The sequence below is a fragment of the Balearica regulorum genome, chromosome Z (assembly GCF_011004875.1).
Source record: "Balearica regulorum gibbericeps isolate bBalReg1 chromosome Z, bBalReg1.pri, whole genome shotgun sequence".
Classification (NCBI taxonomy): Eukaryota; Metazoa; Chordata; class Aves; order Gruiformes; family Gruidae; genus Balearica; species Balearica regulorum.
In genome coordinates, this window is record NC_046220.1 from 86972776 (window position 1) to 87089737 (window position 116962).

Here is a 116962-nt window from a genome sequence, read left to right on the forward strand (position 1 = left end):
GTACGTGTGGGAGTTGGCTGCGAGGAGCCGGCGCAGCGCAGGATGCAGAGCCAGCCCCGAGCGGAGCCCGCAGCCCTGCACTCACCAGCACTACGGCTTAAGTGCTCCTTCAAGACTTCCTTGAAAATGCAACGCACTCGCTTGAGAAGCGTAATTAGGCCTCGATTGTGGGTGATGTTCACACGTTATGGATCATCCTTAAAAATGACAGAGGAAGAATGACCGAGGGCTCTGGATTCCGCGTTGCCGCTCCCTCCCCATCATCGCGGGAGAAGCCCGGCAGCGCGCCCACCCTGTCCCCGCGGGCGGCCCGAGCTGCAGCGCCGGCAGCAAGGGAAGGGGCACTTCCAGGGGGCGAACCGCGCGCGCACGCTCTCTGACTCGCCGCGCACACGCGCAGCCGGGCGAAGCTTAAGTTTGTCCCCAGACCCCTTCACAGATACACAGGCGTTCCAGGTGAAGTGCCAGCAGCCGTTAGGTACTTCTTGCACCCGCTAGCACCTCCCGAGCAAACCGCGCCCGGGGTCGGACCCTGCGAGTCACCCCGCGGCAGCCGGCTGTTTTCTCGGTGCAGAGTTCAAGGAGAAGCTCCTTTTTCCAGGTCCTTCCTACTGTTTCTCTCTCGGTGGCCCTGGGGCATTTGGGCTCTGTGCCGGGGCCTCAGGCAGGAGCTGCAGCTCCCCCTCGGCTCTGCCGGGTGCCCTTTGAAGGAGCACGGCGTTTTTGCACGCCCCTGGCCGAGCCGTTTTGGGCTACGGCGTCGCCGACGAGCAGCGCATTACTCCAAGACTCCGTTCCGCCAACGGAAGGACCGACAGTCCCCTCCGCGAGACCAGACGGTGGTAACGACTTCCAATCGCAAATCCTGCGGCGCCGAGGCGGCTGCCCGGTTGGATTTGGGGGGGTTTGCAATGGCTGCTGTCACCGTTCTGGTGCCCACCGCTCCTGGGGAAGCTCCCAAAGGCCCCAGGGACGCCTCTCGTTCCACTCTGCATACGGCAGTCTTTTCTCAGCCCCAAACCTGCTTTGTCTTCTCACCTGCACAGCAGCGCACGGTACGGCCTGGAGCTGCGCGGAGCTGACCGCGGCATTGCTCGCACGTCAGTTGGCATCACGGATTTCTGTTAAGCATTGACGATCCTTCCCGAGGTTACAATTCACATCGCTCGCTGTCTGCTCCTGGTTCCCACCGCTGCCTCCCCGTTTGGTGTCTGGGCAGGGGCAGCGCTCGCACCACGCCGTCGGCAAAGCGTCTCCCGGGCGAGCGGCAGTGGATTAGTGCTGACTCCATCCATCAGGGACGATCTCCGTACCGCTAAGCGGGCTCACGTCGAGATGCCCCTCCATTCCCAATAATCCCCTGGCAGACCTCGATGCTCTGCGGGCAAGCTTTTCAGCTTCCGCCAGTTACCAGGCAGGGAGACAGCAGCACTGGGAGAACTGGGAAGGAACCGGCCTGGAGCGGGGCATTTCAACTGCGCCTCCATGCCAAACGTGGGGCATTTTCCTGAAGGAATGTGCAATGAAAACACGTTCCATGCACAGCCGCCTCGGGCATCTTGTGAAGGGACCGGGACCTAAGATGGATCATGATGAAGTCAGCAGAGTTTGCCAGAGCAGACAGACAAACAGCCCGGGGATGTGCTGCCAGGCAGCAGCACCCTCCCTTTTTTCCTTTTTTTTTTTAAAAAGTAACATTTTTCTTCCATGTAAGCACTCGTGTTGGAGGGAGGGTATACAAATACGTGACTCTAAACAAAGACTGCTTGAAACTCCAGAGCTTCCAGTTTATTTCCTGCAGCCCCGACCCCACCCGGCCCGTAAAGCCGAGGGAAGGAAAGAGCTCAACACCTGCGATGCCCCTCTGCCATCGAAAGAGCTCAACACCCGCGATGCCCCTCTGCCATCGAAAGAGCTCAACACCCGCGATGCCCCTCTGCCATCGAAAGAGCTCAACACCTGCGATGCCCCTCTGCCATCGAAAGAGCTCAACACCTGCGATGCCCCTCTGCCATCGAAAGAGCTCAACACCTGCGATGCCCCTCTGCCATCGAAAGAGCTCAACACCTGCGATGCCCCTCTGCCATCGAAAGAGCTCAACACCTGCGATGCCCCTCTGCCATCGCCTCAAACCGGCTCCTCCCCACCTCGGGGCCTGGCCGCAGCCCGCTGGCGCAGGAGGACCCCGTCGATTCAGCAGGCGTCAACCCGGGTCTTAATTAAATTCCTGGTAGCTGCAATTAGCAAACACATTTTCAGGGGACGTCAGGACGTGATTTACTGCACATTGAAGTCCCATCTGTCCCCACCGCGCAGTCTGAGCCCCCTCAACACGGTGTCAGAGCGTTTTACAGAAACACGCTTTTTGCTGTATTTTACCGAGTTTGAGCGCTTTGTGCCCATGGCGGCAGTTCGGACGGACGCTACGAGGCAGTGCCGCGCTGCTGGGAAACTGCATTGTTTGGCAGGGTAACGTGAGATACCGTTAGTCTAACTCACAGGCGTAGGCTCAATAATCCCAGAACATCACTCACTACCTTCCGTTTAGCTCTGTTACGGAAGCAGAGCGTTGCAGTTTAATTTAACAGGCTGCCTTCTGATCGAAGTTACGCTGGCACAATTATTCAAGTAAGTATATTGACTTCAAGTTATTTACCCCAGCCAAAATTAATAGCAGCAAACTATCTCAAACGCCAACGTAAATTCAGAACACCTCGAGCAGAGCCCCGTGCTCACACGAAGCGCTGCCATTACGCCGCCTCGGGCAGCCAGACCCGCGTTCGCACGCTTGTGGCGCAAACCCGACGCCGCCCGCGGTCCCCAGCCGGCTGCAGCGGCCCCGGCTGCCCGGCCCCAGCCGTTGCTGCTCGGAGGACGATGCTTCATCCACGCCTCTCCCTCCCAGCTGCATCCACCCGCTCTGCGGTTCGAGATCTTTCAAAGCCTTTCTGGCACTGCCTCGGGTGCCCCAGCGGCTCAGCCCGGGAGCGCTGTTTGGGGAGAGGTTGCGATTTGTAATGGCTTTTTCCAGGCGCTGTGGCGTACGTGCGGCGGTTATGCTTTCAGCTCCGCCGGAGTATTTCTGCTCTCTGCCGCTGTGTCAGGTTTTCCTCGCCACTAGGGAGTGTAAATGTGTCTTCACATGCATTTCTGAGAGACCCTGGAAACCTTGCCATAAATCAGCAGGAGGTAATGTTGCTCTTTAGTGCTTTGTGGATAATGTATTTTGACATCTAGGTAATGAGACGGAGGTTTGACTTCGAACTCCGCATCCTTCGTGATGGGGCTGGTCCTGGGAGGGATGAGCCCTCGCAGCCGTCCTCGGGGCCGGTGGGAAACTCCCGTCACCGCAGGCAGCGGTTCTGCCGTGCGTTACCAAATGCGTCCCCGTCCCCCTGACGTTTGGCCCTTTTTCCTGCCCCACGAGGGATGCGATCACAGGCACCGTCCCCTCCTCCGAGAACAACGGCAGCGACACCTCCAACGCTTTCTCCCCACATTATGGCCTCGTGATCTCTTGGCCTTTGGGGTTCAGATGTCAGTGGGCAGCTGCTCCCGACGCAACCCCCGAGCCCGGGGGGATAAAAGGCTGCGTGTCTCGGAGACGATCCATCTCTGTGCAGTCACGTAAAGGATGCCGCTCAGCCAGGCCAACGGATGCAAATTAAATAACCTTTTCCCAGCGCTTACTGGTGAGCACAAATTTAGCAGGAAAACAAAAGGCAGATTTTAGACCTGGTCCAAATTTACGAATCCCTGTGCTTCACGTGCAAAAGCAGAACTTGCTCGTGAGGGCTTGAAAGTTATGCATTATAAATAAATCACTTGCCCAGCGCACGGGTGGTATCGCTAAAAGATGAGAGCTTTTCCCAGAGGATGAAAGACCCAGCGCAGCCCGTACGTGCTCGGGTGGCCCCGAGGGCAGTCTGACCCAGCCAGGAGGTACAAATCAGTTTAAGCTTTCGACCAGCCTGTGCTGAGGTGTGAGGACCCGGCTGTCGGCCACAGTTTCAGGGTCAGCTCACCCGCCACGAGGAAAGTGGCAAAACAGGAAAGCAGACGGACACGTTACCTGTGCAGCGCCGGGTAAATATAGGGGCCGTTTCCTTGGACGCTGAAAATGCCCTCGCAGCGGTATGCTGGTTTTTTCCAAGGGGTTGCTGAAGGGTAGCAGGGAGTTCAGCTTCCCTGCTGCTAACAGGACGTGAATATTCATCCTCCTGCAACCTAAACCCCCTCCTATCCAATACAGAGCGACCTTCTTGCCAAGACAATCCCATAACTTCCCAGGATTAGCGTAGGGAAAACACGCGTCGTGCAGCCCCATGCAGCCGCTGTGAGCCCCAGCTGCCTGCGCCCGCAGCACCACCCGTCGCTCAGTGGCATCCCACGGGCGCCACTGGTCCCAGTGGGGCACCGAGCAGCCTGGAGCTCACCCGCAGCCGCAGAGGGACGAGCAGCCTCCCCGGAGGTGACGATTCCCGGTACAAATCTCAGCAGGAACCAGCAACAAGCTGATTTACCGTGGAGCGAGAACTTGCCAGAATCAGGGTCTCTGGCACGAGAGCAGCGGAGGGACCGTCACTCCCGCTGAACACGCAGGAGCTTCTCTCTTCACTACTGCATTTAGGAAACAAGGAGGTAAAAGCCGGCAAGTAAGCCGGCAAGTCTCAGACTCACTGATGCTTGGAAATTTTATACCCTACTCTTGTAACTTTCCAAAGGGAGAGCGAGCCAGCGCTTCCACAATGTTAGAGAGATTCTTCTGGATTCAAATAAATGCGATGTTGCTTAAGTTCTGCCATGCTTACTCAGCCAAACCTCCGTTCCAATGCAAAATGGCAAAGCTACCGCCTGAAACGCCAGAGGAAAGGCGGGCGGTAAAATCACCACTCTCCTTCCCTCTTCCATCTCCGAGCCATTCAGCTCTCCCCCATCGCAATCTGGTAATGAGAGCTCACTAATGGACCACCTTAAGTATACAACAACTCTCATCACTGTTCTAGAAAATAACCAATCAAGCACTTAATTTTTAACACAAGAAATAAGCTGCATAGAGACTGTTAATAGATAACTGAATAAATTAACAATCACAGGTGGGATTCAAAACTAGCGCAGATCTGTTAGCACCTTCGTGAGCCCGGTTTTACAGACAGCACGCAAACCCTGCTTTCACAGGAAGCAGACTGCCACTCAACCCCACACCTCCTCCCGGCACCTGGCTGGACCTCGGCACAAGGAAACCGCCCCACGCACATCCGTGTGTTTTATCCCTTCCACCTCCTGCAGCATCCCGTGGCGCTGTCCCGGGCGCTCAGCGAGACCCTGGAAACGGAGCGGAAGAGGCAGGGTAGGAGTAACTCACCCCGGCCTGAACACGCTGATCCACACGGGAGCAGACTGTGCCTTCTTTCTGCAGAAAGCTACGGACGCAGGCACGCTCTCTGCACCAGAGGCGGAGGGTTCCTGTGCCAAAGCCCGGCTGCGCGGTTGTCAGCCCCACCAAGGGTCAGCGTAACCGATGCTGGAGTTTGTTCCCCGGGTGGGAAGTCACGCAGACGAGGCAGCGTGAAATTACCAGGTCCAACCTTGTACTAACTGCCAAAAAGGTACGTGCGAGGCACCTCTGTGCATGCAGAACAAGCAGCTTTGCTGGGGACAGCCATTTGCAAAACCACGCATAAATACCCAGATAAAGGCTGCTGCTCGCAAACTTCAGTAGTGAACTGCCCTCACGCACACCCGGCTTGACCCTGAAGGACTGTGAGCCCAGCGGGCTGAAGTGCCGTTATTTCCCCTGAAACTGAAGGGACTGACCCATCGCGGCTTGGCTACTCCAGCAAGTAACTTGGCACGTCAGGACCAGACCAGCACACCTCAGGGGGCGCGGAGGCCCTACTCCAGAGAGCATTCGAACATTGAATAGGATCTGGCCGAGAGCCCGCGCAGTGGGAGCGTTTGGCGCACATCTGGAGGGCTTCCTTCCAGAGGCAGCCGGAGCCTGAACCTCTCGTGCGCACGGGGACTCACCTTCCCGTCAGGGGCAATCACTGCTGCACCGCTCACTGCCGACCCGACCCGCTGCCCGGGACGTGCCCAACTGCTGCTGCTTTCTGGTGCAGAGACCAGGAAAGGACCAGCGAGCACAGCCAGTACCACAGAGGGCTCTTACTAAAGACACACAGCTCAGTTATTTCTTCCAAAAAATTTAATTGAAATTCCATCTTTATGGCAAACAATACACAGTAAGATTATACAATTTTTTTGTGTTAAATGGAAGTCCTTGTTCAATTGGAAATAACATGTGTTGGACTAAAAGCAAATATTTGTATACATCTGGCATTAAAAAATAAAAGCAACTTTTCTCTCTCTTGCATCTTACCCTCACATTGATTTCCAACCCTCTGGGTGTGGTAGAAAGGGAAAACAAAGTGAGCTTGTAGATATTCCTAGGAAAATCCCGGCCCCGCTGAACTCGACTGTAACATCCTCCTCTCTGGGGAGAGCAGGACGTTGGCTCACAGACACTACCCACACACCTTTTCATATTACAGCACCACTTTTGGAAGTTATCACATTTTCTAAAATGCAGCCAGTAATAAGGGAGATTTTATAAACTCCAAGAGAGAAAAACTTCAACTAAACAAAGAAAAAAGAAACATTGCAGAGAGTTAGATCAGGAGAACAGCCTAATAACGAGCAAATTCTTCAAAAAATTCCGTTTGCGAACACCCTTACTTCCCACTCCTTTCCTCAGGGCACCGAGGGCTCTGTTTCCCAACTCCCCTATTTTTCAATCGATATCCTCAGGCCAGAGCTCGGAGCGCTGTGAAGATTTCGCTCCCAAGCTCTCATTCCCGCTCTCGGGGGCAGCCTCAGCTGCGCAGCCGTTTGCCAGCTGCACTGCAAGGGGCACCGCCAGCGCCAGCACCGCCAGCGCCAGCACCGCCGCTCAAGGCCAGCCTGAGGACTCGGCTCTTACCTACAAAAGCCCGGGATGCAACGCTGCCTCAACGCATCTCTTAAGCTCACTTCCAACTGGTTGTTTTTCGTCAGGGCATGTGGAAATGATAAACGCTTGCCAATGAAATAAAGTACTGCAAAAGGAGCGTAATTGATAATGAAAAAATCAAACTAGAGTATTGTGGGAGGACAAGAGTCTCCCAGATGCTGACACTTCCACACGCTCAAATCAATCCAACCGGAGCAGAAAGCGCTCAGGGTCTGACGAGGCCGGGTCCTGAGCGAGCAGCACCAAACGTTTAAAATCTGCCAGGGGGGCAAACTGAGCGCGTAACTGTAGGACTAAGACTACAATCTCCCAAATGCAGCAGCTACATATCACTGGCAGAGTGCTGAAGAAGGCGGCACATAAATGGATGGGATTCATCTCTCCTCACATTAAGACACGTGCAACGTGGCTAACTACCTCCGAGCTAGTGCACCATGCTCCCTCCGTGGTCAGAGGCAGCAACAGAGTGAAACTCACCCAACCTGTTGCGGACATCTGCTTTGAGAGATGAGTAACTTCTCGGAAACATGTATTAAAACAACCTTCTGACCATAAATACTACCTAGCAGACCAGCTCAGATGTGGACATGTAGATCAGAAGCATCTGAAGTAAGGTCAAATGAATTCCACCGTTAGTGAGCACAGTCAGAAATGCTCCCAAACAGAAAACCCAGAATTAGAATATTTCAATGGCAGCAGAACTCCCACTGCTACTAGTCTCACTGTTATCTAGATTTCTATTAAAAATATTAAGCAGAGCTGCTAGCTAACTTGCTCAGGTAGTTTTTCAACAGGCTTTTGATGCTGCACTAAGACGAAATAATGTGTGTTACATAGCAGGACAGTGACATTACATGATCTGTTCAGCAAAATGAAGAACCCCACCAATTCTATGAGACAAGATCCATCTGCTAAAAGCTAGAAAATTAAGTGATTTCTACATTATGGTCTAATAGCAGCAATAGGCTTAGTAATTATCTCACTTGTGGTTAGCATACTAAAAAGTGAATTTTAAATATCTTTTATTACTGGGCACAAACATAATGTCTCATAATTAGTGCTGGCTAATATTTTCAGTATGCTCTCCAGTATGGAAATAACAAGCCAATCTGTATTTATAGTATCGCAATGTTCATACACAGGTAACCTTCACTTTCCAGCTTCGGCCACATTTCTAAATGTGCTGGTCACAACCTGGATTTGAAGGTCGGTATACCCTTCAGCTGGCAGGAAAGAGGTCTAAGTAGGAAGATTTTACAAAACAGATTGTTTTCCACTGACCCTTAAGAGTCAAGCAGAGAAACGGGAACGGAGAAAGTTCTTTGTCCAACGAGAGACATAAGGCCAGTGTTCCCTTCCCAGATACACTGCAGACATTTTTGTTCTTTTGACATTGACACAGAGCTTTTCAGTGAAAACTTCACCCTTCCATACACGTGATAACCCTACCTACTCCGCCTGAGCAAGGGCAGGAATCAGCTTCGCGCTCCTCCTTCCTGCCGAGGCAGCGAGCAGAGACCAAGAACAGAGCGAGAAAGGGAGAACAGAAGCCCCGGCTTCTGGCTCCCTGCCACTGGAACAGGCACAAGGATGATGAAGGGTCAAGGAAGACTTTTTTCTGCTACAGCAACGAGGGACAGCAGTAACGTAGGCGGTTCTGGCACTGAAGGAATTTGAGTCTGTCTCGCCATAGTCACACTCGGAAGCTGCAGTATGGCAGTGGAGACACGTCAACCGACTCTCGAGAGGTACGAGGCCACGGGCCCTAGCGAGGCTGTACAGTAGGATTTACATCGCTCCATGGCAGTACTTGGCCCACTGGCTGATCGACACGGCATCCATTCATTTCTTTAGTATCCCATATTTAATTTGTTCAACATGAAGCAGAACAAGACAAACCCCTGTTACACCAAGGGAGGCCTATTTTCTTTTTAAACAACCCTATCCTTGAAAGACCAGAGGTTCAAACTGTTCATGCCTCAATTACGTAAGCAAATTAAACTGTCTGAGCAGCATGGCATCTGCTTCTCAATCACGATCACTGTACCAACAATTTACAGAAAAAAACCTGCATTGCCGAAGTACTGGCGTTTCAGTGCTAATTACATAAAGTAAACATATACACCCACAAAGCCAACAGCTAGACTAATACACGTATGGCTCAGTGCCACAGAACACTGTCACAGCTTTGCTCCTCCCCTGTCCCACCCAGGAGGAGAGGTCCCCGTGCGAGAGGACCACTGACTGAGGTGCTGCGGTACTTCTGTCCTGACCTGCTCCAGGTGCCAAGCTCAGGCATGCTGTGCGGTGACCAGCCTTTCAGAAAAGCTCCCTCCTATCCCCAGACTAACCTGGACACCGGTCCCGGTGCTGACAGGGAGGGAACACTGCCCTGAAAAGGTTTGTCACTCCACAAACCCACCACTACTTAGGAGTGGATTCAGCAGTCCTGACGCACCCAGACGCCTGCCAAAACAAGCAAGAAGTTTAGCTGGGTTACGAGTGCATACTCCCGGCCCACGATCAGTGCCAAAAATCTAACACATGAAATCTGGTTTTTGACAAAGGTATGCATAAGCACACAGCTGTCAGCCCACGGGGCTGCCTGCTCTCAAGCATCTGCAAGGTAAATTACTCCTGACTTATCATCTCAGTTTTAAATAACAACATCAATTAAGCTAGATCAATGGTACCTGTGGAACTCTGTAGGTATCCCACAGAAACCACAGCGCTGTGGCACAGTAGAAAGCACAGAGCAGATCTATAAACCTTCTGGAGAACAAGCCTGACTTCCTAAATTTACCTAACCAAACAGAGAAAGCCCTTATAATAATAATTTAAACAACCAATTTGGCTTAAAAGATAAACCAATGTGTTTCCATACACGCTGCTGATTTGAAACCTACAGTTTGTTTCAGTTGAGCACGTACTTCAGCATGACCCAAGCAGGTTTGTTCCTTTCACTTTATGCTCTTCGAATGCAGAGGCTTTCCTGCAGATAACGAGAGTGTTTTTTCTAAAAAATGTAAACAAATCTTGTGCGTTCTACTATCCCAGCTAAGCTTTCATCAGAAGCTTCTAGCAGGAGAAAAAAACCAAACCAAACCAAAGCCTTATCTTTATGTTCTAAAAAAAATATACATATTACCTAAAAAGCATTAGAAGTCACTTGATCTTCAAGCTCATCTGAAAAATCACTCTCAGAAGAGACATTCAGTGACTATGCTGGTTATGCTGTACCTTAAGCATAAACAAAACAAATAATCGTATGCTTGACCTGGAAAGCTGAAATTAATGCACTCATGACAAAACTGCATACAAATAAATCCCTGCATAGGAAATAGAAGCTAATTTGCAGAAAAGTTTTTTAAGTTTTTCAGTGCGTACTTATGGGCTCATGCGAAGTCCAATCAGAATCAGACGAAATGAGATCTTTTCACATCTCACAGGATAAACGCCCTTATTTCCCTACTTTCTACAAACTCTTCTCAAACAAAGAAAACATAAGAAAAAATAAAACAAAAACCTCTCCTCACTGTTACATGAGATTAACATCACAGACTACCAGCCTGTAAGTATGTAACAGTGGAGAGTTTGGTCAAGCGGTTTCTCTCCTTTGCACCGCTTCACTGGGGCAATTTTCCTGTATAACCCAGCGGTGCTCTCCTCGACCACCCATCACAGCTGTTGATCTGTGAAGAAGGCTTTTGTCTCCCTGCAGACAGGATTTACACAGAGCGGACAGCAGAGGGTTAACTGCCTAGAGCAGATTTCATTCGACTGGATATGCGAACAGACCAAGTCTGCCAGAGCCTGAAAAACAGTTAATTAAAAATCAGAAGTGAGCAAACCTATTTGCATAAAATAAAAAAGTGCTTTAACATTTTTGCTCTTAAACTCAAAATACTTTAAAACAACAAGACGACATCCATAATCTAGTATGAGACACACAACTGCAAACTTTTACAACTATTACGACAAAGAAGATACCTTGGAGAACAGTGGATTGCCATTAAGAGACTCTGCTCTTCTGATATTTTCAACTCCGCACTGAATCAAAAATAAGGAGAAAAAAAAAAAGTTCAGACTGCTAGATCCTTCACTAATTAGCCTTCCAAATCTTCCTGTCTACTTCACTCTGAAGTTGCCCCAAAATGACAGAATTAAATGCAGTACCATGTTTTTCAATACAGCAACAATTACTATGATGCAAAATGTCACTGTCAAAAATCGATGGTTCTTTTTTAGTAAGGATAGTAGTGGCTTAAAGAGTTAAATCTAGAAAGACAAATTCCCATCTGGTTTGTGTTGCTAAAAACTAGAGTTAAGCCAGTTCAGATTAATTTTCAATTTACAGAACAATAAAATTTGCCCCAAACCATATTGCAAGAAGCAACTACAAAGCAAATTTCAAAATAGGAAAAGTAATTTCAGAGCCCCACTATCCAAACAGTTATAAAAGCTATAAAACACTCACCTCATTCGCTAAAACTTGGGCATACTCAATATCCAGTTCATAAAGTGTTTCAATGTGGTCACTTGTAAATGCTATTGGGACCAACAACATGTTCTTCTTTCCTCTTTGGCAGAGCCCTTTAATGGTCTCATCTGTCTGTGGACCGAGCCATGGCATTGGTCCAACCTGTAAGAAAAGGGGGAGGGAAGTAAGGGAAAAAAAATAAACCAACCTCATTAAATCATTCTTACAAAGAACACCCACGTTTTCTTAAGCCAGACAACACGTACCAGATGATGTTTAAGGCAGAGCCAGTTATGTGTACTTCCCTGCTTTTGATAGTACCTCTCACTTCCTCCATTAAATTTCTTATGAAGACATACTGTCCCATCACTTAAATCCGAAAGAAACAGAACCTGGGCTGGCCTAAACAAGACTCTCATTAAATTAAATGAAAATTTATATATAGGTGCACTGTTTTCCATTCAATAAAACTCTAACCACTACTGCACAGGGTTTACCTGCCTTTTAAAGAAGTTACCATTCTGTGGTAATAAAGTGTCCTTACCCCTTTACTATCCATGAAGTATTTGGTGCTGATGTACCATAATAGACAACTTTAAGAAAACGACAACAATGGCATGATAGGTGTAATGCCCTTGAAACATAAGGTTACTTGTGCTACATAATTCTGGTAAAACTTATGTCCCTGGCAATTTGCAGTAGTAATAATAAGTACAAAGTAATGCAAGCAGTCTTCATCAAGAATAATGAAGCCTGTTTGTATTCTGCTCGTGTTACTACTAAGAATGCCTTTATCACAGTGATGACTTTGGCTCAGAGATCCTCAAAAAGTAACGCCTTAAAAACCCAGTGAGTGCTCCATTCTTCCTACTGATGAAGGACAAACGCCAAACTAGATGTTATGAGATCATAGGTTTTCTAACAGACACATCAAAAATCTACTTTAAAATGATGTAATGTACAAAAGAGGCAAGAAACTGCAGATAGAGTATCTGGAAAGACTGAGTTGGAGTAAAAGATGAGGATTCTGTTCTAGCAGAAATACTTGCTGAAAATGGGAAAAAGGCAATGAGGTTATGATCAAAGATCATAAACTCCATCACCTGAAGGTGATGTAGCGGGTGGCTTTACAGCTTCCCTGAGCACATACCTTGGACTGCCACACAAGCCTGTAAGGGTTGCAGTAGTTCAGCTTCTCCATGACTCTCTGGACAGTAGCTCCCACTTCTTGAGGATATGGATCACCACGGTTCACTACCTTCAACACAAAAACACCAGACCTTTTTCTTCCAGTGAATACGTTTGGACGAAGAGCACCTGAAGACCGGGAAAGGCGAGCACGCTGCATGTGATGTGGCTGCACCCGGGATGGGCCAGATCAAGTGCCTGGCCCATCTGAAACAGGGAAGAAAAACTGCATTCTTGCCCAGCAAAACCTGCGATGAAGCTGCTTTACCAGAACATCTACTCCTCCGCCTTTGCACGATAAAAGATAAATTCTTCTATCATCATATAGAGATACGGTTACATCTTGGTAACAGCACCGCATTTTTGAAAAATGATCCGAGCACCATTTCACTGTAGTTGCTGGTTGCTGACAGAGGATCAAGTCATTTATTGCAACCTTGCAAAGATTTTACTTTCATTCCTTCAGGGAAAGTATTATTACTGCTTACTAGAGATGAGAAAATAATCAAATTTTCCCCTTCATTACAATCCGGGTTTGAGCTGGCAAGTTCGTGAGGCCATGAAAGCAGCCACACCAAGTCTGACCTGACCCAGTGCTCCATCCTCAATGGTGGCCATCAGCGCAGATCTGAGGGGCGTGCAGGAGAGCGATCACAGCTCACATGCCTCGCCTTCAGCTTGCGTCAGGCTTCCAGCCGCAGCTCACTAACTCACCTCCACATTTCTCTTTTGTATTTGCCTGGCACTTCCCCAACTGTGACCCTGCCCCATGGCTCGCACACCCTTCCATTCAGCCCAGCCAGCGTGACTCTGGTCTAACAGCAACAGAACCGGCCTGCCATAACTCACAGACATGGGCAGCGAGTGAGCTGAGAAAAGGATGACGACATCTTTCCTTTTGTCGGGTGGAAACAGGTTCAGCTCTTTCTGTATGTGATCAGAGAAGCACTGTTCAGAAAAAAGAAAGCAAAGACCCGAATCAGAAACACTGCGAGGTATTATGTGATCTCAAATGATTCCAGACAGGCAGGTTCAATGTTCCAGGTTGCCTTAAGACCTCTAGAGCTCTCTTCCAGCCACCACTGCAATGCCAATATGACTATGCTTTTAAAACAAGATGTGCACGGTGGCCACTTCCAAACATTACCACACCAAAACATCTGGCATGAAATAACCATCCTTCTCCTGTAATTTCATACACAGTAGACAAGACACATTTCATTACCTTAACTAAAATGTACCCTCAAATTGAAGCATTCCTCTTATTCTTCTCAAGTATGTTTTTTAAAAAAGAAGATCTATAAACACAGCCTAAATCAGCAAATAGGTTCGTCGTCTTTTAGCACATTCTATAGCTAAAAATCTTGTAAGCTTTGTTAGAAGCTAAGACCTGATCTAAGTGAAGTTTTTCCTCAGAATGTTTCTGTTACTTAAGGTTTATATTGTGTTTTTACTGGTAGCGAATATTTCTAAACAGGAAACTCAATAAACATCTGTATTCATTTTAGTTCTTTGTCATTTTCAAGTCGGCTGGCAATGCAAAGATACCAAGTTTCTCCTACATCAGCCAACATGCATGAAAACCCCAGGGAACGCCAATTTGATAACGTATCAGACCTGCTCCGTTCACACCTCTCATTCTGACTGCTAATTTCAAAGGCTCTCATACAAATCCATACCTGAATAAGAAGGGGATGTGTGGGCCATCGGTCAATTATACTCCACTTCATCTTCGGCTTCTCCCCTTTTTTATTATAGTAGCGATAAATGGCATTTAAACTGCTTCCTGAAATGCAGAAAAATTAAGAACCTAAGTTCAGCCAAGGCATTAGTAACTTGTCAGATAAAAACAGTTTTGTAGGAAGGTATTACAATATTTTTAAATGCTACATATTTAAAATGCAACCGTAAATCAGAACTGAGAACCTCAAATGGGAACAATGATATCAAAGCTCATACAAGTACCAGCCAAGAACAATTTGCTAAATCATTCTTCAACAGAAGAACAATTATTGCTCTAGTTTCCATGACGAAAGCTTAATCAGTAGTGTTCCTGAGCCTTCAGTCTACGTTATCTCACAATAACACTGGTAACATAGAGCTATCCCGAGTTAAGAAGTTTCTACCTAAAGTTCAGAATTACAGTAAATACGGAGAACCTCAAGTTGGCCATGAAGCTGACAGGAAGGGGCACTCTGAGGAAGACAGGGCAGCTAGCACGGACACCCCGCACGCTCCCTCAAGGCTCACAGACACTATGTTCGTCCCTGTCCATGCTCTGCTCCTGCCCGGACGCTCACCTGTGGTAGAACAACTGTACTGCGGGTATTGCGTAAAAGCGATAGCCCTTTCAATGCCATCTTTCTCCATCTCTTCAATTGCTTCTTCTGTCAGAGGATGGACGTACCGGAAGCCAATGTAGTATTTGTGAGGTGCTGTCGGCCAAAGCACAGGGAAAGAAATTGCAGAAAAAAACCAAGAACTCTCAATAACACATCATTAATAAGTACAATGTACAGAACCAGACAGACTGGAACTGTTGAAATAAACTTGTCGATAATTTTCTGGCTACTTTTCTAAACCATTGTCACATAAACACATACTTTGGCCAACTATTTTTCTGGTAACTCACTTTGCTGTTATTAGAATTTAAAAGTGATTTATACTATCACTTGCTTCTGCAGGAAGCATCACTCTTGTGCTTTTACTTAGTTTAGCAGAGTCGTGGTTTCCAGACCGTGCGGAGCTCTGACTTTTTACTGGGCAAGTTCTGACTTAAAGGATGTGTTGGTAAAAAAGTGTCACTACAAGATGCTAAATGAACACTCCTATGTCTTGACAGACCACAGTTACAGATGTGCTGTGGGCTTCCTAACAGCCCAGCTCAACTCACTCACGGAAATCAGAAGTCAGATGTTTTAAATACACCAATGTAATTTAAATGCCAAAACCTTAGGAAAGACAAGGCTTTCTTCATTCTGCCGTACATTTTGCACTGCTTAAGCGGTTTGCACATTCCAGGAAATTTTATTTACCTCAACTTTCAAATATAATTGGGCTGCAATTTTGTGTGCCACTACAGAGATATTCTGCTCTACGCAGATCAGCTTCAAACAGGAAAAGACATTAGCTGCCTATAAGGCATTGCAAGAAAATCAGATAGTTTTATCCCTTTCATGCTCCAGGTGCCAACAGTCATCAAAAGAGGATGCCTTCAGTGCACCAAGGATCCCCATGCCTTCACCGGATCAGGCCCTCAGTCCCAGCACAGCAGGGGCATTCAGGCAGAATTCCCAGGTACTGGTCTGCTCCACATGCCCTCCCTTCCTTGCCCTCTAACTTCTATTTCACCTTCAGCAAAGACCCGGCTCCCTTGCATTTCCCTCACCTACTCCATCTTTTCCTTCATCATTTTCTGTAGCTGTAATCCTATTTCACTTCGTTCCACTTCCTTGCCTCCAGTTAACCACATTAAAAAACAAAGCTAAAAACAAGACAAGGTGGAACCATCGTTTGATGCAACTGCTCTGGTCAGCATCCTCGTGGAGAAGCAGCCTCCCCTAGCCTGGGGAGCCTGCTCCATTTGCACATAAACCCCAAGGACCAGGACTCTTGTTTGGGGCAGGAGATTGGTGGTACTGAATAAGGGACATGTGTGCTCTCATTCTGACTGCTGGGTGTTTTTCATAGAACTCTTCAGGCCTTGAAACACTTGATTTTGGAGGGAGTATTATTCTCTCCAAGGACAACATTTTAGGTTTTTCCATTTTTCATCTCTAATCTTTTGGCCTAAAGGTTAATGGAGTATGGTTTGGTTAGGGAAAGGGAGGGGATGTTTCTTGTTTTGAGTTTTGGTTTGGGTTTTGGTTTTTTTGGTGTTTTGGTTTTTTTTGGTTTTTTTTTTTTTTTTTACAGTAGAGGACAGAGGTTCTTAGGACAACAAAGGTTCTTAGGACAGCAAAAGCAAAGTTTCTTTTTCAGGGTTTCCGGGTCACTAGCTCTGAAATAACATTTAACAGATTTCTGAAGGAAGCAGATGTCTCCACTCCATACATTTATACAGGATCCAGAAAACAGGTTTAGTCAGCCCCAGTTCTCTGCAGGAGGCACGAGACCTCCCAGCTGGGAGCAGTAGCAAATAATGACCCAACTTCAGGAGCCCCAGGAGCCAGTAACCTCATTAACATTTTTAAATAGCACTAAAAACAAAAGTCTGCGTAACCAGAACAAAGACAGTAGGAGTTTAACCTGGGAAAGGACATGCTGCGAAAAAACATGGCCAGCTTGGAAACTTCTTGCAATACTCTCGCAGTATTATGCTTTGTCCTGGATCGCAGGCAGCAAAGGAGAGATTTTCATGTCTCTATACATATTCATTTTGTTGTTACAGTTAGAGTCAGAACTACTGGAAAGAGAGCGACACCTCCTTCCACAAAGGGCTGCCAATCTAAAGAAACAACATGGCCCCCTCATCATTCTGCTGACAAGGGAATCTCAGCTAAAATACAGTTTTTAAGAAATACTAAGAAATGTTATAATTAAAAACAATAAAAAAGCTAGATGTGCCACCTTAAAATGTAATGACCATTGCAAGACATTACCCTATTTGATGCCAGCACTAGAAACCCCAAAACCTCAATGATAGAAATGGATTTTCCCATCACCATGTTCGTGTGATTTATTCTTACAGACTACTGAGCTACCCCACCCCACTCATTCAGAAGGAGGAACTCTTGTTCATTTTTAGATAACTGCCTGTAACCATAAAGCTTTGTTTTAAAATTTTACTGTTCCCAGATGACATGGGTGAGGCTCTTTATTCACTACTTTATATTAGTCCCATTGCTGAAGTGTAACTGTCAAATGTATACAAGTCAGATAATCAGTAAATTGATTAATTGCCATAGGAGGGAATTTCACAGGTGGTTATTGATACTGTCTCACATGAGCTCTTCACCAACTGCAAATACACAGCAACTATAAACTCTACGCTCCAAAAGTCCAGATCAGGGTAAAACGAGTATGCAAAGTATCTCTCCTTTGCCATGTGTCACCACAACCTGCGAGTTACTCATTAACAGGGCTCAGCGCTCCCAAAGCGCAACCTGTGAGCACATGATATTCCGAAATGCGTAGCTCAGTCTGGAAGCACATCCAACCATTTCAAGCTATTCTGAAGCTACTCTGTATTGCTGCAAGGTTACTCCAAATGCTTAAGGAATTGGTTAGCACTCAATTCAATTGTTAGCAATGCTTATAGCACGTTCAATGTTTAAAATTGCAGCTACTGTTAGGTAAAAAAAGGAGGTCTCTAAACGACTTATCAGGTGTAGAAACTGCACAGAGGCAGGTGTGACTCCACAAAAAGCAGTCACCAAACAAAAGCAAGTGGGAGTGGTACGCTGGGAAAAGCAGATAAACTTTCTCAGCTTTATCTTCAGAACCTGTTGCAAGCCTGACCTTTCAGGGACTCCTGCTCCTAAAAACACTACTGCCTTGGATGCTGTGGCCTGGTGCAGTTTTGGGTTCAGGCTTCGATTGTACTTGCAGGGACCACAGCTGGAATTAAGCTAGAGAGTAGCATCTGTGGAAACAAGGATCAAATATCACATGAATAAAGGTACCGGTGACACGTTACATGCTGAATGCATGAAATAAATTTGGTTCTAGCCTTCCAAGAGCATTACTTTTCACCTTCCAAGAGCCTTTTACCTATCTTCTGCCTGTAGCCCTTTTTCTACCCAAACCTGAAGCAGGTGCCTCAAAGAATTACAAAATAGCTAGGAATCAAATAACATGTACTGCCAAACATGGAGGAGGATTCCCTGACACACCAGCGCCACATCAGCAAATGTCACGGACACTGAAGAGAGAAGGCAGCTTGCAGCACCACGCATCGTAAAGCTGCTGAGATGAGGAGAATGGAGAGCTCTCCTCTTACTCCACCAGTTTTTCTGTTAAAAATGTTTAGTGTTCCTATTGGAGTGGCAGGATGAGAAGTATTACCTGTAGCTAACACATCAGTGAGGAACTCAGCAGGCAGCTTAGTGATCTTGTTAATTCCTTCTACTCACTATGGTAGACTGCTGCCTCAAGAACAAAAAGTGTAATGCAAAGAAATATCTTATCAGAACAAAGGTGACCCCCAGATAGGTCATTTCAGACAGACCAACCATCACCTTACTGTTTCTCTTGGCTTTTGTCAAAGCAGCGGTGACTCACTGTCTTTTCCTGTCTGTCCATGAGAGGCAGACGCAGAAGATGGCCATCGTCCTTGAGCTGCTATGTGAATGTGGAAGTTTAATTTCCAGTGCTGCCACTCATGTTTATTAACGCTGTGGTTTTAATGTCACATAGCAAGAAACTGTAGCATAAAAGGTACTGTAAGCAAGTGACCCATCACCTTCAGCAAGCGGCAGAGGAGAAACAGACTTCTAGTTCACCATTGCTGCTAACTGAGCAACAATACAAGCTGAAGTCAAATTCAACTAACAACCAATTTGAAAGCAGTTTAGCTAAACTGGTGCAAACGCCACCACAAATGCACTTAACCTGGGTGAAAAATGACTCACAGATCAATTTGGTTGGAGATTTTAAGAGAGAGATTGAACATGGCTGAATCACAGCAAATTAACATTATGCAGAAGATCACAGTTGTCTGTGTGTGCACACCTAGCCCACTGCAATTGCACAGTAAAACGTGTTGGCTGAAGCCCTTGGTAAAAGGACATCCACAGAAGCATCTGCACCTGTTTCCCATCATACTAGTGCTACCAGGTAGCTTGGCACAGGGTAATCCATACAAGTCACAGCTCCTTGCTACGAGGGAGCAGGGTTCAGAGAGATTCTGTGATCTGGAGAGAAGGGAGGGAGGTGGTGTTCACCTTTCAAGTTTTCCTATCATCAAGGAGGAACTGGCAAAAACAGCATCTACTTCCACCCAAGCCAAACCGTTAGGCCTTATCTCCTGCTCACGCCCTCGGGTGGGTCTCACCGCTATCACTCAACCAAACCCTGCAACATTCAGCTGCGAAACCTTCTCTTTTCTTCCAACGGACCTTCTCTTCAGTCCTGAAATCAGGCCTATTTGGTGTGTGGTCTTTTAGTCATTATCAATAGTTACAGATTCAGACAAAGTTTCAAAAGCTCTGGACACATCCAAGCAATAATTGCAGAGAGACATTTCAGAGGAAGGAAAGACCACCTGCGGCTTTGGAGAAGTCAGACTCCCGACACCCTCCCATGCAGTTACCTATTATTTAGGCTCAGGCTGGCATAACAACAGCAAGTACAAAAAGCTTTACAGCGTTAAGTTCTGGGCTCAGAGCTGTTCTACACCAGACAGTCCCTGCACAGCATCCTGGCTGAGCTGGCCCTGAACAGGGAAGGGCACTTGCAGAAGCAGCAGGAGCAGGGAACACCGCACTGTCCTCCGAGTCCTGACGGTGGGCTGCTGCGAGCGTGCGGCAGCCATGAGAAAGTGGCCGTGCATTGTACAGCAAGAGACCTCACCTCCTGTGAAACTCAATAGCACCAGCGTGCAGAATACGAACGACCAGGAAACCCCAGATCCACAGGCGCGTTTTATTCTGTGTGCACATGCGCAGCCTAAGAGGATCGTTGCTCTCCCACTCTACCTCTTTATAAAGAAGATAAGGGAATTACATGAAATTATACTGCCGATGGTCACAAACCTCCACCTCATTCACGCCACTGAGAATGCCACTCTGAATACCCTCCTCCCATGCCTGCCTTATTTGTTCACATGCAATACGTTCCCCTTCCTTATCATACCACTTGTCTTCAGCCTAGACTTCTTTAAGCTCAAGCTGGGCTTACAGGTCACGGTATGACACCTTGCAGTCACACACACCAACAGAGACTCCTGTCACCTAGCTTTAGCCATCTGAAGATAAGACACTTTATCTATCATAATAACCTACATTTCATCCCATAATCAAAGTGTATCTTTAGAGGGTGAGCCCACCCTTTGATAATGACCTTAGGATGAACTGAATCGCTTTCTCTCCAAGCCCTACTCTCTCTGGATGAAAAAGGGAGCAGAGGCCGCTAGTTTAGGGCGGACACCCAATTTCCTGATGGCCAAAGTCACGCGGGATGAAACATGCGAAAAGCATCTAAGGGTGGGCTTACCCAGGGCAGCTCTTTAGCTAGGTACCTTGAGCGCAGGCAGAGGTGGCAGCTGGACCACAGCACATACTGGATCCAGTCTGAGAAGGTGGGTAAACGGTGGGTTGTTGGCTTTTGGTGCTACACCGTGTTACTGCAGGTTGAATGAGTACTGACAGTACTCTCCAAAGTCAAAGCCATTCTCCAATGCAGACCACAGCACAAAAATGTATTTGTATGTATGGCAACCCCGTGCTTTTGCATATGCTGAGTTTTTACCAAGTAAGAACTTCTGCAGTATCTTTGTCATGATTTCCTAGCAGGATCGAGAGCACTGTTCACACTCACAGTAACAATCAAGGAAAAAAAAACAAACCTGCTTTACAAGCATATACTTTCAATACATGAAGCCAAAGAAACTTTTAACAAGCACAGTAGAGTAAAGAAGTACCAGTGTGAGGAGACATCCTGTCCAGCAGTTTCACCATGCCTTCTCCCTGCACTGCCGTCCACTTCTTGATTGGTGACCCACCTCCAATCCTGCTGTACTGCTCCTGGATTTTCGGTGTGCGGCGTTTGGCAATGAATGGTGCTAATTTACTGAAGCATTCAAAGGGTACATGTGTTAGTATCATAACCCAAATCACCACCCCTTTCCCCCAAATCTCTCCACTGCAGTGGGTTTTCCATGGCAATCTCCCCAAATTATAGCAAACCAGCATAGCATGGCTTGTTTAATGTTATATTCCATCACCCTTCCCAAACTTACCAGGCGACAGGAAAGCGCAATTTGCAATTGGAAGAGAATGATTTTGGCATGCCTATTTCCAGAGAATTGCAATGACTGGTCCCAAGATGGGACTGGTCTTAAGAAATGCTGATATAAACAGAAATTAAATGTTTGAGCCTACAGCTAAGACAGCCACACCCAACACTGACTGTAACACAAGAGTTCACAGTGTTTCTCACTTTTGAGCTGGAAGTGTCATTAGATCTCTGTCCAGGAAGAGACGAAGTAAGAAATCATGCACATCATCCAGCCGTTCTGGACCTCCCATGTTTAACATCAAGATTCCTGTTTTAGGTTTCCTATGGAAGCAAAAGATATTTCAAATCCTAGTGACCTACTGCTTTTTTTTAATTATTATTACAAAACAATCAGCTTATCCTTCTGCATTTGTCTTTTGCAAAAGCAGCATCCTATTTAGAAGCTCATCCTGCTTATGTAAAAATATGAACTACAAGCATGAGTAGCCAGAGAACAAGTATTTACATGATCTTTCCTTTTTTAAAAAGTAATCACGGCGCAACACAGAGTTTAACTGGAAATACACTGAGAAAACTATCCTGCAGCTGAAGGCTGTAAGGGAGGTTACAAAACAGGGTCTAAGGAACTATCTCAGCTGAACGCCAGCTGTAGATTCCAACCAAACCAAGCAGCAGCTTCCACAGAAAACAGATGAGCTACACACACAGGACTTTGTCTTCATTACTTCAGAGACACATCTCATCTCCTGAAGCAGTGAAAGCAGCAAAGAGCCATTCTACACATAAAATAAGCACAGGATCAGTTTTGTTTGGGTGGTTGTGTTATGTTTTTTTCTCCACAATGGGTTTTCTATCCAGGTGCAGGTCCGGGACACTGCGCCAAGGTTAACATCCCTCCGAGCACAGCAGAGCGGAGCAGATGGTGGTATCAGCTTTTACAGAAAGGCCTGCTGACCACAGCTCCCACCCTAGAGGTGGATTTCCCCACCCTCTTTTCCCCGGCCCAAGGGAGCCCAGTGACCAGGATCTCTTGCCTCCTGAGCAGACAGAGCTGAGGTTGCACAGGGAGCTTTGCCCTCCTCTTGTTAAAGCCAAGTCTTACAAAGGGGCACTGAGAGGAGCCTAGGCCTGCCCCGATGGGTCAGGACCTGTTTCCATTCTCTTCCTCCTGGAGTGCCTATCAGGATGCTGCTGAATAAACCCCAAGAAGCAGGAACCAGACCCTCAAATAATAATAATAATAATAAAGAATAATAAAGAATAATAATAATATCATCCTAATGTTCGTTCTTCTATTGCTTCTGCACTGCCTCAGGCCTTACTGTGGGCCGCTGCATTCTTCAGAGAACAAGGCAGGCAATTCTTGCCCCACAGAACTGTGAGAACAAGAAGCTCGGTGCATACTGCCAGCCAGATAAAAGCAATCACACACACACACAAAAAACCTAGATCAAACCCCGTGACTGCCATGTTTTACTACATAACGAGCTTTACAATGCAAGTAAAGCAGCACACCGTATCAGAGAAAGACAGAGGGCAACGGCAGCAGGTCACACCCACCCAGACCTCATTGCAAACTTACCGCGCTTCTGGCTGAATTTGAGGTTTTGTGCTTTCTGTCACAGCGGCTGCAGTTGCCTGACCTCTCCATCGTACCGGGACCCTCAGCTGACTGCTGCCTTTTACAACTGGAAGAAAGATAACAGCACATTGATAACCTTGCACCGGGCTGAGGGGGCTCTCCACCAGATAGGCACTAATCCCTCAACAGCTACATTAACACATTTGGCAGCATTGCGCTGCTTGGCATTTTCTCCGTTAAGCTCCAGGTCCTGGAATCAAAGTCATGAAATTGCAAGCTCCTGCCTTTCTTTAAACACTCTGTATACAAACAGCTTTTCAGGCAGTAACCTAAAACCAAAGATTACTTTAAGTTCCAATCATAAGCCCAAAATAACTGGTAACAACATAAGAGAAACAATGCAGGGCTGACACGCTAAGGAAGGAAGTACATCAAGCTACGTAACTGCTCACGGTTCAGGCATACCTGGGCTAATTCTTTCTACACCACCTCTACAATGTAGGTTGGACATTTGTTAGTTACTGTAGGTCCCCAGTAAACTTCAGCAACATAGGTCAGCACCTGCGAGCCATGAGCACACAGCTCCTCAGTTTGACACTGCGTCAGGTGCACTGAGCAGCAATTTCAGAATCCATTTACCCAGGGATGCAGGCAGCTTACTTTCTTACTACCCAGCTAGGTGACTTCTATTATTCCAGGATTTCAACATCAGCCAAAACCCAGGATGCTTTAGAAGTGAATCCTTCCCACATGCTGGTTACAGCCTGCTTTTTCAAAGGCACACTTTGTTTTCCTCAGGAGTTCATAGTCATTACCCGATATTTTTTAGTGCAACAATAGTGTGAATTGCCCAAGATGAAAAAAATTGTTAAATTCCGCATCCCTGGCTCTCCAGCAATCGTTTGGTGCAACACTTCCCTCGTCAGATTGCAGGAGTTCCAGCAGCAATTGAGCCCCAATAGCACAGACCTCCTCAGCGTCCCATCCACCCGCTGAGAAGAGTGTCTTACGGTTCACAGGTCCCTAATAGCATCCTGAACAGATGCTGAAAGCCCTCAAAACCTGCTGAAATCAATGACAGTGAAAAGCATCTTGCAAATCCAGCTCCTTACTCGGGATTAGAGTGTGTAGCCTGTATCTGCAGTGATAGAAAAGGCTGCAAACTAAAGAACTTCAATCCAAGCATCACTGATGTCTGAAAGACTCTTTTCAAATATTTATACTCTTCTTCCAGTTCTTCGGTTATTACTTTCTGAAGCACTGACACTGTATGTTAATTACATAGAACAATAACAAGAGAAGTTTCAACAACTGTATTGATCCTTCTGTACTGTAAATAAATGCCAAAAAGCATTTGCTTTACTTAAGGTGAGGTCTGGGCACACTTCTATCTGCACCATCAAGCGCATGACACAGAACGCACAGGATGTGCAATGATGATCATGCCAGCTTGATAGAACCTCGATAAAAGCGGGAGTTTTATAAGTTTTAGAGACGACATTACCGTCTAAGGCTCTGGTGCCTCTCGGTAGGCACGGGGAGTCACACCACCTCACAGCAGCACCCGGGCAATGCATTTCGTTTACAAAGAGTAGGAAAAGAGCTGCTGGAGGAGCACGCAAAGCTGACTGCCTACTGCAAAAACTGCAATACAGTGGTATATGTAGATAGTATGTATAACACACCTCTGTAGCATTACCATAGCTGTAAGGCTGGCTTGCAACTGTATTTATTGCTCAGATCTCCTCATCGCGCCTAGCCTAATTTTGAAAATGTGTCCTGTGACTTTTTAAACGAGGATGATTTTTACACAAGCACTTCCTAAAAAAGAAAGTGCCTCATTTAAAATTAAACTCCTGAGAGGGAAAGGAAAGAAGGAAAAAAAAAAAAAAAGCTGAACCAAACCGAACAATGAAAAACCGAGCCCGATAGCAGCAAACGACAAATTTCTCTCAGCTGAAGAAATCCCAGGCTGCGAGGCTCAGTTCATTTAGAGGAAAAATCATCATTACCCTGCCCGGCGCTACCCACGCGCTCCCATAATTAACCCAGGACTTTCATTAAGGTCCCTCAGCGCGTTTACCACAGCGCAGGGACGCGACCCCCTTCCGGGGCAGCGGCGGCCCCACCGCGCCCAGCGCCCCCCGGCCCCGCAGTCCGGGGATCGGAGGCCCCGGTTCTGCCGGCAGCGTTACGCAAAGGCACCTCCCGAGCGTTGTGTAACGCGGTCCCGGTTGGGACCGCTGCCCTCCCGCCTCACAGACCCCCGCAGTGAAACCGGCAGCCTCCAGCCCTCAGCTCCCCCCATCCCCGTTCCCGCCGGTTGCGGACGGCGCCCGCAGACTCACGATGACGGGCCGCCCGTCCGGCGGCGGCAGCAGCAGCACCACCAGCGGCGGCCATCTTGGCGGCGGCCGCCTGCATTCCCTCAGAGGGCCCCGCCGCCGTCCCTCAGCTTCCCCCGCCCCCTTGACTGTGCCGCCGTCCCGTCCGTCCGTCCGTCCCCCCCCGGCACCGCCCCCGCTGCCGTACGGCAGCGGGGGCGGTGCCGGGGGGGGGGGGGGGGCGGGACGGCGGCGGAGGCTCCGGGTCCGACCCCGAAGTTTGCTCAGGCTGCTTTTCCCTGGGTGTCCTCCACAGTCCCTGTGTGGCCGTTACCACAGGGCTGAGAAATAAGAGATCGAGCATCCCATGATTAAAACAAGAGAAGGTCATCCACCACCTCACATCGTGATCAGCCTTTGCGGTTAAGACCAGGATCCTCACCTAACAACAATCCTCGTCCTTCCTTCTCTGTGTCACCAAGAGTCCGGCGTCATCCCAGCCCATCTCTTCCAGGGGACATTCACCAATGGCCTCTTCCACCATCCGACCCCCTCATTTCACCTGCAGTAATTCTCTGCTCCTCCAAGAACCATCTGCATGCTGTCACCCGGGTTAGTCCCATCTCTGTGGACAGAAGTTACCCCATCTGGAAAGGGGAAGGACATGGCCCTTCTCCACAGCACAGGACGTGGACATATAGTTTGAACACAGTGATCCCACTCTACACCTGCATTAACACCCAGACACTCTGCGCAGGGTACCACAACCGCCCAGTTTGTCTGTCTGTGCGGCTGGGGGGTGTTTTCACCTGAGGTTTTACTGGAAGACACGTGCAAGGACAGGGACACACACTGTGTTTACAGTGTGCATCATTTATGAGGAGGTTTCCTTTGCGTGCTGGGAGGAAGTGTTTCTCAGCTGGAGGCAGGTATCTGCAGACCTGGATTTACACACCTCTGTGTACCGTTATGGCGTAAGTTGTGCTTCTCTGTCCCAGTGCGGTTTGCGGATGCTAGGAATCAAAGGCGGCTGTTTGGTGGGCAGGGAGGCAGCGCCCTGCTCTGCACGCCTGGGGCTCTCACTGCTGGCCCTAACGCCATGGTCCTCGTCTCTCTTTTCCTCTCCCCCTGTCCTAAATGTAGATGGCAGCACTGCAGGACCTGTGCCAGAGGAGCAGGACAGAAGGAATTGCTCCAGCTCAGGTGGAACAAGGACTAATGGCAGTGCACAGACCTGACTGCGTGGAGATACCCTGAGGGAAAATGAAAGTGAGGATGAAGAGAAATCCAAGTTCTGATTGCACATTTTCTCCTCTTTTGCGGCTTTGTTTACCCTTCCTAATAAAAATAAAACCAAGTATTCTTGTATTCCAAGCAGCTGCAGTGCCTTTCTGAGAGCTATTGTTAATGATCACAATTTGCGAGGAAACACCCAGGATCATCATCAGTTTTACATCCCTGGAGACATCATCAAACTCAGTGAACTTTCACAGAATCAGAGCGCGGTGGGAGTTGAAGGGACCTCTAGAGATCATCTAGTCCAACCCCCTGCTAAAGCAGGATCACCTACAGCAGGTTCTTCGTAAGAATACAATCAAAAAAAGAAATAAGACACCTTACAAAACCACAACTGATGGGACATAGAAACAAAACCAAGATAAATTTGTCATTTTTCAATCTCTGATTTTTTTTTCTTAGTGATAAAAACCCTGAATTGAGCCTCGATGATAAATCAGGAACTACACCAATCCTATTTAACAGAGCAAAGGTTTGGTTTGAAGCAGCATTTCAACATGACCTCATTCCTGTCTTTGCCTTTCAGTGGCTGCCTAAGGAATTCCTCCTTCCTATGCCACCAGTTGCACTGGCTTTTCTCAATTCGGGGATGTTTCCCCGTGCAGGTGGTTTGCCCAGCACCACCTCTCTCCTGACAGATTATGGAACTGCACAGCAGTTCAACTCAACAGCATCTTTCATCCCAGTCACCTTTTAAGCTCCTTATCTGATCTGCCTCTTCCATAAGCACCTCTTAAGTCCTCAGACCTTCCTTGAGTAGCTCCCCTGATATGGAGGCTTTTAACCTTTACAAAGCAGCTCAGCCCTGCCAGTTTTAAGGACAGAAAACCGATTGCAAACAAGCGATGTTTTTCTAGTAGCATCTTTTCCCAACCCTTCTCCTCCCTTCCCATCACTTCAGGCACTTGAAGGACTTTTTTTTTTTATAGTAAGTCTTTACAGGCTCATAAATTCCTCTGTATTTGAATTACAGAAACCCCTTGAGCTCCATCCCCCCCCAAAAAAACGTAAAACACACACCACCACCACCCCAAAACACTGACAACAAAAAAATCCCACAAAAACAAACCCCCGAGGGGTGCAATTACTATTTGGTAGCACATTCAACTTTTGGACTAGGGTGACTTTTCATACAGCTCGCTGTTACTACATTGCCAAGTATGTAAGTTTTGAATAAGAAAATGCTAGCAGTTTCTTGCAGCCACATTTGTTAATTTTTCTCCTGTTCCTCTCGTTTATGTAATTCAGACATATGCAACAATCCCCCAAACCACAGGAAACTTACGGTTGACTGTACTTTTGCAGGTATTTAGAAGAATCTTTTAAGTCCTACACTCGGACAAAGAACAGGACAAGTGTGAGAGAGCTGAGGCATGTTGCTGTACAAGATTTTCTTCTCTTGTGGCTACAAAAAGACTGGGAAAAATAGGTGAAAAGGGTGAATTCAAGAGACGCCGATCGCAAAGAAAACCATCCCAGCAGTGCTCCTTTCCTAGAGCATCTTTCCTTCATCTTCAGGCAGCCTCTACTTCAAAGAGGCACCCCTTAGGTCACACAGCAATGCCACAGTGCTCCCCAACAAACCCCAAGGCATTGAATCCCGATGTTCAAGACCTCTGGAAATGCCCTCGCTTCTTCCAGCGACATCCACTCTGCTAACCAACCCGGCCTCACCTGGGGCAGGCACAGCTCCCAGCAGCCGGCTCCCCCTGGAGCTGCGGCCCTGGCAGCTAGTTATTCAGCACCGCACTGGTTTATTCTGGGATGTTTCAGCGGGGTAGCTGAGGTGCTCTATCCAAACAATAAAAATTCATGCTGTTAAGTTAATGAATGGGGATTTAGTTTAAAAAGAAAAAGCTAGTTCCATTTTTTGGAATATGTGTTTACTGCATTTGAAAATTCACTTTTCCTCTGCTTTTGCCCATGCCAGGACAGACTCTACGAAGCAAGTAAGCTATAACGGCTAAGTGAAAGGAACAGATGTTACAGGTCAAGAACTACTGTCTTGCACACCAGTTTACGTTGCCATAATTTATTGGTTACTGATTTAGACCAGTTTATATACTTAACATGCAAGATGAAGAAAACCAGTCATTTATGCCAAAAATAGGGGTATCACACAGGTCAACAATTCTATCAATGGCAAATCAAGATCAAGTCTCCGTGTAGGACCAAATGATGCACCTACCAATTTTTTTTTTTCCTCTCTAGTAAAAAAAAATTAGGACTAGAAGCATGACTCAGCACATTAAATATTTAATTAATCCTATTTGATAACTTGATTACAAGCTCAGATGCAGTAGCACAAGAGAACACGGAGCCAGCTATGAAACATGGAACTGCTCTACCATGAAAACATACTTTGGCATGATGTTGGGAAGCACTGCTTGAACTACACTTCACCTAGAGAGGACAGCAATGCAGTCAGCAAACGATGCTGAAATTCAATTGTTTTTTCGAAGTTACCAGTTTCTTTGGGTCTTCAGACAGTCAATTCTGGTTTGCAACAGACGGCAGAATCTTAATTTGGAAGGCATCACAAGCATTCCAGCGTCCATGAGCTACCAGTGTTACTGGAATTCAGCACAGCTGGGTGTGCATGGACCCACTACAGCGCTTCATCCACAGCAAAGCCTACCTCACCACCAGCGCCATCATTTCTAACCAATAAATAATCTGGGGGAAAAAACCCAAAACAACCCATGGCTCTTGCAGTGAATTCTGTGCTTGATACTACATACACCTTGCTACTGAATAAACTCTAACAGAACTCCCACTAAAACCAGCAGGGACTAAAAAAGTGCAGCGCTTAATAGAATTATTCCCATTTTTATACTTTGTCGAGCTCTTTAGATGATATCTCTTTGTACCATTCTCAGAGGTTCAGTATTTGGGAGTTTAAAGAGCTTGAACTCCTGATTTCTCCAGCAAGACATCACAAGAGAAAACAGATTAAAATTAAAGCAAATTAAAAAAATCAAACACCCAGCATATTTTAAGTCACAGAAATTAAAAGCAGAAGTGTATCTTGGTTTTTAAATGACAGGATCTTTGTTTTATATTGATTTGATAGCATAAATGCACCTAACAATTTTTTCTAAGACTTCTTCCAGTTAATTAGTGGCATTTTCCTTTAAAAAGAAGGGTTTTGTTTATTTTCCTTTCCACCCCCTGAATTAGTATTTGTACTAGCAACAGGTTGCAGTAAGTCCTGCTCTCAGACAGGCTGTCGTACAGCAGAGTGTATCGTTCTTTCCCAAGCATCAGATGCCCCATTTTCTGGGAGGTACCACAAGGCCCGCTAAGGTTTGCAGCGCTGGACAAAGCGTGGGTAGAGACAGACATCTCGGATATGGTGCCTATTCAGAATCCAGGTTAGGAAGCGTTCCAATCCCAAACCATATCCACCGTGCGGGCATGTACCATATTTTCTCTGTGAAATTAAGATCAAGAGAGTAGCTATTAAACATTTTCTTGTTGTTTATACTATAATTGCAGTAATACCACTGGGAAAAAAAAAAACCACAAACCCTTCCAAGATTACTTTCTGAATGATGAGGAAAACAGACTATACTCTTTTCGGGCAAGATACTTGTACTTAGTTGTCCCCAGTTTCTTGGGGCACTGTACGGACTACAAGAGGAGAAAGGAAGGTGAAAAAGAAAGTCTTATCGATTCTTTTTCAACCACCTCCTCTTCTCCTCCCCTTATGCTAGCGAGAGCTGAGCCACCCAAACCTGTGAAGATCAACCTCTATCTAAGAGCAAACATCGCAGAAGACAGACGTTACAAGAGGAATACACCCGCACAGACCAGTCGAATGGAGGTGATCTGCTCGGGGCAGCACATAACTGCAGCAAACAGCAGCCAGTTCACCAGAATGGAGACCATTACCCGCTGCATTTTGCCAATGGGTAAATGATTACCTACTTTGGGCCACCACACGTTTCCTCATCTCAAGAGCAGTTAAAAAAACCACCAAACATCCCATCTGACAAGCAGCACATCGAATCTGTTTTACAAACCTGATCAGTATACCAGTAGTACGGCGTGGGATCGATGCCCTCTCTCTTGTAGCCTTCAAGTAGCTCCTTGCTGTCCCAGGTACGCATAGAGCCTCCAACGATTTCACCAACATTAGGCATCAACACATCAACCTACAACACGCAACGTAAGATCAAACTATTACAATTAAGCTGCTGCCTGCAGGAGGGGGAGGAAAAAAAAGCCCAAATTTAAGCCTGTATTTCCATAACACATTTTACCATGTAATTTTAATTCTCTGACAGGAAAGAAGGCAATTCCTTTCAGACCCAATCTGTAGATGGAATAAACTGACTAGGTACTCTAATCACTAATACTCTCGCCCACACTGAACTGCAAAAAAAACCCCATCCAAACAAACAAACCACCCACACAAAACCACAAAAAAAAAAGAAAAATCTCCCCACCACAAACCCAGCTGCCAGACAGCTAGTGCTTAGACAACACAGTCTCCAAGAAGTGACAGAGGTATTGTCATTAGGCTAGCACTTACTCCAGGTCAGCAAAGAGCAGCTCACTACGACCTACCGACATTTTACTGGCCCTTCAGAGTTGCTTCATTATTTCTATAGGATTAACAAGCCGTGCCAAGAGACACCCACACCAACGCCTGGTAAGAATTCTCCAAGATTTTCCTGTAGTACTTACTCACTTTATGCTCATTCACACTGTCATTCCCCCTCTATTTAGAAGCCTGCAACACTACGTAAAATGCCAACTTACAGATTCAGTCAGCCGGGAATCGTCATGACAGCGCTGCATATAGAAAGACTTTATCTCCGCAGGAAATCGGCACAGCAAGATTGGCTCATTAATGGTGTCTGTCATCAACCTCTCAGGAGCTTCAGGAATATCCTAAGGGTAAAGAAGGCTTTATAAATATTTGAAACCAAAACTACTCCAACACCTTGAGTTCCACAGGTATCAGGCATGAAACAAACAGTTTCGGACCACATGTATCCATGCATTCACCCTTGCGTACCTCAATTTTTAAAACAAACTTACTTTAGAATAAACTATATTTACATATAAAACATATGTCAGCAGAAAAAAAAAATCCGTTGAATTACAATGCAAGTCTTCCCAATGTTTCAGAGAACTGAGGAAAACCTAACCTGAAACCTAGACTTTCCAACAACCAGTAAACACTGAAGAGCCTGATCTCCTTCCTCCCCAATAACGTTTTCCACAAACCTTAAGATTGCATTTAAGTGTTTCTTTGTTATGTATATGGGTTATTTTTTAAAAACATCAACTGATCAGTTACACAGAGGAGCTTATTTGGTTTTTATTGACATTTTCTGACTGAAATTTGGTAAACTGTGAAACACCTAGCCCAAGTTTCATTTTGATCAATTCAGCAGCTTTACTGTTTCAAAACTGGGGAGAAGTGAGGGATGACACCACAGTTACACTGCCACGGAACATCAGTGATGATGTGACCACGGCTTGTTACACCGACACATCTTGTTTAGTCAAAAAACTGTCTATCCCTAAAAGGTTTAATCTGAACTTTTGTTCAGCCAATGGTATCACACTTTTCTTCGACTCTGAGTTAAAGTCAAAAGATTAGACTTTTCTTTCACAGGAAAAACCAGCCACACCTGTAACCTGTTTTAATCCCACTGAACACTGTGTTATGGACCTGGCTGCTGCAGGAGTGGGGACAAGAAGCCAGCTGCAGCATGTGCAGCCTTGTGCAAGGCCTTGTGCAAGGGCAGCTCACAAGGCAAAGCACCAGCCTGCAACGGGGCAGAGGAGGTAAGAATCCTTATTTCCCCCGGAACCTTACGCTCAGTGCTGCATGAAGGCCGTTCTCTCCCTTCATCTCTACCATCTTTAATAGAGATGGGAAAAAAAGTAACAGCAAAAATCCCAACGCATCTGATTTTGTGCTGCCAAGATTCCCTCAGAATACGCTGTGTAGACTTTGACGCTAAACAATTGCATGATCTCCTAAAAATCATCTTCTTTTAAATCCTTTGATGACTACGGCTATGCTGTCAAGTCCTCTTGAGCTCCTTCCAATAGTTTTGTCTGAGGTGTCGGTGAAGAGCGAGACAGGGAAGAGACAGACAGACAACACAGGTTTGGGTTCCCACGCTCAAAGACATTATGTGAAAACCCAGCCCACAGCCACACTCCCCAGTACAACAGTACTGCACCTCACAGCGCAGTCCAGCCAAAAATCCAGGCCTCACTGAAGTTCACAGCAGAGCTCCCACTAACTGAAATGGGACTAGAATTTCACCCCTTATCGATATCATTCCAGCCAAACCACAACAGATTCACACAGCACCGGTAAGCCCAACAGCATCATGGCCCAAACACGCTGTTCTTCAAGGGACTGACACACCCTGAACGCTGGGCAGTGGGATTTTGTTTGGGTTTAATTCCTAAAGCGCCTTGGAAAGACTTACTTCCCCAAACTCGTAAAAAGTGCCGTCTTCCTTCTTCACATCGTGTTCCTTTAACCACTCAATGGCTTCAGAATAGTTCATTCGTCTGAAAGGACGCTTAGGGGGCTTGAAGCCCTGTAAATAAGAGTAGACAGTTGGAAGAATACTACATTTAAAGAAGAACACTTTTCTAGTTGATCAGCGAGCCCCCTTCCTGACTTGAAGCATAGACACTATTCTTTCCAGCTCATCCATCAACCAATTATTATTAAACAAACCAAGCTCAGTACTGGGAAGCTAGAACCAAGCCCAGTAAAGCTCACAGAACAGATGCTGAAAAAGATGGCAGGAGAGAGGAGAGAGAAGCATTTTCAAAGCCGTTTACTTTTCTGTACGAAGTCGTTGCCCACGTAGGTGTCTCAAACAGAGCCATTAGCAGAGGTTCCACGGGCAAGGCCACAAAAGAACACTTTTGCTTCCTTGCACACAGAATGGCTTCAGGACCCACCTTTGTGAGGTGGGCTGTGCTTCTGCTATTTCCTGCCTCCTGACCCGTCTCAGCCCAAACTTTAACACCGAACCTCCCACCATTCATCAGGAAAACAGGTCAAAATAACAGGGATGACTGAGCTGGTACGGGCTCCAAGAGAAAAGCTAGTGATGAAGTTTGCAGTCACCTAAAGCCATCTTCTTTGCAAAGGCAAGAGAAGACAAAGGGTCTCTAACAAATGAGAATAGCTTTAGAGCTCCACATTCCAGGGTAGCAAGTAAAACACCAGCTGTTTCATTGCTCCCTTGTGCTCAGTCTGCCAGTACCAGCCGATCAATATTACAAGCTCCGGGACAGAGGGGTTTATTCCACTGGTACGGTACCCATTGCGATAAATCCCAGCACACTGCTGGCTCCTGGAACTTGCTAGCACAGAACCTCATCCACACAGTCCCCTGCTGCTGGAAGAGTCATTACCAGCCTTGCAGCATTTTCATTCTTTTGATGTTATTTAATATTTTTCTTATTATTAATAACAGTAAGCAAGCAGAGCTCCCTGCCCTGCCTTCCCCAGATGAACATGCTGATCAGGAAAGGGGAAAGATCATCTTTTCTTGGCTATTCATGATTGTTCCATACTGTTGCCTACCGGGTTTAGGTCATATAGTAAGCTTGCTGCAGGTGATTTCAAGACTCTGTCTACTACATCACAAACCAAGCTCTCCAGACGGTCCAACAAATCCTCAAAAGTTATAAAAGGGCATTCAGCTTCAACGTGAGTGTACCTGAAACAAAGAGTCACACCATTACAAAACCACACACCAGCAACAAATCTTTACCCATGAAAAAAGCCCCACAACCAAAAACCACACACTTTTGTCCCCCTTTTCATTTCTCCCACTTCTACACTTAAAGAAAATAAAACCATAAAAAACCCAAACAAGACAGACAACAATATGAACTGTATTTTCTAAAAAGACAAAGCTTCCTAAAAACCAATCAGCTGTTTCGCCCAGATCTTCCTTCACTAAATGACAATGTATTATCAGCCGGACGTTCAGTGAGACAAGGTATTACCCCTCAAATACACTTTTGCTCAGTCCTTCTGCAGTAGCATCATGCTTTCTGTTCACTGTACACGATGTCATCCAACCACCTGCTACTCCCCTGCTTCATGAATTCACTTGTACATCAACAGCAAAGAAGTATACTGTCTCATACTCTGCCAGGTGTCTGCGGGTCCTGGACTGCTCAGCTCTGTATGACTGAGCAACACAAAAAACGTCACCCAGTGCGGGAATGCAGGTCTCCAGGTAGAGCTGGGATGATTGTGTCAAGTATGCCTCTTCACCAAAATAATCCAGTTTGAACAGGGTGGAGCCTCCTTCCACCTGCGTCTGGACTAAAGTTGGTGGTGTGACCTGTTACAGAACGGGACTGTCATTACTTGAGTGAAGGACAAGGATGACAACACACGAGAGCAGTGATGCAAGGCACGCTCTTCCAGAACACCACCTACAAAGCTTCTGTATGCACACATACAAGCACTGCAGTCCGATACTCTTCGGTGCATTAAAAAGAGGTACGCGGGCTGTTTGGGAATCATGCTGTAATGCTTACACGCCTCAGAAGTGTCTACACATCTGTGAGATCTATGTCTATGAAAGCAATCAAATAATAGTTTCCTAAGAAACAGCTTTTCTCTGCCCCTTGAGGACAATTAGAAAGTCTACAGAGTTTTTCTACGACAAAGATAGCCTTGAAGTCAGGACATCAAAGTAGTCACTTGCTGACAAGGGAAAACACACTTACTTCGTAATATCCGTTGGCAAAGAAATGATCCCTGAAGGCTTGTACTACCATGGAGCGCACCTTGAAGATTTTAGACATATTCTCGCCTCGAATCATCATATGCCTGTTGTTAAGTTGCACATCAACCTCCGAATCCTCGTTGAGTAGATTATCAGCCCCTCCTGCTGGGGCCAGACCAATAAGCTCCCAGTAGTCACAGTTCAGCTCGTGGCCTCCTGGAGCCTGCCAATTTGGAGAGAAACAAAAGTTGCACAAGTCCACTTTTTGCCCCTTGGATGTCACCAGATGTGGCAGAGACATTAATCCAGTTTAAACAAAAGATGCTAGAATCCTAACCGCAGTATTTGCAAAGCGACTGCCTTGGAACTCATACCACACTTGGAAGCACCATTTGTAATCCACCACAAGTCTCTCAGACTTCATGTGAATGGGATTGAGTACTACAGCCAGGTAATGAGGAGCTTCCAGACGCAGTCAGTGGAAGTATAATTTATCACTGACAGCTGGGTTTATTCAGCTGGAAGAACAGAAAGCTAAGCAGGGCTAAACTCCTTGCTACCTTCAACTGTTTAGTGGATAGTTACAGAGAAGATGGAGGCAGGCTCTCTTTAGATGTGTCCAGCAAAAGGACAGATGTCTCAACCTGCTGCAAGGGAGATTTCAACTGGCTATAAAGAAAAATTTCTTCACAGGGTGGTGAAATGCTAGAGCATGGACCAAGCCAGCCTGCAGTCTCCATCTTTGGAGACATTCAGGAACACATCTGAACAAGACCCTTGGCTGCCCGACCTCACATTTCATCTTCAGGAAGAGCGTGGACCACGTGACCTTCAGAGGTTCCTCCCAACTAAACTATTCTGTGATAACTTACTCTGTGTGCTAATTTTGGCTGAGATATAGTTTTCTTCATGGTCTGTACAGTGCTACGAGACAGCACACTGGCACAAAGAACCTTCCCATACACCTTAAGAACACTACACACACACAGAGTGGAGTCCTCCCATCTGTTAGAAGAAAAGGCAGACCCAAGACTGCAGTTCAACATACAAGGTATTTTGTTCTTTGTACTACTTGAGCCACGTTCTCCTACTGGATGGCAAACTTCAGAAAAGTTGAAAAAAGTCACTTAGATCACAACGGAGGAAGAACCAGCTCACTACGGGTACTTGTGAGTTTGTCTGTCGGAGACACCTGAGTGATGTCTCAGCACTAGGGAGCATCTGCCCACAATGTGCAACCCTCCCCTGCCCCATTCGCAGCGGCCCCACCAGGGCTCAGCGCTGCCCGGCTGCAGACCAGACCTCTTCACTTCTGGTCTCACCAGCTCCCCCGTGTGGGTCCAGTAGCTTCTGTCCCCTAAAACGGTATTTTTTTCATTCACAGTATTTTCAGGGTATAAATGCAGATTTTCAAAGTCTAATCAACAGATTTTTTACAAACCTGGTGGTTTTGTTCATTAAAAGCACGGTATCGTTGTGATAAGACATGAAAATACTTCATGTTTTGAGCAGTACATGAGTTACTTATGATTACTAAACTGCATAAAAGTAATTTTAAAAAAAGTGATCCCTGTTTGGCTGCATTTGTTTTCAGAAGTGCCATAAGGTATGAAGGAAAGGAAACCTTGCTAACTTCTGATCGGCAAGCACCACAGGGAGCAGGCTCACATTTAACTGAGCGTGGCTCTAACCACAGGTCGAGCTCTTGGGAATGGGACCTGAGCGAAAGGGACAACTAGAACAATTAAGTCCATCCAAATTTCATTCGCAAAGCATGCCAGTAACGGCCAACACTACAAGGCTTACAAGAAAACTGAAATATCTACAAAGCACCAGAAATAATTGCCAATGAATATCCTGACATAGGCCTGCATGTCCTGATGAGCGCACCAAACTGCTGTCACCGATAACGGTTCCTAAAAGCTTCTCTCCTGCCTTCAGTTTGACTCCTCTTCCCGAGGCCACCCTTCATGCACAGCTGCTTAGCATGGCTTTAGCCCTAACTCCAGGTTCAGTTTTCCAAACAGCAACTGTGCAGATCTAGACTGGAATGAGAGAGGCACAACGCATAAGCAGCATCATATTTTGAAACCTACGATCACACTTGCCCAGCCATTAACCTGAGACCACCACTACAAACAAAGTTTTATAACAGGAGTTATAATAAACTGCCTAGTTCATATGCTGCCACGTGCTGGGGAACAAGTACAACACGGTGAGGAGCCTACTAACTCACCTCAGTAACAGAAGAGAGCTAATGCCAAATTCTTCACCTCACAAAATAAAGACTGAATAAACCCCTTGTTAGGGAAAATAAGCTATGTCATTTATTTCACATAATTTTCCACTGTTATATTCTAGGAAATATCTATGGGACGTAATGGAAAATTGTTTCAGGCAAAAGCAGAACAGTCACATAGTTCACCTGTCACACACTGACCCGTGGGTGACAGCAGCAGCTTTGCGAGGTTCTTTTCTCCAAGCCAAATTCCCACCAAAATTATTTAATAGTTATTTCCACCCCCACTTCTCCTTCCGTCAGGAAAACAATAAACGGCTGAAGAGGAAAAGAACCCAAATGCACCAACTCCCGTACCTGCTTGCCTTCAGGAACAAGGTTCAGCGTGCCATACACTGCAACACTGCTCTCCGTAGAGAGAATTAGCCCATTGTAACACTGACACTGCAGAGAGAAAAAGAGACAAAGGCACAGTTAAGGTAAATATTTTACTTTTAGTTTTCCTGTATCTACTGGAGTCACAGACAAAATTAACAGTCACTTCTAATAGTTCTCACATTGACAAAAATACTCTAGTGGTAGGAGACACAATTTAACAATAATACAATTTAACCAGTAGGTTATGGGGAACTTCCAATCATCTAGATAAAAGAAAAATGGATGAGGTCTGAGCACCTCACTTAATTAATGACAGAAGAGAATGAAATCATCACAACTTACCAGTTCATCTGAAAGGACACATTGAAGAAAACCTGTGCCATCTCTCAAAACAATGAACATCAAATTTTTTCCTAGTTAAAAAGAGAAGACAAAACACCTGATTATTCACCGATCCATTCGAACAGACCCACTCCCGACAGACATTAATCACTGATGTGCAGATTATTACAGAAGGACTATGATCACATTCTTCCATCTTAAAACCCAAAGATGCTCCAGGGAAGCACTGAAGCATTACCACAGGCACAGAAGCCTTTCAGAGCTGTATTCTGTATAACAAGTTAAAGTAAGTTTCAACAGACATCAAGAGGGTTGGGAGTGCGTGGCCGTGCCGTGACCTGAGGTGTCCCTCTGGTCCCAAGGGGTCCCAGGTCTTTGCAGCACTGCCGACTGCGCAGGCCCCAGGTACACTCGACATGGGTAAGGTGACGTCACCCTGGTCACCCACCTCTCCACAAAAGCATCCAATTACAAAAACAATTCGCTAGAAACTGCTCACAACACCCAGATCCACAACCGCTTAGTCAAGTCCTTCAGTGGTAATTTGAAAAAATACCTGCAGAGGCAGAACCATCTCTGCCCTGAGCTTCCACGCCCCCACCTCGCTAACTAAAACACCAATCACTGTGATAGCAAGTATTACTGCCTCAACTTATTTTAAAAGAAGTCATGCTACTTTATATAACTTTGGAATTCCAATTTGCTGATCTCCCAATGAGCAGATGCTTTGCAGGATTAGTTTAACACACAAAACAAGTCTTTTGAAGAACTTCTGCAAGACTGACCTCCAAACTGAAAATCCCACAAGATTTCAAGTAAGAAATGTCAATTTGCTCACACATCATGCAGAATTTGTGGTGTTGTAGTGACCACTGTGATAAACCAAAGAGGACATCTAGCTGACAGTTTTAAAATTTAAGAATAGCTGCTGTCTGATTCATTGTAAGTGTCCAAATTTTGAAGGCTACTGAGTTTGCTCCATCTCTCTGCACAGGTTCAGTAACTTCTAAATGCTTTTGGTTTACCTTGTCTCCGTAATCTGTGAATCCAGCCAAAAATCTTCACTCTCTGGCCTCTGTACGCTTCCAGAGCATCAATCTTTACCTGTAAGCCAGGGAATAAAAACAATCAGAGAAACGATTCACCATTTAAATGGCGTTTTCCACATCATTACTTAGACTACAAGTGTATACGACATCCCCCTCCCCAAAACAGCTCCTCTCAGCAGCACCTGAAGCCAAGTTTCATCCAGGGTACGAGCACAGCTGTGAATTCTGAACAGCTGTGTAGTAAGGAAAGAGCACTGTCACCATTTGTATCACAGGCAGTACACTGGGACACCATTTCCAGACTTCACATTGAGTCCTTTCTGTTTAGCAGGCTTACTTTGTCGTGTAGGAACTCAGGACTGTGAGAGATTTTAAAGCAGCTCACTTTGCATTTGACCAGAAGAAGTGAAAACACCTAACAGCTCACACCTTAAGACTAGGGTACTCAGGTACTACAGGAAATCCAAGGTGAATTCTATCACCACCAGACTGGGAAGGATAGTTTCTGGCACTCCAAGTGCACGCTGGATTCATTTCTGATGACATCCAATAGATGAGTTCAGTTAGCAGAGGACCTGGATCCAACAGGGGTACATCTGGACACGGAGCTGAGGTAGTGACGCAGCTACAGTCCGAACAATGAACCCAGCAGGCACCTGCAGATTGGATCCTGCCTCAGGACTGCTCCAGCACCACTGTGATTTCAGCACAGCTGGGCCCAGCCGCCCCTTCCCAAAGAGCAGCCACCAGAGCACAGGGCTCCACTCAAAAACAGCTTCCATCCACGTACACAGAACCTTTCTGCACAGGGTCTGTCCAAAAACGCATCGCACAGCAGCATATGTAGTATCTGCTTGCTAAGCCAAGGACTGCACCACATCACCAAATCCAGCACGACTCCACAAACAGCCAAATAAGAACATGTCTCCATAAATTGCATCCTCTAACCAGCACTGTTTCTTCACTCTCCACCACTACGATAAACTACCAAAGCAAAACTAACGAGCTTTCTCAAACAGAAATATGGTCTCTACCAGTAGACAAACACAGAGAAGTCTGACGTATGAGCTAAGAAGGTTCAGATACCCACCAAGTGCACATGAATGACCAAAGTCTACACACTAGAGGACACAGATAACCAGATAACAAGGTTACATCTATGGACAGCAAAACGACAGTGGCCTCCAACAGCTGCCAGAGCCACCAAGCCAAGTCAGACTGGATCTTTGGGCAGACAAGACGCAGTAACACAGGCTGCGTATCAACCGCACCAGATCTTACACATTTGGGCTCTGGGAGACTAGGATCACTCTTGATCACAACTTTCTTAGCTTCCTCCAGGTTCTTCTCTCTTCTCAAGAGATCTTCTGCCTGGTGTAAAAAAAAAAAAAAAAAAAAAGTATTCAATAGCTGTAACCAGGCTTTACAAGATTCCCCCTCTTTACAACTCCTGGAGATTCTAACATACACTTACAGACACAGATGTCATAAAGAGCCCTGACGCGACCCTGCTGTGGCCTACACCTGCCCTAATTCAGGACCAGGATGAGAAACGATGCAAGACGCATTTCTCACTTTTTCCAGAAAGTCCAAAGGCAACAGACTGCCATTGCTCAAACCTCACCCAGTTTCTGCCACTGGTTTGTCCTAATCTAAACAAAGGAAGCTGTAAGGAACGTACGTGTAAAACAATGACACAGATAAAGAACAGACTGAAGCTTTTTTGGAGGGCTGGGAATGACAACAATGCTGTTGAAGAGAAAGATGGTATGCTTCCCCCAACTTGGCATCACCTGCGACCTACCTCCTTCTTCTCCTTAGCTTCATTCTTCATTTGTTCCCTGTGCCACAGTTTTTTGACATTTTTCATCTGTGACTTTGAAATAATGGCCCATCTCTAAATCAATCCAAGGAGAGAGCAGAAGAGAAAAGATTACTTCTGCGTCCCTTCACACAAAGGAGCATTAACATAATTTCAACTAGGAAGCTCTAACGCGACAGCACCTCGCTCTCTTTTTGCGAATCCACGTAAATAGTAGGAAACGGTTCCTTTCCTGCCGTCATCAGAGCCTGAAAATAGAAGGAGAAAATAACAGAATCAATGACACTGCAAGTGAACTAAAGTCATCCCTAAGGAGACCGAGCAGTTATCTTTCTTCTGGTTGGAGCTGCAAAACCAGGTGTACAATCTACACGGAGAAATACAAGGCCAGTCACTCAGCTGCAAGCGCAGCTCACGCTCTTCCAAAAAAACCCCAAAAACCAAACAGCAGGTGTTTTCCACGGTTACCTTTAAAACAGTCTTGAACGGTTTCTTTTGGGTCCCATCACCAGTGGAATCATTGCCCTCTCGTTCAGACACGTACAGCTCTTCTGTAATACATGACAAATACAGGCAATGACTCAAAAAAAGAAAATTATCGGCTACGACAACGTTCAGGAAGAAACCAGATGCACACAAGGATCTTTATGGTTTTAAGCAACAATAAACCTTCAAAACCGACCAGTGGGTCAGACGGGGTAAGAATCATTTAACGTTTCCCAGTCTGGAGATCAACCCACGCAGCGAGCGTGCCATGCTCAACTCCTACGGACGCCCACGGTGCGAACTCGGGAAGCCACCGCAGAGGAGCCGCCTTCTGCGGGAGCTCCCGGGAAGGCGGGCAGGCAGGCAGACGGTAGGGCGCGGTAAGTGGGAGCCAGCCCCGGTGCCGGCCCGCTCAGGCCACGCCGTGCCGGAGGCCCGGGAACGCTTCCTCCTCCTGCCGGCGCCCGCACAGCAGGCAGGGCCCGCGCACGCGCTGCCCGTGCCCCGGGGCGCTCCGAGCGGCCCCGCCGTTGCCGGCCCGGTGCCCCCAGCCCCTCGCCGACCGCCGAACCGCGAACCTTTTCGCGGACGCGGCCCGCTTGGGCTTCCCGGGCCCGGAGCAGGTCGAGCCCGCCCGGCCCCCCGCCCACCCGCGCTGCCCCCCGCCTTTCCCGCGCCGCGGACCCTCAGGCCGAGCACGTCCCCGACCCTCCCCCGGCTCCCCGAGCTTCCTCCCTTCGCACGGCGAGGCCGGAGCCTCCCCTCCCCGGCACCAGCACCGCCCGCCGCCATCTTCCGCCTGCGGCGAGGGCCGCGGGCCGGGCCCGGCCCAACCTCCCCCGCACTGCGCAGCCCCCGCCGGAGCACGGTGCCGCAGAGGCCGCCCGCCCCGCCGGGCCTCACCCAGGACGAGCGCCGCCGTCCTGCCCAGCACCTCCGCCGCCATGGCCGCACTGCCGCAGGCACCCGCCGGAAGTGCCGTCACCGCGCCGCCGCCTTGCATCAGCCGGCCCGGCCCCGCCTTCCGCCCGCGGCCGCCGCCGGGGCCCCGCCGCCCTCCCGCCCGCTGCCGGCCTCCGTGGGGCGGGCGGCCATGAGCAGCCCCCCGGGGCGGGGGCGAGGCCAGGGCGGCGGGCGTGCCGGCCCCTGCCGGCGGCAGCCCTGCTGTGATCTGAGCCGCCCCTCGAAGCCAAACATCTCCGGGGCGCGTTTGGCTTCAGTAAGGCTCATTAGAAACAAAAGGGATATACCCGCCTCCGTTTCAATAGTTGCTGGTTTAGTATTGCACCTGGTTTTAGAGCAACACGTGCTGGGGATGGGGTTTTCTTTTTTTTAAAGACCAATGCCATCCGTCTCAGTGACAGATACGTTATCCCCATTTCCTACTCCAACTCCTCCCACGCTTTGTTCTTACCCACGTACTTAGTAGAAGAGAAACTGTAAACTTTAGGACTTTATTTGCACTGAATTTTTGAAATGTACATTCCATTAAACGAGAGCTGTATATCACGATTTTCACTATAAAACCATTTCAGAAATCAACCTTAGTCCGGGAGTCGGAAGTAGATAAAAGCGAAACATTCATATATCTCAACTTGAGGAGTAAAAGTATGTGCAAATGTAAAGAGACTCTCATAAAAACACTTTTTACATGGTAAAATTGACTCGCTAGCAAGTGAAGTGCGTTCCATCTAGCGGCGACTGTTTCCTGGTTGTCCATTGCTGCCTGCTGTACCTAAAACTGACATGAACAAACTTCTGCCAGCTCGAAGGGCAGCTCTCCAGAGATCAGATGTACCTGTTCGTAAATACACCGTCAAAAGAGTTGGAGAGGCAGAGAAACAGAGAGCAAGTGCGAAAAAACCTCTGTAAACTATTGAGTCGGATCTCTATTTCAGGGGAAATCAAGGAATGGGCTACGAAAGGAATAATGGCGCATCACTCGTACTAACAATACGCAAAGAACGATCTCTCTCGATGTAGTGCAGCAAGCTGTAGTCAACTGTTGAAGAAAGGAACAGAAACCACACCACCTCTAAGTGTCAGAATCCCTAATAAAATCTGATGCTGACTGAAGTTTATCACCAGATAAAATCGTAATCTCAGCCATACAAGCTCAGATGAGAAGATCCTGGGCCCTCTCAAAGGCCCGATCAGCTCGTTTGCCATTAATTTAATTGTGCAATTGAATGAAATGGCGCACGCAAGGTAGCTGCCACTTAGCAGTTCGCTTTCAAAGACAAAATATGAAATGTAGCTGCAGTTTTATACCAACATTATTAAAATGTGAAAAAAGTTTGCAATTCCAGGCATCACTAAAAAAAAATAAAATTACAATGCTGGGTTTCATACCCTCGCACACATATCCTTCACTTTCACATTAAACAGAAATCAGTCCCACAAGGATTAGTAGAGCTCCGTAGAGAACTCTTGGCCTTTCTATGCTTCCAGTAGTCCAAAACCAGGAAGTTCTGCGATAAAGCATAAAAATCTTCCCATCCTTATGCCATTTGGTTAAAAAAATATCCTGAGTTTGTTTTAAAAAATGTGTTGTGCAATTATTGGGATAAAAAGCTTCTCCCCCAAAGCAGTAAATCAGCTTGTTTCAGGAGCATCTCGGACTTCTGTCATGCTGTTGCCTAGGACTGCATCTAACGGAGCCCGTTTTTTCCGTATGCTGCGTCCGGAAGCAATGAGATCAGCGTATCCCCTCTGGTGGGAGAAAGCGTACGCAGAACGACGGCCAGACACCCCTCGGCGAAAAGCGCTCTGCCTTCGCCTCCACTGCTGTTCTTCTGCCATGTATTTCTTGCGGTTCTTCTGAATCTTCACGCATGCAAACACAGATTAGTTTATGGATTACAGGGGAAAACAGTTCGTGTGCATTCACTGTCTGGGGAAATAACCTGATACTATTTTACATCCCTAAACTGCTTAACAGGAGGGTTCTCTTCTTTAAATTTGGTTTTGTTAGAAACAAGACTATATGCAGTAATGCATCATGGTTTCAGGAAGCCTTACTGTATTACTTCGAACTTCATTATTTCCATTTATCTTTAAATGTCTTTCATGGAAGCGGATGTAACTGAAAGCTGTTCCTGTATTCTCATGCTGACGCTTCTTTAATACCTTTTTAAGCAACACTTCCACAATTTTAACTATTTTCATACCCACACGCTATCTGCCAGCTCGAGGCAAACCAGAAGCAAACAAAACCCATCCACTGTACTGACACATACCAACGGAACTCCGACACAGCCCAAATAAACCCCAGAGTCAGGCCATCAGTGGCTCCCGAGTAGGTTTCTGCAGTTTTACAAAGTCAAGCTGAGACAAAGGAACGAGCCCACACCGATCTGCGTGCTGGGCTGGTACCCGGACCTCTGCCTCCCACCAAAGCACGCAAGCAAGACACTGGGAAATAAGAACACATCGCAGTGACGCCCTGCTTTGGCTGGCAGAACGTCACAGCACCAGTCGTCACCCCAGCAGTGGGCAGGCTCAGCCTGGCCTCGGGGAGCCCTGCTGCCGCCCACCCTGGCCACGGGGCTCCAGTCTCCTGTAGCTCTCCCTGGGGCACACTCACTTATTGACCTCTAATATTAGCGCCAATGCTGACTTCTCTAAGTAAACATATGCTAAATTAAACAAATTAACATAAGACTTTACTCACTCTATCAATTTCCGAAGGCCAAATTGTCATTGATAAGAAACGTTGTGCCACGACAGGAAGCAAGCAAACAGCAATTGATAAAATCATGGTCAGCCAGAGGTACGGTTGTCTCAGGGCATTTGGAGCAGTTCCTAGAAATAAAAAGAGCAAAAATTAGTTTATGACATGATTAAGTAAACTAGATACAAAACACAAATAAGATACTAAAAGCCACAACTACTCTCCTGAGGACCTAACATTCAGGTATTCTGTTGGGTATCACAACATCAAGCTTTTATTCAGAGACTCTACTAGGAAGAGAGCATAATAGGAAAGAATTTCATAAAGCACCTCTATTACAACGTGTCCATATTCCTGTCAAAGCCCTTCTAAGAGTTATGGGAGGCTGTAAGACAAATGCTTGGCTGGGATGCAGGGCTTTCATCCCACTTTAAAACATGCAAAGCAGGAAAAAGCCCTCCTGGTATCATTGGCATGTATGTGGTCCGGAAAACAGGCAGTATTTAGTAGCCAAACACCCAATCTCATGGAACTTTCTATCAAACCAAGTAGCAGTCATATCTTTATAAACTTCTGAGATGCATAAAGTATTCCGGTAGAAGGAAGTTAAAAAAAAAAGTCTGAAACATTACTAAAGGTCAAAGAAAAACATTGTATTAGAGGCAATTACCTTTTTTTCAATTGCGTTCAGCTTAAAAATGAAAACAGAAAATTGAGGGGGCTTGTTATTTTTTTGGGGGGGTATTTAGATCCAAGGCAACATACGAAAGATTTGTCACTAGGACAACTCGGAAGCCCAGTTTTCCTCAGAAAAAAAAAAAATTCCAATTGGTTGTTACTGACATTTCCCTAGACTTCCAGCGAAATCCCCACGAGCTGCCAACAGCATTTGGCTCTACCTTACTCTGGGGTTTTACCGTCCACTGATCAGTTAGAGCCATTTGGCCACGGCAAAACCTGCCAGATCATCGCACTCCCTTCACTTTGAGCTGCCTCACCAATTTTAACTTCGTTTTCATTTGCAGACTCCTACTGCTGGGCAACGCCGAGTTCCAGCTCATTTTCATTGAAAGAAGAGAAATACTCCAATAAAGCAACCCAGCCCCAAACATAAGCAAAACCCTTCACTGAAAGTGAATTAGTATTTAACATCATTTCCTTTCACAGGCATCAGGTTCATGCCATGACATTTTGGCTATAGTTCTGCTCAAGTTACAAAGCTGCGTGAGACAGGAACAACAAACATAAAACATAAGGACTGACCTGTGAACTGAAAGCCAGAAGGAAAGAGAACATGGATTCCAGCGCTGTGGAAGTCAAACGTGATACCAAAGTAAAGTGCAATACTCCCAAACACTGAAAAGGCATTAATGAAAGTCCAGTAAGATGTATCCAAGCCAATCTGAAAGCAAGCAAAAGCTTCAAATGAGTTTATTAATTCAAAATAATGTCAACTATTCTGTAGACTGACAGCATTTTGGTTGAGTCATCTCTCACCCAGTTAGATGTCAGTCAGAGAGAGCATCAACTGAGGAAAGAAGGCAAAAAAAAGCAGCTTTTTGCACATTGTTACGTTTTTAGTAGACAAATTTACAAACACGACCAGAAAGTGTTTTCAGAGCAACAGAGATCAGGAGGCTAAGCTTACTTGCCTGAAAATTGACGACAAATATAAGAGAAGATGCTGCCGTGACAGCAAATGACTGATAATCCGAAGGTGCCTCTCCATCTTGTCCCATAGTTTTAAGGTAAGCTCCATACGGTATGAAGAAGATTATCAGTGAAGTTATAGCTCCATGAAGCAAACTTAAAAAGAATTTCTTGTAGTTAAAAAGTAAATCTTTCTGTCCCAAAACATACAGTCCAGGGAACCGAAGACTCAATTTGTCGCTCACATCCTTAATGAAGGGGGGAAAGAGAAAAGAAAAAAGTTGCTGCAATTTCTTGTTCTGTGTGAGCTTTGAAGAGTAAGAAGCTCAACTCTACAATGTCCCAAAGGAAACAGCAGATTTTTTTTTTTTCCTTTTCAAATAGCAGTGTGGGCAGCAGCACAACTAGGAAGAACCATGTCTGGAGGACATCTCTTGCAAAGCTGTCACACATATCCCGTTCCCAGGCTTCTCAGTTCTTAGCCCATGACTTGCCAAGACAAGAATGTCCAGCTGCACAGCTCTTTACAGCTGTGATTATGTCGGAGTCCTTTCCCTACACGGTGAATAAACAGAAGATGGGAGCTAGCATTGCATGTCCTGACTTTAAGTCTCTAACAAATACTCAACTGCCAGCTTCATTTTGTACTGAATTTATTTCTTAGCTTTCGCACAAAACAAAGCAGAAACATTGATTTGCCTAATCAGCAGGTAAGCCTGGTATGGAAAACCAAGTGGAGAAGGCCAAACGCACTTGTCCCACTGAATTAAAACAAATGCTACACACCAAGGCTTCCTGTCACATATGGTCATGTGCAAGTGTGCAGTCCCTACATCTTCAGCTCAGAAGGGTAAGCAAGGAACATCTCTTCCATTAACAAAGCCACCTGTTGCTGTGCTGTGCGAATGATGTCATGGAATAGCAGGCACTTCGAAATATTTTTAACGAATGTTATTAGCACTGAAGACCTCCGACCCGATTAACTTTGGCTATTTCAGTAACCCTCTGCTTACTGTCTCTTGTTACCTCACACACTGGGAAGAGGAATACATTTTTTAAAATCAAAAAACAAAACAAAACCCCCAAAACACCTTGTGCATAAAAACAAAGCAACTAGTTTCCATGTAATTAAAGACTTGACGTTAGATGCCTTTAGAGTCATCTGTTGTTAACTACATGAGAATACCTGGTCAAGCAAGCCAACCAGCAGAACCGGGAGACTAGAATACAATACATTGTACAGCGTGATGAACCAGTCTTCATATGCTGTCTGCAAGAAGAGGAGAAATTTCAGGAGTTAACGATTTCTTTTTGATTATACCTTTCCTTTCCAATTCCTGAGAAAATTCACATGTGCTCTACTACAGCATTAAATTACCTGTCTCTACGCTGACCCAAAAGGCAAGCAGCACCTTAGCTCAAAGCTCTGTTTTAGCAACTATTTTAGCCTGTATTAAGCTGCCCCACACCTTACAAACCATCAGTGTTACCTGACCTGAAATATGACCAAAACCAAACACCTCAGACCAAGTGTTGGTCTGGTTTGTAGCTACGAGTACTTGGCCTCTCAGGAACAAGTCTGGGAACCTGGGTTTCTTTGGATGTTTGGTTTTTGCTCTGTCCTAGGCATCCGCTTTCCATCACAGGGAAGAGCATTAACCTCCAGCAGGGCTGCTCGTCTGTGGTTACGGCCCTGACCCTCCATGCAATGACACCCGCCTGTCTTCTGGCTATGCCCAGGGAGACGCACCTCAACTCTTAAAGTCCTTTAACACAACCTTCCAGCACTATATGAACTTCAGACACTGCCAGTTACAACAAGCACATTTCAAGCCATTCTAGCCAGCAGTTCAAGATAAAAAAAATTGGGTTTGGTTTCCTACTGATATACACATGTAGTGTCTTGCTTGACCTAGAAATATCTTCAGTAGCATGGTTGGGAAAGGTTTCCCAAACCACTGTATAAGAATCTCTTCCTCCCTGTACAATCACGCTACTGACTTTGGCATTCTGAAATCATAACCACTTTCTTAGCTGGTAACTAACTAGCTTAGTAGTTATCACCTATTCCCCTGCAGAAATTATTGATGATAACTTCAGGTTCCCACATTAAGCCTTTGCTATTCTGCACGGACAAAAAAGGAGGATCTGCCTGTTAATATTACACATGAGCGTGCCTTCTTACCTGGGCAGAAAAGCCATTAAAGAATGAATACCAGATGTGGACTAGTGTAAAAGCAAAGTTTTTGTAGAAAAAATATCTTAAAAACTTGCACATCCTAATGTAAGACCATCGTCCGTGGACCAGCAGCAGTCTCTGGAGGTAGCGGAATTGCCCAAAAGAGTAGTCACTTGACATGACGGCTTGCATCCCTTCTTGGCCACTGATTCCAACTCCAATGTGGGCAGCTAAGTTAACGAAACAAACACCACGCACTGTGTTGAACAAAGGCAACAACATGACCGAGTGCAAATCTTCTATGGGTTCCTATTCTCTGCTTCAGGTGGTTCTGCCCCATTTTACTTCTGTATACAGCACAGAGGCCGCATTAAAGACTAACACAACAGCGCGTGAGCCCTTTCCTGCCCTGTTATTTACTGCTCACGCCTCCACCGTCCCTTGAATTCTCTCTCAGTGCATGTTCCATCAGACTGGACACTGGGAAATTTGACCAAGGGAGAACAAAGTGATGAGACTGAGCAAGCAAACCCTGAACAAACTGGCCAGGCAGTTTACAAATGCACTCCTGACATAAACCATATCCCAGAAGTTTCTTTCTCAGTGGGACTTCTCAGGAAGCGGTTCAAAGAATACTGGTTGCAATACAGGATGGCTAATGCCTCCAAGCAAGGGGCAGCTAAGCTATCGCTTTGTCCTTTATATTACACTTTTGTAACTCACAACAGGCTAACAGATGTAATCAAGTCCATTCTCAGGGAATGTCTACAGAAAAAGCTAAAATGTATCAGCAAAAACCACTAACCATTTCATAAAGGGCTCCTCAAAAAGGGAAAGCACGGGCATAGAAGCTAACAAAACCCAAGTGATGTTAGCGTGGGTAATGAACTAGGTGGTAGAGTCTTCTGAACAAAGAGTATTAGTGAAGAGACTGCAGAAGAACGCCCAGAAGAGAAGTTTTACAGCTGCCTTACTTTTAATCATGTTTACATCATTGGCACCGTCCCCAATAGCCAGAGTAATAGCTTTCTTATATTTCTTCACAAGCTCGACCACCATGGCTTTCTGCTTCGGAGTCACTCGACAGCAGATCACAGCCCTGCATTCGCAGGCCAGATCAACAAAGTTCTTCTGCTGCTGTTCTTTGTAAGCTTCAGCCCTTCTTCTCTTCTCGGTTTGCTTTTTTTTCTCTTCTGCTGTTCTAGGGAATTTCAGTTTAAGTTTCTTTTTCTTCTTTTTCTTCTCTAGCAGGATTTCATTCTGCATAACAAAAATATGTTATATTTCCTTCTACGCTATTTCAAATCACACTCCAAGGACGGCCTATAGAACACTTAACCTCATTATGCTCCCATCACCCATTTATAGCATTTTAATAAAATGCTCATGCAGAGGAGTGAACAAAGAGCTACAGAGACAATGAAAAGAAGGTACTTGGTGGGACTAACAAAAGCAAAATGCTTGTATTTAGTGTCACAGCACTTCTTGCAGATTTCAAAGGAATGTTTCTTCTGATGGGAAAAAATTCCCTTTTGAAAACATCCTGGTATTTAAACTTCCCTCTCTCTTATTTCCCTACCTCCTAAAGGAAGCATGACCATGCCCAACACACATAGAAGTGTCCTATAAATACCTGGGCTAGCTCTGGGGTAGTTCAGCTGGAGCAGGGGGTAATAGAGACCTGCAATTTTATCTGATGCTCCTGCTAGATTACCTCAGGCATCCCAGCCTGCTTCCCGTGCCTTATACACAGATGTACATTTCTTTATACGAAACAAAGGTTTAGGGCAGGAAGGCTGAAACGTGGCAGACGGCCCTTAGCTGGTCACTGGACTTTCTCTTTTACAGGTGTCTGTAAGAGCTGCCAACAGGGTGGGTAATAGTCACCAAATTGCTGCTAGTCACCTCTCTGCTAAAAGCTCTTTTCTGCTTTCTGAGCTCCCGTGAGAGCACTATATTGCAGGACACATCTTTTGTTTCTACCCTTTCACTCCCATCTCTCATTTCAAGCCATGCATCCTGTCATGCTGGCAGGCATCTCTCTCTCTTTTTTTTATTTTTTCCCATTAGACCAGAATCCCCATGAAATACTCTGAAAATCAGGCTGTGCTTTTGCAGGGGCTTGGCTTTACTTTGATGGCAGCTACCAGGGCTATCTGAAAGGCCCAAAACATTCCTTATTTTATTGAGTGCTATTTTCAACCTTCAAACCCCAAAATATTTCTGAATATAAATATCAAACAGATGTGTTCAACTGGCGGCACAACGGCCAAAGAATTTTCAGTGATTCATTGAGCAAAGCAGACAAATGAACAGAGTCCTCAGTGCAGGACCCCCAAATACACAGGAGAACGTGTACATTTTACATACCAGCCAGGAGCCAGTGATTATTAAAGCACGATCTCTACTACCCTGGAAGAAGGGCTCGTTCATTCTTAGAGAGGAATGTGTACTTGATCCAGCTTTGTTCCTCTGGTTTTCCAGCCTAGTTTGAAGAAGAGCACTGGAAAGAGAGGTGGATATTATTAGAGAAAAATCAAGGATAAACTTTAAGCTAGATCAGTCCCAGACTGAAAATCTGCAAGAAAGAAATGCAACATATGCTGCAAGGACTTTTTTTGCCACGTATTAGGCAACGTTCTAAGCAGTGCTAGAACACTGAAAAGAGGATTGCACTGGTTTGCAAATAAGGGGAAAACTGGAAAAATGAGTCACAAATAGTTGTGACACTGTTACAAGGCCCTAGTTTTTCTCCCAGTCTCACATTGTTATCCCTTGGGTCTAACCGTTTTGACCAATTCTTTATGACTAAGCACTGAATACCTTGCGATCCATTGTGGCTGTATAGCATAGGTCTGTACTGTGTACCGGAGCATGGGAGAGGGTGAAAGACCAGCTGGGGTAATGCTGGAGTTCAGGGACAGGTAGCGAGAGCAAAACCGGGCAACTACGCAAGTTCTGGACTAGGGAGAGACCCGCTTAACCCACACCAGGTGGGCTCCAGACTTGTCCGAGCTACAGCACAAATCTAATGTCAACAGTTGCTGACCTAGAAGGTATAACCTCCTGTACTCACAATTAAGAGGTTGCCTTGTAAAATTAAAATTTTGTAAAAGCAAAGAAACAAGCTACAGCTGAACAACTGCTAAGAAATACTGTTCAGTCATTGAAGAGTCACTGTGGGATAAACCAATGTTACTGCTGGGTTAAGTTTAAAAATGGAACATTTTTAATTTCAACAAAATAAATCCTTTGTGCTTTTCACTTGCCTAATATCTTCTCCATAGCAGATTGTTGTTTCATCTGTTAAGAGTTCACAAGAAAATCCAATATTTTCAGCAGTTTCTATGATAAAAAAAAAAAAAAAAAAAGAGAGGAAAGTATTTACTTAAAGTTCTGTCATGAGTAACTGTTGGGAGCAGCCAGAAGTACCTGAAGTCCTCTTAAGTAATTTTTGAAGTTACGTTTTGGTATGAGAAGTTCCTGTTCATTACCACAGTGTGGATGAACAGGGGTAAAAAAAAAAAAAATCATACATAGCAGAAAGAAGCTGGGGGAATGCTTATTAATTATTTACCATACAACAACAACTGTGGGGCAATGAAGGTGCAGTGGGCAATGGATTTAAAGCCAACAACAGGGAATTATATTTCCTATGAAATGTACATTAGTGTGGTGGAATGCATTGTCACAAGATGTTTTGAATGCAAAAACTGTCAGTGACCTGGAAAAGCCTATCAGCAACTTGTGGAAGAAAGATCTACCAGGACCTATTTAACTTGTCGGTGGAGATGCTGTCTCCTCATCAGAGCGCCAGTGCACCAAAGGCATTGCAGGAACCAACCACAGGGCTTGCCACACTCTCCTGCCTTGCCTTTACTCTAGATTCCTTGAACCGAGTCTGTTGCCAGTGCCAGCAAGATGCACCTCCATCCAGGCTGTAGGACAGCCATTCTTTCTTACAAATTTAATGCTGTTTCTTGAACTGACTTAACAAAATATGTGGCTGGACTGCAGACTAGCAGCTGCCAAAAGAAAAGCAAATCAGTCTCCGTCAGCAGCGCTTATGATTATTTGAAACGTAAATTTTCACTGTAAAAAAGACAAGTTTTGGTACCTGCCCTCAGAGCCAAGCAAGCCTGGTTAAAATCAAGTTGTCCTGCATTTGCTTTGCATTGGGAAAAGCAGTAGCTGGGTATTTCCCTATAGCAGACAGTCACAAATCAGCCCTCCAGGCTCATGTGTGGAGGAACAGAAGTTACACAGAAGCCCATCCAGTAATTCTGGACTGGCAACAGCTGGGATGAAATTCTGCACGTTACAGAAATTCCTTCAGTTTTGATTTAAATGGACTGTCACACTAAGCTTTTCTAGAAACATATGCTTTATTTCTAGTCTGCATTTGTCCCGGTTTATCTTCTAGCTCTTATCCTGTCTTATTAGCTCCTTGGCTGTAAGTAAACCCACCTTTTTTGTCACCAGTAAGCACCCAGATTTTAATGTCTGCTTTTGAAAGCCTGGAAATAGTTTCTGGAACTCCATCCTGTAGTTTGTCTTCAATAGCTGTTGCACCGAGCAGCTGGAAGGTATTTGAAATACAAGTATTCAGTAGGGTAAACAAGTATAGAAAAGTGAATCATTTTCAGTAGAGAGTGAAACTATTCTGGATATATCTTCAAGCCAAGGGACAGCTCAGTAAAGACAAACTCTTGCATATAGAAGTCACCACACTGAAATACATGTACTAAAAAAACATTTCTTTTCATTCTATTAAACTCTAAAATATGGCGTGGCTCTAAAGCCAATAAAATACTGAAAAGATCTAAATCAAAATGCCCTAATAAACAAGGATAATTTATTTTCAAAAAGATCCATTTCTTCTTATATAAGAATAAAAGTACACTAAAAATTTAAAGCTTGACTTACAATCAAGTTTTTTTCTATTTCCTCATATACTCTGTCCAGAGCTTCATCACGATTAGTGGTAGCTACACTGGCCTCCACACACTTTTTATTCCACACTTCAAATTCATCACGACTAATGTCTCTATAGCACAGGCAGAGTGTCCTAAGAGTTTCACTTGCAAAAACCTGAAAAATAATAAACATATCCACAAAACAAAACTCTTCATTTGCAATCCAAACATAAGAGTCAAGATCATAAACGCTTGGTAATTCTGATAAATCAGATCTGACTGTGCAATTAGTCCTGGATATTTCAGAAATGCCCAAAATTATGGCTGACAAGGCAGTCTGAACTGAGAGACTGAAGAGGTGACAAATAGAACAGAGCGTAGTGATCTCAAATACTGATAACTATGACAAAAAAGCACGCAGACAAAATTTAAGTTCACTTCTCATGAAAAAACAATGAATGCATTTTTAAGAAAATGCATAAAAAATTGTATTGCTTTGATTATTTCTCAGGTTTGGGATGACTTGTAGAGCCAATTATAGGTTTGCATTTGTTTCAATAGCTTAGGCAAAGAAAATTAATAAACTTATAGTCAGAAATAAACAATTTTTTTATTTAAAAACAGCATATAAAATACAAACGTACATCTAGTGCTTCTTCTGTGGCTTCTCTCTTTAGATTCCTTGGGTGCAACCGTTCATAAATTACTGTATCAGCCCCTTTGCAATATAGCCTGATATTTCCACCTGATTCTCTTACTGTGGAGTAAAATGTGAGAGGTGGGACAAAATGTTAGAGTACATTTAAATAAAGGAGTAGTTTCAGATTAGATTTTTCAGTCTACTGCTGTTAAGTACCAAGACTACAAAATCATGCTGCTGCTTCATCATCTGCAATATTGTTCCATTAAGTAACCTGGTTGACAAGTGCACTTCCTCTTCTCTTTCATGACAGGAGAGGATACTTGGCAGGGGAGTGGTCCTTTCTAGCCCAAACCCATGCTGTGAGTCTATGATTTAAACTCCCAAGGATTACGTTTTTGATAATGGTTCATAGAGTATTAACATCTTGCCCACTGGGCAGAGACATACGTTAGAGATATGACGCACCATAATTAGAGCCTTAAAACCCACAGATCTCTAACCAATTCAAGACTGACTTCTTTAAAGATAGTTAAAAACAAAACAAAAGAGCTATTTGTACCTCAGCCTGCACACCTAGTGTTCCAATAGCTAGAGGAACAGACAACTTGTTTATTCTCTGGGGAAAAAGGGGAGTAAGTCATCTCTGCAGCATTTCTTCAAGCTTCTACTAAAGGGACCCAAGATTGTCTTCAGCAGAGGTCATGACTGAACACCAGGGCTGTTGAGAGGACACATCTGCACCGAACTACAAAGCCTCTCTTTTGCTATCCACAGCAATGTGGATTAAAATCTACCCTAGGACTCTGTGTTACTCATTCTTGACTTCAACTTCCCTTGCATGTGCTTTTTCACCTCTGAAATACAAGTGACCTTTCTATAAAGGTTGGTTGTAATCAGCTTACCGATAACAGACATCCGTTTTCTATCACTGTTGAAATCCAAGATAGCAAGGACATCGTAAGTTCTTTCAATCCCCATTTCACTTATAGTGATAGTGTTTTGTGTTCGGGAAAGAAAAACATAGCCAAAGTTTCTGGCTGCCATGACCAGGGCCCCTTCGTCTGGGGAAGCCGCTTGGTAATTGAGCTGACCTGCATCATCGGACAAGGAAAAGAAGAGAAAGCCAGCGTACAGCTGAGCATTACAGGGGTACTCGGACACCACAGCTAAAAAATTCACACCCATTCTTTAGACATGCAAAGTGCCTTCCCCTTCTGAAGTGGGGTCTAATACATTGCTGCAGCACTGGATGGCAGTGCACACAGAGCAGAGGGACGTTTTAGTACATGTACTTTCCAAACGGGGTAAGTCACTGAACCCTCTTCCCTCCAGGCTGTCCTGGTTTTGGCAGAGATAGAGTTAATCTTCTTCCTAGCAGCAGGTATAGTGCTGTGTTTTGGATTTAGGATTCACTTCTAAATTTAGTTTCTGTCACATTTTTGTTATTCATTTTGGTTATTTGCTGTGATACTCTAGGACAGACATACATGATTCGTATACATCTATGGGGCTGTGCTTCCAGGAGCAAGAGCGCGAAATCCTCATCCTGAAAACACTTGTTTTTCTGCACCAAAAACAAGTTTCCAAATGTGTTTGTACTTTCACACACATATGTGGAACCAGAGATTATGCTAGTGTCATTGTGATTTTATCTGAGGTTTAAGCTTTTGAGATTTTAAAGATATATTTGAATGGAGAGAAGACTTATAACATGAAAACGCAAGATCTCTGTACAAACTGTTCCCCTACCTTTCTAAACTTGCTGTTATTTAAGATGTGCATTTGCTGCAACTGTCACTGTCATAAAGACAGTCCTCCTTCCATAAAGAGAGAGAAATTCAGCACAGGGAATAGCACTGGCTCTTGCTTTTGTTTAATTTAAACGAGTAGCCTAACACTCCTTCTCACTTATGGGATCAGCATTAGTTTTGGATCTCTCCCTTGTGCAACTGGATTGGAATTATTGTTTCCCCTTACACAAGAAAAAAACCCCAAACAACCAAATATACTCACCACCAGAAGTGTCAACCATGACTGTGTGACAAACAGCAAGCAGAAAAAAGAACTTTTGAATTTCTGGATCTTTTCCAGATTTTATTTGCTCTATCAGATAGTGATCATAGAACGAGAACTTCCCATCTGCATATGTGTTCCAGCTGAAATCCACTTGCTGCTTAGAAAAGAGAAGAAGAGGGTTTGAGTTATCTCACCTGCAATTGCTTTGTGCTTACCTCCATCTCTTCGTACTCTGGCAAGGCATCGTTCCCTGTTCTACAGACTGTAGGGACTTCAGCACCAGATCGGACCGACCTACCTCTGGGTGGCTCTGAAGCTGTCCTGCTCCATCCCGGCAGTCTCCTGCAATGCAAGCGCCACCCATTAGAAGGCACAGGATGGAATAATAAAGATTTTACAACTCATTCACAAAGTAAAAAATATATAGAACATCTACTGCACTAGAATAGCTCAGATTTTAAAAAGAGCAAATTCATTCATAGCCGCAGTACCTTTGTATACTAGTGACACCAAAGCAAACAAAAGAAAACAGGCATGCGGTGGAATTGTCATAAAACCTCTGTGTTGGCTTAACACAGCTTTCACTGTCAGAAATTCCTCTTCTCTCTTCAGACGTAGGATGTTTAAAAAGCACATGGCGTCAGCACACTGCATTTTTGTTATTTGAACTGGCCAAACAATAGTTTTGGAGCACATACGCTGCATATTCGACATACTGAAATCCAGACAAGACTGGAAATGGAAGTAACTAACACTAAAATGAAAAACTGTTGCTCTTATTAAATTTTCTTTCTTGTTTCTAGATTCATTTTTGCCCCCAAAGCATACCTAAGCATGCCTTCCAAAAGGGAATCATTCTGTAAATGACTCATTTCTGACTTTTCGACTGGGAAGTTTCCACTCAAGTCTACCAGTTTCCCCCTTTTAAATGGGAAAATGGTGCGAAAATCCCAACAATTCAATTTTACTGGAGCTTTACTCAATGCCAGGGCTAAATTGTGGAAGTTCAGCTGAAACTAAAAAGACTAGTATGCCCAATTTCAAACAAGCATTACAATTCCTCCTCATTTCTTTAGAGTTGGCGGAGGCTGCCAGCTGTGCTCTACGGGGACTTGCAGGATCCTGTGCTCCTGTCACAAATCAGCACTCCTCTGCTAGCCAGTTTTCACTACAGGACGCAGCAATGTGGTGCAAACTTACCGTATCTTTGGCCGTTTATGCAACATTTTTTAAACGTCATGATGTTCTGTGTAAGTGTTCCTGTCTTATCAGAGAAGATGTAGTGGATCTGCCCCAGCTGCTCATTCAGCGTGGTGGTTCTGGCTTTTGCGGCCGTGTCCTTCTCAGGGTAATACATTTGTAGGTCCCAGTTTATGAAATAGCTTTGGCCCAAACGAATCACTTCGACGCTGAATGAAATAAAATGAATGTTCTCACTCCCAGCTGCATCTCGTATTTCAAAATAATGACATATTACCAGATCCGTAAGTGAAGTAATTCAACCCTATCACCAATTCAGCCATTTAAAGGCCAAGGTATTTACCTACCTCACATAGAGGGAAATGGGAACCATGGTGTTCAGAACAATGATATATCCCCAAAAGTTAAGGAAGCCACGATATGGAGGACTGAAGTCTTGCGCATCGTAGAGGTACCAAGACGAGTTGCCGATCTGCTGCTCCCAGTACGTGTGTCCAATGGCAAGGCCAGCCGACAGCAGGATGAGGACAACAAAAATCTACAGTGTACACAGAGAGGCCCGTGACACTTCGGGAACATTTGCTTAACCTAAATCCCAAATTGTCGTGTTCAAAATAGAATATTACATGTATTTGTAAATAAGAAGAAGGGGAGCAAACCTTTTCTGCAAAATGATCTCTTCAATTAATCTGAGTTCTAATTTTAGTTTATTCCCCCAGCATCGTTTTCACGTTTTTACATTTATTTAAGCAGGCAGCAAACAGGGTACATGAACATGCCTGGAGCAGGGGCAGAACCACAGTCATGCTGAGATGAGTGCTTCTGCCTGCCAACAGGCCAGCTCCTCTCTCCTCCTTCCCTGTCCCAGGGAATCACACTCGGTAGAGCGTGGGTTGTAGGACAGCAGGTATTCCTCATACACACACCCCACAGATGCTGAGCCCACCTCTGGACAGGGTCCTCAGGTCTCTGCCCACCGGTTCAGTGCAGGCAAGCAGAAGCACCTGCCACACTGGCTTTGAAGCACTTGTCTTCACCATGTAGGCTGTCCTACACTTGCGGTTTAAGGTCACAGATTCCACCAACAGCGAGGAACTGTTTTAGATTCCCTCCTACTTCATCCCAGCTCATCAGGTCAAAACAAAGTGGCAACATACTTACTGCACCAAAAAAGACGTTTCCTAAATTTGCATTCACTCTATTTACATAAAAATGAACTCAAACACCTGAATTTTAAACAAAAAGGCTTACAGTATAAACCATGTAATTCATAAGGGAGTCAATTTTTGTCCTTTTAAATCTCGTCTTTCCGCTGTTTTTCATTATTTTTGTATCAGCGCCTAAAAGTAAAGAGGAAAAAAAAAAGCTAGAATACACAAACAAGTGCTACTAAGTATTACTGTTTTACAAAACTGGGACATAAAATACAGTCAATGTTTGTAAGATAAAGATGTCATTTCACTCTATAGGGCATGCTTTTAGTTGGTAAATATTACACACGTTCAATTCATAAATACCTGCAAATATGACAACTCCATGGCAGAAGTCTGTATTCCTGATTTTACACCCGCGTAATAAAATCTTATCAGCATCCAGTGAATAACTCATGTTTCTCCAGAATAATGTTCCTGCAAACTTATCCAGTCGGTTATTAGGTTCTTCACATTCAATCAGACCTAAAAAATATGGAGGAGAATACGTTTCTACACAACAGTTAAATAAATGCATTGATTTGTACCCCCCATACAAGTCATTTCACTTCATCAGGTTGGTTCTTTGAGAAAATGAGTGTTCTGAATAAACAATTTCTTTGAGATTTAGGGTGTCACTGATACTCAGTGCTGTATTGCTGACATTTTAATTATGGTATCTCAGGGTGGTATTTTGCCTTCCAGACTGAAAACACAGAAAGAATTCATTTTTGCACCAAGACCAGTACCCACAGCATTTACTGCCAAACAGGGCACTTTCTGTTCACCTCTTCTTTTAATATTTCTCAAGTTTTAACAATTGCCTGCATACAAGAGCGTACGTCTCTCTGGATCTTACACTTTAGCATGTCACTCTGTAAGTCTTTTTTTTTTTTTCTTTTTTTTCTTTTAAGCATTTGCAATTTTAGGTTTGCTAAAAAATTCAGCTTGAGATAAAACTCTGTGTCAGATCTCAGTAAGAGAGGGGATTCCTGCCCTTCAAGTTTCCACAACACACACAGAAAGCAGCTAGATCATAATGATGAATAAGAAAAGGACAATAGAAGATACATTCCAGATCCAATCTCAACAGCAAACATACTTTTTTCCCCCAAAGAAAACTGGCAGGCAAACACTACTAAAGGGCTCCATCATCTCCACTTAGTGTGCCATAAGAGGCAAAGGTTTCCTCTTCAAATAGATGATATTTTGCTCAGCAGCACAGTCTCCTTTGTGCAACTTGGTTACGCTGCCTCGTGACAAAAGCCAGGAAGGTACTAACTCCAGAATCACAAGCACCACCAGCAGCACTTCCGTCCCCACCCATGTTTTATTTACTTGTACTGTAAACTGCTTGAGCAACATTCAAATGTTGTAAGGATATAACTGTACAAACCATTAAAGTCTGCCATTGCACTTTCTTCTTGAAGATATCTGTGTGTAACCTCAAGTGCCATTTTGAATTTTAAGTTTGTCTCACTAAGAAGAGAGGATAAAAAGGACATTTTATTAGAAGCATGGATACAGGAAAGAAGTTTGAACAAAATTAAATGAAGCAAATGACTAAGCCCTACGTCCCTGCCTCCTGCTTGGCATGGATATGAAGCATTCACAAACCACGTGACTAGTTCCTACACTGTCTGCTTTTCCTCACACGTGAAATCTTACCCTGTTACCTCTGTTCAGTGTAGAAAGTGAAGCTTCTCACAGTCATTGCTTTACTAATGTAGTAGTTAAATTTGACGTACTGGTTATTTGAAAGCAATATTTAATAACTGATACTGTTAAAAGCTCCAATAGAGAACAAATAATTTGCAACACAAACAAATCCTTGTTTTGCATGATGTTATAAATCACTGTTTTCAAGATTACTGAAGGTTGAGTGAGAAATCCACTACTCATTCAGAAAAACTAACATTTCACCTCATTAGGTGAGGTCCATGTCAGTACAGACTTCTAAGAATTCCACACTAGCTTTTATGACAACATAAACTAAACCAACATTTACAAAGCGATATGACCAAGACAGTAAGATTTCTACTATCTAAGCAGCTTCTATGAAAAACTTCCACAGAAAAATATGTATTTTGGTTTTCCCACTGACAAGGAATAAGAAAACTTTAAAATCATAGAAAAGTCCAGGTTGGAAGAGACCTCTGGTAATGAGCAGTCCACCCTCCTGTTGGAAGCAGGACCTTAGCTGAGGTTATTGAGGGCCCAGTCAAGCCAAGCCTCAACTGCTTCCAGTCAGAGCAATTCCACCACTTCTCTGGGCAACCTATTTCAATGGTAAAAATTATCTACCATGAGAACAATTATTCTTGAATTCAGACAGAATTTCCTCTGAAGCAACTTGTATCCATTGCTTCTGTCCTGTCAATGTGCATCCTTGTGAAGAGAGTATCTTCTCCGTAACCATCTTTGAGATACTGGAAGACTGATTAAATCACCCTTCTCCTCTCCAAGTCCTTCACCTTTCATGTCATGTTCTCCAACACTTCAGACATCTTTGTGGCACTGCAGTGGACCCTCACCAATTCTTAATGATCCTTGAATTGTGGGAATCAAAAACTGGATGGACAGTTTTCCAGGTGTGGCTTAACAAGTGGCAAGTAGAGTCTGAAATACACACCACTTGCTCTTTTACCAGTAAGCCAAAATTAAACCCAAGAAATCCTTAAACAGAGCCTTACCCATCTAGTTCAGCTGTCTCTACATAGCAGAGACTGTTTGGTTCTGAGCTGGATAGCAGCAAAATATCAGCCTAGAAAAACAAATAAATAAGCATCAGATAAATCCAAGTCAAGATTTGTGCAGAACTCTGTAGAAACATAAACCAAATATATCTAAAGCACTTACAGGAACGAAAGTATTTTTCTTCAGACGAATGATATCACCAACTTTAATATCTTTCCATTTTGTGTTTTTGAACCTAATATCAAGATAGTTTAACAATTATTACTATTTAATCTAGAATACTATGCACTCTGTAAATCTTGAAATATTTAACTTTCCTTACCACAAAAACATTACATCCTGCTAAAGTGTGTTTTTTCTTTTTGGAAACTGCAATTCAGTTGGGGGTCTGTAACTTAACAGTCAACCTACCTCTTTCTCTTCCCTCTTTACCTATATATGAATTTTTGTTGTTCTCTCCAAAGAAGTTGCTCTTAGCACGAATTTAGTGCCACAGAATTAAGTTTAAATTGCTTCTTTGGGCAACTCTCTTCCATTTTCAATTAGGTTTTCACATAGATGGTAGAGAACAAAAAGCTGAACTTCCCTTAGTATCTATGGTTTAAGGTGATGATGAAACTTGGTAACAAGGCAACAAACATCACTTACAGAGTTAAGAAGGGAACAGTACAAACCTTCCATCCCTGATGACTTCACATGCCCTGTTATTAACCTCGTTGTCCATCCTGTGACGAGCCTGAAAACCAGGAGTAAAGAATGTACTCCCTACTGTGTATCACAATTAAAGAAATTAACTACGCTGTTTTCTTTTGCTTTTCGTATTAACAAAGTATGTTTCTTACAATGTCATCCACTAGGTCCTTGACTGCAGTTATTCCCAGCACCAAGAGTAAGGGCACCAGTGTTGTATACCATGACAGGGTAGTTATTTGGGGAATAGACTACAAAAGACAAATAAAATCAGTTCAATACAGGATTGTCAATCAAGCTCAATTCAGAGACATTTAATAATGATCTGACTATAACGTAAGAAAGAAAACCAACGCAGAGAGAGAATTTTAAGTCAGGTTGTGAAGATGAACAAAACTTGGGGGAAGAGTTTGACTGTGCTGCCCTGCCTCAGCATTGGCTTCTCTAACAATTGTAGATGCTCAGATTTTCTCTTGGAGTTTCTGATTCGTGAATGGAACTTAAGGCTATCATGTTTTACAGAGCAAAAGAAACATCTTTTCCCCAGAAAATTCATGAACTCTGCAACTAGCACATCCTAGCTAATACAAAGCTAGTGTAAGTCTTTCCAGATTTCTGTTAATTTGGGCTTAGTTTCTACAGTAGTTCAGATACAGTCCCTCACAAAGCACCCTGCAATTTCCTGACAGGATAGTACTGAATTGTGTCATAAGTATTATTCAGCTCAGTAGATCAGCACCTCAGATTCACTTCACAGTCAGTATTCTCTCTGTATGTCTTACCTGCAAAATGAGAAGAACGAGGAAGTAGAAGTTGGCTGCTCTCTTAAACTGTTCAAACAGATTCAGTGGTAAAAAAGTGATAGGGTTGTACTTGTATGTCTTAATTGCATTTCCCTGTTGAAGAAACCCAAATGTCATTCACAACAGCAGATTCTTCTTACGTTACAAATGTACACTGCATATTTGTAGTAAGTCAAGTGTTTTACTAGTGAAATCTTTCCCACGAACTCTGTTAGAGCTGTACCTTTCCTCAACAGTTTACCATGGGTCACAGTCTTAATGACATAAGGCAAAAAAGGTCTGTTTCACTGACGTTAACACATCCCAAAGAAGCATCTCAGACTGAAGCTTTAGCTACACCGAGGACTACAGGGCATTGCACAGCCATGATGTGGCAAGGTTACAGCCTCTCCTCAGGTAAATAGCACAGTGCCACGGCACTGCCAGATGAGCACGGAAAAGGGAGGAAACTTCAGTGCTCCCCTCCTCCTAGGCAATCTTCTCTGTAATGCCTTTCGACATTATTTGCTATTAGGGAGATAATTGGTCTCAGGCATCACACTACAAAGAATGAACCCAGATACAAAGGACCGTTAACTAGACTTAATCAGGAGGGACAATGACAGATCCATCAAAGGCTCACTCTCATGACTTTTACTATTATATGTTGATACTCATGCATGAGATAATCCAAATGGCCTCAAGACTGTGAGGCAGGTATCTCAGCAGGTAAAAGGGAGCCACACAAGCCAATGCATCACAGACGAAGCCCAACAGTCCACATATAATCCTGCAGTCCAAGCGTCTGTCACTCACAACCAGCACCACATACAAGCACCATAGCTTTAATACTGTGAAAGTTGAAAATTACGAACAGGGAGGGAAGAAAAAAATTTTAAAATCAACCTTTTGTCTTGATAAATGAGACAAAAACATCTCCTTTATCATAATTATTCAGAATGACACTGACTAGACATTCCCAAATGTCTATTTTTAAGACTGTCCCAGTCTAGCTTAATCAGGATATTGCTTAATACTACACTGAGACTTATTCTATGAAAGATGACACCTATGCGGATGTTTGCAACAGCTCTGGCTGAGCAGATAAAACTGGAATTTGGACTGAGGACACCTGGCTTCCAATTCTCTATCTCATCTCAGACAAGTCTCTTGATACCTTGATTTTCCATTCACAAACCCGAAACCAGTTATACTTAACCTCCTTTGATGGAAATCCTAAAGAAGTGTTAATTGTGGCTTTTACACTAATCAGCAGTGGTTGGAAAGATCTTACTGAGATTAAGAGAGTATTCACCCCACAAGTACTATTAACACATAATTGAGATAAAGAAAACTTACTGCATATTTGCTTTTTTTGAAGCACAGAAATACTGTTCTCTTAAACTGAGGCTGCTCGTAGAAGTGTTCATCGTTTGCTTTAACTTGCCAGCTGCAGTCTGGAAGAGACGAGGCAAAACGGTCAACATCTGATTGTTATGAGGGAACAAATGTGTAATTTTCAGGTTTTCTCTCAAATGCCATATTTTAAAGGTACTTTCAACTGAAACAAGACAAATACCTGCTTTTTAGTACATAGTCAAAAAAAAAAGGTTTTCAAGAAGTTTCCAGTCTATTTGTCTTTATTAACAATTAAAATATAATCTGAGGTAGGAAGAAGTGGTGATTAACAATTTGGAAGTTCTATGAGAAACTGAAAACCTATCTGAGTAACATTTATTCATGCTAAATTCCCTTCTTTCCCCTCTTTTGGTTTGCTTTTGTTACACCTGTGAAGCACTAAGTACCCAAAACAGGGTTTCTCAGTCTTTCCAGAAACGAAAAGGTCCGCTCAACTTTTGAAAACAAGTATTTCCTATAACCATACTGTGCAATGGTTGTCATTTACAACCATAAAAAAGTAAAAATCTGAAGTGCTCCTTTTATTTCTTCAGCCATCAATTTTGTCTGATTTCTTGAAAATTCGGGAAAATTAATTGCATTTTGCAGTAAAATTTAACAAAGCTAAACAAGCAACATCTGCAACAGCCTTCTGAAGTTTTGGACCATAAGCTGATAAATTTGCTTACAAAGCACTGAGCAATCTTGCCTCCTTCTGTCACATTTAGCCTTTAAACCCTGGCTTGACATCCAGCCTCCCTAAGGAAAAGGTTTCTAGAGGACTTGCTAACAAACCATCCATCTCCACCTTAAGGTCTCTATAGTTAATCTAAGTCCTATCAATTCTACCTTTAGATGGGGTTCATCTAGGATGTGCACAGCTTTTGGCCGACCACTACTTACCGCCAGAATGCCTTCTGCTGCTGCCCCTCAAGCGTGCATCAGGGATAGGATAACCCTATTAATCCTGCTGCCCACATCAAAGAAACTCCCCACTCAACTCATTCAGCAAGTTTTTGAGCCACTCATAGGAGTGCTTTGCCTGCCTGGGAAGGATGAGGCAGCCAGCACTCAAAGCCAGCTTTCCTGACTCATCAGCCAAGTATCTCCCCCTTTTCTCCAGCCCACATTAATTGTCCTTAATGGGTGCTCTCTTTGGTTTCATGGGATTCTCCTGACCTAAGCCATCCAGCAGGCAGAGCGCAGATGGGGTGAAACTCCCAGAGGCAGAGGCTGGGCTGGGGACTGGCACCGGGCTGCCAGGGACCCACGGGGAGCACATGTGAAGACGAAGGTGCTCCTGGGCCACTGTAAGGCACTCATGTCTGATACGGCTGGCTAACTCAAATCCAGGCACAAAGCCTTTCTTTTTTCCATCCAACACATAAAGCAAGTTCTCCTTTGACGTATCTGGGATCTCTACTGTCACTATACAACTTTCATTTCCAGAATGTTGCTTGCAAGCTGAGAAGATAATAGAGAAATACTTATCTTGCTGTAGCACTTGCATGTAAGATTGCCTAAATGAAAACATAGAGCAGATGGTGAAGATACATAGTGCATCCTGGTCAAGGTTTACATAGAAGTGCCAAGAGTCACAGGCTTTTACCTCCTTATATAAAGCTTACAAAAAATTACTGGAGGACCACGTTTTGGTTTATCATTACTGAAGTGCATGAATTGAGAAAGTTATTAAATTTTGTCAAAAATTACAGGACTGAAGAAAATTGTAAACATGTCTACAAGAACATTTCTTCACCACGTTCGCAAAACCATTGCAGTGTTGATAAAACCTCAGCACTCCAGATGGAAAACTGGCAAATTAGGCCTTAAATAAAACCTGCAGGAAGGAAGCTCCCCAAAACTAATTCAAACTGCTTAAAAGTGATATTAATACCTAATATCTGGGAAGCTGCAGCAGTAATTCATCATCTTTAAAGGAACACAAAGGGAAAAACGTCTTTGTTGAGGGGGAAAAAAAAAAGAAGCAAAAAGGATGTAAGTTTTGTAGCACTACCTGAATATAATTAGCTACTGAACCAGTCAGAAGATTCTACAAATTCCGCAACTTAGGCCAGAAAATTATCTATTAACCAGAAAAAGCAGGCAAAGAGGATTTAAACAAACAAACAAAAACCCCAAAGGGTCTAAAGAGAAAAAAAAAAAAAAAAAAATCTGACAAAGTTTGTCAACTTCTTACAAGCTCTACGATTAGAGTACTGGCCTACCAAGGCTGCCTGGTAACATCTCTTACCTCCTTAAAGCTTTTGCCCTAGCTCAGAGTTCAAAGGAACTGCCAATTCCATAGCTCTAGTCCATATTTTGGGTAGTAACTTGGGTAACATTAACTGCATAGACAGCACAGCCTTGTGGTTACACTGAACTAGCGGGAGCTACAAACCCTTTGGAGGGCAGAATCAAAACTCATCTCCCTGATTTGATTCTCTCCAATTCACCAGGATAAAGGAAAAGGCATGGTACACTTCAGAAAAGAACCTGAAGGTGTAGGAGGTCCTGGTTTAGTTTTGTTTCTCTCTTTTCTTCTTCTGTTTATACTAGAGCATAAAGCAAACTTGTGGTTGCTGGTGTACTGTGTCTACGAAATAAAATACCTGGAGAAAAAAAAAAAAAGAGAGAGGAGCTGGAGGAGAGCACAACAGTCGTGATGAGAACTCAATAAAATATGATGGATGATGAGAGGCTAAGAAAACCATGTTTATTCTATAGCCTATGTTACCTCAGTCATGGTAAAAAAACCCCAAAACTAAATGTGTAATAGGTGGTTATAAAATGAAAACACGTAATACGTGGTTATAAAATGAGAGGTGATCAACTGTTCCCTGTTGCCACACAAACAGGAAGAAATCTATATATATTAAACAGGCGGTGGTTAAACAAAAAGTACTCACATTACAACACCGAAAAAAAAAGGTATTTAGGGGAGTTACAGACTTTCCTTGGACAGAGGTTAAGAACAGGTATGTCCAAAACATGTCAGAGAGGTTCCTCCCATTTATGTTCCTAGGCTGGCGGCAGCACACGGACTGCACTTGAGGGGTTTCTTTGAACTCCTCCTACTCACCTTACCTCTCTGTGATTCTGAAACTACTGGAAATGAAGAAAATCATGAGGCTACAAAATTAGCACTGAAACTGAAACCTCAGCTGCGCAAGACTTAGAAAGCAGAAACACATGCAAATCAACTGACTAAATGCAGCAAATTGGCTTATGCTGGTTCACGTTTCCAGATGCTGGGGAAGACAAGTGTCTGAAGTTCTGTTCGAGCTGTTCTTGATGTACAGGCTATGAACATCTAGGGCCTGCCTTAATTAAGATGAGGTCACTGTGCAGATCATTAGCTTTACGCAAGAAGTGGTGACACAGAACTCTGGTTGCAGATTGGAATGAAGCTGATTTTCGTTCTGATAATTGTTAAACTGAATTGCCATCAATTACTCCTCCACAGATTCAGATAAGCCCTTCTAAATCCTACCTAACAAGCACAAAAAATCAAATTGATCCACACATGGCCTAGTCTCTGTATTCAGGACCATTTACTACCCAAATCAAGTTTCTGTCAGAACGTTACCTTTTTTCAATGGCTCTTGGCTCTCCTCAGTGTCTCTGTCGATTCGCTTTTGTCCTGGTTCAGCTGCAGGCTGTCGACTGTCCAACTCGTCCTCTGTTTCATCGTCACTGTATGGCATCACCTCATCGTTGGGCTGGGAATCCTCATCGAAGGTGGTCTCTGAATCCCTTTCCGAGATCATGCTGCTAGCGCCCTGCAAGCATTTTATACAAGTTAGGGAAAGGAGTTAACACAGCAAGTGCTGGAAGCCACGTCTCCCTAATTTTCCTCTGTTGACGCTAGTCACCAAAACCTACATCTGAAACCAGTTTCCCTGGAACAGTGCAGAGCACAAGCTGGGTTTTCAAGCACAGACTAAAGTCATGAGGCAGTTATTTTCACAGCAAGTCCTTCATTACTGTTCTGCTATATGTAATTACACGTGCTCACAGGACAAAGAACGCCCTGCACTCGTGAGGCAGCAGACCTGGCACAGGATGTAGGAATCAGGGAGCCCTCAGTCACCTCACTCCAGCGCCTTCCGACAAGTGCGTCCTCTTCATTTCTAACTATGCAATACCCAAATTTGTTGTACTGAAGCTTAAATTACTTGCGCTTGTTTCTGCAGATCAACACTTCCAAACGGGTTCTGTCCTGTCTGTGCTAGGCACTGTAACAACTGTAAGAAAATTAAAACTCGTGAGGAGAGGAGGGGGCTCCATCACCTGTTTCTGCCAGGGCCCTGAGGGCACCAATAAGCCTCTCTGGCCCCCACCAGCCTTGCCTGGGCCCCCTGCACCCATGGGACCAGGAGCCACATGTTGGCTCAGCCTGCGGCCCTGTCTGAGCTGCATCAGAGGAGGGCCAGTCTCCAGCTGAGCTGTGGCCACGTCTGTGCCTCCTTTAGCTCTGCTTTGACACTGCGGACCTCTCCGGCCATCGCTGGGCCTGACCTAACCCTGAACCACACATCAACTTCCCGGCTTGACCCCGGACCTGCCGCATCACCGTGGCATTGCCTTATGGCCTGGACTCTGGCTGGACCTGGCCCCTGTCTCGGGGTCTGTCCTGCTTGCCTCCTGAGCCCTGCGACCCCCGTCCTCTTGGTTTCCCATGGAGAGCAGCCCTGCTCTTGCTCTCCCTGGCAACTTCAAAATAAAATCAAGTAAGGATAGCTGAAGCCAGGTAACATGATGTCCACAGCAGCTAGCTACCAAGTATCCACCCGTTCATCCATCTCGCAAAGAGAGCCCGGTTTTGTGAAGGAAGGCCAGTGCCACCCTACAGCCCGTATGCTGTTGCCAACGAACCAGCAATCCTTGGGGCTGACACCAAACCCTGTCGACATCCGCATTAGTTTCCATTCTTGCAAAGCTGAATTGTCTCCCGTCTTTAATATCTGAGAGACCTATCAATACTACATGAGCACTTAATATGCTACTCAAATGACACGACTGTTGGCTGGAGCCCAAAGCATGAACACTCATGAGCCACAGCACTGCCGTGCTTGCCCAGCACACAGGCTAATGTTGCAAGACTGCCAGTTTACAAAATAAACCAAAACCACCAGGTATTATACAAACACACAGTTTGATTTAATAGGAATTAATACAACTTCTCCCAAGAGCCACTCAAGCTGTTAAGAGGCTGCTCACTGACGCAATTAGCCAGAAATATGACAGCTAACACATAACTAACGTAGTTGTGGAACCTGAAGCTTCTGTGAAAAGATCATTTGTTTTCCTAAATAGCCTTGGAGTTAGGGAATTTGCCTCAAGATGCAGGAGATTCAACCTCAAACTCAGACAGCTGAATACCTCACTGTGATATTTTGGGTTTTTTCCTCATCTTTTTACCCCTTTTGTTCTTTCTCAACTACTATCCCATCCCCATAAAATCTCGTATTTCACCCAATATAGAAAGGAAGAAAAGTATTAATCAGGAACCTGAACCAAAAATTTATCTCTAGAGCAACCTGCTCATCCACAACTTAATGCGCGGGGCCAGGACAAAGCGCCCAGACATCATTACTGGCACCGGTCCGTGATGCAATCCTCGCCGTTTCTCGTGCGGTGGTGAATGAGCAGCTGGCGACCCAGCCCTTGCTGAGCGCGGTGCCTCATGCTGCAGGCGGGCAGTTGCCCAACCCACGTCAGGGCTCAGGAGGCCCCAGGTTACATCGTGGTTTCGCTCCCTCAGCAAGCCAGGCAGATGCTGCTGAATCGGGTATTAAGTCTTGCCCCTTAGCAATGCTGCAAACTCTGACTTGCTGAGCAATGCTTACAGCCAACACAAACACTGACTTTTTCCAATTTTTTTTTCTATCTGAACAGGGATATGGACAATCCTGCCCTCAGCCATCAAACCCTTTGCTTTGCAAGCAAGCCACAGTCAGACTCTTCACCCGCGTGTCTACTTTGGTGTTTACAGACACTTAGATTTTCTTTGCAATGAATGTCTGTTCAGGCAGAAGAAACTCCTTATGTTTTCAATCCTAAATTGTTTGACTGTTACACAAAGTCCTTTTAGAGCAGGATGTAATGTTCAATTCCTCTTTGAAATAGATATAAAATATACATAACTGCAAGAAACCCTGCAGTAGTCAAGGATTCTGCGCTGCTAATACCTTACATGGGGACCGCTGGAGAGGAAAAGTTGAAGATCCTTACATGCACAATCCTTAAAACAAAAAATACTACCAGGCCTTTGAATTGCTCTCACTTTAAGACAAATAAAATAAGGTCATACCCCAGCACATAGAAATTCAGTCTTTAGCCTATTAATCTTTACTCATTAACTGTTTAATGATTAATGAATTAATTAATCAGGCAAAGGGTTAGATGAGATGTCAAAAACCCACTGCATTTGTTTTCTATTATAGATGCATAGCTAAATGGAAATACCTAAAATACAAACAAAGGCAGCCTGTGATGCTAGCTGGGAATGCCAGGACAATGGTTTGCTGGGGGGAAGTTCAAATTAATTATATTCACTTTACCTCCTCAAAAAGCTAAACTGCCAACTGGAAAACCCCGCTAATAGAGGAGATCTCATTAACTGTTACCCCGCAGGCAGCACTACTCTGTCCGCTGAGCTGCTCTGTGCTGCAGGCAGCGCCACTGCCATTTCCGCAGAAGGCGTCCGTGATTTCAGGCAGTATTTACTAACCCTGATACCACGAAACACAGAGGGCACTGTGTCTGCACCCAGAAACCTCATCACAAACATCTCGGTGGGTGGCAGAGTCTCCTGGGAAGCGTGGCTGCCTGCCTGCTCTGTACATACCGTACCCCACCCTCGGGGACCAACAGCAGCCGAGGGGACGGTGGTCCGACTGACTAACGGGGAGCACAGGCGCGGCTGCCAGTGAGCATGTGGCACGGAGGAGCCCGGGGCTGGCTAGGAGACCGCAGAAAGGCACCTGCAGTCGAAAGAGAGCAGAGAGGTGTTGTGGGGCCAAAGGCAAAGGAGTCTTCCAGTGACAGGGTGACAAATTGGTTTAGAGTTAAGTTTCTTGACACCTAGTCTGCATGAAAAGGACTAGCTGAGATGTCAAAGCGATGTCAGAAGTTCAGAGGAAGGTGGAGAGCGATCCCGAAGTGAAAGAGGAGACGGGAGGAACCGGCAGCACGGAGCTGCAGAGATGCCAACTAATACTGAGCCAGCAGGGGACGGAAAGAGAGGAGAGCGCACGTCTACCAGCACCTGGATGTGGGATGGACACAACAGAAACCAAAGCTGAATTACACATGGCAGGAGGAGAGGCGGCTGCTACTGATTTTTTGCAACGGTCACCGTTCTGAGGAGAAAAAAGGACCTGCCTAAGTTTATTTACTAAAATGGCAGAAAACTCAGGTGCAAATTCCAGTGCTTTGGTCACTCAGGTTTTGCGTCTGCTCATGCCTCAGGGCAAGTACCAGCCAATTGGGAATAACTTAAACCTTGTAAAAAAAAAATTTACTGCATTTGTTTGAAGGCAGTAAACAACAACAAAAAATCATCTTACGCTAAATTCTGCTCTGCACATGACACTGTTGCAAGAACTTGGGGTCACAGGGAGTATAACTTTAATGCTGCAAATCAGACAGTCACTCAAAGTGGCCCTAAAACAGAGTTACAGATCCATTTAGAACGAGTCATATGTACGGCAAAAGAATTTAAATGCTACTGAATTTGTTATTTTTATTTATTGTGGATATAAAAACCTACAATGTGAAGCAGAACACAATTTCATTTCCCTTGGCAACACGTGCACAGTCTACAACCTGCCATCGTATCCTTAGCATGTTGTTCTGCACAACAATCTCACACATTCATGCAATGCCTAGTACAGCAATTTCTCAAACCTTGCCACAGATTGTTGTTTTAGAACATAACATCAATATTTTAAGCAAGAGTCATAAAACAAACTCAAATAATACAAAATACAAATTCAGAGAGACGTTTCTGAACTACTTTAGGACTCTGGATTTAAAATAGGGGGAAAAAAGCTACATCAAGATGTATTAAAAAAGTAAATAAATGAAAAACCCGATCCTCAGATATTTTGGGTTTGTCCCATATTTCTTCACTCTGAAAAGATTACAAGAGCCATCACTACATATTAAAAGAAAAAACAACACTAAACCAAAGCGAAACACAGGTAAATGCAAACAAGCTTCCTGCCTCAGTATGATCCTGAACAAAGTCTTTGTTGGGCACCTGTCGAGAGGATCCCAAGAAGAAATCTAAACTGCAGCTGACTAATCACTGCCTCGGCAGGCAGAAGGCAAATATGGAAACTTCCATAGCTGCACTAATTCCACATTTATTGAATCATGATCATCTGCCATCCTTAACATCGTAATCCAAATATAAAGCTGTCAGGCTTCATATTGTTGTGAAACAAGGAAATGCATTTTGCCAAACCAGTAGGGAAATAGTCTTCTCCAATAAAACAGCAAAAACATAGTTATAGAACACAGTAACATCGATGTCCGGTTCAATAAAATGAGAACATATTTTAATCTCACTTGAGAAACTCCATCAAACATTTTAAAGGCAGTACTCTATTCAGAGCTCCACCAATGAACTAGTTAAATGATACTTGTTTTCCTTGTCCACAGGAAAAGTGTTGCAATAGAGTAACAGCAGAAAAAAAAAATAAAAATTTTGCAATTTCTCCACTCAGGTAGAATTTCCATGTTCACTAATTCATGTGTTTTTAAAAGCTTTCCTACACTTATTAGATTTATTTCTTTACTATGTGTTACTGGAGAAAGAAACATTGAAAAACAAACCAGTACTCACAGGAGGACAGAATATGCACTTCCAAAACTGCAGCTAGAATACCACGTCTAACATTGATCTCTGGGGTGAGGGTTTCCCCCAAGGACTTTCTAGCAGATGCATGATTACTCCAATTACATTTTCCCCTAAGAGATAGAAGTAATTATTCTGCCATTTCAGCTGTAACACACCGCTCACCTTGCCAATAACTGAGATTTTAGGCTAAAAAGGGAGCATGAAACAAAGACAACCTGTTAGATAAAGACAGCAACTGAACTGACGCTTGCAGGACTGCATCCAACCAACCAAAAAAGAAATCGGAGCCCCCGGAGTACTGTGATGGCTCTATCAGAGCAGGCACCTGTATTTACGAGACTCAAGTCCATACCCCAGCTTATACCTCGATAGGTTTAAGAATGATTTTTCATCCATGGGCACACATTTGAAGAAAAGCTCCAACAACGTTTGAGAACTGAAGTTTGTAATTGAAAAGACAGCTCATGATCCACTCTTGGGGAAGGCTGCAGTTTTGTTTCTTTTAAAATAACCTGGTCACCAACATCTAGTCCTGGGCAAGCAAAACAAAACCACCACTTCCTAAGGATCAATTTATCCATCCTTTCTGACAATGCAGATATAAAGCAAAGTATTTAATCCAGATGACCATTTTGTAAACCTGACTGTGGCAAACGGCCTCTGAAACAGCTAGGCAGGGCACACCGAGACATGACTGGGGTAAGTAATCCCCACTTCTTCTCACTTCTAACAAAACCAGCAAATTCGGCAGAACTCTGAGGAACAGAGACTGCTTCAGATAAAGGAAGCTCTGCTTTACATAGCAAAGCAGGAGATAGACAGAGATGCACGCATTTTGTCTTAAGGCTAGCATTCTCCATCTGAGATGACAGCAGTGGCCTTCAAACAGAAGGAAAAAAATTGGCTTAAAAAAGAGCAGAGGCAATGAGCAGTACAATTCAAAGCGTACGGATGGTTCATCCGGTCAACGTGCAAAGATTTGGTTTTTTCACCTGGTAGCAGCAATTCTAATTGCTGTTATTGGCTATTGCTATGTTCAGGACCTAAGAAGAGAAGGAGGATTTCTATGAGTTATTAGATGAATACATCCAATGCAGTTGCTTAAATGCAAGATGTTTTTATACCATGAAACACAGAGGAAGGGGTAGCAAACCACACCAGGAGCCCAACTTCTTACCACACAAATTCTCAGAGGATTCTGTAAGTATCAGGGAGAAAACAAAATACAATTTGTTTTATTTGTAAAGTGAAATTCCTACAGTTCCCACCTAACATTCCACTGACTGGTACAAACGACAAATGAGATAATAGCTGTAGGTGAGCATTAGATGATCTCCAAAAGAACTGTTACCTTGGGACACTGCACGGCAGCCCATCTCCCAGCCTGATAATCATCAAATTGGTAACACGGGTTCAGTTAATGCCTCTACAGCTCTTGCTCGCTATTTAATCCTCACATAGCAGCAGTCAGAACCAAAGTCCTTCGATGGCGAGATATTGCGTTTCTATTCTCACTTCAGTGATCCCAATCAAATGCTTTAATAGAGTATCATCCTTCATTAAAAATGTATTAATCAACTAATCTACCTGTAACATGAGCTTCTACAAGGAAACAGGCAAATAATAAAACTAGATTTGCTTCCAAAATATGAGAGACAGATCACATATTGCTCAAAACAAATATGAAATGTTACTGGTAACAAGTGCTTGGACAGGCAGATAGAAGTATCTTTTGAACAACTCAAACCTTCCAGCTAATCTTTTAAGAAAGAAAGAAAAAAAAAAAAAAGAAAAAAAAGTACTTACTCGAAATAGCATGAATCAGCACAAATGGGCCAAGGAAATAACCTTCATCCCAAACGCTACTAAGCTTCAGTTAGATTGCCATGCAAATTACATGCCTTAAGCTCACCAATTTCTATAACTACTTCATACATTACAGTTACATTTACTTGATTGAATGACTACTTTAAAATAATGGAACACCTCCAAAATTACATCTTCAAGGAGAACGATTTCTGTCAGTCATTTGTTCTGAAACACGCTGACTTTTGTATCCGTCCTTACAGTATGCCACGACCGTGGTAAGGCCCAGCTCTTGAAACGCCTTGGAGAAAGGCAACCTCTGGAGTTTGCATAACTATTTTAAGTCAGCTGTGACTGGAGACGTGCTCTCGCTCATCTGAGGCAGTCTCCATCAAGTACCATCAATGCAGTACATTAGCAGTGGGGCAAACTGAATCCCAAAGCTGAAGCCTCAGCTCCTCAAAGCCAACCAACTACACTTTGCATTAGGCAAAAAACCATAGTTTACAATTCAGAACGTATCATAGACGGCGTGTGCCCTTTAGCGTCATCTTAAGTGCTCCCAATGACCGTGGCGCAGATTGGTGCATGGTACAAGTAGAAACAGACTCTGCCCAGACATTGCAGGCAATTCGGTCTTGGCAGCTGACGCAGAGGCACAGCCCAGTTCCCAGTGCCGCTTCAGGAAAACAGAACTGCTGAACGCTTATACCGTGCATTGCAAATGGGTCAGCTTACAGCCAAACCGCTCCAGCGGAAATACATCAGAGCCGAGGAAATAAGCACAGGTTTGCTTGTCTGTCAGAGCTCCCACAGCTCAACAATTCCACCTACAGTAAAGACATTCTGGGTCAGGCACGCTTTTCTGAAAGAAGTATGCTCAAACCACGCTTGAGAGCATAAGCTAATATAAAATTGAGGTAGTAAGGAAACAAACTCCTGACCTTACACACCTTCTTCGTTGCACTGTGACCCTGGAGAAAGTTCCCACTTTGAAACTGCCAACACATGCCTAACATGAGATGACTCACAATTCCCACCAAAAAAAAAGGTTAAAATTCAAGTTACTAAAATACGGCTACAGATAAAATGCTCGTGGTGAAGCAGTGCACCTACAAACCCCAGAACACACGTCATACCTGATGAGTCTGAGACCTCCACCACACAACAGAACCACAAAAGACTCAAACAGCACTTTGGGAGCTCAGGCTATCACTGCAACATGAGGAATCCTTGGGGAACCCGTTCTGTAAGCAACTGGTCTCCTATGAGTCAGCCTGGCTATGTCATCTACTGCTGTCATTCACCCAGCCCCAAGGTTTATACACATATGTACGTATAAACACACACACACACAATGTTTTACATATAAAATATATACATTTTGATTCACAACAGTTCCTCATCTCACAGAAAAAAATATAAAAAAAGTCATTTCAAGCAATTTGTGACCACAAATTGTGCAGAGGCTACTTAGAATTTAGCCTAAAAAGCAGAGGTTCATTTTACTTTCCACAAGCATTAGCATCATAAAGTTAATATCTAGTTATATCTACTGATCAGAAACAACACAATCTGTACACTAACAGAGAATGAACAGTAACATCAGTATTAGTATTTACCAGAGCAAGAAGACCTAAAGATGGCTAAACTCTGGTGAATAATTGATTTCTCCTTATGTCCCCTTATCACCAATTTTGAAATTTCAGTGCCAGGATAAAGACCTGGGAATGCCCCAGTGCAGACAACTGATGGAGAGTTACATACACACAGCTATACGCTAAGGTGGCATCAGCCCACAGCGCCTCACTCAAAACTTTAACATTATGTTTATCAACTCACCCATGTTTGAAGCGGGAGAAGTGCCATGATTGTGCAGAATAAGGATGCTGGAGAAATAAAGACATAAGCAAACTTGCACTGTTACGTCCCACTGGATAAACAAACTGCTCTGGCAAAATGTGTGTCCTAGAACGAGGCCATTCTGCCAGGACGAAGTGCCTTGGCACCGCGCTGGGAGACAGCGACAGCGTCTCTGTCAGCTTATACTGCAACTGGAAACACACACGCCCAGCGTCATACAATGTACCGAGGGCAACCACTCATTAAAAAAGGTGTTTCCAAAAAGGTGTTTCAGCTATACCTTTTTAACCGTGAGGATCAAGGACTTACCAAACTGGATTACTTCCAGCTCCAACAGACTTTTTTATTGGCATCATACGCAGCCAACCTTGTAATATTCACAGATCTTTCTTTCACAAGGAATCAGCTCCAGTCCCTCCTTGGATGCCATAATGACCCTAATTACCTGCACCATCAGGAGCTAAACACCAGTGCAAAATTATAACACTTTGGTACCACCAAGCTCTGTGAAACCTTACCTTCTCCAAAAGCTATTCTTTCCAAACTTGGTTGAAGGAAGTGACAGTTTCTCCAACGAACATACTGAAGCCTGAGCCAAATGAGCTGAGGCACCAAAACGCTGAACCTCCCCCCCCCCCGCCCCGGAAAGAGGGAGTAGTTTTGTACTGTTGACAGATGTCCAAAACCAATCTTGGGGGGGAGAGAAGAGAGCGAGAGAAAGAAGAGAGAAAGAGCACAGTATCAGCAGAAGAAAACGAACACATAGGGCACACCAGCTTCCAAATGCCATCACTCCTAAAGCTTCCCATCTCAGTTCTGCATGATCACACCACCTGGAAAAAGCACCTCATTTGAAAAACAAAGCCTCATAGAGGAAGAACTAGAATTAAATTAGCGGCTATTGTGTACTCACCAATATAGCTACCTATTAAAATTTTAAGATTGTTATGTATGAAAATGAGTATGAAGGACATTCTAATATAAGTGAATTGATCACTACGAGCCAACAGGACTCTACACAAGGAAGAGATTAACTAGTCACCAACAATTTAACAGGAAATAACAACAAAGAGACCCATAGCCTACAGTCCAAGCTGCCTGAGGCTAAGCAAGGATGATTGAACATAGGCCGCTTGCAGAGACAAAATTATTTTACCCATTATCTGCACTAGGATTTTTCATTAACAGATATGCAGACTTTCCATCATTTAAAGTCCAAGTCAAGACAAGTTATCTTTGCAGAAGATAATAAACTTGGTAACCTTTGTTCAAGCCCTAGGTTCGAGTGTACTCTGAAGGGGTTTCAACCTGCCTTTTACACAGATCGATGTGTTGCCTCTCAAGGTTCATGTTATAAAAGAGCATATCTTAATAAAGGAAAAAAATATTATTTTTGTGCATACAGAAACCGTATTGTTGGGCGTGGAAGATTTTTGGAACTTTAAATAGCGTTATTTTCCTAGATATTACCCTCCCCTGTGAAGGTTACTGCTACCAAGGTTGGAGCTTACCCAGTAATACACCTTTTCTGTCAGTATCTAAAATTGACATTAAAGATAGTTTCCTAAACTGACCTTTATCCAACGCAGTTTGTGACTCAACCAAGAGACTGCATTACAGACGTAGCTTGAAATGCTTGTAGCCTCAGCGCACAGAAACCACCGGCTGCTCAAGAAGAATCCCCTGTATTGGACTTTAAATCAGGCTCCATCTGTAACGAAACAATGTTAGAAAATGTTTTCTTGGCTGACTTCCATCTCAGGAGACTATGTGCATGCAACAACAAAACAAAATTTCTTTTAGGCAAATAGTGAAATTAACTTGCCTTGCAAAGATTTCTTAACAAAAAGAATAAATTTCTGTGTAGCTCTCCAAACACTTTCATGCTATCTCCTCTCAGGCAGAAAGTCACTTTGGCAAATGACCTGATTCTTTCCTGTTTTCTCTACACTGCTTACTCTTCCCCCCTCCTTTTCTTTTTGATGTTGTTGTTTTTTTACATCTCCCTGTTCATAACTGTACACCATTTTGTGTACAGCATCCATGAGCTTGCTGAAATTGTCCATCTCTACTGTCAAATTAAAAATATATTTCTAGTTTGTATAAGAACACGTGAGAAAAAAACCACACAGCGCTAAACACACCACCACACGTTACAGAATAATTTTGTAAGGTTGCAAAAAAGCAACGGTACAGCAGCAGTTCTCTGTCAGAGCATAGCATCATTCAAGCAGGGTTGAGAGCTCATGCACCCTCAGTCTCCCAGGGATATAATGAGAACCGTGTTCTTCACCCCTGACAAGTACAGAAACACAGAGAGGTTAAGTGATTTGCCCAAGGCCATATGGTAAGTCACAGACAGAGCTAGGGTTAGGTTTCAGAAGCTCCTGTACGTAATCCTGGTAATCCTGCATTCGATTACGTCGACACAAAGCATCTCGTTTAACAGAGGCCAGATAAAGGAAACAGCCAAGGAAGAACATCTAATGCCCTCATAATTAAAACAAAATAAACCAAACCCCTCCCCATATTTAAATACAGGTAGCATGTTATACTCCGGCCCAATACGATTACCTATGTCATCAAAATAAAAGCCACAACAAAGGAAGAACATGGAAAATAAGTTCTAGCTAAATTAAGTAGAGGGCTTCAATACAGAGCAAGTGGCTTTTTGAATTCACCATCACAAACTGCAAGGCAAGGGACTGGCACTCACAGGCTGTGACACAAGGGAAAATTAAATTAACAGAACAGTTTAGAAGTTACCAAAAATAATCTTCATGATACCTCTAAGTTAACAATGGGACAAATACAGGCCTGGGAAAGATACAAAAGCAACCACACTCTGAAGTGAACATCCATAAGAGCAATGCAGAAGCTGACAAGGAAAAACAAAATGACCAAATACCACTTGACGCCTGAACCAGACTTTGAAGAGAAAGACAAATAAAAAGCCAGAACCAAACAGAAAATTGTGAGCAAATCTGAGCCAGTGAAGACACTTATGGAGGGAGTGCAGCTCAAGGGCTCTAGCAGCAGCTACAGAGGTCGGGACCACACAAGCACCAGGGAGCTGAGTCCCACTGGCTCTTCAGCCATTTGCATCCAGACCCCCACCACACACGAGGTGAACGACACCGCACTGTTACTCATTACCAGAAACTATTTATTGCCGGAAGCTCCCTGTACAGTATGTCTTCTTCAGTTTCAAAACCTCTCTGCTGACATTCAAGCCAGCGGCAAAATGCTTCATTAGCTGCTCCGTTTACCACAGCTCCGTTCAGACTCCCAGAGAAGGGATGCTATTTAAGTTATAGACACAAAGCAGTAGGAAACAGGACTGAGATACTGAGTTTGTGGGGGGTTCAAAAACTGCTTTTCACCTCACAAGTCAGTGACTGACTTCACGAGTAACTTTTTCAGTATTTTCAGTTGCAGAGCTATGACAGTTCCTTAATATGGGCACCTATTACTGCTTTAAAGCCTGTATGAACATTGACTAATGAGTAATCACCCCACAATCACAAAAGCTACTTTTCCTTATTTATAAATAGAGGGGGGGGGAAAGCCAGAAGCCGAGCAACTCGCCCAAGGCCCCATAAGCCAGTCAGCAGAGCGGCGGGAGCTGCCAGAGCTCAGGGAGAAAGCTGCGCCGCCTTCCTTCCCCTGCGCCTTACCTCCCAGCAAATACTTATTCTTTCCTCAGCCCCAGGTTCCACGCTGGGGACACTCTGCGGGAAGCGTGACGGTCAGCTGACGCACACCTTGCGGTGGGAGAGACTCAGATCGCTGCTGGGTTTAGGTGGACGCCGCCCCGGCAGGCACTGAGGGGAGCAGGGACCCTCACGCGTGCGAGAGGCGCCGGCGGGCAGGGCAGGGCAGGGCAGGGCGGCACCCGCGGCGGGCAGCGCGGGCAGGTCGGCCCCCCTCCCGCGGCCCCGCGCTGCCCGACGGGCAGAGCGCGAGCAAAGGCCTCACCTGACAGAAAGGCCCCCGCACCGGCCGCCTCACGGTCCCCTGGCGAAGCCGCTCTCCTCCGAACGCATATCGGATGGTGTAAATATTCATGGCGCTACCGGACCTCGGCAGCCCAATGGAAAAAGAGCGCCCCGGGGGCCCGGCCCCGCCCGAGCGAACAGCGGCAGCACCGTGAGGCAGAGCCACCGCCGCCTTCACACCCCGAACCCGAACCAGCAGATCGAGGCATTTCAGCTTTTAACTCTTCTCGACAAAAAACCATCGGGCTTCAGATTAAGGAGGTGATATTGTGAGAAAGAAAATCGTTTCGGGTCCACCCTGGCGTGAGCTCTGACCTCTCCTGTGGCAGCGGGAGCAGGAGGCGGCGGCGGTTCGTGACAGAGCTCTGCCCTGAAGCCCCCGGCCCGCCACCGGCCGCTGCTCCGGGTAGCCGGGCTGCCCGACGGGGCCGACATACCTGCTGGATAACGCCCCGCCGTGCGCCCCAGGCCCGCTCCGGGGGCTCCTCCGGTTCCGCCAGCGCCCCGGCCCTCCCCGCCTGTGCTCCCCGGCCCGGCAGCCCGCCTCGCCGGACTTCGCTACCGGCCGCAAACCCTCGCGGAGGCGAGAGGACTACCCCGCGGCTGCGGCTAGGGACAGGCCCCGCTCCCCTAGCACCGAAGCGCCCCAGTCTCGGCAGGAGCCGCTCACGGCACTGCCCGCTCCGCGGAGCCGCCGCCCCTCGGCGGGTGCAGCCGGTGGAGGCAGCGCCCCGCTCCCGGGAGCGGCGCGGCCCCAGCCCGCCCGCCGGCAGCACCTGTGGGCGGGGGTCCCGGCGCCGCTCGCTCGCTCAGGGCCCTCTCATGCCTCCGACAGCACCGCTCCCGCCCGGCCTCCCGCGGGGAGCCGCCGTCAGACCGGACAAACGAGTTTCCCCAGTTCGCTGGACCGGCCCCGCCGCGCAAGAGGAGGGGAGAGGCCGCGCCGGCCCCGGTCCTATGCCTGGCCCCGGTCCTATGCCTGGCCCCGGTCCTATGCCTGGCCCCGGTCCTATGCCTGGCCCCGGCCCGCCCGCTCCCCCTCAACCCGCGGCCCCGGCCCACGAGCGGGGAGGCGGCGGCGGGACACTCCCGGTTACGCGGCCGGAGGCGCCGCCTCTCCCGGGCCGAGCAGCGGGGGTTGGAGTGCGCCGGGCCGTGAGCAAGCCCCCGCTCCCGCTGAGGTGCTGGAACCCCCTTCTCGTCTGCGCAGCCTCCCCCACCCCCCCCCCGCTTTCCCGGCGTCGGGGAGGGCAGGACAGGCGCCGGTTCACACCGGGGCTCAGAAAGGAGCAGGATGGGCTCCAGGGCCTGGAGGGCGGGGAGCTGAATCGTGAGGGAAAGATGTCGTTAGCGGTAATAAAGAACGAACAGAAAGCGTTACCCTGGACCAAGAGGCTTCGTCTCTCGCCTTTGTCACGACATGCCGAGCACAAGGCCGCCCCCGGCGCTGCCCCTCTGCCTGTCGCCGCGCTGCCGGTACCTGGCGCCGGTGCCCGCTCGGCCCCCCAGACGCTTGCGCGGGGGGGGCTCACCCGGCAGGCTGCTCCGAACCGCCGGGGGAAGAGGACGCAGCCCCCGGGTCCCTCCTGCTGTTTGAAGTGACAGGATTACTTTGTCCCGTCTTAATTAGTAGGACTGTACAGCGTTACAGAGAAAACGTTGAAAGAGGTGCAGGATTTTAACCTTTTGGCCGTTGTAAACGGTCAGAATGGACTCCCTAGTCCTTCTAAGGAAGGCTTGGAGAGTTGGAGGATGCTCAGCCATGGTATTGTTAACCCTTGAGACTGATAGTTTTGTTTATTAATGAATAAAGTGGTTATATTTAGGGTTGACAGTGGTGCAGTTCTGCTATATGCTGTATCTATTTGCAACCCACTATATTTTTCTTCTTTCAGGCTGCAGCAAATTACATGTAAACATCTCGGGAGCCTAATGCGAACTCGCCAAATGAATGTGACAAGCTCTGAGTGTAAGTTTTAATTCAGTGAGTTTCCGTAAGCCTCAGTGATATGGATGCTGCTGTACTTGGCTACTAGTTCCCCTGACTTGAAATCTGGCGATTGAGAGGTTTTGCTGTTTTGTTTGTATCCTGGGTTTGTTGATCAGGTCACCCTGTCTCAAAGGCCTTCACACTATTGTTTTGCTGCTGCACACACCCACGTGCACAGACACACACACACCCTGTGTCTGCATTCGTGTGGCAGCCCTGGCAGCCATCCTGGTTGCAGGAGGTGTCTGGGAGCAAACACCACCAACAGCCTTGACCTCCATGTAGACTGCTGCACACAGAATAAAGAGTCCTTCACCCAGGAAAGTATTTAGAAATTGAGTTTAATGAGAATTTAGGACAGACTGTGCCGATGGGGCTGTTCTTCCCCAGACCACCTGGATCCCTCCCTTCTCCAGCTGTGGTGCCTCCCCTGACCATCCCCACCCCGTGCCATCCCCAAAGGCTCTTCCCTGCATCCCGTAAGGCAGTAGCCCCATCAGTCTGTACGGTTATGGTGACCTGCTGTGATGAGTGTCACCCCAGACCTCGAGGCTGCGGGCTCTGCAGTGGCAGCCCCAGCTCTGTTTCTCTGGCTGGGTCATTTGGGTGCCCCCTTCCCTGACACCCTGTGTTCCTTTGTGTGTGGGGAGACAAGGGTTTTAGGGCATAACCTAGGAGCAGGAATTAACCCCCACTGCACAAATGTCCCGGGCATGCCAGAGTCCAAGGGCAATTTTGAAGCAGTGCAGAGTGCTGATATGAGCCAGGGAATTAACATTTGGACCAGGTGTCAGGAAAAGTGGTGTTAGGAAGGGCTCTTTGTGAAGCTGCTGATGGTAGCCTGCAGCACTCTGTGTAGCAGGAAGAATTGCCTAGACTCTTTTTATTGTTTTCCAGAAATCTGTTTCCTGCAGTGCCATTGTAAAGATTTTAAAAGCTTACTACGTAGCCCAGCTTAGAGCAAAATGGTTGCTAAATGTTCCTAAAGAATAAAGAAATATTTTTTAAATTATGACATTTTTGCATGCACTTTTATTCACAAATAATGCAGTTTATGGCAAATAAAATGCAGATATGTTTACTGATCTGATTAAATTGAAAAAAATGGAAAGTATTAGCTATGTCTTAAAGTGATGATGGGAACTGTAACATAAGCCAAATGCTGTGGTGTTTAATATGCTCTTTCTGCAATAATGCTTTCCATTTTTGCTCAGTGGCTGGCCACTGTAAGTTAAACATGTGCTTCTGTCATGTTTTCTTTCTAAACCAGCCCAGTTTCTTTATTTTCTTTTAAATGAAACTTTTTCTTTTTTTTTTTATTTGACCTTATTTGTGTAAATGGAACCTCCAAAACTTTACTGAAAAATCATTTCAGTGCATTCTGTTCCTGGTTTTGTTTTGCTACACCTATCCTGGCAGCTCTGTGTTTGAAGCTGTGTACGCGAATGCAAACGGAGACTAATCTCCCAGCATCCACAGTGCCGTATCTCATTAAAGATAGGGTAGAAGCTGCTTGTTATGGTATCACCATAACTGTTGGTGATGTTTGGATCCATTCTTGTTATGGGTGTGTCTCTCTTTTATGTTTTGTGTACCACTGCTAATGAGTTCTGCAGTACCTGCAGTCACTGCGAGAGTTCCAAGTCGTGTCCCCAGATGCCATGGCCAGATTGTTGTTTTGTCCTGCTGATATGACGACTGGGGAGGGTTGAGTGTGTACACAGGCTGAGGCTGCTGCCACACAAAATAGTTGTCTCTGCTCTCCCATCCCAGCTATGCAGTACCATCTCCTTGCAGCGCCTTGCTCGCCACAAGACAGCCACAAGAGTCTTGTGCTGTCACAGTGAACTGCATCTTGAGGAAGATGCTCAAAATTGGAAAGAAGTGACATTTGGGCAACAATACTGGTTTAAATGCGCACCAAGTAGGGCTTTCGGGTCTTTGCTGTGTTGTCAGTTTTCATGGTGTGGGTTAATTTCTCTTCAAGAACCAGCTGCTGGTTGCAACTCCACTTCTTACTCATGGAAGGTAGTGTCAAAGCTGCAACTAGTGCTTGCAAGAATTTCCAACATTGTAATCCATTTTAAAACCAGCATCCACCTGCCTCTTGGGCTGGAACTTTCCGTATTATCATAGAATCATAGAATGGTTTGGGTTGGAAGGGACCTCAAAGATCATCTAGTTCCAACCCCCCTGTAAGGAAGAAACATAATTCCCTGGAAGGTATCATCTGGTTCACTCCCCTTTACGCAGACTCCCTCCTGAAGAGGACATTACCCACATGTGAACATGGTGAGGTTCAAGTGACTGTGTATATTAAATAGTTTCCATGTGGCTGTAGCAATACCAGCATCTGACATGTTGCACCTTTGTTACTTCAGTCATATTACAAAAATGAGTGAGAAAGACCACAGTAGAATTTCTTCTGTTCTTGAAATGAGAAGTGCCATTTCTACCTAAACATACGTTCTTAGTGTGGCATAACACTAGTCTTATTATTGAACAGGTATACAAGCAGAAGAAAATAAGAAAAAGGTTGGTATCTTGCAGTTTTCAATCAATACACCATCAAACCACCATATCTTTTGATCCCTTGCTGCAGGCTTAGCTAATAAAAGCATGTTTGATCATTATATATATGGGAGAACCTGGCTGAGGTTAACACTGTTTAGCTATTCACTTATGACTAGCTGTTGCAGAAATAGAATCTGCTCACTTGTGGATGCTGCTCTATAATAAAAGTGATCTTTGTTTTGGACTGACAGATATGTAAGAGATTGCTTGGTTTATTTTTCAGTAGCAACAATACTCAATTTTCCTGTGCCAGAAAAAGTTCAAATAGACTTTTTCTTTTCCTAGACCTAAAATGTGATGCTGGATTCCAAAGTTGTGTCTTTCAGCACCTTTCTCTTTTACTACCTGCCTCAAATTCCTCACACAGGAATAAAAACAAAGTTAATTAAAAATCCGTAACATTTTGGCTTAACAAAGCAGCAGAGGTTTACTTACACCTTTGACAATTCCATTTTTGTCCAGGAAGTTAATTGATGTCCAGGGCTGAATGTTTGGTTTCTACATAAGTTTTCATTAGGTAGCTGTATGCACAGCTAGGTTTGCATGACGCCCTTTCAGGAAGACGATTATTAGAGATAAAAAGGCCCCTTAACAGTGATTAATTGCTATAGCAGTGATTAATGGCCCAGTCCAAATATTACTTTTTACACTAAGCAAAGTACTGGTCCGTGCTTGAGGGAATTGCAGCAGCTGTTCTGTAAATCGCGGGCGTGATGAAGGAACTTCCGCTGCTGCAGCTCACAGACCCTGATCTTGGTCGGCCTCAGCAAATATTTCCAATTCAGTTTCTGGATTTTTCTGCTATATACATCCTTCCTCTCCCTTATTCCTCAGTCTCCTCTTTCACCAGGCCCCTTTGCCCCAAAATAGCAACATGCTCTAGTCAACAATGGACTCGGTTTTGCACCGTTGCGCCTTCTCTCTTTCCCTCCCTCTACTCACGGGTCAGATTTGTCCCATTTTGTCAGTGTTTGGGACTCACCACATCAGATCTGAGATTTCCCGGGAAGTCAGGAGGGCTTGAGCAGAAATGGTTCTTGCCTAGGCTCTCCTTGCTGCCAGTCCTGTGGACACACAAGCCCCCGTCGCCGTGTCCGTGAGTGGATGGGTATGTCGGCACACAGCGTGTCCCCGTCCCTGCTGTACTCCTGCTTCCTGGCCAGCCTCCTGCCCTGCTCTCCGCTGGAGTTCTTAGGCAAGGGAGCACGGGGGATGAGGGGGCATCCTGCGGCAGGATGTAACCCTCCATAACGGACCGCTGCGTCCTTCGCCCTGCTGCACAAAGCCTTGCCTAAGGAGCTACTGGCGGCTGAAGAAGTTAACCCTGGCATCTGTTAATTCTGGGTGGATGGAAAGCAGGTTTGGTTTTAATAAGCATAATCGCTTAGAGATAAGCAAACTGAAAACAAGCACAGCTACGGTAATGTTTTGAATCTGCCAGGCAGGCTATTATTTTTCCTATCAATCTCCTGCAGATTTCTGCACAACCCCCAAGGTGAATATAAAGCTGCATGACCTGAACTTGTTTGATTTCATTGTATTCCTCATCACCAGAATGTTTTAGAACTTCAGACGTTATTTCTTTTTTGAGAAGTGTGAATTGTAGCCACATTTTGCAAAGGGGAAAAAAAAAGACAGACACAAACATTGAATTTTTTTTTCTTCAAATCATACTAGCAGTTTGTGTCTAAACTTGAAATCACATCCAAAAGTTTCCAAGTATTGGTCTAGTCTCTCAAAACTAAAAGCTATCTTTTGTTTTGATCATCAATACAGTCCTTTTAAAAATCAGCTCTATAAAATAATACAGTATTACAATAACAACCCTTGGTTATCAGTTTTAACATTGGGGTTTTTTTTAAAGCAATGAGCAGATCTTGATTTAAATAACTGAGCACAGTGTCAAGGCAGGGTTTGTTCTTGCTGATAACTAATTGTTCAAAAATATTGATGGGCACTTTATTTGAACTTAGCACTAATAGTTGTTCCTGTGTAGCAAGGGTTATACTTATTGGTAATTATATATCTGAGCAGTTCTGTAACACATGTTTATTCACACTCTTATTTCAATTATTTCCTAGTATGCAGAAAACAGGGAATGGTGTGGCTTTTCTTTCTATTCATGTTTTATATATAATTGCATTTTTTGAAACCTGCCATTCAACTAGAAAAGCTCTTTTAGGGGGCTGAGGAGGACATTACCGTCAGGGTACTAAACACATCACAATGTTATGTCATCCCGGCATGTTCTCAGCTTACCTTGACTGAGTTTATTAAACAAAGACCAACTGTAAGTTTGTGAAATGACCGATTCTTTCTGTGCCAGACTTCATCTTTGGAGACAGATCTCTTGCCACCGGCTGGTAGGACTCTTGCAGCATTCCGGGAAGGACGAGGTGCCCAAGCCTTGTCGGTGTCCTGTGGGGCCCCGAGCAGGATGGTATCCGCACCCGGCTATAGGTGCCTCTGGCAGCGTGACTCAAAGCCTTTTGAATTTCCAGATCAAAGCCTCTCTGATAAAAACAATCTTCTTCTCCCTGTTCATCTTTCCATTGGTTTCTCTGCCAGTTAACTCAAAGGGGGAAAAAAAGAGTTCTCTTTATCTTTTAGCTGATCTGGAAGCAAAAGTAATTAAGACAGTATTTTAAAAAAATATTAATTTGAGGAAAATGTGAATGCTACGACTTGTATAGTTTGTAAAGACAGAAAATAAATTGTGACAACACTGCATGCTAAAATAATAATGTGTTTCCATGTTGATTAAAATGTGTGAAAGGTGCTCTGCCTGTTTTGAAACTGTATAATGATAGGATTTTGAGATTCAGGGCTAACTTTATGTTGTAACTTCACAGGCAGCTTTGGACAGGTTGGATTTTTTTTCAGTGTTCATAAAGGTTAATCTAAATCAATTTAAAATACCCAATTTAAAGTATTCCTGATGTCGATGAAGATTTGGCTGTAGTACTTTTTAAAAGACAAGAATTTTTATTCACTGTGACCATTCTTCATAAAAGCTTCATGGAAAGACAAGTTTTTCTGTATGCAACATTACATGCAAAATGCACGGGTTTGGGTCTGTTTGGTTTTGGTTTTTTTACTCAGACCTGCTCTGGTAACTTGAGTAAGAAATTTCTACTCTTGGACGACATTTTCCAAATGGCTTGCATGCAGCGTGGCAGAGATTCAGGCTGCATTGCTCGGCACACTTTGCAGTGCCACGAGTGAGCACCAGACCCTCCTAAGTGATGCAATCATAAACAGAAAAAATATAGTTGTATCCATCCTGTAACAATGATAACTTTGTGGCTCTAATAGTTACAGCTATAAGGAAAAAGAAGGCTTGTATAGAGGAAATATCTTCTTCTAATATCAACTCTTGTATCTGAAGAACAGATGACTTTTGGGGTACCTAAGCCCTTCCTCAGTTCTGGAACAGCAACAGAAGACTGCAGGCTAGGCATAGCTTGGGGACAATTTCCGGGGCCTAACTGAACTATATAAATCATAAATGAAACTGCGAGTGAGTGTTCCTAACCTGTACTTAGTTTGGTGCTTGCTGGTTCTCTTTCAGATCTGAAGAAAGGTTTGAGCGCCCCAAAGCAGTCTGTCTCCTTACGCTGTATGGTTTTTACATGTCACTATTTTTCTCCTCCTCCTCACTGTGGGTTTCATTAGACCATAGCTCAGTGGATTGAAGCAGAAGATAAGCAGTGTTTAACCGTTTGTTACTCACAGCTAAAGTTGGAGGTGAGGCATTTGTAATATTTACGATTTTTTCCATCTTTTTGCTTTTTTTACCATTTAAATTAAAAGCTTTCAGACAAAATTGATAGATTAGAGGTCTTAGGTTAAAGCCCTGTTTGAGTGTCAAAGGGGCTGAGTCCAGATCTTTTACTGCTTTAGCTTTGGAAGATTCAATATCCTAACGTCAATATTTAAAAGTGAAGGAACCAACAAATCAATAGCAGACAGAACTCTAGAGATAATTCTCAGGGCATAAGAATACCCATGCCTTCATGTCTCTTCACATAGTAATGTGATTTTAGATGGAATATTAGTCATTAAAATCAAGAAAAGGGGTGGTGTCATTTTGTGCCACAACCTTAAAAATTCTTTTAATAACAGAATAGTCTTGAGTTTTGCAAGTTTTTTTTTCAGTTTTGTTTTTGTTTTTCCCAAAGCTTGATACTGTAAAAATGAAAGTGTCATTAACAGGATGAGCAAAGGGACTTTTCTACAGTAACTTGTACTGCAGGGACTTGGTAATCTAGTGAAATACAGAAGCAGGTATTTCTAACCCTTGCTTGCTCACAGGTGACTTGTGTGTTTGTAATACAGGTTTCTTCATGGAGGTCAGGTGTCCATAGAGAAATAGTTCTGCTTTAAATGAGGTATCCTTTCCAATCTGATTGTTAATTAGTGGTGTTGGCCTTAGTGCAGCTCAGCAGGGAATTCCACAAAGCTGAAGTGCCTGCTAAACTGCACTTAGAGCGTGCCTCATTATTCCTGTTCTAAGTGATGTTCTCTTGTATCGTGCTTATACACGTAAAGCAATCCTAATGCAATTTTCATGGCATAGTCAGAGAGATGTGGAGGAAGTTTGACCCCTGCATTGCACAGAAATGGAAGGATCATCGTCCATTAATAGACTGGTAGCTGTTGCTTATTTGTTAATTGAAATTAATTTATTATCAATTTACTAATTGATTTATTAATTGAATGTATTCAGTGTATTTATTAATTTAAATACTGGTGGGATACTTGGTAATGATATCAGAACACATGTTCCCACTCTACCTGCAGGAACTGGATGCTTAAAGGTGTCAATTAGACGATGCACAGATCTCTGTTTCCGTTGTGCAGATGTGGTAGTGCGGCTGTGAAGCACTTCACAGCTGGAATCCTGCGCAGGGTGGAGGCCTCTGCGGTGCAGAGCCCACATCTTACTCATCTGTGTTACATGCTGCAATAGGTTAGGAGATACCCAAATCCAAGGGGTTTTTCCTGGCGAGCACCCTTGATGGAGCTGTGTGAGACCCTGCTGCCTCCTCGGCTTTGCCTTACTGTACCTGAGAACGCCTTCGTTTCCCACTCGAGCCTTTGTGTAGTTCTGCTGGAGGTGCCAGCAGATGGTCACCCATGGGGATTTCAGCTTGTACTAGTAACAGATGTGAGCTTTGGTAACACACGTGGAGACTCAGTGGTAAGAGACTGTGGTATGAAGTAGAGTACAGCAGCTTTGCAAGACAGCTTAAAATAATAGTGGGCTCAATTTATAACTGTATCCATTGCAGAGAATAAAATTAATTTCCAATTCCAACTATTCAAAAAATTTTGTTTCCTATACATTCCCTTTTCTTACTATGATCTATCAAACTTATACACATGGATTTTATAGAAGTTCCTGTTTCTGTAAAGAAACCTTCTTCCCAGTCAAGCAATCTAGTGATGTTTCACATGAGGAGAAACTTTTTTCCCCAAGTGATCTAGTTGTAAAATCAAGGCTTAATGTTTCTAACAGCTACAGAAGGAACCCTTGACTCCATCTGTTTTCATTGTCGGCTTTTAAAGCAAATAATGTTTAATCTCATGTTCAAAAACTGTACAAAATATTTGAATTTTATTTTCATAAACCACTAATACAAAGAATAAATCTGTAGGTGATTTTTACACAAATGTATCATTCAAAACCACCCGTTTCTATGCATTTTCTGTACTAATGCTTTTCCTAAAATGAAAGGGGAGTTTAGCAAAAAGGAGGAAGAAAAGACTGAACATGTTACAGCTACATATTAATCTCTCCAAGCAAAACATACTACCACGAAACAGTGAAATGCCAGCCCTGGGAAGCGTAGCGTGTCATCTTCCATCTCTGCGAGCGTCAGCTCCCTCCCATGTCGGGACCGGTGTTTTTCCTTCCTCTGGCCAACAGATGGAGAACCACACCACTGAAGCACCTCCACTGCCTCTGTGTAGCAGCATTCAAGCATTGACTTATTGATTCTCAGGTAGCTGCAGTTTGTTACGGAGCACATTTTGCTCCAAAGGCAAGGTTACATAGTCATTTCAACGCACCATAAATCTGCAGCTTCCTCATACAGGAGGTCACGCTGTCTGTCCCATGGCAGTTCTTGCCATTCCCTTTATAATGGCAGTAGTGTTTATGCATCCGTGCCATGAGCTGGACCGGCAAAATGACCAGGCCGAAAACGAATTTGATCTCTCCACCCCAGGAAAAAAGCCTCCTCTTCAGCTGGATCTGTTGGCTAATACGGCTTATCGCGGGGTGGCCTGAAGGCTGGCCCCATCCTAAAGAACGGCTAGGAACGAGTGGAGGCAAGAAGAAGGAAGGTGCAGGCACCCATTGTAGCAGCGGCTTGGATTTACGCAGAATGAAATTGATTTTTCTTGAATGAGTGGAATGACTGAGATGATGTGACAAAATTCGGTCCTCTGGCACTGGATTTGCAGTATGATCCTACTGTGGTGTTAAGTCACTTTGGAAAGTCGTCGTTATTTGCCTATGAACTCACCTTTAAGACACTTAGAAGAAGCCAAACTTTGGGGGGGACAGATACTGAACTGTCTGGAGATTCTCTCACCAAGTACAGGCTCAAGCAAAATGTCTAAACCCCAAGACAGCTACCTTTGTTGCACACTTTTGAGAATCTTGGCTGTGAAGTTTTAAAATAATGCTTTTAAAGCGTTAGATATATTTGCTGTCACTGAAGATTAGTTTAGGAAGCAGAAGGGAACAGAAATCCTGCATGGTTTGGATAAATTTCAGACATCTGTTCAGCTGCTGCAGTGCTTTGTGAGTTACTGAAGTCTGTGAAATTACAAATGATGTTGGTTTCAATGAGAAATTCAGAATAGTAGAATGTACTCATGCTCTCACAGAAGTAGTTGGAAATCAAAGACTCTTGGATAAGACCAAGGAACTGGAAAGCGAGTGACCTGATTTCTGTGCCTGTTTTCATCACGTTTCCTTTCTGACCTGGGGACTTTGCCAGTGGCCACCGTTAGGTTTTGACTCTGTGACAGCATGCCAGGTGAGAGGAGTGTGCGCAGAGAAAGAGAAGCAGAGTAGGGACTTCTCCGTCGCCAGCCACCGTTACACTGCTCCGGAGATAGGTGGGCATTTGCTACTCCTGCCCCTTGGTGGCACCCAGTCTGGACAAAAGTCTTTGTGCTTTTTGTCATGCAGGTTCGTAATTCAGTATCTAATACAGTTTTCATGGAAGGTAATTTTGTTTTCTTCTTCTTTTTTTTTTTTTCCCCCAGAAGAGCTGAAGCGATCTAGTCCTGGAGCCATGCAAGAGTTGAGGCATTTCATTCCTGCTCAGGTTCCCATTTCATATTTCTGTGGGAAACTGAGTTTTGCCTACAGATTCGCCGGCACTCGCCATCTGTGTGAAGCAGCGTAAGGTCTGCATGGCCCCTGCCTGGTGCGAGTGCCACTGTGTGTTTAGCTGGGTAAAAAAGGAAAAGATGTGAATAGGGTAGTCCTGTGTTGCGGACTTCAGGTTTTACCATAGGCCTTAGATTTTTGCACAGAACTGATCTCTGGACCCTTTTGAAAAACTGCAGTTTTACCATGAGAGTACACTTAAGAAGTCTGCCTTTTTTTTTTTTTTTTTTTTTTAACTGTAGAAGGATTTTTATTTTCCCTGTGAGTCTGTGTTTCCACAAATCAAAATTCAGTATTTTCTGACTGTCACTTTTCTGCAATGTGTACAGCAAGCTGTCTTTTGTGATTTTGATGCGTCTTTCTTGAAGGGAGCATTATTCTTGTTTAGCCTACACGTAATGTATTTCATTGTTCATCTCTGAGCAATTGTTTTTGTATATGATTGATTTTGTGACCTGCATTGTTGGGTGCACAAAACTGTGCACATTTTGGGTAATTTGCTGCTTTCATACTTCCTGAGAGAAGGTAATGTATGTTGGCTCGACTGAAGCGGCAACAAAAACTCGCTATTATTTCATGTACTTTACAAAGGGAATCCATCTTGTGCTTCCCTGCAGCTACTGTTGGAGGCACTTCTATGATCAGAAATTACTATAACATTATGCATAGAGTCCTTTGTGCAGGGTTTACTTAGACCTGTTATCCCAGATAGTATACATTGGTTATTAGTGTACTCCTGACTTGCTGGCCTGCAAGAAAGATGGGAGAAACTAGTCTGTCAGGCAATTTGAGTAATAATTCTATGAAAATTCACTGTGACAATGGAATCCCCCAGGAGAAAGAAAGGTAATAAAGCAGTAATATTACTTACAAATTCAAAGTATTGTACAAACATTAAATAATCCTTAAAGCAATTCTAAAAGAGGTACGTTCCAGTAAAGTAATTTCACTGATTTAAATGCTGCTGCACACTCTGGCAGGCATTGAATACTATTACGAAGAAGAAAGTAGAAGAATACCAAGGACAAATCACTGTGGCTGCAGGCTATGCATCCAGATGCTCTTAATGGATTATTAAGTCATGGACTCGTACCCTACAATTGCTCTCTTGCCACGCGGTCTGGCATGTCTGGACAGGCTACCGTAATTTTAAGACATAAAAGTAATAATAGGTTATGTGGATTTTTTTTTTTTCTCTCTTTCAAAAATAGTTTGTAAGGAGGACATCCAGCACTGTGTGATAAATCATATCTTCACAGAGATTTCAGGCAAGGGCTGCCTGGGCCCATAAGTGTTGGGCAGCGGGTAAGGAGCCAGGGCTGTACTCGTGGCCAGCCCGTGTTGGTGCTACCGCAGGGCAGCGCCAGGCACTGCAGTTGTACCCGCACGGTTCAGCTCTGGGGCTGGCTCTGCGGTTGTCTTGAGGACTCTCTGCGTTTATGCATCACGTAGCAGCATCTCTCGGATTTACCAGAGACATGCCATGTGAAAGTGAGTCAGTTTGTTGGATTTTAAGGGAAGTTACTGCTTTTAGCAACCTCTGAAGAGTCATTTTATGTAACATTTTCATGAGTGGGCTTATATCAACAGCCATGGCTATATATATTTTAGAGGCATTACAATAAAGTGGCCACATATAGTCTTTCTAAAAAACTAGTCATGGCATCCTTCCTCTTTTCCTGTCTTATAGCTTCTGTGGTTCTTTTGCAGGCTGCGTGTCATTTTTGGTGGGTATTGTGTTTTGTGTGTAGCTAGCACGTGCACATACAAGGAGAGTCAGCAGGGCAGCGAGCACTTTCCCGCTGGGGGGTTTCTGCTGTTTAGCAATTAGCCAGCGGAGCACGTGTTCAGATGAAGAAGGATTTCAAGTAGTAACGGCAAGTTTGCATCCATTTAACTGTAGTCAAAAAATCTGTTCGGTCTTTGCTAGAATATAAGAAGACAGGAAGTACTGACGTGATTGACTAAACTTCATGCACAGTGAAAATAAATTATTTTGGTCTTTTTACGCTTTCAGTGTACCACTTCTCTACAGAAAGGTGCTTTATGGAAGTCAAAATGCTGTTCCCTATAGACATGCCTCAAAGCCTGAAACGAAGGGGAAAGTACTCCATAGAAGAAATCACACAGCAGCGCTCACGTTAAGTTCCCTGAGCTGTGGGAGATTGGTTTAAACCATAATAAGGGGAAGGAGAGGTTGTACTTGCCAACCAGCTGCGCTAGTAATAGTTGGGACCCTGCGGTGCTCTACTCACCACAGTAAGTCTTAGCCCATCCTTTTAGAACTAGAAGAACTTGGACTGTAACATCAGGGCTCGTCACCGTTTACTTACGGGTTGAAGGTGTTATTGGAGCCTTTGTACACAGTGCCGCAGCGCGGCATCTTCTACAACTGGCTCATTTGTATGTTCTCTCTGAACACCAGAGTTTTTCAGGGTGCTCTTGAACTACAGAGCAGAGAGAATCATGCATTTAGTGCTGTAATAAATGAGAATTCATTATTATCAGATATCTACACAGTAAAAAATGTATCCCCCTTTGACTTTTTTTTTTAATGGGCATTTGGATTAAATTCAGGACTTAATATGCAGAGAAGCATGAGCTAACTAGAAATTCATTCATACTACTTTAAGTCCCCATTACTTCTTAAAATGGCTGATTTATGATGTTAGAGGTTGATAGCATTCATTCGATTAAACTTCCAAAGTAAGCAAAGTAGAAATGCCTAAGCACTGGATTGCTGGTAAATGTGATTTATGCTTTGTGTGTGGTGTTCTATAAAAATTTCAGCAATTTTAATGTAGACACATCTGCATTACATTTTTGCAGCGTCTCCAAAAGTGCTGCTATTTGGACCAAAAAATATTCAATAATATGTTTATATTATATGTGTGCACCCAGATAAACACATATTCTCTTTTTCTCTTTGTTGATTTGCTTAAATACAGTGTCTTGGAAATAGACCCTGTTATTCTAAGTTTCACAGGAGGAAGCATGTAATTATTAGATTTGGTGAGTTAGCATCTATTGACTTAGCTTGCTTCAAAGGCAGATTTAATTATTTCAGCTATTGCTGCTGCTTAGCTAAACCAGACTTCTCTGGTATACAGCCCATCAGCTGGCCTTCTTGCTGGCGGATGGTAGTTAGAAGTTACATGGTTAGGTCTATCTTGAGTATACTGTGGCTTTCAAACTGTAAAGATATTGTCCATCAAAGCATAAAAATGTGATTGAGGAAAATAACTTAAGGACGTAGGGAGCCTAGAAGAGAGAGGGAGAAGTGGAAGAAGAACTGGGGAAAGCTGGTGAGAAGGAGAAATGAAGGGATGACTCAAGTGGAAAAGGCAGAACAGAAGGGAGAGAAGTGGAGAAGGCAGTTAGTTCTTTCTCTGGGCCCAGTGGTCTGGGGACAAAGGGGTCTGTGTGGGGGAACGCAGATGAAGATCGGTGGTAGGACGAGGGCTGAGTAAGGACATTGGGAGGGTGGGGGAATACAGAGGTGGCGCAGGCATACCAGCTGCAGGTGTTTCCACCAGGCGCAGATCTGCAGGCAGGCAGGCGTGCGGAACAGAGCTGCCCCAGCATCGCCGCTGCGGCATCCGCCCCTCACGGCTGCTCGCCATCTGCCGCAGCCCCGCTCGCCTCGTGCAGTGCAAGACCTTTTGTCCTCTTTTGCACAGATTCGCTGTAAAAGCGAGAGGCACATGGAGCAGCCAGGGCCAGCTGGCACGTCTGGGTTTCCCTAGCAGGTCTGAGATGGATGATATCTCTGAACCCGTGACGTGTGGTCTTCCTGGAGGGACAAACCTACCTTACCATTGCCTTGGTGGAAAAGAATACTGAATTTCATTCCAGAGTTTTTATTCATTTACATTTTTAAAGAAGGATGAGGGTTTCTGGAAAATTGGGAGGGTGTTTTGTTAGCTTTGAAGCTGGAGAGCTTTTGCTGAGGTACTTGTAATGGGTGCGTAAAACCACAGGGGGTTTAATCTCTTAATTTAAAAAAAAAAAACAATATTTTTATTTAAGATAATTAAAAAACCAGTTCATATGGCTGATCAGCTTTATGAGACAGAAAATCATAGGCATACAATAAAGCTATGGCTGATTAAGAATCAGGCAGAAGCATGCAGAAATCTCTGTTGACTATGTAAAGATGTATAGCCATCTACAGACTTACACATACTTAAGTTTTTGACAACACAGAAGACTCAATACTTTAACTAATGTCTTTTTTCTCTCTACTAATCCTCTTCCCACTCAGCAAGAAAATTAACTGCAAAGGCTTACACAAATGTCACATTATAAGACTTATTCTAGAATAATTTAACAGATCTCTGGAGAATTATTCCTGACTCTTGCTTGGGTAGGTTGAGAATCGGGTTCCCTGTAGTGTTCAGCCTGTATCCTCAGCTAAACAAAAAGTTTAGGTTCTGGTGGTCACTGGCTGATTCACGTTGCCTGCAGATTGTGTTTGGCTAACAGAGTCCTCCCAGGTCTTGTGTTTCTTTCCCAGAAACTCGAATTCTTGTTTAAGGCTCCACTTCCGTAGCGATGCTGCCCAGCTGGTGACCCCATCATGCTGCTGGAAAGCCTCGGAGCTGCAAGTCAGTGGAAATAAACAGCAAGGATATAATGGCATAAACATTTCACCTATATCTTACTATTTTCTGTTCTTTCAGCGGCATGTAAATGCCAACCATCTTGCTCTCAGAATTACTGCAGATTATTGTCTCAGCAGAGAAGCTCTGAAGAGCCTGACTTCAGTGGATTGAGATGTCCTGTCCCCAGCTTCCCTCTACCAGATGTTACCATCCCTGTAAGTATCAGCAGAAAAGACTGTGTTCAGAATTTAAAAAACAGACAACCAAAAAATGTTTTTCTGGGACAGAAATACAAACCTGCTGAACCTTAGGTGGCTTAAGACTTAGTATTTCTAATGGATTTGTAGGTCTCCCTTGCTGATGAATATTTATCTGCAGATCTTTCAGTGTCAGAGAAGGAGTTTGCTCTTCTGAGGGCTGTTTGAGTCAGCGAGATATGCAATCCCCTCCCTGAAGAGCATGTCCTGCCATTGGCATTATCTGCTACCTGGAGGGTCTTCTGGCAAGAAGAGATATCACTCACTGCATTCTTCTGGCTCTTCTTCCAAGCACACCAGATGGAGATGAACACAGAAACACCAGGAGAACAGTCTGCACATGAAGTTTAGCCAGTCAGGACTGAATTTCACCCAGAAAGATCAACATCCCGAGCCATGAACTCCTTTTCAAATGGAGCTGACACCCTGTCTCTCCTGCAGCACACAATGTTTCGTCTTTGAAAATACCAGCGGAGTTTTACTCTTAGTTCTCCTGGGTTTAAGGTTCTCATGCATTAACATTTGTACTAACAAGAGTACTAACAAGAGTGCTAACAAGACTCAAGAATAGGAACAGAATAGCTAAGGATACAGTGCTACTAATGCTTTGTCTTATTTCACAAGAACTGCTAAGTTTATATTCTCAGCTCTACTCAGCTTTTGCTTTTCCCTGTGCCCTTGGTGGTGAAAGGAAATAAAGGCTTTATCTCAGACGTACGTTAGCTGTGGTGGAGTTTAGAGTAGACACCGATACTCTGAACCCTGGCACTGAATCGTTCATACATATTTTGCCTCTTACCCATGCCCTGGCTGGGATGTCTGTGGATCCCAAGTGGCTGCACAAGTAAGCTAAAGTTCAGCTCCTCCTAGCAAAGCAATTAAAGCTGGGCTAAGCTTGTTTATCATTCCTCACAGCTTACAATTTCTTAATTAAGCTTCCCACTTATGTCACTAAACTCACATAGGTGATAATTCCATGTGCTGATCAAGATCCTTAGTGTTCCACTGTCCTGCACGGATGTTTTGGTGTGCTGAACATAGTATCTTCATGTGTGCTCTCGCCTCTCTGCACACTTGTCTTCCCTCACGTGCACATCTGAGCATTCTCCGTATGTGTGGACATTTCCCAGGGAGACCAGCTTGGGTTGTGTGGAGGTAAAGCTGCGATCTGAAAAGCAGACCTTATGTTTCTGGTGAAATACACTGACTCCACAAATTCTAATGAATTTGGGGGAGAGCGCTTCCTTTTATCATCCTCTACTGTACCTCACTATCCTGTACTTATTAATCAAATCTGTGGAGGAGGAAAGGCCATTGAAATCCAGTCTGAAAATATTTACATACAATCCTGCAAGGCTTTCAGGGTGGTTCTGAGCTACAGAAATATCTCCCTGAGTTTTCCATGGGAAATGTTATGTCCCAAGCTAGCAACGTAAATACCTAGAGCAGCATGTACAAGTAAAAATTACTGGAGATGTTTTATCTGCCAAAAGATACCTTCTACTTTTGTTTTGTTTCTGAACTAGTAGAAAACTTTCGTAGAGGGAGCCCCAGTTTCTGTTCTGTGTTTGGAAGCAGAGAGCTGGGCGGTGCAGTCCCTGAACGAAAAACCTCGCTGCTCTGCCAAGAACCGATCGGGCAGAAAGTCCTGCCTTGTCTCACAGCCATTCCCAGATGTTTACGAAGAGAAGAATGAGAAGAGGGATTAGTCTTTGCAACAGCTTCTCAGCAAGGTGTGACGGAGGTGATTTGGTTTAGCCAAGCAGCCTGTTCAAAATCGCCCCTTGTGAGCTGTGCTTCTGCCACCTCTGCTCTCTTCCCTGGGAGCCACATCAAAGGCGTTTGGCTTTGCAGCCCATGCTTGTACTTGCTCAGGCACAGACCTGTCCTTTAGCTCCGCTCCTACCCTCCCTGACCCTTCCTCCAGTCCTTGCTGGTGTTGGGCTGGCAGCATCTTCTCTCTCATTCCAGCTGCAGCTTTTGGATGCTGTGTTTCCCCAGTGCTGCTGAGGACAGCACCGCTTGTGCTACTACAGGTTTGTGACTGCCAAACACTCGACTTTCTCACGACACCCTTGCAGCTACTGTATTTCTTTAAACATATAGCTTTTTATTTTAGTAGGCTTGATTATAATCTCAGTCTTATTTTCAGGTAAAACAATGAATGCGCTCCAGTAACACTGAAGGAATACTTGCCAGAAGATACTGGCAATTTCTACCAAGATACCAATTTCTACCCTTGTCTTTGCAGGATGGATAAAATGTTTTCCCTGCTGCATACACGCAGCCCAGAGTCGGCAGGGACACCACCTCCAGTGACTGAGGACTGAGCAGAAGTTAGCTGAGAGGCGTACAGTCTCAGTCGATACGGCTGAGGTTGCTGCAACAGATGCTGCCACTGCCAGCAGAAAGCTACTGCTTTGATGTTGCACCTCGTCAGGTCAAGGATCGAGTGGCCAATGGGAGGCTTACGGGTTAGGAAAATTAATTCCCGTTTCAAAAGTCTATCAGTCAGAGAAAGTGCTTAGTTACTAATGAGTCCTCCATGGCTCTGCAACTCTGAAGAAGGATATTGGGAAAATATAAATATGGAATGAAATCCTGAATTACTTTAATTTCTATGGAGGCAATATTCTGAAGTGAGAAGTGAAAGACCCACTAACGCACCTAACAAAGGAAATCAAATTTCTCTCTACCGAAATCTGTATTTGTGATTTTCTTAGCAGCACAGAGGATGAGCAGCTTAGGAATGCTGGACGAGTCCCACACTGTATTTAATACCAGATTGCATTTTGAAATGCTCTGGTTTGCAGAGCAATGGTGGTCTGCGAGTCCATGGTTACTTATAGGCAAATAGCCCACATAAACATGAAACATAAAAAGGGTCATTACAGATATGAGTATGTGGTGGTCTAGGAAGAAAATGGAGTTGACTGCTGTCCGTGAGGCCAAGAAGTTTAAGAGATGCTGCAAAGAAGTGTAAAATTACAGAAATAAATAGTAAGTGTAGATAAGGTTTTAAGAGAAAACATCACAGATTTCACATAATCTGGCCATTTTTTGTTTGCCAGACTAAGTGTCTTAGCTCCCTGTATGGTTGCTGAAGAAAGAAATGTCCATGAGGATAATTCAGAGGTTGGGTGGATCAGACTGATTCCTCTTCAGAGCCCAAATTTGCTCCATATGTTGTGAAGAGCTTGTTTCCCAGTGGGCTGACAGCCCAGCCTGGTCTTGGCCCACCACATCCCCATGGCCCTGCCTGGCCATCCCAGGCTGGGTCTGTACACGTGGCCTTCATTTTAAAAGAAAGATCATTTCTATTATTCCCTGTTTTACAGGCACGTTTAGGAGAAAGACATCCCTGCTCTGAGGTATACAAATACCAGACTACTGAGGAGGCAGAAACAAGTGCAAAGGAAAGTAATTCTATATTCTGGAGAGTTGTTTTCAGTGAAGCATTAGACCTGTGGGACAGTGGCAAGATCCTGGAAAAACCAGACCTATCTGGCATCTAAGTATGACCCATCCAAATTCCTCATTTTCCAGGGTGAGACTTTTAAAGATAATTTCAGTTTTTACATTTAGCACAATATATAATCCCACTCTTTTCCTGTATTGTCTTTCATGCACATTTTGAACCTATGTAACCACTCAGACTCACATACATGCATCAGCTATGTGACTCACTCTTTAAACGTTACTTAACCCACAAAGAGGTAAACTGATTTTGCGTAACGTATCTCTGGCAGAGAGTGTTATTTGCAGAAGTTTTTGTGTGAATTAAAAGAATCTGGGATACCCTTTGTAGACTTTTTTCATGCTTCAGTGTTTGACTCACGACTCTGTAATCTGGTATCATCTTCATGGCTTTATGTACCTCTCACCCGCCTACATCTCAGATTTATTTTACTCCTACTCACCCTTTTGCTCACTACACTCCTCCCAGTTCTCCTCTAACTAATCCCTTCATCTGATTTTCCTCTTCTCTGTTTTGTTCATTCCTCCTCCTTCTTCTTCTTCCCTGGTCTCTGGTGCTTGGGGTGTCTAGCTGGTAGGATGCTTGGCCAAGGGTCTGATGTGGACTTTACAACAACAAGCGTGAAGTGCCTTGCTGGGCTCGTTGAAAGACTTGCACTGATTACTTCCACGAGTATTTTGGCACATGGATTTTTTTAACTGTTACTCCTTATCCTACGCCAGAGCTCTCTTGTCATGTTAATCCTAAGTAGCAAGACTTCTAGATGGCTTTTGTCAGCCGTATGGATATACTTACAGAACTGTGTAGGTAATAGTGATTGTTATGACAGCTATCACCAGATATCCCTGTGATACGTACTCCTAAAGTGCTTATTTCTCATGTGCACAAAACGCTCGGAGTTGAGAAGACCTGCTGTTACATGAGGTTGTTTAGGGATGGTAGCTCTTGGGAAAGTTGCTGGTGAGTCATCAGTGAGGTCCATCTCCAGCTGAGGCTCCTCAAGTACATTTGCTCTCTTGGAACAAGGAATTAGTGCAATTGCTTTCTGCTCGTGGTGCATAAAAAGTCTGTTTAGAGTATACTCCATGTCTGCACCTTCTTTATTGAGAAACCAACCTACAAACCCTGGAATTCAACTACTGAGCAAAAGTGTCGTTCTGGTGTCAGAATACGATCCTTGTGAAAGATGAAGCAGAACTAAACCAATACATCCAAATGAGCAATGTATCAAAACTGTTTGTACCTTATAGTCCAAATGTGAAAAGCTGAATAAAATAACGAATCATTTGGATTTTTAAAATGCGCTCCATAACTAAATTCCACATGTAATCTAATATTTAAAAGGGTGTGTAATCTTGTAGCACCATGCATACTATTAGTTTAAATATGGAATCAAATGTCTTTGTGGCAGATCTTTATAAAGGATACTAAAAAAAAAAGGTATTTTTAATTAATTATTAGAAGGTTCTGAATCTGTGTTTTGAAAAGAAACAGCACTTCTCACAAATCGTCTTCCTCTCCGGTCTCTGGGGAAAGATATTTTTGCATAGTAGATTGGTGACCAGAGCAGTGGTGAAGGCAGAGGGCTGAGCCGGGGTTAACCCACAGCACACACCTCCTGCTGCGGCACATACATAGTATTGTATGCTGGCCCAGCTCCACACTCATTCAGATATGTTTTTGCTGTAGTCTCATTAACAGGCAGGCATACAGACTGCATTTATGGCTAGTATTATTGATAATATGCAAATGCATTTGCAGCTTGAGTTTAAGTTAGACAAACAGTGTGAAAAAACAGATGGAAAATATTTCAGATCTATATTACACATCATTGATTTCATGGTATGCATCCCAGTTTCCTCAGCCTGCAAATGAACTGTTTATAAAGATAATTCAACTAACATACAGATGACTGATTAATTTTCATACTGCAGTCACACTAATGAAAATTATATCAAAATACTTACAAATTTCTTTTACATTCTAAAATATTACTGCTGCAGTATTCATTACTACACTATTCCTGTTTTTTAAGAGTCTTTGAGAAGTTCATTTAATAAATTGTGCTATTACAATTTTCTTTGGTTGAATGCACAGAAATTCTTTAAAGCAATACGAAACTAAATGGAACCGAACAGCTCATTAAACACTAATATCTAAATGCCTCTGCTTGAGCTGATGGGACTTATGCCATATCCTGACAATCACTCTGTGGGGCTGGAGCCTAATCTTCCACCCCTTTCAGAGCGATGCTGTTGTTGGATATTGCAGGGTCTCCTAGCTAGCTGTCTGTAGCCGAGCAATAGAGAAGGCAGGGTGACTTGCTCCTTGGAAAACACGCACACACGTGCGCACACACGCACACCACACACACCACCCCCCCCCCAACGTATGCTTCTTTTAATGTAGCATATTTTATTCAAGAACAGGTATTTTCTGAAAGATTTTATTTGGGGACGTTACCTGGAGGAAACCACAAAAGGTTACTTTTTTCCAAATCTTTGTAGCCCTGTATTGATCTGCTTGAAACCTTGTTTAGGAATTCCAGCAGAGAATTCCTGGCCAACGCAAGTTGTGGGTGGTGTTGCTGCTTTTGCTGGAAGCGGGGTGAAGGATGTTGGCTTCCATGAGGTTTCCTGAGCTGCTCCAAGCCTTAGCACCGCTGGGAGGCAGGGCAGATAACAGCTTTGAGGGAAGAAACAACTATATGAGTCCTTTGTTTTAAAAAAGTAATCCATTTACTGTTCACTTGGACTTCAGTAAAATTAGTTCCTGTTTACATAGGAAACACCATGTTTACATGAAGTCCTCAGGCTTTCTCAGATCATTGACTTCTCTACAGGGAGCAGCTAAATGTACAAATCCAAGAGGTACTGTAAGGAGTGTCAGTCGGTCTTGGATGGCTGAGATAGGAGACAGAGAAAAGGCTGGTTGCTTCAGGACGTAGAAAACCACACATTAGAGACTGTAGGGGACACTAATAAAGATTTGCATTTCTATCTCAGGCTTTTCACCTGAAGACCTCCATGTGCCTTAGAGCTCCAGAGCCTCTGTTAATGTGGTCTTAATTTACATACACAAAATGAAGGCACAGAAATGGTAAAGGTCATTGCTACTGTTCAGAGAGGGAGATCAAACCTCTCTCCTTATGACAGGAAAAAATATGACGGGGCTCAAATTTCTTGACCTACCTCCTTGAAGTAGTTTGTCAGTTATTAATTGCACGTTTGTCACATTTTAAAGGGTCTAAAAGGTCATGTTTTGGGGATCACTGCTGCTCCTCCTGAAACTTCAGGCATGATCAGGTAGGGCTGTGACTGCCGTGAGAATGGAAAAGATTGAGGAAAAGATCCATTTTGGCTGACCTGCCTTGAATTCTACTAGAAGCAAATTCCTGAGGTTGTCTGAATTTGAGGTAAGCAATCGAATTCTCCTTTATAAAGATGACATTAAAAAAGTAGAGATAGCCCTAATAATGTATCTCATTATTAATAGAAACTGACATATGCTGGGAGGAGGGTTGGATTATCTAATCAGCTTTTCCTAGCTTCAACTTTAATGATTTTCCCCATCAATCTCTACATTTCTTACAGAAGTACCAATACATTGTACATTCCTTAGTAGACTGCATGTGCTAACGAAGCGGGAAACAGCATTTCTAATGGTTGAACGTAATGGTCTTAAAATGGAGCGCGTGTGTGTGCGCATGAGTGCGTGCAAAATTTCAGTTTGGTCAGAAGTAATCGTAAACAGTTCATCAAAAGATTGGATGGAAATGGCTGTCGTATTACTGGATCTATAACAGCTACAACATAAGACAAAGAACCAGATAAGGGTACACAAGACTTGTAGAAAATCCATCAGATAAATCAAGATATACAAGACTCCCTGAATATTTACATTTACCTGTCCTGGATTTTTGTAGAAATAGTGGAGCTCAATATGAGTGAGAAGCACATGGGTGAGCAATGCAGCCACTGGTACTTGCAATGATAACTGCTCTGCCCTTCAGGCAGTGATTAGCTACAGATCCTTTCAGCAGGTCCCTCTTTCACCAGGAGGCTGTTTGCGTCGTGGCTGCTGACCAGGACTTTCCTTCTGGTGCAGCAGTTTGATTGCAGCTCCTCTCTGGCTTCATCATCGCGATGCAGATCGTGTCACTTTCTTGGCAGAGCGTACGTAGTTGCCCTTTATTAACATGTGGAGCGCTGACTACACATGCACGTGCCCTGTAATTACCGAACACCGCTTTGTACTGCTTTGTATAAACGACCTGGCGTGCTGCTACAGGCCACTCCTATCATAAGCAAAGTATTCTTTGAGTGTCTGTATGCACGGATCCCTTACATCTCTTAAGTTAGTGTTAACAATAAACCTAACTACCTGGTAGTAAGGGGCAGTTCTGCTGTAAAAAAGCCCTTAAAATTAAGAATTCCAGTGGTCGTAAATAGGTTGTAAAAGCCAATTGAATTGATTTTGATTAAGTAAAACATATCAGATACTACAATACATATAAATCTTCTGAGTCAATAGGATCTCATGTAACAGTATGAGTGATTGTATTTAGCTTTCATGTTGGTGTAGTGATAAAGTAGAATTTTTAAGCATCTCTGCCCTTCATGCTTTGCTCTTAATGCTAGTTTATTTTAACAAAATGAAAGATGTAAGAAAGACAAACCAGATACCTATGTATGTAATGCCTGGAAGAGTCTAGGAGCCTTGGCCCAGTGCTGTACGTCTGGTCTCCTTTAAGAAGAACCAGTCTGGGTGTGATGGTGTGTGGCATCTTTTCACCTCAGCTAATGGGCCTTTTTGAAATGTATGCAATGGTCATTGCAGATGGAGACAAGATAAAGGACTTCAGGAATAAGGCAAAAGAGTAAAGGGTGCAGGATTAACGTAAATTACATTGCCTAACACCTTAGTTTTGTGTTTATCAGAGAAGTGATTTGGAGTAGTGAAAATACTAGAAGATCTGTGTGGGATGGAGGCAGATAGCTCTAAACCAAAAGCAGGCCCTGCTAGTACAGAGCAGTTGAGAGGTATGAGCTGTGAGCCAACAGTGAATCACCACCCTCTCTCTGCTGCTATAGCCAAGGCCAATCCAAAATACCCCAGAGAGTTCAAAGCAAGTGCAGTTTGCACACAAGAACATAGCTGGAAGCCATATCAGGAAAAGGTTACTAAAGGCAATGCATTTCTTAAGGTAAGAAACAAAAGTTACTGACTCTTAGGATGATCTGTTCATGCTTTCTCACTTGCACCCAGCTTACCTTTTACTTGAATAACAAGCAATGCCACGTGCATAAGGTGTACAGTAAACTCCCATTCTTCTTCACAACCTTTTTGCTGTTTGTAATTCCTCTTATCATCTCCAGACTGAGTTTTTAGTGGGACTGTTGTCACACCTCTGCTGTTTTGAAGAGTCCCTGTCCGTGCTGACCAGTTAATACTATAAACATAGCTGGAGACCGAAAAGTAGTGAAAGTAAGGTGGAAGACATTAGCATATGTGATATCCTGAGGACAATGATTCCTCCTACAGCAGCTTCTGTGATTTCAAAAAGTAATGCAGAACAGCATACCAAAAAAAGTAATTGTAATAGGTGTGTGACCTTCTGATATTCATATGGACACATACTATCTGTATGGGGTTTGCGTGGCAAGGTTTTGGTAGTGGGGGGGGCTACAGGGGTGGTTTCTGCAAGAGGCTGCCAGAACTTTCCCCATGTCCGACAGAGCCAATGCCAGCCGGCTCCAAGATGGACCCGCTGCTGGCCAAGGCCGAGCCCATCAGCGACGGTGGCAGCACCTCTGGGGTAACAGAGTTAAGGAGGGGAAAAAAAACCCCACGAAGAGCAATTGCAGCCAGACGGAGGAGTGAAAAGATGTGAGAGGAACAACTCTGCAGACACCCAGGTCAGTGCAGAAGGAGGGGCAGGAGGTGCTCCAGGTGCCAGAACGGAGATTCCCCTGCAGCCGGTGGTAAAGACCATGGTGAAGCAGGCTGTCCCCCTGCAGCCCATGGAGGGAGGATGAGGGGGTGTAGAGATTCCACCTGCAGCCCGTGGAGGACCCCACGCCGGAGCAGGTGGAGGCACCTGAAGGAGGCTGTGGCCCCGTGGGAAGCCCGTGCTGGAGCAAGCTCCTGGCAGGACCTGTGGATCCATGGAGAGAGGAGCCCACGCCAGAGCAGGTTTGCTGACAGGACTTGTGACCCCGTGGGGGACCCACGCTGGAGCAGTCTGCTCCTGAAGGTCTGCACCCCATGGGAGAGACTCACATTGGAACAGTTCATGAAGAACCGTAGCCCATGGGAAGGACTCACGTTGGATAGGTTTATGGAGGACTGTCTCCCATGGGAGGGCCCCCAGGCTGGAGCAGGGGCAGAATGTGAGGAGTCCTCCCCCTGAGGAGGAAGGAGCGGCAGAGACATGTGATGAACTGACCACAACCCCCATTCCCTGTCCCCCTGTGCTGCTGGGGGGGAGGAGGGAGAGAAATGGGGAGGGAAGTTGGGCCTGGGAAGAAGGGAGGGGTGGGAGAGGTGTTTTAAGATTTAGTTTTATTTCTCATTACTTGACTTTGATTAGATTGGTAATGGATTAAATTAATTTTCCCAAGTTGAGTCTGTTTGGCCTGTAACAGTAATTGCTGAGTGCTCTCCCTGTCCTTATCTGGACCCAGGAGCCTTTCGTTCTATTTTCTCTCCCTGTCCAGCTGAGGAGGGCAGTGATAGAGTGGCTTTGGGGGGCACCTGCCGTCCAGCCAGGGCCAACCCACCACACTGTTCTGTGGAAACTCACACTGAGTGTACATTTGCAGAGCAGCTACACCATGGGCCTAATCAGCAACTGGTACAAACTACCATTGCTCTGTTTACTTCGGTGAAACTGTTATTCTTCTGCTCTCATCGTGTGTTTGTCCTAGGCCTGGCGTAGTGCAGGAAAACCCCTCTAGCACAGGCACCCTTGCTGGTTAGACAAGCCTGAGGGACCTGGGTGTGCACCACAGCCTGTCTCCCAGCTCCGTGTCACGACAAGACCCAAGACCACACTCAGGACCTACATTAGGAAGGATATGCAAGCCTGCGGGATGAAAAGTCGCTGCAGCAGACATTGGCCTCATCCCTTGATCTGCATGATGGTAGGAGCAAAAAAATGAGTACACTTGCTGTGCAATCTAGTTACCAAAGCCTAGAAGCCAAAGAATGAATTAGCCCAGAGAAGAAGCTGTCTTTCTGTTTCTAAAGCCTCCCAGAGTAGGAGAAGGACTTGTAACTTAGATAAACCTCTCCAAAGCTACCGTGCTGCCACTTTGCATTTAGAATGGGAGAAGCCATTCAGTACCCTACAGACACGGTAGGAGAAATAATTGTCATCTGCAACACAAACACTGATGTTACGAAACCCAAAATATAGGGAGAGATCTCCACCCTAAAACAAGTGATATGCATGCCTGATGTGGAATTCAAATGGGATGGGTGGGGTGGTTTTCCTGATACTGTTTGGGCCAGGAATGATGGAGGGGAGGCGATTTAGATAGGCTGTGCTCCTTCTGAGCGCTTCCCAGCTTGAACGCAGTAACGTCTTCTTCAAGAAGGATCTAGAGAGAGGGATTTTAGATGGTGCATGCTGAAAGAGACCTCCGACCAGGGGAGCTGTAGCTGGTGCCCAATGGCACTAGACTGTGCATTTCTGAAAATAAGCAAATTAGCCTCTCCTGATTTCTTCTCATAAATGAAATAACCTACAATGCAACCTTTTACCATGGCTCAAGTTCAAATAGTGCAAATTACCTCACTGACAATCCTGCAGAGAACGAGCAATATAAGTAATTACCTGGAAACTTCCCTGAGACCTAAATTCATGTGTCCCTTTTCCCATGGGCAGGGCTCCAGAACTCGAGCTGACCCCTCTGCTCCTTCCTTCCTCCTTCCAGTTGGCCAGGGCCCAGACCTGCTTGCGTTTGGCTGAATAAATGTTTATTGTTGAATTCTCAACAGTGAAAGGCAACTTTCACAGCAGATAGCTTGTGTATGTTGCCCCAAGTGTTGCAGACCAGCTCCAGCATAGAGGGGGAAAGGAAGCTACTGCTCAGCTTTTCTGCTTCGACAGAAGCATTGCTCAGGGGCACTGAGGTAAGCTGGAATTGCTGAAATCTTGCAGTCTCTGTTAATCAGACATGAGATGCCGAAAATTGAGTGATGGAGGTTAGTGAACATTGAAAGCATTGGCTCAGGATTTTCACTGTGGGTATGCCAGCCAAAAATATCATTGCAGTATCCTGGGCTTGGAATCCTATCCTCAGCAAACATATTTCAAGCTTATACAGAGTGTACCATCATGCCCATGTGTTAGAGTGGCATTATGCCAGTTCTCAAGGTGGTACACCAGCTTTAATAGGACATATGTGCTAAGAAAAGACATATTTAGTAGGGCAGCCTTTCTAATGCTGTAAGTACCAGCCAAAAGTCCCTTTTATAGAAAGCTGCAGGCCTGTTGACACAGGATTGTGTTTGTCAGTGCTCTTATTCCCAAACAGCCAACCTGTGATGGGCTCGGAGGGGATAAAAGAGGTTGTGCTTTAGCAAAAAAAAAAAAAAAAAAAAGGACAGGGATTAAAAAGGTAGGTGGCCTACAAAGTCTATTAATAACACAAGGGACAACAGAGCATGGTTGCACAAAATCATAGCCTTGAGGCACAGCCTGTTAAGGCATGACAATGGCAAATAATGACTTTTGGGCAAGATTTCTCACAGCAGCTGTATAACTATCTCCCAATATACAAGTTACGCATTTGCCATAAAATGAGGGAAACCAGCAGAGTTTTTAAATAAATACTGGCTTGAGCATGGGGTATTTTCGGTCTCTAACTGTGTGCTTGTCCCCAGGACCTTATCTAAATCCATACTGAGCATAGTATTTGCCATCATTTGTGACTTGACTATTTCAATTGGCAAAAGCAGGCTTGCCATTTCTCAGTGGTTGATCATAATGAATGGGTCGCCTGCCTCCATGCTGCACGCCGATGAAAAGTAAAAGGAAATTGATAAGAAAACCACCTGCTGTTACTATGAAACTTGAAGCTGGATTGTTAGCAGGTGTATGGCAGTCATTCACAGAAATCCCCTATATTCTTTTGTAAAGGTTTTGGCTAGTGCAGTGCACCTGCCGGGTAGTTATGCAGAACCGATGCATGCGGACAGTCGTTAGCATGCCCTCTGTTCCAAAGTCCTTTCTTGCACAGGGGATAGAGGCATCTTCCTGCCTGCAGCAGATACTGGGAGAGTGGGGGCTTATCTGCTGAGTTGCCTTTTTCACCCATTTTCTAAATCAGGCTATGGATCCTCTGCAGCTAAAAATGTAGAAGCTAGCTGTCTGAGGAGTGGAAAAGCCTTTCATTCGGAAATTCAAAGCGGGAGACGAGACAACTGAGCTTCAGGCTGACTACTAGAAGGGCAATAGCATCAAACGATGTCTTCTGATCTTTTTTCAGTCTTATACGCATTCAGCATGGTAATTGAGTACACAATTGATGACATCGTCTATCTTATATCTTATACTTAACCTAAAAATCATACATGATACTTTATGGAGAAATAAAAATGTTCCAAGATCTAAATCACAAATCCTTCCATCAGCTGTGTATGGATAGACTGGAGAAGAGAAGCCTCTTCTTATTTTTAAGTCAAGACCCAAGCCAGCACTGCTTAGAATGAAAAATGCTGAAATGGATTTTCTTAAAGGTCACTGTAAAGGTTCTCAGTGACCCAACGTACTCAGACTGAATACCTCTATAGATGCAGAAAGAGATCCATTGTAGGACTTTCTGACTGAAGAACAAAACTGAGAAAGCCAGTTGAAAAGGTAATTAAAAAGAAGAATCAGAAGGGCAGACTGCATGCAGGCAGGGTGGATATTATTTTAAAAAACTGTATTAGAATTTAAGGCTGTATTTCTGATTTGAAAGAACCTTTGAAAAGAGCAAAGAAGCCTGGAAAACCAACAAATTTTCTTAAGTAAAAGGTTCTATCTCCCAAATTTTAGATTGTGCCTACTTGAGGAAAGGAGAGAAAACCACAGATTTGTTAAGTTAAATATAAAATGATAAGAAGACAATCAAGAGACTGAGAGATATAAAAGCTCATACATGTTTCTCAAACACATCAGAAAGCAAGAGACTTTGCAGCATCACTTGGTGACTGGCCCGTAAAAGGAGTACTCCACGCTGAGGTCCTGGCAGTAAAGCCGGCTGAAGCCTTCGCCCCGGTGCTCGGTGCCGGCCGGCTCAGAGGTGCTTGCTCTCGTGGGCAGCCTCTGCGCCGGGACAGCTCTGCGGGACAGGTCCCGGAGTGGCGGGTATCTGCAGAAGAGGCTCTGGAGCAAAGCCGTGAGGGCAGACAGCAGCAAACTGCTAGTTCAGTGCTCGTAGGGACCAAAGCGAGGATTTGCTGAAGTGCTGGGTGCGGTAACGCGTGGCTGTTTGCGGAGAGGAGTGGCGGGTGACAACCGGCTTTGAAAGGGCTTCGGAGGGAACCTGGGAACCACCCTCCAACAGGTCCAACTTTGCAGACAGATTGGCAGAACTGTTAACATCAATAAACACACGGCAAATATAAAATAGCAGGAAAGAGTCGACAGCGTTTGGAGAGGGAAGTTGCCTTCATGTGTCTGCTACATCACTCTGACAAACTTACTGACCTGTGGACAGGAGCGATCTGTCTGACAGAGTTGGGTTTCACGAAAACCTTCAAGATGGTCATAGGTGAAAAAGGAAGCTCCTTCCACAGGCCAGTAATTGGTTATAGAATAAGGGACAGGATGATCAGTTTTCTCCATGCAGAAAGGTGACAAGCAGAGTTTCTTTGGGATCTGCGCTGCAACCTAATACTAGGTATGCTCATAAATAATTTGTTAAAGATCATGAAGTGAAAAGTTTTACTGGTGATGATTAAATTATTAGAGGTAATTAAAAAAAGCCAGCTGAGAAAAGTTGCACAATAATTTCATGCTACTGAGTGAGCGGGCAGTAGTACAGCAAAACGATATTTAATATGGATAAATGCAGAGTAACACAGAGAGCCCACCCCAGTACAAAAAAATCAGCAATATGTTCTGCCATACTTACTGAGGTGCTTAACGTTGCTGTAGGGAGGCTTATGGAAACACCAGCTAAATACCCTGCAGCTGTCAAACAAAACCCAACCAGCCCCTCCCAAGCAGACTGGTTCAGAGTAACTAGGAAGGAAGTAGCAAACTGAACAGAATACACTAAAATGCTACAGTATAAAGCCCTTTGCGCCCCCACCGTGACTACATCCAGCGTTCGCCTCCCAAAATCCTAGAGACTAAAGCTTGGAAAAGATGTAACAGACTTTCAAATAGGTGTGATAGGCCCACAGAGATGAGGAAAGGTTAAGAAAAGCTTGTGTACTTGGAGGGACTGGGAGCACTGCAGAGCCCAGAGAGGAACCGAAAGGGAGGGTTATGAGCCAGTCAACGCATAAATCTCGTGAGAAGCTGAACAGCTGATAATTATTCCCTAGTAACCATAATATAAAAAACCTGGAGAAATAAACTTAAGTAGTTAAAATTATAGAGAAGCAAGCAGAAGGAGGTAATTTTTCACATAGTATGTTGGAATTCATTATTCCAGGATAATGCCAAAAATTTACATAGCTTCAAAAAGGATTTTGACCGGTTCAGAGAAGAAAAACATCAAAGTCTACAAAACACAAGGATACAGCCTCTGGTTTGAGCTACAAGTACTGGGAGCTGGGAGGTTAGGCAGTAGGAGTGTCGCTGCATGCTTGCCTTGTTGTTTCCTGCTGGCCACTGGCAGAGACAAGATTCCAAACTAGACAAGCCTGAACGTTAATTACACCAGTCTTGTGGCTTTGGGGATTTTTTTGTGGCCGGGGTGAACAGTAGGTAGAGCATGAGTAAGGCCAGCGGGCAGTGAGGCTGGGGGTAGGCTGATGCTAAGGGGGCAGCAGCCCTGGCTGGTGGGACGTGCCGTGTGTGGCACACGCCCCAGGTGGTGTAACAGGACAGACAGCATTGCTCTCGAGATGCCACCGGCATTAGAGGCTCTAGGCCTGAACCAGGCGGTGCTGCAGTGACGGTCGCGCGTGACTCATTTCAAACAACTGTATTTCTCAGTGAATCTGTTAAAAAGTTTCTGTGTCTGTCATCAGATCTCATCTCTTGGTCTGTTGGATGCTCTCCCTCACCTCCACCTACCTACACTGGGGAGTGTCACATGGAGATGAGACTCACATCCCTGACAGAGCCTGACAGGATGTGTGAATCTGAGAAACTTTAATTTTCATCACTTTTCCATAAAGGTTTCAGGGTTTGGGGGTTTGTTTTTGTTTTTTTTTACTCCCCAGGGATGTCTGCCTGGGATTATCAGTACCAAAGTCATCTGAACAAACGCAAGGTGCATTAAACATAGACAGAACGTGAAATCCAAGTGAAAGAAACAGTTTGCATAACAAATCTCATAATATTTGCATTTCTCACAAACTAAGCAAGGCAAGACATTCTCAGCTTAATCACCGAGAAGGAAGAGAAGCCTCTGCGCCGGGACAGCAGGACTCTCACCAGCTCGGGGCCTTCTGCCAGCACGACACTGCTCCCGGGGGATGCGTATCCTCCCTTCACCCAACCTACCAAGTTACCCACTGACCGGAACACTGGCATACCACGAGAGACAGTAAACTGTAAGGATTTCCTGTATTGTCCAAAAAACAGGCCACTGACTACATCAAAGACTTTTCAGAATAATTAGCAGCCACTTTTCAAAGCCTTTGTGATACCACACCTCGCAGATCAGGTCATACAATTCTATGAAGACTCTCTTTAAAATAACCCTCTTTTTTTTTTCCTTTCCTGTAAACTATGAATTACTGATAGAAACACAGACCTTCTCTCAACTTCTTTAATGTTAATTTTGCTTATTGACTCAAATTTACAAAGAAATAGAGAATTTTGCAATTTGTCGTGAAGGTAAAAAAACCTGCTACTCCTGAGAAACACTGTTTCAGACATGCATTTTCAACCCACTCCTTTGGAACTAAATGCACAGAGCTGTTAGCACAATAACCAAAATCAGGTTATATATTGTATGCTTTGCTGGAAGAGGAAAGGACTGTGCATGGTAGAGTGATCCTAGATACAAAACTGGCTTCAGACTTCAGGGTTTGCAAGTTCAGGTCCTAACTAGGAGCATTTAGATGTACCTAAATCTCATTGTTAAAGACAAAACAAAAAAGCCCGCTTTGATTAATGAAAGTCAAGCAGATCAACTCGCTTCTCCTGAACTATCCTACAATCCCTATAAGCAAAGTACATTGATGTGAATTTTATAAAGTTTCTGCGGCCATTGAAGAAAGTAGTTAATTAACAAGAGAAGAGACAACTTGCAAAATGAATGCTTTGTTGAAATGAGCTAAAAGTGAAGGGAAAAAGGTAAAATATTTGATCTTAGGTGATTTCAGGCAGATTTTATTTAATATTTATTTAGAAATTATATAATTTTCACAGCAGTCTCAATATGCCACAGCAGCATAAATATTAATTCAGAAGCGGAACAATTTTGTAAAGAAATGGCTGACAAAAATAATTGTCAATGCTTATACTGATTTTTGCCTGGTAGTCTCTCACGAAAACACATTTTCCCAGTAAATCTGAATGTTCTCTGCTTTGTGTTCCTTAAATCTGTGTTTACTGCATCTTCTTGTCACCCCTGAATCAGCTGCTGATCCCATGACAGTCCTCTTCTCCTGTGAAGAGATGGAGGGATCCCCAAGTGCACCAGCCCAACGCAGGATGCAGCAGTGCAGCATCAGTTGGCCGTTGCAGCGACGTGATCTAATCATGGCTTGCCGCTGCCGACAACGGGGGTCCTTCGGGCTTTCCCTCCTTACGGCACCCCCAGCCACACGCGTCTGCTGCCTCTCCTTTGTTGACGCTGGCACTCAGCAACATTGTGCTGGATCTTGAGGCAAGAAAGAAAATGGTTTGTCTTTCTTTTGAAAGTGTTTTGATTATTGTGCATTACCGCTGATGTTAGGTAGGAAGTTATGAAAGCAGATCTTTATGTATAATGTATCAGCACTCCCTGCCTGTGCCTGCTTGACGTACATCCAAAGTGTTCAAACCCACAGGGAAGTTACGACACGGTAAAATCCTGTTAAAGGAGGGGCCAGCATCTTGCTCATGCCTCAAGTATTGTATTGTTACTGGAAACTGAATAACAATTAACCCAGCCAAAGTCAGGTCAGGCCTTTCTACCGCTGGTGACAGTGCCACTGGCTTCAGGGTCGGTAAAGCCTGGCACAGAGGTGAGATTAATCCACCGTTTGCACTCAGTGAGTAATGAAATGGATTGACTTAAGAAGTGGCCGCTCTGAAGCTTAGCTTACATTGTCTGAAGGTATTTTGTACTTCAACGTTACCTGCTGGTGACATACAGCCAAAGGAAATCGTAGTGTGGCATTTCGAGCTGGTTGACGCACAGTGTCACCGTACGTAGAGGACGCTCAGTCCCATCCCAACAACAGAAGGTCTCTGTCTTTTGAGGTGTTTACCTGGGGTTTGTACCGCGCTGTTCCGCAAACCTTTCCAAAAGGATACCTGGGTATAGGCCAGGGGATCACTGCTTCTTCCTCGTAATGAAACCAGGAAAGCACAGAACTGAGAAAACAACTTAGTAATAAAATATTAAAAGCTATTCATGTTTTGTGGGAGTTTGATTCAACTTGGTTTATAGCTTTGATGAGTTTTCTATGACATTTTCAATAATACATTACAAAATACTAACATGTTTTTAAATAGTTAATCTTTTACGTTCGGAACCAGTTTTCCATGTTCAGAATCGTATCTAGCCCCTAGACATTTTAATAATGGTTTAAGAAAGATACTGCAAATATAGATGCAATGTTGTCATTCAAACATAAACCCAATAAAATATTAACATTCCTTATGAAATTTTTCCAGAAAAAAAAAGAGAAAAACTATCACTGTTGACAGGCTTTACAGTGAGAAAAGCCTTTTTTTTTGAGCAAAGGATTGTTCAGTAACAACATTAAATATTGAACTATGTTGAAGCGTGCCTGTAAACAGCCTACTTTTGGCTCAGTATGATGTAGATTTATTTGCTCCTCTGTGGAAGTAATGAAATTCTATTTTAAACTAAGGACTGAAAAGACAGTAGGATAAAATATGTAA

General features: G+C 44.5%; 3 protein-coding genes and 1 long non-coding RNA gene across 18 annotated transcripts; 1 reads left to right on the forward strand and 3 right to left on the reverse strand.

Moving 5' to 3' along the window:
- Positions 1 to 6190: 6190 nt before the first annotated feature.
- FECH (ferrochelatase) lies at positions 6191 to 25810 on the reverse strand. Of its 2 annotated transcripts, none has more exons than XM_075740719.1 (11): positions 25509 to 25810; positions 23161 to 23266; positions 21780 to 21899; positions 21262 to 21410; positions 14981 to 15115; positions 14360 to 14466; positions 13530 to 13628; positions 12643 to 12750; positions 11490 to 11654; positions 11003 to 11062; positions 6191 to 10825 (listed from the first exon to the last, which is right to left on the reverse strand). In XM_075740719.1, the coding sequence occupies exons 1-11, from the start codon at positions 25582 to 25584 to the stop codon at positions 10691 to 10693; spliced, it is 1260 nt and encodes a 419-aa protein (XP_075596834.1). In that variant the 5' UTR covers positions 25585 to 25810; the 3' UTR covers positions 6191 to 10690. The 2 variants fall into 2 exon arrangements, with proteins under 2 accessions (XP_075596834.1, XP_075596835.1); XM_075740720.1 differs by lacking the exon at positions 25509 to 25810 and adding an exon at positions 23800 to 24222.
- A 2986-nt stretch (positions 25811 to 28796) lies between these two features.
- On the reverse strand, positions 28797 to 42855 carry NARS1 (asparaginyl-tRNA synthetase 1). Its single transcript, XM_075740718.1, has 15 exons — positions 42744 to 42855; positions 41823 to 41905; positions 41537 to 41602; positions 41337 to 41429; positions 40814 to 40903; positions 39509 to 39587; positions 38484 to 38554; positions 38121 to 38207; positions 35526 to 35747; positions 34935 to 35134; positions 34363 to 34498; positions 33245 to 33358; positions 31548 to 31679; positions 30806 to 30937; positions 28797 to 30213 (listed from the first exon to the last, which is right to left on the reverse strand). The coding sequence occupies exons 1-15, from the start codon at positions 42841 to 42843 to the stop codon at positions 30082 to 30084; spliced, it is 1737 nt and encodes a 578-aa protein (XP_075596833.1). The 5' UTR covers positions 42844 to 42855; the 3' UTR covers positions 28797 to 30081.
- Positions 42856 to 43280: 425 nt separating this feature from the next.
- Positions 43281 to 82803, reverse strand: ATP8B1 (ATPase phospholipid transporting 8B1). Of its 14 annotated transcripts, none has more exons than XM_075740134.1 (31): positions 82190 to 82381; positions 80572 to 80717; positions 78990 to 79126; positions 71728 to 71863; positions 68464 to 68656; positions 64836 to 64933; positions 63477 to 63590; positions 62847 to 62945; positions 62679 to 62740; positions 62167 to 62239; positions 62001 to 62071; positions 60704 to 60786; positions 59635 to 59793; positions 59369 to 59457; positions 58465 to 58655; positions 58118 to 58326; positions 57216 to 57259; positions 56915 to 57074; positions 55804 to 55992; positions 54903 to 55015; positions 54269 to 54433; positions 53810 to 53921; positions 52612 to 52687; positions 51713 to 51845; positions 50317 to 50602; positions 49349 to 49572; positions 48350 to 48433; positions 47166 to 47411; positions 46777 to 46915; positions 45514 to 45644; positions 43281 to 44666 (listed from the first exon to the last, which is right to left on the reverse strand). In XM_075740134.1, the coding sequence occupies exons 5-31, from the start codon at positions 68642 to 68644 to the stop codon at positions 44436 to 44438; spliced, it is 3762 nt and encodes a 1253-aa protein (XP_075596249.1). In that variant the 5' UTR covers positions 68645 to 68656; positions 71728 to 71863; positions 78990 to 79126; positions 80572 to 80717; positions 82190 to 82381; the 3' UTR covers positions 43281 to 44435. The 14 variants fall into 14 exon arrangements, with proteins under 14 accessions (XP_075596249.1, XP_075596250.1, XP_075596252.1 ...); XM_075740135.1 differs by lacking the exon at positions 82190 to 82381 and adding an exon at positions 81851 to 82138; XM_075740137.1 differs by lacking the exon at positions 80572 to 80717 and having other exon boundaries at positions 71733 to 71863.
- Positions 82804 to 83306: 503 nt separating this feature from the next.
- Positions 83307 to 105114, forward strand: LOC142599450 (uncharacterized). The gene is made up of 5 exons (XR_012833007.1): positions 83307 to 83382; positions 98071 to 98207; positions 100501 to 100723; positions 101588 to 101796; positions 104971 to 105114. It is a non-coding gene; the product is annotated as an uncharacterized LOC142599450 (long non-coding RNA).
- Positions 105115 to 116962: the final 11848 nt, after the last annotated feature.

Excerpts from the sequence above, each read along its gene's own strand:
- FECH (XM_075740719.1), bottom strand. The coding sequence starts at position 25,584 with ATGCAGGCGGCCGCCGCCAAGATGGCCGCCGCTGGTGGTGCTGCTGCT. Across the intron at positions 13,629-14,359 it reads CACATCCCCTTCTTATTCAG|TGCTTCTCTGATCACATACA; the intron begins GTATGGATTTGT and ends TTTTCTGAACAG. Across the intron at positions 10,826-11,002 it reads GCAATCCACTGTTCTCCAAG|GCTCTGGCAGACTTGGTCTG; the intron begins GTATCTTCTTTG and ends ACTGTTTTTCAG.
- NARS1 (XM_075740718.1), bottom strand. The coding sequence starts at position 42,843 with ATGCAAGGCGGCGGCGCGGTGACGGCACTTCCGGCGGGTGCCTGCGGC. Across the intron at positions 41,430-41,536 it reads ATTCGCAAAAAGAGAGCGAG|AGATGGGCCATTATTTCAAA; the intron begins GTGCTGTCGCGT and ends GGATTGATTTAG. Across the intron at positions 35,748-38,120 it reads TTGTTCCTGAAGGCAAGCAG|GCTCCAGGAGGCCACGAGCT; the intron begins GTACGGGAGTTG and ends CCAAATTGGCAG.
- ATP8B1 (XM_075740141.1), bottom strand. The coding sequence starts at position 68,644 with ATGATCTCGGAAAGGGATTCAGAGACCACCTTCGATGAGGATTCCCAG. Across the intron at positions 50,603-51,712 it reads TAATCACTGGCTCCTGGCTG|AATGAAATCCTGCTAGAGAA; the intron begins GTATGTAAAATG and ends TTTGTTATGCAG. Across the intron at positions 47,412-48,349 it reads TGGTTGGCTTGCTTGACCAG|GATGTGAGCGACAAATTGAG; the intron begins GTATTCTCATGT and ends CCCTTCATTAAG.